Source organism: Parasteatoda tepidariorum, chromosome 7, assembly GCF_982258835.1.
Source record: "Parasteatoda tepidariorum strain Cologne lab strain chromosome 7, Ptep-v5.0, whole genome shotgun sequence".
Classification (NCBI taxonomy): domain Eukaryota; kingdom Metazoa; phylum Arthropoda; class Arachnida; order Araneae; family Theridiidae; genus Parasteatoda; species Parasteatoda tepidariorum.
Window position 1 is genome coordinate 33,826,195 of NC_141761.1, and position 144,179 is coordinate 33,970,373.

Below are 144,179 nucleotides of genomic sequence, written 5' to 3' on the forward strand. Positions count from 1 at the left end.
GAAAGATATTTCTATCTAAGGCATTTATCTGAAATTCTACTCGACAATGCTGAATCACTGTCCTGGATATAAATTTGAGCAAATTTGTGATTTTGATTGTTAGGAGGGATCAAGCTTGTTGTCGCAGTGACATTGACATCACCTTTAAAAGTAAGACAACTGATCCCTTTAAAAGAAATTTCATGAGATGGGCAAGAAGCTGCCATCGCAAATGCAGAGTTGTATGATCGAACATTCTGTTAAAATTAATTGCATCAGAATGGGTGCCAAGTAAAAGATCTCTTAATACTTCTGGATATTCCAGATTGGCGAGCTCAACTTTGCCATGATAGCAGCAGTTAAATTTCATTCTGCCATGCTCTGCTGGAAACGAAAGAGCACCACAGTTTACACATTCATCACTGAATGTTCCAAAGGAAAAATGTGGTATAATGTCTGATAAAGACTCACCAAGATATTCGTTTTCATTTAAACGTCTTGACTCTTCAACGTTTCTTAGCCGGCGCATTCCGCCGCCGCGTGTTGATAGCACTACGATTATTTTCCAGCTGCTAAATAATGTTCAGCTCTATGTCGCTGTTGATATCGTCCAAGAGATTCACGGCGATCCATTTTTTTTAAATAAAAGATATAAGTTTTATAAAATAAACTCTATTCAATATATTTTGATAATTTGGAATGTAAATAGTTTCTTTAGAGAGTGTTGATTCGTGCTTCCAATAACTCTATAAGATTTATCAAAGCTATTAAAATATATTGGAATTCTAAAATAAATAACTGCTTTCTATAGAAACAAACATTCTATTATGAAACTTTAGAAAAACTATCTTTTTACATTGCCACTCAACATTATTAATAAGCACTTGATAATATTGCGTTAATGACACTTTTATCTAATAACGTCATAAACAATCTTTGCATAAAGTTTGGTTCATAATAATCATATATAATCGTTTGCATAAATTATCGTTCGGTCTTTTTATAGCTTTACGTAACAAGTGTGAGATTTTTTTTTCGGAATAGCGATGTTATAATTTTGTTGTTGAGTTAATAAATCTTCCTTTTTATAAGCGTAATAGTTAAGTTATCTTAATTATTTGATTCGAAGTCCTCTGAGTTTTATTTGAGGTCAGTTTCGATTTGTATTTTTTGGCAGCATTAATAAAAATTATTTCCTTTTCACACACATGCGTTCGCAATTTTGATTGGCTGTTTTGTGCGTTACTAACCAGAAGTCTTCTGTGATTGGCTATGTGTTATCATTCCACTCTCTTCTTAGATATAAATATATATGCATTTATATATATATATATATATATATATATATATATATATATATATATATATATATATATATATATATATATATATATATATATATATATATATATATATATATATATATATATATATATATATATATATATATATATATATATATATATATATATATATATATATATATATATATATATATATATATATATATATATATATATATGAAGATTATCTTTTCGTACTATTCCTAAATAATATTTTCTGCGAAAAAGCATTCTAGGAAATTTTAGAGTAACCAAAAATTGATTAGTAACCCAAGTTAAAAAAACAAAATTTTGGATGAAATTGAAATGGTAACCAGGCAAAGTGATTAGGTTTAAATTTAATCTGGAATTAGATCTTTGAAACGCAATTTACGTTAATACAATAAACCACAACATACTCTTTTGTTTATGATACTTAATAACATCTTTATTCCTGCACAAGTTTGTAAAATGAATAAAAATCTAAAGAAAAAAAAGAAACAGAAATTTCTTTAAAAAAACATTGCTCATTGATTTTTATTGATAAACTGCATTCTTTTTTACTCGGTAATTATGAAGCATAAATAAAACTAAAATATAAGCTCTAAATTGGAGCTGAACCTGTGCATAAATTAATACGTATAATTAATTTAACTTTTAGACAATTTTTTATTGATATGAGCTATTTAATTTTTTAACCTCACATTCACGCCCAATTTTTAGGTCAGTCTGCTTCAGTTTTTTGCTACTCATGCGAGGAAAGTATTTTAATTCAAGAATTTGAATATGTTTACGAGTTCTATTAAATTTAAACATCATTAAAGATGAAAAATAGTTTCACCTTTTTATGTAAGCAGCGTAAATCAAATTGTTAGTTTAGATGAACAGTTTTTAATTACTATTAAATTTATGTAAGTTAATTAGGCATAATTAAAAAAATATATATCCCTGTCTTTTAACTTAAAATGGGATAAGGTACTTCAGACATCCTTCCCATTTTCAAGCTTTTGACTGCTCTCCTGCTTTGTACATCAAGTTGTACCCTTTTTAAAATTTGAGTTTATATCAAATTTTGGCTTTTAACTTTGTTCTTTCCTGTCTTCTTTTAGCTAACTAATTTATTTCAGTTTTTTCTTGCCCACGCGAGAAATAAATTCAGAAATTATGGAAACTGTACGTTTAGAGCTGATGCTTAAGACTACTCACTCACTTGATATTTCTGTTGGTTGTTTGTAAAATATGCTTAGTAATTTACATAAGATAAAAGTTAGATCTAAATGAAAAGCTTAGGAAGATAGAAATAGAAGTAAAACTATGTACTTACTTTCTAATGCCCATGGCTTTAAATTAATAGCTTCGTTAAAATAAATAACTAGACTATCTTTACACTGATTACTTGCATTGCCATTTAAAAAGTTTTTGAAAAGTTGGGAAACAAACGATGCATTATTAAAATAACTTTTTTCAAACTCATCTGTGGTCGGAGAGTCTGATGAAAATGAGACATTTTCATCAGATGACATGAGATCATCTGATGACATGAGACGAGGAAAATAAAACATTTTGTGTACTACTATGTTATAAACGTATAAAAGGTTAATCCTTCCTTATAAAAGGAAACGTATCGAAGAAATTTTTTCCTTTTTACCGGATTTAATGAGAAAAACAAATTTACAAGTCTGAAATAATATCAGTGCTGATGAAAAAACTATTTTAAGGAATACAACTTAAAATTAATCAGCTTCAAATACAGAAAATGCTGGCAGCTGCTTTACACTAAGAAGAGTAACAGAATATTCTTTGGGTTAACACTTAATAGATAACCACTTTGGTGTAAAGTAGGTGCCTCCCTTATCATAGAGTAAGAAGCAAGAATTTTTTTTATAGTGTATGAAAATATTTAGACGAATATTCAATTTATTTCGAATGCATAACAGTAGGACAATGTTTCAACAAACATGTTTAAATTTACCCCCAAGAGGCTCTATACTGTAAAAACTGTGGTGTAATACCTATCCAAATTTGGTGTTTATAAACTCTAAAAATTATGTGAACGATTACTTTATTTCAAGTTGATAACAAATCCAACGTTCATACACAATGGCGTAGTTAAATTTTTTGCCGTTTTGCACGGTTCACAGTGAACATTACACAGTTACAATTATGTTCTAATTACAATTGCACACAGTTCAGAGTTACAATTATGTTATGTTCTCATCACAATTATGCTCTCATAACTTCCTTTTTATTGATGAATAAACAATATTAATTTTAGTCAATTATTTGCCAAGTTATTTCTGTTTTTTTTTATCGAAATAATTTGACAAACTGAATTGAATGATACCAATTCAGTGACTAATGTTATGTTAAAGTGTAAGAACTTTTCTTTCATGTATCGTGATATTTAGCAAACACGTTTAGTTAGCAGAGGAATCATCATTTTTTCCCTACGTACTTTTACGACGAGAAATAAGCAATACGTCAAACTTTGATTAAATTTCAAATCATTTCTGGAGTAACTTAATACGTGCTTTATATTGACGGTTCTTAGCAGTTTTCAATGTGAGGATAAAACTAATCACTTTAAAGCTACAGTAGAATCTCGATCGATTGTTTTTAAAGTTACCATCCATTCATTACGAATGATACATGCTGGAAAACGACGAATGCAGGACAACTTAAAATATCAAATAGTGATTTGAAAATGTGTGGAAAATGACAAAGAAAATTGGACTTAAAATGTAAAGAAGTAACGGGAATAGTTAAGTAGTCTAAAGATCTTTCATTGAAATAGTTATGTACTTAATGCAAACATTTTTAGGACGCAAAAGAGAAGCGTTTTTCCTAAACAGCAGCCTATCCTAATTTCATCTTCATCATTAGCATCAGGAAATGCTGTTTTTCTTTTCAAAGCGAATAAAGTAAGTTTGATTATTTTCCTATCAAATGAATGATATTTTTAGAGTTGTCAGTTGAATTTCTGAACGATAGACGCGGGAATCTGCTAGTTTCAAAAGCGATCTAAATGGGTATTATTGACATTATAAGAATAGCTTTTCTGACGAGACTGTTCAAAGAAGACGATACAAACTGGAAAACAGAAGATGCGAAACGATGAAACAAGGTTCGATTTGTAATTTTTTTCCACCACCTACGAAATAAAAATTGTATGGTAATATTGCTTCGAATTTCTATTGAACAACCCAAATAATTGTGTGACGGAACACTTTTATTTGAGTAGTCTGTCATAGAAAATTGAAAGGAAGTTGTTGAATTCAAAACACTTATATTGGAAAATATTTACGCCAAGATACGCGCATTCACACCAAGCACGAAATATTTCCGCCCCCAAAAGTACCCATTTTAGCGCATTTTTTATATCGTTCAATAGTTGTCGAAAAATTGTCGATATCGAAGTGATACTTCTTATGCGACTTCCAACAAGGTTGCGTTAAACGTTTAACGCTACATTTTTATTGGCCGGGAAATCACGTGGTAGGATCCAGTTTTCCCTCATTCATTTCATATTGTTTAGGCTCTCACTAGCATAAAAATAATAAAAGTCATAAAAGTATTGTTTTTCTATAAATATTTTTTTAGTTTGATTTGATACACATATAATTTAATGGGGTAGAATTTTTTATTTCCAAACTTAGTGGATAACAATTGTAAAAAAATGAGTGAAACAATCCCACGGACAATGCGACGGATTTAAGGTTATGTGAAGGTACGTCTCTTGTGAATATCAATTGATTGTTAGGTTTTCTCTTTTCTAATTGCCATTATTATTTCACCAAAGGCAGCTATGAGGGATATTAAATTACTTATTGCGAAATCTTTATTGCCACTATCCACTGCAGGTTCACAAGCTCTGGCAAACGTTACTGGTGAAGAAATTGATTAGTGTGAGCGGCCCGTGATCCTTGCAGGAGATTTTAATGTGAATTCCTCGTTACCTGAAGCTGAAACATTATTAACCTTCCTTAAAGACAAATTTGGATTGGGGATAATAAATGGTAGGAATGATCCAGCAACCAAAGGGGTAACTACCATTGATGCAGTTTTTGCAAGAAATATTGAAAAAATAGAACTCAAACATTTCGTATCTTACTTTAGTTATCATAATCCCACTGTAAATGCTATAGATTTGGATATTTCTCCTCTCGAAAATGATAATTAAAGGATGCGATCAATTGTGAATTGTAAGCATTGTTAATAAAGTTTGTCTTAAAGAAACTATATGATTTCACTAAAAATCAATTTCTACCCCTTCCTATTTTCATTTCCACACTACGAAGTTTCACTTCTTCCGCGCGGAGGGACTCCACGCACTATTTTTTTTACTCGCTGCTATACTTTTAAGGATATTATAAAACTATATGATAGACGGATCCCGAGGAAATAATTGCTAGATGCAATCAATCCCGACTCTTATAAAGTAAAGCTCGTTGATGGGAATATTTAATACGTATATGTAAATAAAATATAGAAATTTATTCCTAGAATACAATGAGTGGGTGTAGTGATAGAGAGGCAAGATGAAATAGAAGAGCTAGTATGAACAACTCTGCGAATTTTTCTATCTCAATGAGGTTAATTCGAACCAAATTGGTAAATAAAACGTGATTTTTGCAATTGATTTAACTAAGAGATACTGGGTTGCAAAGCTGAAAAAAAGTATGAAGTCACTGAAAGTGATAAATCGCTTTCTGATGGGTGAAAAGAAGTGATACTTTTTACCCATCATTAAACTAGGCCAAGTGACGTATTACGAAATTTTACATTTTACTTTGCAAATGATTTCATTTACTATATTAGTGTATTCGCAACATTGAAGAACTTAAAATGCAAAAATAACTTGTTTTAATACTATTTAAATTTCTAATATTTGAGAAAAAATGAAAGGAAAGAAGAAAACGAAAAGAATTTGCATAAATCAAGTAATCATTTGTTAATAAATGTTTAATGCATTTCGAATCGTATTTTTACAAAGAGGCCAAACAAATTTTTGTCGAATTCCATTCCTGCAAAGTTTTCATCATCTGTGTAACTACATACAGGATATCTCTGGTCCAGCCAAAAACTCTTAAACTACACAGAACAGTTCACCACTAATCCGACTTTCTTCTATATTGTAGTTGCTTAAGGCAACAAGACCTTTTTCTTTTACACTCACAACGTCTTGTTGAAACAAAAAAACGTCTTGTTGCTATTGACAACAAACGGACGATTTAAGTCAGGTTTGAAGGAAAAACAATTTTTATTGAGCATTGGTATGAATTTCTGTAAAAGTACATTATTTTATAGTGTGTTTTGCGTCTTATATAATCTTTCTCAATAAAACTACAATTATAGAATTTCTATGCCAATATTCAAGGTAAATTTTGAACTCAGCCATTAGCCAATGTAAGTGTAAAGAAAGCATATATTTACAAAAAATGTCATTTCGTAATGATAAAACTGTTCTAACATCATGAAGTATTTTATTTAAAAAAATTTGATTTTTATAAAATTTATCACCCGTTCAGAGAATTAACGGATGCATTTTAGCTTTTTTTTCTGAGCTGAATATTTGCAATACAGGAATTAAAAGGGTTGCACATTAGTGATTTTATGTTCTAGTTTTTATTTAATATCCTAACCAGTTTCCGATTTGAGCTCTCGCATTGGGCGGTGTTGAACTTGTAGAGCTCTTTCCTTCAATGGATCATTAGTTTCATTGAAAGGTTCTTCCCTTCTGCCATTGTGTGGTGTTGAAACTCTAAAATTTTTCGTCAATAGACTTATAATTTTATTAAAAGGAATTTCTATTATGATGTACATGAGGAAGCCCGCGAATATTGAGAATAGAAAAAAAAATATGAATTCTCCAATCTGAAAAAGAAAAAAAAATACAATTTATAAATATGGGAACAATATGAAGTCCGAGTTAATCGTTTTGAATAAATTGAACTAATAAATCATATAAAGATAAGAATTCAGTCTTGTACGATGTCCTATTATTATCTTAAATAAATATTTTTTATGAGTTAATTTATGAGTAAGTAAAAAGCAGTGAAATAGTTTTTACTGATAATTTTTTTTAAAAAACCAAAATACATAATTTTAAAAAAGTTAGTGTCTATGAATTTGAAACTTTTATTTACGTAATAAATCATTCTAAAAAGTGAGAGTATAAGACTTTATTTAAAAAAATTTCTTTTCCTTATTTTGTAGTGAATCGTATTTGCGAGCTAATGAAAAAAGTTAGATTTGAATATCCTAAAAAATTTAAAAGTTTCATGCTATTTTCGAAGTAGTTCTTGCACTTTTTAAAGCAATGTTCAAAATGATCAGGGGTTTTCCACAAATTTCATTTCGTATAATAATGCAAAATTAATAACAAATGATCATACCTTACAATAATAGTCCGGAAACCGATATGTGATGGTATTAGGAAAGAAAACATACTTTTACATACCAAAATTGGGCAATGATCCCCAATTTTGGGAAACGCCTGATTGTTTTGAGTTTTCTTTAAAAAAGTAGTTAAACTACTTAGAAAATTGCTTGAAACGTTTTAAATTTTCAAGACATTCAATTCAAACCTTTTTATTGGTTGCCAAATACGATTTACTACATTATATAAAAATGTCCATATCTCCTTAAATATTTACTCTAGTTTTACGCAATTTTATGCGATTGTTAAAAATGACAACTTAAGTAATCGATACAAATTACAAGCTTATTGCTTGATTTTCTCAGCATAGGGTGTTCAAAAATACTTGTTTTCTTTTGGACATGGAAAACTTATAAAACGTTACTTTATTTAAATATGGGCCAATACCCATTTAAATAAGAAACTTCCTCATTTTTTTTTAGGAAATGAAATAACTCTATATCTATTTTTTTATAGATTATAATCATATCAGAATAATTCAAACGTCGTTTTTTTTACAATTTAAGTTTTTTGGTTGTTTATTTATTACTCAACAAATAAATGTCACAAGGGTAGCAGAATCATCTAAAAGTCTGCATTTTGTAAAAGACATTTAAATTCTTTTTTCAAACTAGTTATTTTCAGATTTAGTAAAGTAAGACATATTTTAAACTAAAAGTTGTATTCATATAATACGTAGTAAATGCCCTGGAATATTGTCACAATTACAAATGACAGTGTCATAAAGGTAACACACCAAATATTGTGTTTATATAAGGCATAGGTAAGGACCTGGAATGTTGTCGCAAGTATTACAATTAACAGTTTCATAAGAATAACACACCAAATATTGTATTTATGTAATACATAGAATAAGTTCTGGAACATTTTCAGAAGAATAACAATTGCTAGTGTTCCAAGATCAACTCACCAAAATATTGTATTTATATTAAACATAGTAAAGGCCCTGGAATATTGTCACAGGTATTATAATTGGCAGTGTCAGAAGTGTAACGCACCAAATGTTGTATTTGTATAATACACTGGTGAAATAAATTAAGAGAATTTGCATATTTTATCGAATTTCATAAGAGGAACAGAACTGAATGTAAAACCACTGCTTCTAGACAAGAATACAAATCTTGTACATCAAATGCGTAAGCGTACAAGTGTAAGTAGGAGGAGCCAGTAAAGAAGCAGGCTTTATAAGTGTGCGTAAGTTAATACACATTTCGTTCGCAAGCGCACATCCAAGAATTTCTCGGAGTTACTTTGCAGCAATAGGTTAAATTCAAATTGTAACAGTAAAAATGAGCAACCTCGAAATTTCAGATGATGGAAAGAGGTGGCGAATTGTGGGGAGGCTAAAAGCAAGTCAATCTCAGATTTCTAGAGAGTGCAATTTAACACCCAGCGTCATATTAAACTTTTGTAAACAGTTTCAGGACTCCGGATTCATCGAGAGAAAGCCTGGGCAAGGTCGTCCAAGAGCCACAATTTCCAGAGAATATCGCTATTTGTCTAATATAGCGAGGTGAAACAAAGGGACTACAGCTTCTCAGCTCTCTCGTGACTTGTATGCAGCCACATGATCCCGTGTGTATCAAGGGCGACTGTTTCCAAACGATTTCGTGAGAGAGAAGACCTGCTGTTTGCGTCCTGCTCACTTCTACGAACAGGAGAGTCCGTTCAGTATGGTTCAGAGAGCTTTGAGATTGGAGTGTGGATCAATGGGCGACCGTTTTCTTTACTGATGAGTCCCGGTTCAGCTTAAACACCGATTCTCGCCGTACGTTCGTATGGAGAAAACCAGGGATCCACTACCTACCCTCTAAAGTTTGTGAAATCGACCATTATGGCGGAGCAGGTTTAACGGTCTAAGCAGGAATCATGTTGGATGGCAGCTCACCTCTCCATGTCTTTGACAGAGGCTCTGTGACTGGTATGAGGTATAGATACGAGGTCTTGAAGCCCTACGTTTGCTTTTTAAGGAGTGTAGTTGGCCCTGAGTTCATTTTAATGGACGATAACGCTAGGCCAGATATAGCTCTTCTGGTCAACACGGATTTCTAGAGTGTGAGGATATTCGCCGGTATATATATATATATATATATATATATATATATATATATATATATATATATATATATATATATATATATATATATATATATATATATATATATATATATATATATATATATATATATATATATATATATATATATATATATATATATATATATATATATATATATAAAGAGAGAGAGAGAGAGAGAGAGAGAGATGGATATAGTTTCAAGTCTGTTAGATCAAGTTTAGTCTATCCAGCTCTCTCTATGTTATTCTGAATATGGAGCAACATGTCAATATGAAAAAAGCCATAATTTTGAAACAAAAAATGAGAAGAGTTTGTGGTATAGTTTTTAATATTTAAAAACTTACGCCAATAAATCATGATCTGAACTCATTAAAAATTGCAAAAAAAGAGAATATGTCATTGGTTTTGATAATTTTCATCTGGGTGGAAATACGTCAAAAAATTGTTTTTTTTCCAAAAAGTTTAACTTTAAAATATTTAAGTTATTTGTCCGTTCTACAACCCAGATAATTCTTGCGGCGAGAATACAGTTTAAATTATATTTTCCTTCAAGTGTGTAAGGCACCTTAAATTGAGGCTTTTTTATTTTCCTTGGGGAAAGAGAATTCAAAAACCATGTCAAAAGATTTACGCATTTTCTGGAGCCAAAATATAAAACAAACTTACTTGGGAAATTCTATCCATGTAGTGTCTTTCAGCATTAATAGCATCCCTAAATATCAAATATAAAGGGTGCACTATGTAAATGTTATAACTTATACGACTTAGTGGAAGGAATGCCTTCGAAGAAAGTATTTTGTTGACAACACCTATAAATAATATTTATAAAAAGTAGATTAATTTGTTTTGTATAGTGCGACAAAACAAAACAAAAAGAAAGTATCCAAAAAATTAGAATTCAAACAATGTAATAAATCCGCTGATAATATCATCAAAAACTATATTAAAGTATTGTTTTAGTCTCGGAATGCGGAATAAGAAATTCGGAATAATTGAAAATTAATTAAAACTTGTACAAATAAATGAAATTGGCCACTAGTATATTTTTCAAATTAATTTGAATAAGTTTGCATCTCAATTTAAGGTAACAATTGCTAATAATAATAGATAAATGTCCAATTGCTAATAAAAATAGATAAAAATCCCTTTTAAAGACAATTTAAAAGTTTTCCATTATCTTTAGCTTTGAGTTTACTTAAAAAGTGATTTTGATTCTTTTTTATTTTGGTCAAACCACCTTTACCGCGTTAAAAGAATGTTTTTTTAAAATTAAATTAAATTTTCAATATATTGTTTTAGTTGCTGCGATTCAGATGGCCTACTTACTGCGCTGTACTTAATATTTTTAAAAACCAAATTTCTTTATCTAAAATTAATAAAGCATTTTTCAATTTTTCAGCACAATGCAACGAGAATACACTTGAATGGCATCCTTCTATGAACGAAAAATAATTAATTTGCTTGGTCACGAGTAAATTTTCGAAAATCCACCATTTGAAAATTTTTTACGAACTAAGTAACATCTCTGTTCTATTGAAAATACAATTGCAAATAAAAAAACTTTTTGGAAGAAAAGATATAGTGAGAATTAAACATGTATAATTTATTGTGAAATATTAATTTGAAAAATTTCAGTCTAAAGTATCCCTAGTGGGACAAATTTGCAATGTGTGGAATATTTGCAAATTTTATTAAAATGAATTTTCTACAAAATGCCAGAACCAATGTAAATGAATTAATACATAAACTTTCGAACTATGTTAAAAAATTGTGAGCACTGCGCCTCTTCCATTGTGGGTGTTCAATTTTACATTTCATTCTGTTATGTTGCGATGAAGTTATAAGATTTAAGTGCAACAGCAAAAAGTTCGACGGCGTGTCAAAAAATGTTTAGGAAATACGACAGAAAAAAATCTCCCATCGATTGTTAGTTTGAGCATTATTAACTGGTAAACTTGTAGTAAAAAATATCCAGAGAGAAGCTCCATAGCCCGTAGAAATATAACATGCCGAAATTGCCATACTTGCTTATAAATATAGCACCATGCTTCTTTTTTCTAATTTGTTCGAAAATCACTGCAATATTAAATGCTTTTTTTTTTGCTATTCTCCCACACTTTTTTAAGACTTAGAAATTTGAAATTATTATAACGTGTAGAAAAGTGTATAAGGTACAGGACAGGCGAATTTCAATTTGTTCGAAAGTCATTGTAATTATAAGTATTTTTTTTCGCCATTTTTTTCACGCTTTTTTTACGTTACATTTAGAAGAGTTGCGGAAAAACTATTGGACTTAAAAACTTGGAATCACATTGGGACTAAAAGAATGCACAGAAGAGACAGAAAAAATTAACATTGGATTATTAGTTCGAGAATTGTGAACTGCGAAACGCGCACGTAAGAAATACGAAACGGCCGATCTACATCCCGTAAAATTTGCGACGGAATTAAAATGTTTCGTTATGAAGGAAATCTTTCCATTTTTGAACTTTGCATAATTTTTTTTTCTTTTGAAATACCAGTTTGTTTAAAAGTTATTACTATTTTAAGTACTTTATTTATTTATTTTTTTTAACTTTCAAAAATGACTATTTATCCATTCTAGAAAAAAATGTTTTGACTTTCTCCTGAAATGTTCGATTAATAAGCTCAAATTTGAAAAAAAAAGTGGAAGAAACTCACGCGTCAAATATAACAAAATATAAATTAATTAATCAATAAATTAAGAGAGAGAGAGAGGCCGTTTCCTATTGAACTGCTAGGCAAAAATGTTAAAGTAATATGCTTTTATTTAATCCGTATTTTCTTTGAAACTATTTCATCTTAAATTCGCGAACGTTAATTTCAATTACGAAAAATCGGTGGCATAAATTCCTTCCCTCACTTTGTGGTGGAAATTTCTAGACGTTTGTACAAACGGCTCTGGAGTTATAAGCAAGAAGTATATAATTTTCTCCCTTTTTCAATTATATATATGATAAAAAAATATTTTGTACCTCCATGACCAGCCTCACAGGAGTATAGTATCCAACTAGTTATGAAAGCCATGGCAGGAACTCTAGCAATATTATAGAATGTAGTAATTCTCAGGTCTTTTATGGGTAAAAATACTGAGCCTGTGACTGCGATGAAGCACAGTATAGAAAAAATCCATCCAGTAATAACCCAAGTCTATGAAAAATGAAAAATTAAATGACATATGAAGGAACATTAATCATTGTACTTAATTGATGCAAAATGATATTCAGTAGTAAACAAAAGTTTTAATCCGAATTTTAAGTTGCACAAAAGTTTTAATCCGTTATGCAGAAGTAAGCATAAGCTTTAAGCTGAATTTGATGTTATGCAGTAGAATGCTTAATTTTTAAGCCGAATTTGATGTTATGCAGTAATAAGCAAAAGTTTTAAGCTAAATTCAACTTTGGTAAATAAATTTCAAAAGGATTTTGAAATTATTGATGGAATAAATCAGTACTAAGTACACGATATCCCTAAATTATTGTTTAATACCTTACAACTCATCATAAAAGTGGAATTTGGCAGGCCGATTTCGATAAAGATTTCTGTCAAATATAATCTTAAATGTAAGTTTTTTTTTTTGTCTCAAGCAAAACAGAGCTTAGTTTGCTATAAATGAAAATCTATATTTTTTATTATTTATTTTTTGCCATATTTTTCATTAGTTCTTGGGACATTTTCGTTCTTCATAAGAAAAAAGTTTCAGATTTAAGTGCGTTTCTTCCTAAAGACATTTTACTTTAAATTTTTTTTAAATAGCTGAACTATTTTAAGAAATTAGTGCTCAAATATGTCTGGTGAATTAGGTCTAATGACGCACAATATCCATATATTTCTGGATTCAATTTGAGTTGAGAGGAAAATAATGAATTTTGAAAAGTAAACGAATGGCATGCTGACTTTCACTTATTACAAAAATATTAATAAAAACCATTCTTAACATGATATGATATGTGGATATTTGTTAATAATACGCCTAATACAGATTAAATTGCGTTTAGCTAAAAAAAATATTTTCAAAATATTTTAACTATTTAACTGTCTGCGTAATACAGGGTGTTTATAAACTCCCGGACCCATTTTGATGTTTTATAACTCCTAAAATAATAAAGATAGATTGAAATTAATAGCATAAATGGTTAGATAGACTCAAAATGTTTCATAACCCTTGTCAATGAACTTCCACGTGTGCCCCCTTCGTCGCACGGAGAATATCAAGTCGATAGTTAATTTCACGCCAGGTAGCGGCAAGCATGTTGTCATCCACAGAGGCTATTGTGGTTGTAATTCTGGCTATATGTTTATAACAAGCGTTTTTCTGCCAAACCTGTAGACCCACAAACTGCATCTCCACCAAGTGAGAGAGCTCAAGATGCAGCTGTTTTCCAAGTAACGGGTGTGGACTTTGCTGGTCCTGTGATTTTGAAAGACAATTCAAAGGGCTGGATATGTATTTTTACCTGTGCCGTTTATTTTACAGGGAGTGGACAAGCTGTTAAAAGGGCTTGACAAACTATATTTATAAGAACTCCATAGTGATTTAGAACTTTAATTTTTATTTCAAATTCTTGCAAAGTGTCATTTCAACATAAGATATCTTTAAGTTATGTAAGTTAACTTTGTTAATGTTGTTAACTTAGGTGGGAGGATGTGAAATATTATGTGCTTATGCGCATCGTATTTTTTGTAAAATAACTTACTTATTATATATCAGTTTGAAGATGGCAACGAGAAGAGTTTTTGTGGTTGCCATGGTAAGTTTAGAATGCAATTAGTTTTGAGAGAGTAAGAGATTTTTTTTTTTTGGAACTGCGATGCTGTAATTTTATTGTTTAGTTAATAAATCTTCCTTTTATATTAAACGTAATAGAGTTTTAATTATTTGATTCGAAGTCCTTTGAGTTTTATTTGAGGTCAGTAAGTATTTTGTATTTTTTGACACTTAGTATCTATCTCTGCATAAAAAGTGAAATGTCTGAAAGTTTGTTCACTAATTACTCGAGAACAGGAGCGCCGATTTGGATCATGTTTTTTCTTCTTTTTTTTGCAGTTTTCCAACTTTTATGGGGTGGTTTGTTAACAATCACCTACTATCGGTATTATGTAGTTCAGGCATAGTATCGAAAGTTTGAAATTTCACTGATGAAAAAGATTAAAACGGAAAAACTCACTAAAGAAAAAACTTGAAATTTAAACATAGATTAAAGCGTGCTTTCTCATGGAAACAGAATTTTCATAAAATATTTAAAACAAAAAGAAGAAATAGTAACCATTAGGAAAAAAACCCTAAAGTTCAATAAGCTCATAGTTTAAGTGCGAATTAATACGTGCTAGGAACACATATGCAGGCTTAGATAAATTATCGAAAATTGAAGAAATTTTATATTTCATCGTGAGTCATAATGTTATAAGCATCAATATGCTTATTAACAAATGTATACATATTTTCAATTTCATTTCTGACAAGCATTTTGAATGCATAAATTTAAAGCAATGATTGCAGTACTTCTTTCGGTTTGTCCTCAAGTATGTAATATAATTTAATAAACATTATTTTATTCCTGAATAATAAATAAAGCTGTCTGCACTATAATAAACATACGCCTGATAAGTTTTATTAAGACAGATTATTTTAGTAATTGGCAATTCTCAAAAGGTGTGATCATGACAGAGTTCGAAATTTGTAGCTCTGACAACAATAAAGCTTAATTGTAATTCATAGTAAAATGCTTAAGAGTAAATTTATAATTCTGTTTAGTGATATAAATTCACATAAATTATTGAAAAATATTCCACGTGTACTTTAAAAATCCATTTTTTGGAATCAAAAGTTCCTATCTCGGACATTCAAGCTATTAACTAAGACAATAACTCAAAAAAAAAATAAATAAAATAAATGAATAAGTAAAATAAATAAATAAAATAAATAAAACAAATAAAATAAATAAAATAAATAAAATAAATAAAATAAAATAAATAAAATAAATAAAATAAATAAAATAAATAAAATAAATAAAATAAATAAATAAAATAAAATAAATTATAGTGTCTAGGTGTTAACAAATAAAATTAGGAGTATAAAGTTTAAATAGGACGGTTACTTGATTATACAATTTACAAATGACAAAAATAAAAAATTGTAGTAAGCATTTTAAACTTAGTTACCCATCCTTAAATTAATTTTTAAAAAATTTTAGCTTTTTTTTGTGTGTTCTTAGGAAATATACGAGTAGCATACATAAAGAAATAAAACAACAAAAATGAATAAAAGAATAAATGAATATAAAAAATAATAGTGCCTAGACAGATAAAAATAATAGTATAAAATTTAAATAGGATTGCTACTTGACTATACATTTAACAAATGACAACAATATATAAGTTACAATGCTGTGTAAAATATTTTAAGATAACGCAATTTAGTATTAATAGTATATTAAATAAGTAGTGAATAATTAGCACTTATTATATAAATATCAATGGTATTCAGAACCAGCTGCTGTTAATGTTTTTGCTCTCAGTGTTTACAAAGTGCCCAAACAAGTGCCTTAAGATATTATACTCACTTTAGGTAGCTTTTGTTTTCCATATTTAAGACAGACCCAACCAGAAAGCATTCCAATTAGTTGGGCGGGAAGGTGGAACGATTGATATAAATAAGTTTTTTTTGTTACTTCTTCAATAACGCTAAAAAAAGAAAAAAAAATTGTATTTATCTTATCTTTTGGTAAATTTAAGAGTAAGTCATTTTTGTTGGTAAAATAAATATATAAATTTAAATAACAATTTATAAAATATTGTTTCTTCATTGCCTAAACGCAGCCAATATTTCTTTGTAAATAAGTACAACTCTTCAAGTAGAGAGTTTTCAAAAGCTAAATGTTTTTAAATTGTCTAATAATATAATTCCGAATTTGGTTGTTTGTAACCCTTACTGTTTTTAATAATAATAATAAAAAAAATATTTTTCAACTTTCATAATTTTTTTTTTCACATTCCAAAAAATATTTTTTAAGAAACTCGAGATTAATAGCAATAATAATTAAAACCGCTCATCTTAGCTTTTGGGGAAATAAATTTCCATATATAAAAAAAGTTAACGCCTTTTCTCTTTTTGGTCAAAATTAAAGTGTAGCGTTTAAAACGTAAATATTGCATTTTTATTTTAGCGCCATACCAAAAATAGTAATTGGAACTTTTAGTAATTGGAACTATATTTTTCCCTGATATAGTTAGAAATAAAACAAATCACATCGTTACCCTAACTAACTGTAGGAGCACTTATATCCACTTCTGATACGCGTACACATAAGAAAGTCGTTTGCAAACTTAATCTGACTTTTCAAAATATCTGTGTTTGTCATCTAATGATTCTGTAAGGATAGTTTTTGATGTAAAGCTTTGTTTGAGCGGAAAAGATGAAGGAAAATGATTCAAGTTAGAGTAATGAGGGAACGAGATGTTGGTTTTGAGAAAAGATGTTCAGAGGATTTATTTTTTTAAAGAAAAAGTTGCTTTGATATAAGAAAAGATGGTCTGCCTGGAATTGTTAAGGCTGCTGATCCATGCTCTATCTTTGGCATGTTCTAAATTCAGGTATGATCTGTTTTTATACTTTCCTCTTAAAATTGGGTATACTATAGCCTACGTCACAGATCGTGTTATTCCTACTAAATTTAACTACATTTTCTGCGAACCTGATTTCTAGCAACAAGAAAAAGCATCAAACGAAGTGTCTTGTTATAACCCTTATGAAAATTTAAGGTATATTTAAGGTTGATTTGAGGTATTTTTGAGGTATTAAGGTTGTTTTGAGGTATATTTGAGGTATATTTAAGGTTGCAGAGAAAACAGCTATAAAAATTATACCTCGTAAAGGTTGTAATTAAGGTGTATGAGGTTGATTTATATATACTTCAGCTTGTTTTGAGGTTGTTTAAAATTCACTTCAAATCAACCAGACTGATAAGGGGATTTTTAAGGTATACCAGGTTTATTTTCTTACACTTGTAACAAAAGAGGTATTTTTGAGGTATAAAAATTTTTACCTTATTTCAACTAACGATAAAAAGGTATTTATTGAGGTATATGAAGTCATTTTATTTATACCTAAGCTTATTTTGAGGTTGTTTTAAATTCACTTCAAATCATCCAGACTGATAAGATTATTTTTAAGGTATACGAGGTTGTTTCTCTTACACTTGTAACAAAAGAGGTATTTATGAGGTATAAAAAAATCAACCTTATTTCAACTAACGAGAGTGAGGTAATTACGAGGTATAAAAAATATATCTTTTTTCTACTAACGATATTGAGGTATTTATGAGGTATAAAAAAATATACCTTATTTCAACTAAAGAGAGTGAGGTATTTATTGAGGTGTTGAAGTCGTTTTATTTATACCTAAGATTGTTTTAAGGTTGCTTAAAGTACACTTCATATTAACCAACTCACTTCCCAGAGTTCCATGCGAGCCGGCAAATGGCGTGTGTGTTGACAATCGAAAGTCTATTCGAAATTCGGTAAGTGTGCTTGACCTTTATTAATTTAGTTTTATCACTTTTAATCAAATATACTTCAATTTTGAAACTTAAATTTCATTATTTTTGTTTTAACGACGCGTCCTGATCTTAAATAATTTAAGTTGGAGGATATTCTTAGAGGCTATCGTTGTAGGCTTAGCAATAAGAGAGAATAACCGAAATATTTCTCGTCACTGTTTTAGGTAACATTACTGGTGAATCATTACAGCAGGTTATGCACAGTATATTTTATTGTTTGTAGTTCAGTCAAATAGAACTATTCTTTTTATTTTGCTTAAATGTATATGTTTTAACGTAGCAGTATGCACGCTGATTAATTGAGAAAAAGGTTCACAATTTCTCTTATAAATAAATCATTGAAAATTGAAAGATTTTTAAAATAGCAATTTTGCTTTGAAATTATACTATAGCTGTATGCTTATCGTTTGGATATTTGTTGCAAAGTTTATATTATTGTTTATATATATATATATATATATATATATATATATATATATATATATATATATATATATATATATATATATATATATATATTTACAGAGCTTATCCACAGTTGAGATGGCCTAGGCAGTAAATAGCACATGCGCGGCGGTTTCCACAACTAGTAACTGTAGTAGCTCACTTCTTTATGTTTGATCACAAAACTGCTATTTTCACTACATGTTATTTTCTCGCATTTTACCCACGTTAATTATTTACTAAGCAGATTGTTATTACTTATTAGAATATTGGGCAGAATGAAATTAAATCTGATTTCAAGTTTATATGACAATTTGTTTCAAGGTTATGAGCTTTTTCATGCAGCTGTTTATGGTTCACTACTTCAAAAATGTGCGAATTTCGGAAATCTTAAATATTTTAGAAATAAGTCAGTATAGTATGCAATTTTAATCCTGAATTGAATAAAATCAATTGCAAATAAAAACATTTATTGTTGAAAGTAATATGCATTATTTTGAGTTTCATCCTATGGGATGTGTATTTATATTTAAACAAGTGTTTGTAACAATTCTGCTCGGTATTATAAGTTATATAGGAGATATTATACTCAACTTATTTTAAAAGTATTATTTCAAATCATTCTCTCTTAGACATTTTCCTCACATAAAATTGCTCACAACTTTAAAATAAATGCTCCTTATCAGCTTGTAATTTGTTCTATTCGATTGAGTGTAAAAAAAGAATAAAAATTGGTACATAACTTTAAAATTTTAATTTATTAAACGATTGTAGGTTCTTGATTACATTGATCAAAAATTATTAAAATAACTATTTTTTAAGAAACTCTGATGTGATTGACAATAACATAAGTCCTTTTCAGAATCAGCGTCAAAAATTTAAAGAAAAGCTGCTAGTTTCATGAAGTCTGACAAAAAGTTGAAAAATATAGACTAGGTTTATTGAGTTTAAAGATTTTTAAAAAAGAAAGGGAAGGAAATCTAATTATTAAACTTACAAGTACCATAATGTTACAGATGTATAGAAAGATAAAAAGTGTTAAAATTGCATAATAAGATTGGAATTATACAGGGTGTTTATAAAGTCCCGGACCCATTTTGATGTTTAATAACTCATAAAATAATAAAGATAGATTAAAATTGATAACATTAATGGTTAGATAGATTCAAAAAGTTTCATGACCCTTGTCAATGAACTTCCACGTGTGACCCCTTCTTCGCACGGAGAATATCAAGTCGATAGTCAATTTCACGAGAGGTAGCTTTCTTTTTTACAAAAAAGACAATCTCATCAGTCGTATACTTAGACATGTTGGAAAACTTCGTATTTCCACAAATAGAAGAGCTTCAGCCACATGTCTTTTTGCAACAAGATGGTGCACCACCTCATTGGGGTATCATCGTTCGTAGTTCTTTGAATATCCATTTTACAGGAAGATGGATTGGGCGAGGAGGTCCAATTCCTTGGCCACCCAGATCACCTGATATAACGCGGCTGAACTTTTTTCTTTGGGGATTTATAAAGGACAATGTTTACAGGAGGATCGTGTCGAACATTGATGGCCTAAAAGCCAGAATTACAACCGCAGTAGCTTCTGTGGATGCCGACATGCTTGCCGCTACCTGGCGTGAAATTGACTATCGACTTGATATTCTCCGTGCGACGAAGGGGTCACACGTGGAAGTTCATTGACAAGGTTCATGAAAGTTTTTGAGTCTATCTAACCATTATGTTATTAATTTTAATCTATCTTTATTATTTTATGAGTTATTAAACATCAAAATGGGTCCGAGACTTTATAAACACCCTGTATATTTGAATTTCTGTAAATGTTGTTAATGGTAATACTGTCTTCAGTGTATTTTATTTTGTGGCTGTGATACATGTTATGCTTTTTAGCTACGAGGATTGAATAGAAATGGCAGAAGATATTTATCTGAAAAGGAAAATTAAATTCATCCAGTTAATTTAAATGATAAAAAAATACTTTCTAATATTTTAAGACCTGCCACTATTATTGTAAATATGACTTTCTTACTAATTTATATTTTTTTTCCTTTTAGGTTCCAATAATTACAAGTTTCAACATGTAGACGGAAACAGTATTTAAAATAATTTTGTTGGTTTGTAAAAAAAGTGAAACTTTAGTTTTAAATAAAAGTACTTTGAATTTCATCTGACTAATTATTTAAATTTGTAGTTTTATAGCTTTAAAAATTCAAGCACCTTAGACAACTATCTTCTAAAAATACGAGTATGAGTTCCCATAAATAATTTTTACTAACTGTAGAATTTGGATAAGTGTTATTTTAAGATGATTTAAATCAATCTATTAAAATTATAGAAGAATTATGCATTTGAAACTTTCTTTTATAGCTTAACAAAAGAAGCAATTACTGCCGAAGGTTTAATATTAAAAATTTCAGGTTGATAAATGATCTCTACTAGTGAAAAAAATGTAATGTACATTATTCTTCATATAATATATATATCTTTATATATATATTATATTTTTTATATAGTGAGTCTAAAAATTAATAAACTAGGTGGTCCGTATAACACCTCACCTTCGTTAGTGCTAAAAAAGAACATCTTTGGTAGATAAATTAATGTTTCTAAAAATACAAAAATATATACTTGAGGTTACGAAATAATAACTTAAGGTAGAACATGGAACACATGGCGCTAATTAAAAATAACCTTTCCAATTGTTGAAAATACACTTCAGGTTGATTTATAACAACCAGAAGTGTAAAATGGCCCACCTTAGGTTGAAAAATATATATCTCTACAAGCATAAAATTATATACACGAGGTAGAAGAATAACTACCTGAGGTAGAACAAAATACATTTGAGGTTGATTTATAACAACCAGAAGTGTAAAACGACACACCACAGGTTGATAAATATATACCTCTACAAGCATAAAATTATATACCTGAGGTTGAAAAACAATTACCTGATGTCGAACAAAATACACCTGAAATAGATTTATAATAAGCTGAAGTGTAAAATGACACACCTTAGGTTGTTGAATAAATACTTCCACAAGTGTAAAAAAATATACTTCAGGCTGAAACATTTGTACCTCTGGAGGTATATTTAAGGTATATTTGAGGTTGATTTTGAGGTATTCATTTGCACCCTTTTCAACCTTTACGACGTATTTAAACAACAACCTCCTTTATACCTTTAAAATATACCTCGTTTATACCTCATTTATACCTCGATTTTTTCATAAGGGAAGTCGCTACTTGCCAGGTTGGAATTGTTTTAGTCTAGTTCCTTTGGAAATAATTTATATTGTTGTTTTACCGAAGTTTATGAATTTAGTAAGCATATTTAAAACTCAGTTTATTAATTAAACTAAAAGGTAAATGTTATTCCTAGTAAGTGGAAGTAGTTGTGCTTTTTTCATATTATACCCAATTAAATCTTTTTTTAAAAATAAAATTCTTCCTGTTTATCGTAAATAACTTATTTTCCAACAAAGTACCACTAGGACAGAATGTCATCCTACCTTTTTGCTACTTTTACTGACTAAAAATTACTAGCTATCATTATTCAGTGTTAACTTTTGATCACAATTGTACCCTTGACAAAATGCGTCTTAAGTATAAAATATGACTTAATTTGCACTCTATTTCATTTTTTTATCACTACCTAACAATAGTGTAGCAATATTATAACCACTGGTGTGGAGTACGAAAGCGTACTTTGAGAGAAACTTTGCTAAGTGCAGTAACCGACAGTGATCAATCTGTCTCTCTTCTAATATCCATTTTTTCAGACAATTTTGAAGTTGTTGTTACAGCTCTGTAACTTTAGTTAGATAAAGAATCTCTCTTTACTTTTTCTCATTGAACACATTTTATTGTTGTTCCTTTTTTTAACCAAATAAATACTTTAATTACATTTTGTATACTAATATTAAATGTTGGGAAATCATCTTAAAAATTGGTATAAAAATCTGATTAAATATTACTTGAAAAATGAAAACTTTCCTAAAATTTGGAAACCAATTAAGAAATGTCAAGAAAACTGGATTGCAGAGTATTGTAAAGAAGAAACGTTTTGTCATTGAAAACTGAATTAGAATTATGTCAGGTACATTGATTTGGTGGTGAGGTCTTGTGAGTAAGGCGTCATTCCGTTATCTTTTCTCATATTTGAGAGAGCTTTTTCTAGTAACGAAAGTTTGACAGTAATTACCAAACGAGAACCCATAGGGTTGAAAAAAATCATTTAAAAATATTAATAAAACATTAGACTTACTGGACAAATATGACTGAGTTAAATGACAGAAATGGATATTGGAATTTAAAAAGTTGATAGCCGTAATAAAAACATGGTACAAAAAACAAAAGCAACCCCATAAATATTCCAGCTTTGGGGTACCTACAAAAAATGCATTTGTAAGTCAGATGAACGAAATCAAAGTAACTTTATCAGTAAAAAGAAAAACAAAGATAGAGAGAGAGAGAGGAAATAAAACACAAGATATTTTAAGTGCCACATGAGACATGTGCTCAGAATAATATACGCTGCTAACTTGTTTGAGGAATTACGTTAAAGGTTTAAAATAGCATTTAATTTCTTAAAATCTTAGTAACGAAGTAGAAATTTCATGTCATTAATCGAGTTTGAAATCAGTGAGTGAATAGAATACATAAGTAAAATTTTGTTTTTAACTGCATCGTTTCAAATACGAGTTGAAGAGTAGTTTATGTGTAGCGGTTTGAAATGGAAAAAAAATTGAAATAAAAAATATTACTTTATTTTAATTTTAAAATTATTCTCAGTTTTTCCTTTTTTGAGGCTGGATTAATTTAGTTTTGATTTTAAACATAATAATAAAAGAAGCTGGATCATACCCGTAAAAGAACAAATTTTTGATCCACAAAGTTTAGAGCTAGTTAATCCTCTATAGTCTGGGTAGCGTTTTTTTACGGATTTTTTTAATCTTTGACGAGGGTTTTACATAAGATTTATTAATCCATTTACATATATTAAATGGATTTTAAGGAATTTTATGATAAAAATTTGAATAAAATGATTGTTAAAAAGCGATAAAAATGTATTTTTTAATTGAGTTCATGAAAAATAAATTTAATTTGTCACCATTGAGCATCTTAATCTATAGTTGTCCCAAGCAGAAGAAAACAGTCACTTAGTTCAAATGTAAACGTATCATCACTTTTCAAATAGGATTTCTTTTCTCACTACAGCAATATACTGGGTTTAAAGTCACATACATCAAAGTTTAACTGTTTGAAAAGTACCGGCTTTACTTTTTAAAATACCGTTGTTTTTGTAGTATGTAAAAAGACTCTCATCTATCTCTGCAATTTTGTTCGGACCTCCTATTTGCTTCGAATCACCTTGTAGAAGGCTATGATTGGATGCCCCCTTTTGCTGTGGGCCTTTGACTTCAGCACGCTACTGGTCTACTGTAGTAGGTAGGTTTTTCACCTGGATTGTATAGAGCGTTCCAGATTGATCGTAGAAAACTCATTTATGGAGGGAAATCATTGCGTGCTTTGAATTCTATAATTAGTTTATGGCAGATATTGCTTTTCGCGCAAAATCACTTATATCTACCACCTGTAATCTGAGAGATTTCAATCGAGTTCTCGTTTCTTCCTCGCTGCTTACATCTTATGTTACAGCACTTGCAAAGTGTACTTATCTTGAAAATAATTCTTGAAACATAAATAAAAAATACTGATAACTAAAGTAAAAATTCTACCTGTAAGTCGCAATCATCAAAGGAAAGGAAATTACCAAATGCTGCATTATGTTAGCAATAAACCAAGTATGCACCAGACACTGAAATAAAAAGCAAAACTTTGTTTAGAAATTACAAGTTAATTTCAAAAGAACACTAAAAATATCTAATTGCGCTATAAAGAAGGTTAAAATGTAAATGTAAAAGTAAAGAGTAAGATATATTTGTTTTTTTGGGTAGGCCAAAAATTACTCTTTTCTTTTGAAATCGCTTTTGTTCTTGTTAGGATGTTTAAGTATAATAAAAATGGTGGAATGTAGTTTTTAAATGAGAAAATATTTTTTTTCTAAATGCATTTCATTCCGGGGAAAATATAGCACATTTTGATTAGAGTGAGTACAAAAATTATTTTTTTGATATTGTATAGGATTAGTTTTTTGATATAGGTTTAGTAGAGGTCGTCCTTGTCCAACCATTGAAGCGGACGACCGATGTATAATCCTACAGTCTAGAAGGCACAGACGGCTGACATCAGGATAAAACGCTTGGCCCTCACTGCAAAATACTAGACACCCCGATTTGCTTTACCGTGGTCAGGAGACTAAACAAGGGTGGTCTATTTGCATGACGGCCAGTAAGGTGTTTTCCATTAACGCCAGTCCACCGGAGATGCCATTCAATGTTGTGACAGAAACACTACAACTAGGCAGATGCACAATGGGGTCGAGTTCATCTTCACGGACGATAATGCTACGCCTCATCGTACAGTGGCTGTCTCAGAACTGTTGGAGAGTGAAGAAATTGCGCCTGGAATGTCCGGTGAGGCTAATGGATTTTAATCCGATTGAACACGTGAGGGACACTCTAGGGAGACGCTTGGCAGCACGTCCCCAGCCGTCAGCAACAGTTCAGCAGCTGCAATTAGCACTGTAATAGGAATGGACAGTGATTTCTCAAGAGCTTCTTAGTAACCTAGTCCTCAGCATGAGCAGACGCTGTCACTCCCGCATAGCAGTCAGATTTGATCAAGCCCCATATTAAAGGCGGAAATTTCCCTGACAATCCCGTTTTAAACCTATATTTCAATAAAGTTCCTTCTTGTTACTGTGGAAAACATTTTTGCAACTTATTTACTTTCCCATTTTCACATTTTTAGGATCCTATCGCATGATTTTTTTATCGATTTTCAACCCTGCTGTTCACACTTGCATTTGAAAAACCAACCTCGAACTTAATTTTCGGACATCAGAGTTGTAGTAAGATACAGGGAAATTGCTATTATTAGGAAAAAAATAATGTTTGTTTTTTAATGAAATATTATCTTCGGCCTTAGCACCCACTTGAAATGTTCCAGGTGTAAAAAAATAAAAAAAAATAAATAAGTTGAAATAAATAAATACAAGCGCTTATCAGTTTTATTATTTATGCATAATACCAAGAAATTTGTTGTCAGAGACTGGTTTACTAACCATTAAGAATAATAATGTATTAGTTTGTAAGCAATATATGTTCGAAATAGAATGCTATGACATTCCAATACCCAAAAGTTATTTGAAGAAACTTTTAATTTTTGAATGAGAAAATAGGTGTAAAAGGCCTGGTTTCTTAGGACAGGTCGGCGTCAGTTTGAAACGAATGCTTACCTCTGATTGGTCAATTTGTGAGTTTGACAGCATACGTCATCGAGCGCTCAGCTTAAACGACAACTGCCGTTCAAATTAACTGCAGTTGGATTACAACGTGACGTTAACGATAGAAGCAACGGCGGACAACAGCCAACAGAACATTGAAATCAGCCAAATTTTTGATTTTAACATTAAACATAGCTTCTTCTTCCTCTTCTTCATTCAGCTGAGCTATAATGTGTTTTTCCTTGGACAAAGTCATTATTTGTTCTCTAAAACACTGGTCGACGATAACCACCTCATATATATATATACATATATAAATGAGTGTGTTACTGTCTGTCCGTCCTTTATAGACTCCTAAACCAACCAACCAAATGCTATGAAACTTTCCATACAGATAGGTCACTGTCAACATTCGAACATTCTGCGGAAAGCTGTTCCAGCTGCATAAACGAAAATTGAAATGCAATTTTTAGATTGGTTAAAAGTTAACCATTGTTTAAAATTTTGCTCTGAACGATTCAGTTTTCAAATATCTTGAAGATAACAACAGTGATATTTTCTATCTTATAGATCTATTCATTTAGAAAAGTAAATTACATATACTTTAATATTTAACTATAATTCGCGCAAGATTCTTTACGCAAGGTGAGCACAAGCACGTAAAATCAACGAGAATAGATTTCTTAATTATTGGTCGTATCACGGATTTAGTATTGTGAAAACTGTTTAATAAAAATAAAGGCAAAAGCAAATTTCACGTTTTATATAATTACTAGGAGGCTTCGCCCCCTGCTCGCAGGCGCTCACCATCCCCCGGAACTGCTTTCACATTTCATTTCGGATTGCTTCGCAATCCAATGCTCGCTTTGCTCGCTCATTGGATACGTTCTTAACGTCTAGTTTTTGTATACTTTTTTGAATACTGAAGTTCCGAAAACTTTTCACTGTAGAAAATTCTAAACCTGTACATTTCAATATTAATTTGAAATTGCAAACAGTTCACATATTTTTCTTAATCACACTATTCTAAATTTCAGTTGTTGCGAAAAGTAACTGTTGTAAGTTTTGTTTTAAAGTCTTTCCCACCAGAGGGCTAAAGCCATGTGTTGTAAAACAATATGAAATAGTAGTCTGCCACTGAACGCCGGATGTAAAGCATCGGCTTTACTGAAGATAATTTTGTATTTTTAATTCTCTGAAGGGCGCCACCTTAATAATATGGAATTTGTAAAATAATTATTGATTTGTAAAATAATTATAAATTTTGATTGTTGATGAAGTCCATCATTTTGTGTTTTCATCACTGTTCAGAAGCAGAACAACTATAAGTTTTTTATTTTATCACAAAAAAATAAAATGTATAAAAAACAAAGAAAAGAGTAAGAAAATGAGTATAGTCATAGAAAAAGTTTAAATTATAATATAGTATTTGTCAGTTAAAATAAAACTTTTTGTTTAAGTCATTGCTAACAGTTCAAATTTCTCCGAGGCAATTCTAAAGTATAAATTAAGGTAGTATTGTTAAGTTGAAACACAATATTTTTAGTTTTGATGTCAACAATACAATTCAATTTTTCACAAAAACGATTGTTTCCATTGTTAAGTTCAATGTCAACAATTCAAATTTTTCTGAGACAACTCTTAACCTCTAAATATTATTTTTTTATGTACACATTTCTAAATGTCAGTATTCAACCACAAAACAACTTTAAGTCCTCAAATTTAGCATGAAGTTGTAAAATGTAATGAAAGAGGGTCATAGCAATAATGAAAGTAGAAGTAAAGTTAGTACTGTAAAATTGAAACAATATTTTTAATCAATGAGCCAAGTTCTTCAAGAAGCAGTTGCAGAAGTAGGTTGTTTATTTAAAACTTTTTATAGAATTTCTTTAAGAACACAATTGTTAATTTGGGCATTTGGCGATACAACACTTTTAGAATTGAAGGATGGTATCATAATTTTGATCTAGTTGCGCTTCTATGTCATTTTGATTCATGTTGCTAAGTTAACTTTCAAAAAATTCTATGGCTGGCAACAGCAATTTTATTTCTTTTAGAATTCGTTATTTTTTTAGCGAAATGTTTTTTAACCTAACAGAATTCTTTGCCGACTGTTTTCTCTATGAATGAAGAAAATAAAGTAAATATTTAACTGTTGTGAAAAGAATCTTATTTAGTTGTACAAAGTACTTCAGCCAAAATTTGGGAGCCACGTAAGAGAATTATATATATTAGATCAGAAACACATCATTAAAAGGCAGAATGCTTTGGTGTTTTCAAAACAAAGCAAACGTTGCCACCGGCGGAAAAGAAATGCAGCCAAAATTTGGGAGCCACGTAAGAGAATTATATATAATAGATTTATATTTAGTATGCAATTTTAGGTTAGTGCAGTTAAATATAGTTTTTGAAGGTTTCATTGCTGACAGTTATCACTTGAAAACTATTAGATTGTTTATTATTACAAAGTTTTCGAATTCACATTCATTTTATTTATTTCATTTAAAAAATAGATTTTTGTTTTGAATTTTACCATTTTTATATTTTTTATTTATGACATTTTTATTGCTCTTTTTATTATTTGAAATATATATGTGAATTTTCGATTTAGCAAATTTGCGACCACTGTCAACTTTTGCATTTCTTTTTGCTTGAGAGAGAATATTTGCAAAAATATACCACCTAAACAAATCGCTCTTAAGGTCTGGTTTCTTAGGACAAGCGCCTTATCTGGGCGTCAGCGGGACATCAACGTCTCGCTGACGCCAACAAAATACTGGTTTGTTAGCTCAAGGCCTGGTTTCTTAGAACTAGCGCCTTATCTGGGCGTCAGCGGGACATCAACGTCTCGCTGACGCCAACAAAATACTGGTTTGTTAGCTCAAGGCCTGGTTTCTTAGAACTAGCGCCTTATCTGGGCGTCAGCGGAAAGTTGACGTAGAGCTGACGCCAAAAAAAAAACTTTTTTGTTAAGGTCTGGTTTCTTAGGACAAGCGCCTTATCTGGGCGTCGGCGTGACGTCAACGTCTCGCTGACGCCAACAAAATACTGGTTTGTTAGCTCAAGGCCTGGTTTCTTAGAACTAGCGCCTTATCTGGGCGTCAGCGGAAAGTTGACGTAGATCTGACGCCAAAAAAATACTTTTTTGTTAGCTCAGCGTGAGCAGTCGGTCTAACGCAGACATTATCTCTCATTGCGCATGCGTTAATAACGTAAACAAATATTTATTTTGAATTTGCATTGATTTTGTTATTGTCGACCAATGTTTTAGAGAGCAAATAATGACTTTGTCCAAGAAAAAACACATTATAGCTGAGCTAAATGAAGACTGCTATGTTTAATGAAGAAGCTATGTTTAATGTCAAAATCAAAATCTTGGCTGATTTCAATGTGCTGTTGGATGTTGTCCGCCATTGCTTCTGTGGTTAACGTCACGCTGTAATCCAACTGCAGTTGAGTTGGACGGCAATTGTAGTTCAAGATGAGCGTTCGATGACGTATACTATCAAACTCACAAATGGACCAATCAGAGGTTAACGCTGATTTCCAGCTGACGGCGTCCTGTCCTAAGAAACCAAGCCTTTAGATCAGCGTGAGCAGTCGGTTCAACGCAGACATTATCTCTCATTGCGCATGCGTTAATAACATAAACAAATATTTATTTTGAATTTGTATTGATTTTGTTATTGTCGACCAGTGTTTTAGAGAACAAATAATGACTTTGTCCAAGAAAAAACATATTATAGCTGAGCTAAATAAAGAGTGCTATGTTTAATGAAGAAGCTATGTTTAATGTCAAAATCAAAGTCTTGACTGATTTCAATGTACTGTTGGATGTTGTCCGCCATTGCTTCTGTGGTTAACGTCACGTTGTAATCCAACTGCAGTTGAGTTGGACGGCAATTGTAGTTCAAGATGAGCGTTCGATGACGTATACTATCAAACTCACAAATGGACCAAATAGAGGTTAGCGCTGATTTCCAACTGACGGCGTCCTGTCCTAAGAAACCAGGCCTTTAGTCGATCGACATATCAAGCACGCAAAAAGAGGACATCCGAGTTTCAGAAACATCTGAGCAACGGGAAAAAAAACTTGAAACTAATTGAGAAAACAATGCTTTAGCCCGTTCCTTAGAAACGTCTGAGCAACAGGAAAGAAGACTGTTCACGAATCAACCATGCACTACTCAAGCACTAACCGGATTTATTTAGTACATTTACATGCAATCCTGCTTGGGATGAAATTAAGAGCTTTTGTTACCAGGACAATCATCATCGGATCGTCAGGATATTACCGCACGTGTGTTCAAACAAAGATTAAAATATTTACTTGATTTCATTGTGAAGCGTCATGTTTTTGGAGAGACATGGTGTTGGAATGGCAAAAAAGAGGATTGCCACATGCACACATTCTGATTTGGCTTATTGAAAAAATCACACCATGTCAAATTGGTCAGCTCATATTAGCAGAAATACCTGATGTCGCCATTGATCCAAACTTATTTCCTATCATCATCCAAAATATGCTTCATAGTTCTTGGCATCACCATACATGTCTGTTTTAAAACGGACTAACGATATCCTAGAGAATTAAGTGCTGAAACTATCACTGGTTTTTTCTCCATTAAATAAAATTCTCATTTCAAATCATAATTGCAAATATCATTTACACACTTAAATACAAAATTAAAATTCAAACTAAAAGCGTTGCAACGCTCGCAGGGTAAAGCTAGTTTAAAATAAATATTTGTATACGTTATTAAAGCATGCGCAATGCGAGATAATGTCTGCGCTGGACCGACTGCTCACGCTGAGCTAACAAAACAGTATTTTGTTGGCGTCAGGGTAATATCAACTTAACGCTGACGCCCAGATATGGCGCTTGTCTTAAGAAACCAGGCCTTTTAAGAAGAAAAATGCGGACATGATGAACCCACATTCCTTTGGTACTCATAAATCTTTTCCGTAGCTTTTATCGAATTGCACGAAACGTTGAGTTGACTGGCACGGTCATATATTTTTTTTATTAAATACAAAGGATTTAAATGTGCAGAAGTGCACATAGAAATAAACTTATAGTTCGCTTCAAAAATAATTGTCAAAGGGTTATCTAACATACCAGCGAATAAGGTTAAAGTGCCCTTATCATTGAAAATTAAATAATAACCAAATGAATACATGATCACGCTGTAATACAAATTTGTAATGAACGACAATTTAAATCACACAAACATTGGAAAGTTATTGGCATTCTTCTAACGCTTGTCGTTGTCACGTTAATTTGATAAATCAGCACCCTAATTACTCCTAATTACTCAATTCTGCGTGATTGCCATTTGCAGACTCATACATAAATTCGTATCTGATTTCTTTGCATTCGAATATTGCTGCGTATCTGGCTATAAATCGTGACACTACACCTAGTTTTTCAATAAACCAGTCTCCAGAATCTGCTGATGCCTCCGATGATTTTTATTCCTCATAAATAACTCTTTCTAACAAGAACAGCAGTTTTGAAGGCAGCAATTTTTAAAAAAAAATGTGTTTCTCGGCCTACCGTCTCGTTTACTCACGATTTCATTCAAGGCATCATAATTTTGAATTTGCATCACATTTTTCCAACCATTGTGGTAACAATTTTCAAGTTCTGATTCCCAAGAAGATTTCCAAATCGGACCCGAACTCAATATCGGCATGATTAGATAAAGTAGCGCTGTTGCAGCTATTTGAAGATTTAACCTGCAAAATAAATACAAATAAAATAAAATAAATAACTAAATAAAATATAAATATTTGTTTTATCAAACTTATTGAATTCAAAATTCAAATCCAGTGACACTTAATGAAAAAAAAAACATTTTTAAATGAAATTTCTAAAAATGTATAATTTTCTCACAATATTAAAGGAAAGTAAGCACCAACGCCCCTGTTTTTTATGTGATTAGCTTTGTGTTACATTTTGTTTTGTTATGAAAAACTATAAGACTTCTAAACTTGAAATTACGTTGATTCGTTAAAAAATGAATAGGGTGCATGATAAAAAAAATTGACATTCGAGATACATCAACTAATAAACTGTTAAAATTGAGATAAAAAAGTTCAGGTTGGCTACTTTGCAGGCCACAGAAACCAAACTACTGAATTGAATTTTGATGTCTTGAAAGAGATATTTTTATTTATGAACTTGAATTTTTTCTATATTCTAATTTGTTTGGAAGTTGTTGCAGTTTTAAGTGCCATTTCGCGAACATTTTATACATTTTTTATTTGACGTTACATTTAGATTTTTTACACAAAATTGAAAAACTTAGAAACTTGAAATTGCAAAACTTTATAGAAAAATTCACATAGAAAATGTACAACAAAAATGTAATGTTCAATAATTATTAAATGTTAAACTTGTAGTAAAAAATATACCACGTGAACCTCTTTTCAGTCCTCAGAAAAGCCACAACAAAGTTAAAATTTGAGATGTGGAAAGGGCCATTTTCATTTATGAACTTAAGACGAGCTTTATTGAACTATTTGTTCTAAATTATATAATGTTATATTAGTACTGATTTGTTCAAAAGTTATCGCAATTTTTAGTGATATTCCTTCCTTTTGGAACTATGCGCTCTGAAGCTCGCATAAAAGCTAAAATAATAAAAATAAAATGAAACCTTGAAGAATTTGACGATTGAATTCTAAGGTAAACACGTTATGCGAAATCGCTAATCCAACTGACAAGCAGACAAAATATTCCAGTTAGCAAGAGTTTCAGAGAGCAAGTGTTACAGCGCAGCAAATAACAAGTAAGAAAAGATTTCCTCTAACAAGTTATTGTTAAATTATTCATCCATGGCTAAACAAATAATAATATGACAAGCTCGTGTGTTTTTTTTTAATAACTTCAGAACTATTTGCGCTATCGTCTTGAAATTTGGACAACGGCTGCAAAGAGCAAATTTCATTCCTGAACCTAAAATTCGTTTGAAATGCTTGTTTACTCGGTAGAGTCGTTTGAAAAATGAAAATAGCCGTACAAACACTGGTGCGAATGATGATTCATTAGTTTTGGTAAAGAGTATTAACTGAAATAAGAAAAAGATACGTACTAAAGAAATCAAAATCAAAATGGGAAATGTTGCTATTTCGTTTAGGAGATGCGTAAAGATACGCCTTACTATTGTTGACACCAATGTTTAATTAATATTTGTAATGTGTATTGATTAAAATAAAAAGATAAGTATCTGCTACACAGTACAGTAAGGGAGAAAACGAACTTTATCGTTCAGAGAAATCATTAAAAATCGCCATGATAGTATTGTCGTCAATGGTGCTCACTTAATTTTGGTTTTATAGTAATTGGCACGATTATAATATATACCAAGTATATTAATACAGGTACAAAGTATTATATAAGTGTACATTGAACCTATTAGAAGTGCATTAATACTGTATAGTTTTAATATAGATACTGTGGAAGTAGGATTTAACGACCGCTAAATATCGGGGGAAATTGTTTGATTGCGGTTTTGAAAACCAAATGTTTGCCATGAAAAACAGAATTATGCCAAATAATACTGAATACACTTAAATCTTTGTTTTGATGGGCTGAACTTCTAAAGTCTTGCTTTGATTATTATAATAACATAAAGTTGCTGAAGGGCACCAAATAATAATTAAAAGAAAAAGGAATTATTTCAGGTTCATTAATCGTGTCGGTATATATCTTTTAGTTTTGTGCTTGATTTTAATTAGTGCTGATTTATTGATTATCTTCTTTTTTCACCCGTACACAGAACGGGTATTCAAATGAAATATTTTATATTAAAAATTTTTTTTGTATCTTTTTATGAATGAAAAAGCAACGATAAATGAGAAGTAACCACGGGAATTGGAGAGCGTTGCGATTTGGGGATTTAATTAATCATTTTAAAATAACGGTCAAAAATAGTAAATTACTAAAGAAGGAAAGAAGTCAGGTAACATATTTGCTACTCTTTTAAGAACAGTGAAATATGTGAAAAAATGTGTCAGTATTCTCCTCGAACCATTATGTTTGGCATCTAAAGCTGAACTAAATTACTGATGTATTTCAAACGGAATGATGGAAGCAAGCTGTGCCAGCCGTTTGCGAAATACTAATTTATTTAAAATGATATATCATTCATTCAAGATAAGTTCATATACCTACATGACTTAATATTGATAAATATTCATGTTCAATTTACATACCTGCAATACCTGTCTATAACTATTGCAAAAACATTCAAACGTCCTTTTGATTGCTCAATTGCTTGCCATGCTTGATAGCTAAGCAAAAAGGCACTAAAATATAATGGAAATGTGTTAATCCCAATTGAAATTTACATATATAGTTCTATCAGTTTATTTTTGAATTGAAATTAAATATTTTTTATTTAAGAAGTTAAGATTAAAAAGTATTTTTACAGATGCTATCTCTGCACTGATCCATCCAGATGTTGCAATAATAGCTCAGGAGTTGTATACAATTTTGAAGCGCTTTATATTTTTTACAAATTATACATTGAAACAATGGAATTGAAAATTACGAAACCTAACAATGTCGCAAACCTCGTGATTGTTATCTAATCTAATCTCTATTATCATCTCATGACCTGAAATTTGTTTGAATTTTATATTCATATTCGAAAAAATAATATTGAATACATTGAAAAAATAATTTGAATACATTTTAACAGTAAATCAGACCAAATAATGTTTATCGTTAATGATAAGCGTTTTTTGCTTATTCCGACTATAAGTAATTATTTTATTTAAAGGTTCGAATTCCGTGAAAATATTTAATCCTTTTATGTGCGACTAACGTTTTTTTTTTACTTTGCCATATAAAAATAAGTGATGCGTATTTGTTTTATTTTTTTAAGAAAAATGAAATATTAATTAATCAAAAAGTTTTCACGAAAATAATTGACCTTTGAAAAAGAAAACAAATAAAAATGAGAATAATCTATTTGTTAATATCATTAATATAAAGAGACTTGATTTCAGACTTATCAATGCAATAAAATATCGCTTAAATTGAATAATGTTAAAGTCGATAAATTTTAAAGTAGATGTTTAAAGTCGGCTATTTCAGTTAAAATAGAAAATGAATGTTTTGGCCTTTTTCAATTTAATTAAAAATTCACAAATCTTCAATTTAATTAAAACCTTGATTAAATAAATTCAGTATGATGTAAAATGGTTTTCTTAAACAAATGAAAATATTTACAAGAAAGATGAAGAGAATAAGATTTTTGTAGATACTTCCTTAAGCAATACAATATCTAAAATTATATAACACACAAGCATATACTATCTAACATTTATTATACTTAATTTTAAAGCATCACTATTTAAAACTTGGATATCCATGTATTTCGACGGATGTGGTACTAAGGTCTGGGGATGAATCTATCGGTATAGATTGGAACCCTTATTTAAACCTTGTGGTAATCTCAATACCGACAATTATTGCACAATTTTGTTCGACAGTGTGTTCGTTAACTTTGCTGGTTTTGCCAATGTTTCTTCCATAACGATAACGCTAGCTGCCATTTTACAAAGTACAACATGGATTGGTAAGGTGATAACGGGATTAACTAAATAAACTGGCCTGTTAAGAGTCTCAATACTTAAGGGCACTCAGATTGTATTTCCAAAAAGAACTTTTTTAAATGGTTTATTACAAAAAAACCTTTCCTTAATTGTCTTCGTTCTGTACTTTGGTTCAGCAGAAAATTGTTCTCTGATGCTTATGAATTTGATTGTCCTTTTGCGCTGAAATGTTGAGGTTGTAATCGTCTCTAGTGGAGACACAACCCATACAATGTAAGTGAATCAATTATTCCTTTACAGTTGATTAAACTCTTGTTGCAAGATAGTGCACACAGAATGTCCGAAAAGTATGGAAACGGTTTAAATATTTCGAGAAATACGCAATATGAGTGTCATACATTTTCCAAAGCTCTATTCAATGATATTGAACTTAACGCACAATCTCACTCCCTAGATGTTGTGTGGGTTGCAATTTTGGAATTTTGAGTAAAAATTACTGCTTTTTTAATTGCAGATTTGGATTTTCCAGAAGAAAATACTTACACTTAACTTAAATGTTTGTATGACGATACCATTGCCAGAAATAAAAATGAGGTGCAAATCGCTTGGGAAATGCATGAAAGAAAGAGATGGGTATATTTTTTTTTAAAAAAATGACTAATGACTCCTGCAGAAGTGAAGCGTAGTTAAATGTTGTAAATTAGCTTTGCTTTCTTATATTAATTCACTTGAAATTGGTACGATTTTAATGATGTTACTCGTCTGTAGGTCTGATCTGACTCGAATTTCTTGAAATAGCTGTTTTTAACAATTAGTAACAAATTTCTTTTATTGTTTTGTTGATTGTAGATAGACCTGTGGATCAAAATACAAACACTTATAAGTCAACTTAAGGTATTTTTACTGGAAAATCTAAATTTACAAAAATTCTTTTTAAATTTAATCTTTTGAAGTTGCATCCTCTCTTCCTCTACAGCTTAAATTTGCAAGTTCGGGTTTAGCATCATAGTATACATCTTTCTAAAATATTTGCCGCATACATTTTTTGATTTTTGATCCAATATTTCTGGAAATATTAGACTAAGTCCATACTTTTCGGACACCCAGTATAATAATAAGTAAATACTAATTGAAATGCAAGAAGGGATAACAATATAGTAAAGAATACCATACATGCTATGTACCTGAGAGCAAAGAAGCAATCCACAAAAATTACCCCATTATTTTCCACAATGGGATCCAAAACTTCATATATAAAATGAAAATTCTCTATGAAAACAAAAATAAATTATTTTTGAAATAATATTACACAGATATTTTGAAAAGAACATGTTTGATTCAGCATTGATCATAGGAAAATGATAAAGTACAGTATTAAAACTTATTCTAAAACCATTTTTGCAGCTATGTTTTTAAAACTTCTCATATCCCATCATTTTATTTCTTTTATTATTAATTTGTTCTTAACTACCTTCTAACACTGTAAAAAAAGCGATTTGAACGATATTTATGATATATAAAAGGAATAGGGGCGAAATCGCGTAAAATAAAAAGGCAAATAATTGATAAAGGAATGTGACAGATTTGTAATTCTTGTATTAAAATTTTTTCGCACTTTTTACTTATTTGCATGTTTGCTCATTAAACAAAGTCATGTGGTGCTACTAATTCTACTTCTTCTAATTTTTAGTCCGATTTCAAATTATCTCGTAATTACCTTTTTTGTTTATAATAATAATAAATCTTTTTCAAGGCTATTAGAAACTGTATGCATTTAGTTGTCGTCCTCATTGCCTATTTATAATTTAACTATATATTTATTATTGCTTATACGTATATTGTCAATGCATTTCATTGTATTTATAAGTTTATAAGAAAGCCTTTTCGTAGGTCATCATTCAAATTCTTATTTAATTTCATAAGACTTGGTGAATTGGCGCTTATTCCAAATCTTCCATTTCTTTACGTCCCCACACAATTCAGAATAATTATTATTTGTAAACTGTTTTAAATCCCTCTGAATTGGTATTGATTAGACTCCTTCACATTAGTTCTTCTATAAACTGTTTCCCTGTACTGACACAAATACATAATTTTTTTATTACTTATTGCCTTCAGATTTATCAAAGTACATTTTGAAAAGACAACCATCATTTATAAAAGAAAACATTTTTACGCACAGCTTTACAAAAGCTTATTAGTTGCTGTGAAAAGTTTCCGTAATCTTAATCATAATTCTCGAAAATACTGACTATTGGCACTAATATTCTTTACAATCATAGGTGTAACCTAAGTTATGTCTGTAGAAGTAGTAAATGACGAGTTGCGAGGGATTTATTTATTAAAAAGGGTTATTATTGATTTGTACTTATTTACGTTTTTGGTACTACTACTTTGTAACTATAAAGACAAGTTAAGCATTGAATTCAAAATATTTTTTAAGTTAAATCAAATTTGGGTAAATAGGACAAATAACTTAGAAGAAAAGTATAAATAAGTGCAAGTCAGAAAAAAGGGTATTTATAACACACAATAAGTTTTGTAATTTATGAACTATTCATCATATTGAAACGTGTTTGGGTTCATTCTATTCAACGTAAAGAATGCATTGCAAACAATACTATATTTATTAAGATAGCAACTTTAAGTGTGTATATAAGCACAAGTCAAGCATTGAACGTTTTGTAAGTACTTATAGTTTTTATACCATTATAACTTTGAAATTATTCATTCTACCCTCGTACTTAATCTCATTCTATTTAGCGTAAAAATATATCTATTTTACTATATTTGTGTTGTTAGCACTATTTAATTTTTATTTGACCTTTTTTTTTATTCTTCTTCTTAAACCTATATGCGAAGTTTTGCAACTTTTTACCTTTACTTCGGTAGAATTTTTTTTTTCTGATTGTCAAGTGTAAACCATATCTTTAGTGTACTTTATAAAATAATAATAGTTGTTTTTGAAACTTATTTTGAATTAAACTTTCCTATGACTTAAGTCATGACGTCTTTCCGAATTTGAAAATCGAAAGTTAACCTCTTCCTCAGCCAAACAGTTGAAGGTGAAATTTTTTTTTAGTTTAATAGTTCTTAGAAGATTCATAAGCGCGATTTTCAAATTTTTTTTTTAGTAAAATAATCAATTTTAGACTTTGTTACCCAGTTTTTTTTTTTAAATATCGAAATATGTATAAATGCTAGGATATATCAAAAACTTTAACTGATTACTGATTTTGCTTTGTACTTTTTACTACGTTCAAACTCTCAACCATCTATTGTTTTTTTTTATACAGAAAATTTTCATAATATAAAGCCTTTTTTAAAAAATTCTTTTGAACTGACATAAATATTAATTCCTCTCCCCCATTATTTTCAAAAACATAAGTTTAAAATTTTTTTTCTTAGGATGGATTTGAAAAATGAACAATAATGTTCTTACTATAACGTATTTCTTTCCCTGGAGTCGGAAATAGAATAAGATGTGCCCACAAGATGAAGAAAGATAAAATCACCCGAAATCCTTGAGTGTAATTCAGAGACACTTGTTTGGAATTCTCTGTGAATAACTTTTCTGTATTAGTATAAAGAGAGAAAGCTTTCAACAATCGTTTAGTAAAGCCTGTAAAAGAAGAATAAAAGTTCATTGTACAAACATGTAAAAAGTACATAGAAAGTAAGTAACAAGTAGATTAATATTTAATTATCATGAACTTAAGGAAGAAACGAGGATCAGTTTTTTCTAGTATATATATTGTTTAAATATATTCGTAAATATGAATGTTTAAATATGGTGTTTAAATATGTTGTTTAAATATGTTGTTTAAATATATTCGTTGTTTAAATATATTCGTGTTGTTTAAATATATATCTCTTTTTATTCAACTTTATGTTCAACTTCACATTTTGTTTTGTTGAGTGAAAAATAAGTGACTTATGAAAAACATTTTATATAAGAATTAATTAGATAATTAATAACCGTTTAGTTTAAAATTAAATAGTTAGAGCTATTATACAGTTCACAGAAATATTGATTAAGAGTTGAAATTTAACTTGCTGAAAGGGTAATTGTTTTATAAAATAAGCCTGAGATTTATTTTAAAATTCTAATTTCTTTGAAAACTATTGAGTTTTTAAGTGTTTTTTCCGCAAATAATTTATCAGTTTTTTGTTGTAACTTTGTGTTACATTTGGGTTTGCTACGCAAGAATTATAAAACTTGGAAATTGAAAATTACTAGGAGGAAAAATGTATAGGGAGTAGGGTGGAGTAAAAAAAAATAGCATTTCATAATTAGTTTCAGAATTTTAAATTTGTGTGATAAAGAAATACTCGGAGAACTCTGTGCAGCCCACAGATTTGAAATTTGTGTGGTGAAAAGGCCATTTTGATTTGTGAACTAGTGAGTTTTTTTTTTTAAATTCAAAATTTATTTTAAATTTATTAAAATTTTGAGTGCTCTTTTAGCAAATCTTTCAAACTTTTATTGCAAATTGTGTTATTTATTCTTGTTTTTAATGAATTTATTGAGAAATTTTCATGCTTTTTCCTAATTATTATCTAAAAATTCATGTATTAGACCATTAGAATCTTTTCTTAATACACTATAAACTGTTTATATTGATAGTTCACAATATTTTACAGAAAAAACATTAAAGTAAAAACTTACTTTCATCTGGATATTTCCTTTTACTCTCTTTCATTTTACGGTCACTTAAATCTAATATTGTACCACACATGCAAGCAAATAACACTGTCCCAAAAAATATCCTAAGAAAAGTATTACGTTTAATAAGGAATGAAATTTTTCTTCTATGATAAAATATGAGCATAATTAGTTTACGAAATACAGGCCCGAACATAAATTTCAATTATATATTAATGAAAACATATGAATGATTATAGTATATATCAATCAAATAAAGGACATTGAAAAAATACATATGCATCAAGACTTTTATTAACCCTTCAACCTGTTCTTTTAAGACTGTTCTTTCCATATAAATCTTCAGTCTTCAAAGCGAGTGATTTTTAAAAAAACAAAAAATAAAAACGAACATGAATAGAGGTAATAAATATTACTTTATTTAATAAATTATTTATATAGTGAAATTCAAAAATATTTAAGCGTTTTCAAATAAAACTGAATTTCATTTCCCCCCTCCCTTTTTAGTGACATTTTTTTCATTTTGCGATATTTCTGATTGAAAATTCACATGCCCCGAACATATTAAGCAATATAATTTTACAACAGCCTAAAATGCATTACATTATGCTTACATATCCTTACTATTATATCCAGTTTGGATAACTCACATTGTAAGGAATTTTGAATGTCTTTCGCTTCAAATACATTTTTCTATTCTTCAGAAAATATGCATTAAAGAAATATATGAAAGTCTGTCATAAAAATATTTCCTTAAAATTATGAAAATTATCGAATTACCTATTTTAAAGGCACTATTATTATACTTTCGTCATAAATTATTAGACAATAGTTTAAAGTTTGCTTACAAATCTACTTTAAAAATAAGAATATTTTTGCGAATTTTCACTAGGGTCCCTCCTTCAATATTATGTTTTACTTTTTCTTAGTTCTTATTTTATCATTAGTAATCTTTCTAAGGACTAGTTTGAAAAAAACACGTATTGATCATCGAAATGATTTTAAAAAACAGATAACGGCTTAGAAAAGCTCATAATGATAAAAGTGATAGTCAATTTGTTAACTTAAAATACAATCAAGTATCTTCAAAATATAATACATAAATCAATTTAAATAGTATATTTGACTTAACAAATTTTAAAAATCAATCTAGTTTTCTTCAACTGTTCTACTTTTGTAAATTAATAAGACATTCTTGGGCTAGAAATTTCTACATCTGGGTACAAATCGAAAGATCTATTGCCTTGATTTTCTGCTGTAATTGGACAGAAAGAAAAACAAAGATAGAGAAACATGCATGTTAAAAAAATCATTACCACCACAAATAACTTTTGATCTAAAGATTGGATTTTCACGATCGGTCGAGAAATTCCTGAAAAATCAAATTTTAAACATAGAACTTTTTCAAAATTTGATTACTCAGAAACTATTTGTCTGATTTTGCTCAAATTTTGTATTTTACCATGTAAAATTATACTCTTCAAAATGATGCAAAAACTTGTACACCTTACAGATCAAATTTTTTTCGACCATTAATAAAAAATAATTAAAAATTATGAATATTTAGGAATGAATTTTATAACTGTAGGCAAAATTTTCAATTCGCTTAAAAAGCTCTTGAGATATAGCGAAATACGCAAAAAGTAAAATTACCATTAAGGGATCCAAACTTTGGTCCACTTTCCTGATTTTCCACAGTGTGATTACCCCTATACTTTGGGAGTCATAAATTCAAATTCGCAAAAATTTTTTGTTATTCATAGAAAGAGCACTTGTGTGTCTGATTATTGTAGCTTAAAATATCGTCTGCACTAGTTAATTGGCATATCTGAAATCACCCTATCGCACCATTAAGAACGAGTCATAGAACGTGAAAACCCAATCATTAGAACAAATGCAATTTAGGGTAGTCCATTTTTCATTTTGCGCACTGTAGATGATTTGATATATACGATATTGCATACCATGTACGTATTGGGACGATAGCATCAATTCCATACCTTGATTGCACTGTTCAATTCTTCCATACACTGAATGGGCCTACCATTGTAATGGGGAATGAGATTTTGAAAAAATAGATCATTCCATGACATTCACTCTATCATTATAAAGCTATCTCAGTAGATGTTTTACAATGAGAAGAGAATCGTTGTCCTCGTTTAAAATCAAAACTAGATCCACCAAATTCTCTGAGCAAATGTTAGAAAAATTGTTTGTAGCCTTTTCTGGTCATTGACTGGCTTCAAACGTCCTGGAGGAAATACCACATTAAGTTTTCCCCAATAGTCATATTCTCCTCACATTATTAATGGTCCTTTGCATTGCTGTCCATTGGAGAATATTTCTTTAGTTCTCTTCTATTGTTTTGCTTTTTATAACCTACAAACTATTTGCAATATGAAGGTAGGGAAAAGTAGTCCGCGTTTAAAACTACCCGCAATCAAAAGAAAGCAATCGGGATGGAACAGACGAGTTTGCGTTCTTGATTGGCAAAATATGAGAAAATAAGAGGATTTCTTAATTAGCTTTTCCTACTGATTACATATAGGTAATCAAATGATAAACGATGCAAGAAGTCCATTTACTGCTATTTGTACTGATAATTTTTGGTCTCAGTTGTATTGGCTGTTATAATTTTCACAAGTACGATTTTTTGGATAATAAGATGCATGTCATGGAATGATCCACTTTTCCCCCGGATCTCAATCCACGAGAAGGTATGATAGGTATCCTCAGCAGCAGAGCTGTAGCCAGGAATGTTTTTCGGCGTAGGAGGTTCAAGGTAGAACTAAATCTATTATTATAAGCATTTATTAATTTGAAAATCGTAAAATTAAAACAACCAATGTAACACAATTGTTAAGTACTATTTAATATAATTAGTTATAAATAAAAGAACCAATATTTGTAATTAAAAATTAATTTATTTTAAATGAAAATGAATTTACTTATACTGAAAATAACTTTAATGCACATGCAATGTAAAGACATAATAGACCTGAAATGTAAAGCTTTATAAATCCTTATTTCAATTTTAAAAGCTCTCGTAACTTCAGTAGCTCAATCAATTAACAAACTACAATTCTTTAAACAAAAATCATCAGATTGATACTCTGTTTTAAAACCACTCTTTGCTAAAATTTAAATATAGTCGCAACAAATGTGAAAGTAACACGTTTAAGTACTGAAATTTTATTATATAAAGGTTTCTATTTTATTACCCCCTCTAATCAAAGTAGATGTAAAAAATATAACAGAACAGAAATATAACTGAAGCAAAAATATAACAGAATAGGGAAAATACAGCAGAGCAAAAGAGCTGCTCAATTTTTATATTATTTCGCTTATTTATTATTATTTTTAGTATTTAAATGTTTTTATTTATTTAGAAAATAAGAATTAATATTAAAACATTCTGTTAACGCAATAAATAAGGTAAAAAACGAACTTAGAAATAGTGTTTCCATTTCGGGAGGAGAGATTGAATCCCTAAAAACCCTTACTCAATAGTACTGTATATGCCACAGACAGGCAGTTTCAATTTGCAGCAGAAATGAATTAAAAACACTATTCCTATCCAAATTTGACTAATCACGACTAACGAAGACTGTTGAAGGCTGCTGTTGTTGTGGTAGTAAGCATGTTTCGTTGTTTCAAACATGTTTGATCATCGGAATAAATAGAGAAAGGCTCAGAGACAGCTATCGGAAACACTTTAAAGTTTTAACCAGCAATCGAAAATGTCATTATGTGTCATACAACCAACTTTCTAAAATGTGATTTTTCAGATATCAGTAGCGGCTTTTGTTTATCTTCGCATACATAATTTCAAATCTTTAATGAGAATACTCTTTGTCGTCATTTTAGACAAGGTTTATTTTAAAATACAGATTAAGAAGGATTTTCACTGAATACCCCGTATTTTATTCTTAAAAATAACATATTAGCCACATTAACGTAAAAAAATTTGAACACTTGCATCCTATTTTTATCAAAATATTCTACTTACATACAAAGTATTGCTGAAATAGGTACTTTTAGAGGTTCCTCAATTTGGCAGTTTGTGAGAATTGCATTTAAATCCAATGGTTCCACAACTGAGAAAATTAACTGCATGTTAATTATAATTTAGGAAATAGCATCTAAAAGAGAAATCTAACTAGTTTTTTATGACTATCTGAAGTGCTTGTCTTATCTTTGTCAATAACACATAACATTACTTAAATAGTCAGTATTCCACAATTGACAAAATTAACTGCAAGTTAATTATAGTAGCATGAAGCAGAAAATCTATCCTTTTTTTATAACTGTATGAACTTCTTGTTTCAGTCAGCAATTGGAAAATTAATTGCATGTTAATCATAGTAAAATATAAATATTATAGAAAAAGCATACTCTTTGTGAGTAACAATTTTTTTTACAAGGGGTAAAGGGATCATGTTTTCTGCCACTCATTCCGATAATTATTTTGCAATAATTGTTGCTCCTTTTGCATGAAACAGTTGAAATTATCGACTTAAAGTACATGCACTAAAATTAATTCTGTTTGCTTACGATTGTGTCCTCAGATGTCCAAACATTTCCCTGGTTACTTAATTAAGATCTATAAGGGAACATAAATAATGTTGCTTAGCAATCATTTTTTAAAATAATATTTAAAATTAAAGTATTACAAACCTGATGAGTGCACAACCGTAGTTTAATACTTTTGTAATAAAGCAGGCTGATGTTTTAAATTAATCTAATCTGAGAGTTAATCTAATCTGAGAGTTAAATCTAAACATATTAGTTTAAATAACTGTTAAGGTATACGATATGCTAATTACGAAAATGCAAATAAAATCTGCATTCATTTATGTTGAACATTGCCCATGAAAAAAAGACAAAGAAATGGAAAATCTGAGAGTTAATCTAATCTGAGAGTTAAATCTAAACATATTAGTTTAAATAACTGTTAAAGTATACGATATGCTAATTACGAAAATGCAAATAAAATCTGCATTCATTTATGTTGAACATTGCCCATGAAAAAAAGACAAAGAAATGGAAAATTTCAGAAACAATTGCACTTCTTAGAAAAACAACAAAACAAAAGAAAGCAGAAAACTTCAAAAAACTTTCTCGGCTTGTGCATACAAAACTACATTATGACTTCAGGATAGAGTTTTAACTTGCCGTCAATTCTAGTGATAAATAGAGAAATATATTACATAGATTTTGAAGAAACAGTAGAAATAGATGATAAAGTAATGTCTTACGAGTATTGATGACGTTGTGAAGATCTTCATCTGTGCAGGTAGATGGCATGCATATTCCCGCATGGTAGGCAAATCTTAATGGCATGTAACTTTCAAGATCATGCCTAATCTACAAAATATTCAAGGCTATATAAATGCCAAACAGTAGTAAGCCATGAGTTGAAACATTTTTACGTCTCAAAAACTAGTTGTGAAGACAAAGAAAAATTCAATGCCACTAAATGCCTGACAACAATGGAAAAACTTTTTTACAAAGGAGACGTTGTTTTAATGGGCTTAAAAATGATTATGGGTATGTTGGATTTAATACTTTTTTTCAAATCTGAAAACAACATCTAATCATATACATGCGCTCAATTTAAAGATAAGTACTTAGTTTTTAAGTGTCTATGCCGTTTCAATTTTGAGCTCGACTTTTCTTATCCACACGAACAATGAGTTCCCATTATAGACATATTTGTAGTAATGGGACACAAGAAATTTAAGAATCTTTGATTTTAAATATTTTATGTAAGTGCTTACAAAGTTAGACGGCATGTTTTTTTTTTCATTTAATTTACTGCCTTCAGTTTGCTATCAATCGCCAAACGCCAGATCAGCTTTTGAAGTTCTTTTCAAATTGTTTCCCCCACTCTTCATTAATTACTGAAGCCAATACCGTGATTGCACCGTCTAAGTGCAGATTTGCGCATTAATTTGATCTGTTTTAACATAATCTTTTACTACACCATTAATTTCCTTTCATTGAATATACTGGTTTTTACTCAATATCCTTCGCCAGTCATCAAATCAGCTTTCGTAGTTCGTTTCGAATTGCTTCGCTCATTCTCCATCATTTACTGAAATCAATGCCTGACTTCATACTGACAATCTATATACAGGTTTGATCATTACTTAAATTTAATTTGTTTTAATATAATCTTTTTTAACATCGTAACTCTAGTAGCGCAAATAATGATACCAACATACCAACTTAACCAATCGCTTATGATACATAATTACGATTCATAACATATTGAATTTCATTATTAAGAAACGTGTTCTAGCTGCCTTGGCAACAATAGAATACGAACAGCACTATTCAAGAATTCAAGTTAACCTTTCTCGCTTAACTAGTTTAACTTAAGTTAACTAGCTTATTCATATTTTTTTAAGAGGGGAAAACCATTGCTTTTGCTGTGGGCATGGGATGTTTCCTTGTGGAAAAAGAAATCTGCTGTTTGCTTTGTACGTATGTGTGCCAGGTCATATTTAGTTGATGTATTTAGCCTTCGTATTGCAAATTGTATTTTAATGATGTAAAGAACGTTAGTACCTTTCAGCTAGATTGCTTATTCAAAGCATCAGAAAAGTTGAAAAGTTGTGCAGAGAAAAGTTGTTAAAAGTTGAAGTACACTAGAATTTATCACTGTTTCGTTGGTCTCATAATTTTCAACCTTAAATCACCTGCTGGTTTTTGCGTGCGTATGGACCAAATAATGCAGTATTAAAGTAAGTTTTTAAATATTAAAAAATTAGACTAAAAGTTTTTTTCATTTTCTGAAAAGTGTGGCTTTTCTCCATATTGACGTTTTGCTCCATTTTCAGATTAAACATAGAGGGCGCTGGCTAAAGATAAGCTAAATTTGACTTAAAAGACATAAGTAACTGTTGCGAACATACATCAGTTATGAAAATATCCTTTTATTCAAGAGAAGAGCATAATTTTATGTGATTACAGAGCCTTCGAAGAACAGTCTTACAGTTAGGCCTAATCTTAGAGTGAATAACAGAGCTTGGTGAGTTTCTAGCGTTTAGGTTTTCCCGTATCAGCAATCCAGAAATCTATAGACATCTGTGTTAGTAATCTCGTTTAAAAAATATGCTCAAACAAGATCTCACTTTCAAATAATAATGCTGATATTCGCCATTTACAACCAACTCGCAATAAGTATCAAAATTTAAAATTTAGTTCAACGCGTTACAATGTCTTTGTGAGTATTAGTTTGACAATAAAATTGTCAATTTGATAAGATATTATCTTAAATCAAAACTAAGCTAAAAATTAAAGTTTTTAAGTGTTAAATAAATAAGTGAATGCATGATGAACAATATCACATCAGAGCTGATATAAATTTCGATAGTATGTAAACATATGCCAAGTTATACATCGTTTGTACAACGAAGTGGTGAGCAAAATGTTTTTTACATCCATTATACATAAAAAAAAGTTTTTAGAGCTGATCTTCAAAATCTGAGTAAGTAAACGCATTTTTTATTTCTCAGAGAATTGTTATTATGCACAGAAAATAATAAAGTAAAATAGAGATGAAGCTCATTCTTTTTATTTTTTATTTGCTTCCTTTAGACTAGTGAATGACCATGACTGCTATTAAAAATAGGGGTACTCTTTATCAATGTATGCGGAATTTTCCAAGTACATATTTTGAGTTCAAGCCATTTTTAACCTATCAAGGACTAAAAAGGAGTTCCCAGGACACCGGAAAGACAAATTATATTGAAAAGAAGAACAATAATTAACTTTCAGGGATCAGACTGTAATCCTAACTGTCCTTTATCACTTCTTGACTGTTTATTGTTCCTTTTCAAATTTGAAATTGTTTATTCTTCGCTTTTAATTACTTATTGCTCTTTTTGCTTCTTTTTGGAGCAGTAGACTGTTATAATTATGTGGATTAATTTCTAAATAAACTTGTATGTGACGCAGCTTTATTTTTTCTGTTGTCTGTACTAGCTGAAATGATATAAATGGTAGTCAGTTGCTTTCTGCAAGTATGTGTTCGAGGATATAATTTTGATTAAGATTTTCTCAGACAATGCTGAATGGTATTATATTTTTTATTTGTTCCACCTATTAGTGGTGTTGTTGCATATCTCCGTTGTTTTGGAACACTAAATTAGGTCAATGCAATTTGTCGCTTTAAGAAAGTTTAATACTAGAATTCGGTTTGTGAAAAGATCTTGTCTGGACCCTTAACTTATTCAGCATCGGTGCATGCAACGAGTTACAGTTTAACATGTTTTTTTTAATCTCTATTTCGCAATTTAATTACATAATTTAAATGCATTATGGTTTACATGATGTATTGTATGAATTGCAAGATTAAAAAATTTAAATTTCAAAAAACGGAAAGAAATCGCTAATGTTTCAAATTACCAAAATAACGAATAAAATTTTTTTTCGATTATCATTTCAGCATTTTCTGAAAAAAGATGTATCAAAGTTAACAAATTTTACATAAGTTGAGATAAAAACTCTCCCTAAATTTCTCTGCTTTTCACTCCACGACTAGACCAAGAATTGATGATAAATATTAATTGTTCATAATATTAAAAAAATGTTATTACAATAACTAGTATCAACGTTGTCATAATATTTAACAAAACTGTCAATTGAGTTATATTTTTAATGAATACAGTTCACTTTAAATAAATAATGAGCAAAATTTTACCCAATCAGGAGGTACACCGAATGCTTCACCGTAGCTTTTTCCAATTAATGGGTTACGGATTGGTGTTTGGAAAAGAGGATGATTCAAGTGCAACATACAAAACTTCCCTTTAAATAATTCTTCCTCGACGTTTGAAGTTGCCCTTACTTTGATGCAGTCGTCCAAAGATCCGTAGTCGACCACGGTTAAACTGAAAATACTGCTCGATATTTTTCCTGACGCATCCAGCACTGCAAGAAAAGTTTGGTGCTTCATGATTTCCTTTGATAATTACATTTTGAGAACCTAAAATCTCATTAAAAGTTTAATCACTAAATATTTTAAATTACGAGAAATAATCAAAAATGAAATCAAAAGCAGTGTCAAATATATTTTTTTACAGTGTCGAAAATCTATTATATATAATTCTCTTACGTGGCTCCCAAATTTTGGCTGTATTTCTTTTCCGCCGGTGGCAACGTTTGCTTTGTTTTGAAAACACCAAAGCATTCTGCCATTTAATGATGAGTTTCTGATCTAATATATATAATTCTCTTACGTGGCTCCCTAATTTTGGCTGAAGTACTTCGTACAACTAAATAAGATTCTTTTCACAACAGTTAAATACTTACTTTATTTTCTTCATTTATAGAGAAAACAGTCGGCAAAGAATTCTGTTAGGTTAATAAACATTTCGCTAAAAAAATAACGAATTCTAAAAGAAATAAAAATAAACAACTTAAAAAATAAAAATGCTGTTGCCAGCCATAGAATTTTTTGAAAGTTAACTTAGCAACATAAATCAAAATGACATAGAAACGCAACTAGATCAAAATTATGATACCTGAGCGCTTGACGTAACAAATCCTTCAATTCTAAAAGTGTTGTATCGCCAAATGCCCAAATTAACAATTGTGTTCTTAAAGAAATTCTATAAAAAGTTTTAAATAAACAACCTACTTCTACAACTGCTTCTTGAAGAACTTGGCTCATTGATTAAAAATATTGTTTTAATTTTACAGTACTAACTTTACTTCTATTTTCATTATTGTTATGACCCTCTTTCATTACATTTTACAACTTCATGCTAAATTTGAGGACTTTAAGTTGTTTTGTGGTTGAATACTGACATTTAGAAATGTGTACATAAAAAAATAATATTTAGAGGTTAAGAGTTGCCTCAGAAAAATTTGAATTGTTGACATTGAACTTAACAATGGAAACAATCGTTTTTGTGAAAAAGTGAATTGTATTGTTGACATCAAAACTAACAATATTGTGTTTCAACTTAACAATACTACCTTAATTTATACTTTAGAATTGCCTCGGAGAAACTTGAATTGTTAGCAATGACTTAAACAAAAAGTTTTACTTTAACTGACAAATACTATATTATAATTTTAACTTTTTCTATGACTATACTCATTTTCTTACGCTTTTCTTTGTTTTTTATACATTTTATTTTTTTGTGATAAAATGAAAAACTTATAGTTGTTCTGCTTCTGAACACTGATGAAAACACAAAATGATGGGCTTCATCAACACTCAAAAATATATTCATTTATTTTACAAATTCCATATTATTAAGGTGGCGCCCTTCAGAGAATTAAAAATACAAAATTATCTTCATCAAAGCCGATGCTTTACATCCGGCGTTCAGTGGCAGACAACTATTTCATATTGTTTTACAACACATGGCTTTAGCTCTCTGGTGGGAAAGACTTTAAAACAAAACTTACAATAGTTACTTTTCTCAACAACTGAAATTTAGAATAGTGTGATTAAGAAAAATATGTGAACTGTTTGCAATTTCAAATTAATATTGAAATGTACAGGTTTAGAATTTTCTACAGTGAAAAGTTTTCGGAACTTCAGTATTCAAAAAAGTATACAAAAACTAGACGTTAAGAACGTATCCAATGAGCGAGCAAAGCGAGCATTGGATTGCGAAGCAATCCGAAATGAACTGTGAAAGCAGTTCCGGGGGTTGGTGAGCGCCAGCGAGCAGGGGGCGAAGCCTCCTAGTATTAATATAAATCTGATGATGATGACTGGCCTGTGCATTATCATTGTACAGATAAATGATATAATATAACATGGTGTTTCAGCAAGAATATGAATGGTTTTGTTTTTGGATGACATCATTGTTTGTCTGAAAAATATTTCCTTATTGTCAATTAAAAAAATAACCCATGATTTAATGCCATAAGAGCTATCGAGGCATTTTTATGAAGCAAAATGTTTCAAAACTCACAACATACCACTACTATTTTAAATGTATTGAAATATTTGTTTATTGCATCTCTTTTTCTTCTCTTACTTTGATTATTTTGATGCTGTGTATTGTTGGACTTGATGCACTACAGTATATTCCTTTCTGCTTTATTATTTCAAATTGAAAGATTGAAAATAAATACTTTATTATAATGTAATCCAGAATTATTACTGCAACATTATATGGTTTGCATATTTAAATCAAAGACTAAACTTAGAACCGTTTAATAACTATTAAACAACTAACTCGTTCTTCCTGAGGGGGAAAAGTTAATAATAAATTGGTATTAATCAATACTATGTTTCATGTACAAACTATTAAGGCATATACCGACGCAATTAAAACAATTATTAATTCCAAGGCTCTAGAGTAGAATCGGGGGGCCCTTGGTTTGGCGATAATTTTTGTTCAGTTTTGTAGAATCTCATTTCTGGTTACCATGATGTACTTTGAGGTCTTAGCTTTCAATGACGTAACCTTCAGGATACCACAACTTTTGTTTATCTTTATGTGATTGGTTCTTGGTTTATATATTTATATATAATATATATTGGTTTATTTGCAAATTACCAAAAATGTGAGGAGCCCCCGATTGTAAATTATTACCCCAAAATTGATGACGTAATTGATACATAAATAATTTTGGTAATTAGCACTAATATTATGGTAATGGGTGCTAATGTCAAACTATGTAATTATCGACCTTCAATGTAGGTACTGTAGTAATAAAAACATAATGCCATATAATACTGTAAATAATTCTTTTTTTGGAGGCTTAGGATGAACTTCGAAATTCTCATTGATCGATCGAATAGCTTAACACTAGATTGCCTAAGGAAGTCATTTTGACTGCATTTAATTTCAATTAGAAAAACAATGATGTATATGATTGCACAATTTCTTTGAGTTTTGTACAACATATAATTTTTTTATTGTTAATATTTACTAATAACTTGTTATATAACTGTAAATAATATAAAAAATATTAAAAATTAAATATTAAAAATAGTAAATTAACTTTAAACAAATTTATTTACGCATTATTTATTCTTTTACAATCCAGTCATTTTGACTGCTTTTGGGCAATTTAGGTACTATATACTAAGTTTCAGTCTTTCTAGTGCAAAAGCCACCGAGAAGAGCAACAAATAATCAATGAACAAACAATTGAAATTGGTAATAATCAATGTCGTCAACAATTTTGGGGACTTTTTTTGGCTTCACGAAATGAATAAGTACTTGTCTTCAACAATTTTGCTTTTTAGTACGGAACTTATTCTTGTATTTTACTTACCATTGGTTTTAAATGTTTCATAAGAAAACCTTTTGAAAATCTTAATTCTAAGCAATATAACCACATGGTTTCAGACAACTTTTAAAAGAGTAACTCGGTGACATCATATGTGTCACGCTGCTCAAGTATCACGAAAATTAAATAAGATAATAAAATGAATAAAAATTATACAAAAAAGTGGGTAGACTATACTTGAGGGTGCCCCTTAAATTCTCGCCAAGTTGTGATCGCGGTTGATCGCCAAGCTGGGCGATGTTGAACACCAATCGTGATTCTGATTGGATTAGATTTTAATCATGATGCTGATTGGTTTAGAGTTTAGCGTTGTTTTTAAATGAATTTTTAAATGTAATTTCAGAGATGCGTTAGTTCTACTTTGGATACCGGCTGGTAAGGTAACTTTTGCTTCTGGTACTAAAAATGAATACTGTAAATAAGATAAATCTTAAGTTTCTGTACGATTTGAATAACAATGGACAAAAAGCAGTGATTGACTGGTGTATGAATGAAGGTTTAATTAGTAATAGATATAAATGTCCTGTTTGTGGGAAAGATATGTCTCTGGTTGAACGTAAAGATCGATCAGATGACTTTGTCGTGTGAAAGGTTCAAATGCTCACCACATAAAACGATCCATTAGAAAGGGATCGTGGTTTGAGGAGAGTCATTTGAGTATGATTGATATTTTAACTTTTACTTGGATGTGGGCGTATGAAGCTAATAGCGAAATTATTAAAACGGAACTCAATATTAACAATGACAAAACTATAACGGATTGGAAGAATTTTTGTAGGGATGTCTGTGTGGATATATGTACAAGAAAGCGTGAAATGATTGGGGGACCTGGCATGATTGTAGAAATAGACGAAAGTAAATTTGGGAAACGAAAATACAATAGGGGTAAACGGGTGGATGGAAAGTGGGTGTTTGTTGGTGTTGAAAGAGGGAGTAGAAGGTGCTTTTTTGAAGTTGTTGCAGATCGTAAAAAAAAACTTTGTTGAGTATAATTCAACAAAATGTCTTACCCGGAACAACGATAATGTCCGATTGCTGGAAGTCGTACGAATGTCTTTCGGATAGCGGGTTCGTGCACTTATCGGTAAACCACTCTGAGACAGTTAGTCTGTGGGCAGTTATTAAAAGAGACTTCAGAAAAAAATGTCACCGCCAGTCCGGTACCACTGACGCCATTTTCGACTCATATTTTGCCGAATTTATGTGGCGATGGAGGTACAGCGATTCAATGCAAGATAAGTTTAGACAGTACCTAACTGCAATTAGAGAATTCTGCCCACCAAAATCTGAAGATATTCAAGCTTAATGAAGAAGTGAGTTATTTTTTTCTTTCTGTGCTTACTCCATTAATTTTTGTTTCGATTAAACATGCATTTTATTGGGTCTATTAATTTTGACTCTATTGTGTTCACTGCAATTTTAAAAAGTTTTCTTTAAATTTTCCTATATTTCATTGAAATATCATCATGCTTTGGCCGCCATTCCTGTTACCGCGGCGTTCCGGACAACAAATCTGGCGCCAAGCATAAGTCGCCAATTTCGACAAGGGGCACCCTCAAGTATATTTTTCCCAAAAAAGTAATCTTACAAAGAAGTAATATGATATTTAAAAAGCGCATACATTAAAAAAAGACCTACTTCGAATGATATAACTATTATATATCATTAAATGAAAGTGAAATTTACTTCTGCATTAAATGCTTATGTTAACTTTAAAAATAAGCATCTAAAAAAAGTGCAGAAATTAGAAAACATTCCTTGATTCTAACGACATAGTTATCCAATATATATAATTCTCTTACGTGGCTCCCAAATTTTGGCTGTGTTTCTTTTCCGCCGTAGGCAACGTTTGCTTTGTTTTGTGTACGCTACTATTTCTCTTACACGGCAACAAAAAAAACCTCATTACAATTTCCCTAATGACAACGCTAGAAAATCGACCAATGATTGCCGCTAAAAATGTCACATGCCAAATCTAGTTGAGGTGGCTCAACATGTAGCGCTTTTAAAAGCGGAAACTGAAATAACCAGAGAGCATCAGCTGCGGTAATCTCATACTATTAAGCTAGGCAGACGTGAGTAGTCTTTGTCAATTGATCTCTATTTTAGTATTTTGTCGAAAGCGCTTTTTTTTCTCACGAATTTATATATTACAAATTCATTTGACGATTTTTGATTTATATCACGAATTATACTATAGCACATTTCTAATAGGTTTAACGAATTACATGTCATATATTTGAATTTAAATTTATTTTAATGACTTAGTATTTACTAAAAAGATGTAATTTTTTTTTAAAAAAAAGTTGTTATATGGATTTGAATGATTGTTTTGAATTATTAGAATTTTGCGCATTTGCAATGTACCTAAGTTAGTAGCGAGTGAAGCGAGCTTGGTTTGCGAGCAAACCATATAAGATTGCGTACCAATTTTCGGGGGTTGGCGAGCGTTAGCGAGCAGGGGGCTCAATCCACTAGTTATATTTTAATAAACGAAAGTGAAATATACTTATATATTTAATGCTTATGTTAAACTAAAAAATAAGCATCTCAAAATAACTGCAAACATTAAAAAATAAACCTGATTCGGATCAAATTATTATTATATTCGGATAAAATCACACTTTCAGAATACGAAGATTACGGATACCCACCCATGTGAACTATGACATCAGTGCCAGCCGATAGTTTATAAGCAAAATGGCGTGTTAAAGTTCAGCTAAATTTCTCCACTTAAGTTAGAATGTGAAACTAAATAACTAACGTGAAATTAATTAGACACAGAATCATATCGCCCATCGAATTTGTTGAAATATAATTCCTTCTCGTCTACGTATTAGATTACTTACTACTACTACTACTTAACTTACTACTACGATTACTACTACTTAACTTAGATTTATCATTTGCTGATGTTTTTTATTGTAACCGTGATATATTTTTTGTTTTGCGTATCAGAGAATTTCGATGCATAATTAGTTTGTTTATGTTCCACATGGCTTCATGCCAGTCTCTGTGTTAAGTAAGAAATATGTAGTGAAAGGATTGAAATATTTGTGAAAGAATTTTTGTAAAAGAAAATAGAATGTGTCACTTACGAGAATTGATACTTGACTGGTTTGGCTTACTCGAAGAAGAATGGAAAGAACAGTTGCTTATGTTAACAAATGCCATGCTTCAAAAATCAATGAGGATCGAGATAGCCACACTTCGTCACTGCAGGCATCCCAATATTCGCGATCGCAACGAACTATAGGCGGCGTTGTTGTATGAGACTAATACCTGCGATTTCGATATGAATAGTCATTAATTTACTCTGGAGACGTCTTTAATGTAGCGTGTAACATTGTAACGTTCCTTCTTTATCGTGGCTTATTAAACTTAAAAAAGAAAAATGTTTGATATCCTTTCTTATGTAAACGAAAATAAAATGGTATCTACTCTTATTAGAGAAGGAATATCCAAAGCACATCGGAAAAATATTTGCACATAAACAGTAAAAAATATGTATATTCTTATAAGAGTTAAAACCTAATGCCCGAGAAATAATTTTACTGAGTTTAATGATATAACATGAAAGGCCTATTTAAACTTTACATTCCATAGTTTTAAGAATCATATTACTTCAAAGATTAAAATGAACAAAAAGTATACATAAGCCTCATAATTTTATGAGATTTAATTTTGTAAAAAAAAGTTTCTTGACAACAATTTTTATCAAAAAATTTCAAGTTTCAATAAAAATCATTATTTAGAAACTAAAAAAACATAAAATAAAGAATTCTGACGAAACAAAAACAAAAAAACAATTCTTTTCTGTCGCCATTTTTTAGTGCTACGAAAATTCGTCTTTGGGATTTGCCAAAAACAAAACAAGATGCAATTTTATTTTTTCAGGAGCGAAATATTTTACCGAAAAAAACGAAAATGTACCAATTCCCACGACATGAAACTTTATCTTGGTAAACGTACGTTTTGGAAATGTTATTTCATTTGGAATCTTATTTATCAGAGTTCATATGGTGATATGATTGTTTTGAATCTATGCTAAACTCTATATCGGCCATTTTCCACCGAAATCCGATTTACTACTTTGAATTTTTTTTCCATAATTTTCTGAATCATATGACTTCAAACATTAGAATATATAAAAAGTATACATAAACACATAATGTTATATCATTTAATTCTTCAAAAAAAGTTTCTTGACAACACTTTTTATCGAAAAATTATAAACTATAAAACGGAAAATAAAGAATTCTTAGGTTAAAAAACAATTCTAAGAATTCTTCACATTGAAATAAAAGCTTTCATATTGTTTCTTTTTTATTATTCTTATAGTTCTCAATCAGACGTAAAGAACCATTCTGTAGAGAACTATCATCAAATAAGAAAAAAAAATATTTACAAGCAAATTTTTTATTATAAAAATCATAACACTCACTTGTTTTATAAATCCGTAGAATGAAATGTTCTTTGTTTGAAAATTTTATTTTCAAATAATACATGCATAGATTATCCTTTCATTACTTTTAGATAACATACTACACAGAAAAATTTTATAATTGTAAGATCTTGATATGAATTTGAATATGTAGCTAAAAACAGAATAGCTGAATTCTAGTTGAAATTATTCTCTCAAAACTAAAAAGTACTTACCCAGAAAACGATAAAAATTAATTAAGAATCAACACAAATGGCACTATTTCAAGTAATTTGGATAATTTTTTATTGTTGTTTTCCGAATTATATGGATACAGAAATATATACTATTCTATAACTATTACAGTTCTGTGCGTTCTGAATTCACATTTATTTATTGGAAGGACGAAAGCAATGTTGACTTCACTTTAATTTGTATTGAATTGAAAACAGAAGAAATGCATTTTACCTTAATATACACATCTGTAACAGCATGTGATAGCGAAATTGGAAGTTATCAGTTGCAAGTTTGTTGATAATAGAAGTTTAAAATTATTGAGAAATTTTTCTTCAAATGTTCGGCGTGTTCAGGGTCTGAAAGATATCTCATTATTCTGGAGATTTTTTTCAAGTTTTTCGGCTTTTCCTTAGGGAAATTTTTATTTTTATTTGCTGCTAAGAAAATGGCGTCTGACTCTGCCAATGATTTTGATGGAACTAAATGAAAACGTGATAAATTAATGTCTGATATTTACAGGCTCCCGCTAGAGGGAATAATCGAGCGTTGCGATCGCGAATTATAAATCATTAAGTGAAAGTAAAATTTATTTCTATATTTAATGCTGATGTATACCTTAAAATTAAGCATCTCGAAATAAGTGAGAACATTAAAAAAGAAGCCTGCTTCGAACGACATAATTATCATATATCATTAAATGAAAGAGAAGTATGCTTCTGTATTTTATGCATATGTGAACCTTAAAAATAAGCATCTCAAACTAAATGCAGACACTAAAAAACAAGCCTTATCCGGATAAAATAATTTTATTTTATTTTAAAATCGTCGTTGAACTTCCCACCCGTTTCAGGGCTTTCTACTACCAATGTTCATTTCCGTATCTTTGTAATTTTGAATTCTATCCAGAAGACAAGGGAACTGCTGAATCAAGGTAGCATTTTGTCTTTGTAGGATTTTTTGATGGAACTAACCCAAATTTTCGTTACATGGAGAGGAAAACAGCGAAAATCTATCATGGTTAGTCTGACAACAAAGAGACTCTAACCCATGATCCGTCTACCACTGAGAATATTTAAGTCAGCGCGGTGCGAGCCGGGTGAATTCGTATCGACCAGCACTCCTGGGATTCGAACCTGGTTCACCTCAGAGGCGAATGCTCTATTCCCTGAGCCAGCACAGCTCTGAAGATGGCGCAATTATTCTATATCTAAGTGAGCCGTAATGGCTCAGGGGATAGAGCATTCGCCTTCCAATGAGGTGAACCAAGATCGAATCCCATGGATGAGTGGTCGATACGAACTCTGCACCCGGCTTGCACCGAGCACAGTGCTGACTTAAAATATCTTTAGAGATAGGTGGATCATGAGTTAGAGTCCACTTGCCATGTGGCTAACCATGGGAGGCTATCGCGGTTTTCCTCTCTATATAACGCAAATGCGGGTTAGTTCCATTAAAATGTAGTATAAATGTCCTGAATCTATAAAACTAAATAATTTGAAAATCAACAGTAATTAAATAAAGAATATTAAGTTATGTATTGATAAGTAAAATTATTCAAAAATAGTACTAATTCATGGAGGTGAATCATAAAAAATTGCTTCTTTCTTATTGACGCAAAATTTTCCTATTAGTTAATATCTTTATTAAAAAATATCTATGTTCTAGAACTCAGAATTATAGGAGAAAAAGTATTTATTCTCTTAGCGAAACCGTTAAACATCACCATACTATTATTGATTCGCCATACTATTATTGATAATAAGGCTAAATGAAGTTTATGCCGGCGGAAATTGTTCTCGCACCCTGGGCGATACTGAAGACGGAGCCCTTGCATCAATCCTGGAAAGTAAGTTTCAAAATTTTAAATGGAATTTTAAATTTTGAAGGAAAATTCTTTTCTTATTTGAATTTTACTTTCTTAACGCTGTAGAAAATTGTATTTTCTGTATCTTTAATTACAAAATTTTCACCAGAAAATTTTAAAATAGATATCAACCATAAATGTTAATTCAGAGCCAAGGTGGCACAAATGATAGAACGTTCACCTCCCAATGACCCGGGTTCGAATCCCAAGGCTGGTCGATATGATTTCCACACACGGATCGCACCGACCACAGTGCTGACGTAAAATATCATTAATGGTTGACGGATTTTGGTTTAGAATCCCCTTGCCGTCAGGCTAACCATCTAACCGGTTTTCCTCAACGTGTAACGCAAATTCGGGTTAGTTTCATAAAAATATCCTCCACGAAGGCAAATTTCTCCCAAAATTTGATCCAGGAGTTCCCTTGTCTTCCGAATTGGTATATTAGAAGTCTTAAACCCAAAATATTGGGTCATTAGGTAACAATGACGGTAATAAAATAAAATATCTATCTAAGTTAAAGGGAATTTTGCTTCTATATTTAATGCTTATGTAAACCTTAAAAACAAGCATCTCAAAATATATGTCTCCACATATGTCATCCACGTTTATTATTGATCTTACTTGACGTCGCAAATAAAAAACAATAAAATATAACAAATGTGCACTAAACTTTTATTTGAACAAATAGAGTTGTAAGCTAGCAATTAGCTCTAATATTGCTTTTTAAATATTTAAAAAAACAAATCTTTTAGATGAAATTGAAATGGTAACCAAACAAAGTGATTAGGTTTAAATTAAATCGGGAATTAGATCTTTAAAACGCAATTTACGTTAATACAATAAAATACAACATACTCTTTATTTTTACGATAACTAATAACATCTTTATTCTTACATGAATTTGTAAATAGAATAAAAATCTAAAGAGAAAAAAATAAAGAAATTTCTTTAAAAAAAAAAAAAACATAGTTCATTGATCTTTATTGATAAACAGCATCCGAATTTAGCGGGAATTATGAAGCACAGATAAAACTTAAATATAAGCTCTAAATTGTAACTGAACCTAGCTGTAACCTGTGTAAATTAATACGCATAATTTTATAGACAAGTTTTTATTGATCTGAGCTATTCAATTTTTTAACCTCACATTTAAGCCTAATTTTTAAATCAGTCTGTTTCAGTGTTTTGCTACTCATGCGAGGAAAGTATTTTAATTCAAGAATTCGAATATGTTTAAGAGTTCTATAAAATTTAAACATCATTAAAAAGTTGAAAAATAGTTTCACCTTATTATGTAAGCAGCGTAAATCAATTTGTTCACTTCGATGAACAGTTCTTAATTACTATTTAATTTATGTAAGTTAATTAGGCATAATTAAAAATGTATATATAGCCCTGTCTTCTAGCTTTAAGTGGGCTGCGGTACTTCAGACATCAATTCCCATTTTCAAGCTTTTGACTGCTCTTTTGCTTGGTACATCAGGTTAGCAAATCAATGTTGGCTTTTAACTTCGTTGGCTATTATTTTCATTTGTTGGCCAACAATGTTGGCTATTATATCAAATGTTTGCTTTTAGCTTTGTTCTTTTCTGTCTTCTTAAAATATTTTAGATAACTTATTCATTTCAGCTTTTTCTTGCAAACGCGAGAAATAAATTCAGAAATTATGGAAACTGTACGTTTAGAGCTGATGCTTAAGACTACTCACTCACTTGATATTTCAGTTGTTTATTTGCAAAATGCGCTTAGTAATTTACATAAGATAAAAGATAGATCCAGATTAAAATCTTAGGAAGATAGAAATAGAAATAAAACTATGTACTTACTTTCTAATGCCCATGGCTTTAAATTAATAACTTCGTTAAAATAAATAACTAGACTATCTTTACACTGATTGCTTGTATTGCTATTTAAAAAGTGTTTGAAAAATTGGGAAGCAAACGACGCTCTATTAAAATCACTTTTTTCAAACTCATCTGTGGCAGGAGAATCTGATTTTCCACAAAAAGTTTTTGTTGCGAGAACACTTGAGAAAGCAGATCTATTTGAGAGGTTCTGACTAACAGAGTTTTGTATAAAACATAAGGAAACTAGTATAAAAATAAAGCATTCCAAACATTTACTATTGTGGGAAAGAGTAGACATTATGCAGGTATTTAATTGTTCTTAACACTCCTGTCCCTACATTCCTGAGTTAACGCTAACGTAAATCTAAATCCTATAAGGAACATCTTTGTAATATGCCATATAATATGCCAAACCTTTTTAAGCTAAACGCCCTCATTTTGCTTCATTTTCCTTATTTAAGGATAATCGAGAAATCCACAAAATTATTATTTTTAGTTACTTTTACTTTATTCAAAGTGATAAGTAAATACTTAGAAAAACATTTGGGAGTGTTTTTGTTTCATAGATAGGATCATCAACGAGGAAAATGAAACATTTTCAGTGCTGATGAGAAAACTATTTTAACGAATGCTAATTAAAATTACTCGGCTTCAAATGCAGAAAATGCTGGCAGCTGCTTTACACTAAGAAGTGTAACAGAATATTCTTTGGCTTAACGCTTAATAGATAACCACTTTGGTGTAAAGTATGTGCCTCCCTTATCGTAGAGTAAGATGCAAGAAATTTTTTTATAGTGTATGAAAATATTTAGACGAACATTCAATGTATTACGAATGCATACCAGTAGGACAATGTTTCAACAAACATAATAAAATTTACCCCCAAGAGGCTCTATACTGTAAAAACTGTGGTGTAATACCTATCCAAATTTGGTGTTGAGAAACTCTAAAAATTATGTGTACGATTACTTTATTTCAGGTTAATAACAAATCCAGCGTTCATACACAATGGCGTAGTTAAATTTTTTGCCGTTTTTCACGCTCCACAGTGAACATTAACCAGTTACAATTGTGTTCTAATTACAATTACACACAGTTCACTGTTATAATTATGTTATGTTCTCATGACGATTATGTTCTCATAATTTCCTTTTCATCGATCAATAAACAATATTGATCGCAGTCAATTATTTGCCAAGTAATTTTTTTTTCTTTATTTTTTTTTTTTTAAAAATCGGAATGATTTGACAAATTGAATTGAATGATACCAATTCAGTGACAATCGAACTAATGTTATGTTAAAGTTTAAGAACTTTTCTTTCGTGTCTCGTAATACTTAGCAAACACGTTTAGTTAGGAGAGGAATCATCATTTTTTCCCTACGAACTCCTAAGACGAGAAATAAGCAATACGTCACACTTTGATTAAATTTCAAATCATTTTTGGAGTAACATAATAAGTACTTTATACTGACGGTTCCTTGCATTTTTCAATGTGAGGATAAAACTGATCATGGTAAAGCTACAGTAGAATCTCGATCGATCGTTTTTAAAGGGACCATCCATTCATTACGAACGATATATGCTGGAAAATGACGAATGCAGGTCAACTTAAAATATTAAATAGTAATTTGAAAATGTATGGAAAATTATAAAGAAAATTGGACCTAAAAAGTAAAAAATGAAACGGAAATAAAAAAAAGTCAAAAATCTTTAATTGTAATAGTTATGTATTTAATGCAAATATGTTTACAATGCAGAAGAATGATAAATGGAACATATTTACTGATTTAAAATATCTGGAAATTTTGGTTCCAAAGCAAACAATAAATTTTTGACAATTATAACATCTTGTTGAACATTTCTTGTAATTTCGTTTAAATTCAAAAAGTTCCTTATTGTTTCAATAGCTCCGAGAACTTCGTTTTTGCAAATTTTTGTCAAGCTTTGTTTTTGGTTTTTTCACTTTCTCCATCGGTACCACGTAGCACATCTTAAATTTCTGCAACCATTCCTTGATCCATTAACAGTTCCAGGAACTGTTTCTTGCACAAATTTAAGCACTTTCATCAACTGATGTATAAACATCAAGCCTGATGTTTGAAGTGTTTTTCCAAAACAGCAGCAGGAATTGCTGTTATCCTTCTCAAAACGAATAAAGTAAGTTTGATAATTTTCCTATTAAATAAACTATATTTTCGGATATAACAGTAGAATTTCTGACCGATGGACACTGGAATATGCTAGTTTCCAAAACGATTTAAATGGATATTATTGACATTATAAGAATAACTTTTCTGACGAGACTGTTCAAAGAAGACAATACAAACGGGAAAACAGAAGATGCAAAACGATAAAACAAGGTTCGACTTGTAAGTTTTTGCCACCACCTACACAACAAAAATTGTGTTGTACTATTGCTTCGAATTTATTTCGAACAACCCAAATAATTGGGAGGCGGAACACTTTAATTTGAGCCCGAAAACACCCATTTTAGTGCATTTTTTATATCGTCTCTAGCATGTTTACAATAGTTCAATAGTTGTCGAAAAATTGTTGGTATTTTACCCGCTGATATATTTCTAAGGACGCAAAAGTTCACCCTTTCAAAATGTATGAACGTTTTTAAGTGTGTAATAATGACTTTTTTTAAGTGTCTGTAAACTGTATTAAATAACTGTAAACTGTAGTTACAATATATCTGTGCTATCCATACATTTGATATAAAAACTAATTTTATTTTCATAATTAGTGTGCATATTCATCTTAAATTAATCATTTCTACTTTATGTTGTCTCGTAAAAATAACTTTTCTTTCTTTTATGTGTATCTCATGTTACAGTAATTATCAATATTAGTGTTACTGAATATTGAAATATGGAGGCAGTTGCTTTACTCGAAGTAGAGTAAAAGAGCGTTGCTGACGTTTCAGAACAGTTCATTTTGTTGCAAAGTAATTGACACCATTTTTAGAGTTTAGATACACAAATTTTTTACAGTGTATTCTTACGAATAATAATAATAATAAAACCTTTTGATTTTTTTTTAAAAATTTTGTTTGAGTTTTTAAATTTTAAAGTTTTGATGTCTTTTTATATACTGCAGATTTTTATTCAGGTTTATTTTTCAGTTACTACAATTTAAATCCTTTCTTGCAAGGAACAATCTGTTAGATTATCATCAATATGACTTTAGCAATTGGGGATTAATTGGAAGGAATACAGTCTTTATAGACATTCCCTTTATTTCAACAATATTTTAATTGTTGCAGTTGATTTGAAAATACTTTTTTCACAAATTTGACTCTATTCTAATATCTTTATTTTTTTTATATCGCAGTATTGGTTATCCGTACCATAGCGGATTGGATAGGCAGAAAGAGAGAGTGAATTGCGCCAGCAGTTTTGTGGATTGGCGAGCCAGTTTAGGACATAGCTTTTAATGTAATTTAAATAAACGGCATAAAATATTAAAGTATTAAGGTGATTAAAGAGAAAAGACTGCGAAATGAGCTTAGAAATGAACTACATCAGTTTCGGGGTGTGGCAAGTGATAGTGAACAGGGGTTGAAGTCCAGCAATAATTAAGAAAAAATCAATCTAATGGTAATAAAAAGAAAGAAAAACATTCTAATTGAACAATGCAAATAATTTATGCTTATTGCATGAAGCTTTTTTTGGAATAAAATATTCAACTTCATGCTGGTACAAAATTGAAACAATTTCTTAATACAATTCAACAATTTCAAAAAAAATCGCGTAATTATCACAAATACAAGTTTTTTATGATGAATTCTATTTTTAGTTTTAAATAGTTAACTTGAGGATTTCAATTGTAATAACATTTTAAGTTCTTAAAAATTTGTACTTGTATGACTATTATTACGAAACCATTCATTAGAAAAAGTATTTAGAAAAAGCAATCCTTGTTTACATATAAATAAATAAAGCCAAACTCTTTATAATTAGTAAAAATGCCTATTTAAATTTAATGCAATGGATTATACTTGTTCTATTATAAAAAAACAATGAAAACATCTCATAAAAAGATCTAAGAATGAGGAAGTAAAATATTTTGCAAAAGACCTAAAAAAAATCATAGCTAATAATTTCTATTCAGTATTAAAGAAGAAAATTATGAAAGCTGATCATAAAAACTCTAATGAAAATAGAAGAAAAAAAAAGACAAAAAATATTTGAGGTGTTTAATTAACTCTTATAATAAAGAAGAAAATCTAATTATTTTAAAAAGGGTTTACACTTTATCATATTTTTTACATTTAAAAATTGAATATACAATGCATTTTTTGTATTTTTTTAACGAGTATGTAAAAATGCTTCGATCTGAAGCTCAATAATTGATTAAAAAAACTTCTAGATAATTTTAAGAATATTTTTAAATATTATTGCAATTTTTTTAAAGCTTATCATCATCCTATTTTACATTTATATGTCTTTTTTATGTAATACTTTTTACTTTCATTATTGAAACTTATATTACTTATAATCATTACTTATTATCATTATCAAGAAATTCCTTGATTATAGTCTTTAAATATTAATTTGCTTCGACGAATATTTCTTCATCAATACATCTGTGCAACAGCCCTTACAAGCTTGTTAGGATTGAATTTCTAAACCCCCATTACAATTCTTAGTGTTCTTCTAGAAATTTGATCCTTTAGTTTTGTATCATCATGCATACATATAGGAGGGTGGATACTGAATACTATTTTGCAATAAAAAAATTTTTATCAGTTAGTTTAGAGGAAAAATATTTTTTTAGAATCACATGACTTTAATGAAAATCCGACTTTCAAATTTTTCATGAAACTAAAAATACTCTAAATGCTAAATGGAAAAACTGAAATTTCCTCTAACTTTCTACTACAATTTCATGATAATCATTCGTCAGATACATTTGCATTAAAAATTAAAGGAAAAGATTAGTTTGGCAGATATTCAGCTAACATCTGAGGATCAATATATATATATATATATATGCTGAAATCTTTGTTCATTCAACCATGATAAATTTCCATGTCCTTCTGATGAATTAACTATGAAGAATAAGCAGCTTAGAAGATTTTCACAAAAATATATGAGTTGAATTTAAAAACAAAATATTTGTTACCACCCAATAACTCAGTCTTTCTTAATTATTAGATTCCAATAAATCAGCTGACTATTTCAATCTTTAGGATTTTTGAGAGAAGAGTCTTATTCGTTTTGTCTAAAACGAAAGATTAAGCTTGATAAACTTGCGCCGTTCGAAATTATCAATTATAAGACCTATAAAGAACAAAAATCCACTGTTATATGTTTACAATGAAGAGTATAGTGATTGAGCTCTGTTTTGAAGCCAAATGAAGTTTTTGTTCTCAAAAAAAAATTCTCCCCTATTTTTTTTTGCCTGTAATAAAGAACTAATATTGTTGGTCCGTTTTAAAAATTATAAGTTGATAAAATAAATACATAAATGTAATACCTAATCAAAGAGGGAACAAAATTTCTGATTCGGAAAAATAAATGTGAGATCTTATTGGAGTAAAAGACTAAAAATCGCCTTTTTTCAATTCAAGAAAATGTGTACACAACAACAGCCAAAGTTGCCATGTAATTTATTTGCAATCACACATTATATTAGTTAAAATTTTGGAAATAACAAGACAGCTGTTTATAAAAAGCTAAATGAAAAAAAAAAAGGTGACTAACTCATAGTCAATCCAGGGAAAATCACTACATATCATAAAATTTTCTACGCGTACCTAAACCATTTGATTCTTTGGCGATGCGATATTAGTTTTCGTGAGCAGGGGGAAATACGAATGTATCCTAGATAAATTTTTAACACGTAATTTCAGTTCTCTTTGTAAAGAAAGATTTTCTTCTAGCATAAGTAAAAGAGCTTCGGTGACTCAGGAGATGGAGTATTCGTCTGCCATTGAGGTAATCCAGGTTCCAACCCCAGCGATAGCTGGTTGATGCGAACTCTGCTCCTGGCTTGTAACGACCACAGTGCCAACGTTAAATATCCTCAGTGGTAGAAGTCTCATGCATTAGAACCGTTAGAAATTTTTGTGATTTTCCATTCCATGTAAAGCAAAGGGGGATTAGTATCATCAAAATGCCCTTTGCGAAGGCTAGTTTGTCCTATTATTTAATCTGGGAGTTATCTTGCCTTTTGGGTTGGGTTCAAAATTACAAGGTACGTTCATAGTTGTAAACTCAGAATTATGTCAGCTGTTCAAAGCCTGTTATAAAATAAAATAAAATAGCATAGGTAATATACATATGAATTTTTTAATACATATGACGTAATAATCACAAATCCTAATAACACATTGCTAATTTTTAAACAGAAATTAATGCTAATAGTACAATTATTTCTTTAATAGCAATTTATGTCTTTCTGGAAAAATATGTGTGGTTAATCCCAGAAAAACTTTACTGCACTAAGAAAAAAAAGTAGTAATAGATATTATTTGCGAGAAATGAGTTGCAATCTTAAGAAAATTTAAAACATTAGAGCAGTTAAATTCCTGCATTAGATACATAAGTTTGAATGTTTTGTGACTCATAAAGAAATTAAAAACGCATGCTAGTAACTTATCATGGTAAATTTAAGAAGACTCTATGATAAATAAAAGTATTTAAGAAGTTTAGATAAATTATATCAACAGATATTAGAGGAAAAAATACATACCATAATTAAAAATCGTTGGTGATGATGCATTTACATAAAAGCTAAATTCCACAAAATTCTTTCTAAATCAATATTCTGTTTGGGTAATTCAATTTCCAAAGCAAATTAGCTAAACTTTCAACTCCTACAAAAAGTATAATTTCATTTTTGTTAATTTAATCAAAAATTTATAAATACTCATAGTACGAAATTACTTACCTGTAGTTTGTAGCGAATACTGTACTTAAATCTTCGGACACAAATCTGAATAACAAGCTGCATTCCTTCTAAATCTTTAATCTACCAAATTTTTCTGCTCATATAACCGCAGTCTTACGTGGAGCAAAGCATTTTGAATCATATGTCACAACTTTGAATCGATCATCCACGTCCATTGTAAATATTTTAATTTTGTGAGCAAAGTTAAAATGATATCGCACTGCCTTTGAGTTTTTAACTTACTGGTTTTTAGAAACATTAGAGCAGTTGAATTCCTGTATTAGATACATAAATTTGAATGTTTTGGGACTCATAAAGAAATTAAAAACGTATGCTAGTAACTTATCTCTTGTTAAATTTAAGAAGCTTCTATGACAGATAAAAGTATTTAAGAAGTTTAGGTAAATTATAGCAACAAAGTGTGCATGCTCAATTTCTTCGAATCTTACGTATGGGGGTGTACGAAATCTAACGCAAATTTGCTAAATCTCCCTATTTAATCCGCTTTAACAATTTTGAGTCTTCATCAGTTGAGCTCTTGAATTATTATTTGATGATTTTGTAATGATCATGATGTTTATTTCCTACTGTAAACGAAGAATTTTTGAAGCTTATCTACTCAAATTTAGTCACTTTAGAATCTTCAACCATTAAGCCTTAAAATTACTACATGGTTATTTTATGATTAATTCCTACTGTCAATGTAGTATTCTCAAAGTTTACTTACTTTAATTCATCAATTTTGAAACTTCATCAGTTGAGCTCAAAAATTATACTCGATGACTTTATAATTATTATGATGATTACTTCTTACGTCAATGTAGAAACTTGAAAGTTTATTGACACTAATTCAGTAACTTAGAACCTTCATCTGTTATGCCTTAAAATTATTACATGGTTATTTCAGACATTTAAAAAGATGGAATTTTCTCACTGGTTTAGTGGAAGCTGTTACGTTTTGAAATAAGAATTAGATAATGTTTGTATTACGGAGAATTAGGTAAAAGCGTTTTCTTATGTCTTCAATAACTTTTAACTTGTACAATAGAACTCTAGTTTATGTTTCAAAATGTGTAGAAAATTTTGTATTTCTTTTATGGATTTGATTAAATAAAATATAGGAGTGGAAGAAATAGGGTACATTTCTTGCCGTACTCAACAGAAGCCATTTTTATAGAGTAAACTATAAACTATTCAGTTTTGCCAAATATTATACAGAAAACATTTAGCTTATGACTCTACTAAAAAAATAGTTTAAAAAAATAGTTTTTGGTAATGATACTTAGTTTAATAGGTCATAATTGAAATATAAAAAATGGCCATGCTGTAAAGTGTAAAATTAATGGAGAAAATATACTTGTTTACTATTATGGATGACTGCAAAAAGTCGCCATACTATTATTGGTATCTCAGGTTGTAAGCAATGCTGGCATTATGGAATTATATGAAGTTTGAAATGTAGGGTGGCCTGGTGTAATTCCTGATCAAAAAATGCAGACATCTATTTCGTGAAAAAACTATTCAAGATAGAATTTCAATATTTAGTGGAAGTTTGAGGCTATATGAGATGAGTCCTATGCTACCTTCTTTTGTTTGAATATCTAATTAAATTTTTAGTGATCAGGAATTACCCCTTCTCTTGATCATTTCTGGGGTAATTCTCGATCACTTCTGGGGTAATTACTGATCACCAGTTTTTTATAGTAAAGGAGCTGTTTAAAAATAATTGTACAATGTTAATTAACAAATAAGACATCAAAATCAAACAAATAAACCAAAAAGATATGTTTAAGTACTTAAAAAAAGATTTATTTAAAAGCAGAAATAACGATTAACACTTTAAAGATTAAAAATAAAGATATAAAGATTAACACAAATAAAGATTAAATCTTTGCATTGTGACATACGTTTGAGGCAAGCAGCCAACTCATTCTCATGTTCTGATGGAATATAAGAAAGAGTTCCCACATGGGTTACTTTTGCTGGATTTTTTAACTTCATTAAGTAAGAGTGTAAAGTTAAGTAAAGTATGTCAACAGCTCTGGCAGCAACTCTCACGCTGAAATTTTCATTTTCAATCATTATAAGAAATTCAAAAATTTTTTCTTACTAAAAGCTTAGTATCCTTTTTAGGCTTATAATTTCTCACTATATTTATTAGGCTATTTTATAAACTTAAAAATTATTCTAACAATGTACACACATAAAATTAAGATAGAAGCAAGGTAAGACAAACTAGAAATGGTGCAAATCAGAACACATTTGTCTTGTATACAGTTAAAAACGAATTTTTTGGTTACAGTTAAAATATGTTTTATAGTTGTTCCACTTAAAAAAATATGAGCTGTTATTTAAGAAAAGACAATTAGCTATTTTTTTATGCTATTTATAAGAAGAAATGACAATGATCAGGAATTACCCCAGTGATCAATAATTATCCCATCTGTAGGGGGCAACATTTGATACAGTTTCCTATAATAAACTATAATGTTTACAGTAGATTTGAAACAATTAAACAAAAGCTTACACTATTTTAATATCAAAGAAAAAGAAAGTAACTCAAAATATTTATTACTCAGAGAAGGAAGGGGATCTTTGCAGAAATGTGCTCATTATGAAATCCATCTTTGAAATGGAAAATACAGAAAGCAGTTTAAAAGATACTTATTTTGTCAGATGAAACAAAAAACTATTATTAAGTAAATGTAGTTATGCTTTAGAAAAGTGTACAAGCATTCTTGTCCATATCTCAAATTTAAAAAAAATAATTTTTTTAAAAATGAAACTTAAGTGATCATTATTTACCCCAGGCACAGAGTGATCGTGAATTACCCCGGGTCACCTTACCGTATATACTGCTTGGTATGTATGGCAAGTCTTGGAGATGGGTATCTATTTTCGAGCATTTGAAACATGCCACCTGCTACTTCCAATTTGTCTATTTTTAATGCAAATGAAGTGTTTAATCAAAGAGTACTTGAAAAGTTATTTAAAAGTACAGGTAAGTAAGATCAAAGTACTTATTTTCATCTATTTTTTGTTAAAATAATAGTATTGTTTTAAATGCAATTTTTTTCCGATAAGCAACAAAACACTATATTGCTTTTACTGAAATTCGTTCACACAGTAAAATATCTTATTCCTCGCTGCAATCTGATAAGGATATTATCAAGTAATACTGCACTAATTTTTATTTGTAAGAATAAAAATATTCTTCAATAGCATTTTTTGATGACTCATTGGTTCAGTTGATATTATGAATGTTAAACCCTTTCGGCTGAAAAAAAAATTTTTTTAAAAAATTATATAATTATTATTAGAATAAAAATATTTATTTTATATTTTATTATATAATAAAATATTTATATAATTAAATAAATCCCATTTAGTTATTTATAAAATCTTTTGCTATAATTTATGCTAATACCTATTCCTAGACAGAATTAAAAACTAATTCTACAATTTTGAGTTTGAATTAAATTTGAACTGAACTGTTGTCCAGCTTTTGAGAACTGCACAGAACTTAAATGTTTGTCTGTTTCGTATAATCTCTTAAATAATTTAGCCAATTGCAATGAAATTTAACCCACAGTTAATTTGAGGGACGAAGAAATTGATTGTCGAAATTGAAACAAATCGTTCAAATGGGGAGAGGGAAAATTGAGTTTTTTCATTACACATTGAAAATCTTCTCTATATTATAAAAATCGTAAGCAATGTCCTTTTTTTGTGTGTTCACTTTTATTTTGTATTTTTTTCTTTTTACTTTGCTAAAGCTATAAGGTATTAAAAGTTTCAATTGCTAATATATATAAAAATGTGTAAGTAATAAGTGAAAAAATTAACATTCGATAAATATTTCTAGAATTATTAATTGAACGTCTAAATTGGTGATCCAGAACTATTGGAATGCGAAACTCTAATTTTCGCATAGAAGCAGAGCAGCTTAACACAAAAAAATCCAGTATTTCCCGTCACTCACGATAGATGGCCCCACTAGATGAACTAATTAAGCCAGATTCCATGGCTAACGTGACAAATTACAACTCAACAACAACCGAACTCCAATGTCTGTACCGTAAAGAAAAATCTAAGATAACGCAACTCTAATGTCTAATGAAGTTTCCTTATTACAGTTTAAAAGCAATGCTAGTAGTAAAACAAAACCATATAGTTTTGTATCTATGTTTTTTCAATATAACAGTTTAAACCATTTCAAAAGAGTAAAGGTAAAGAAATGTTCCCAACTTACTTTTAATTGAAAGGACAAACTTTTGACGTTACTTTACCTTAATTATTTTATGAAAATTCTAACAGGGTAGTTACATTTCTTTCTTTCTCTCGAGATCTTTGTCTTATAAACTTATGTCAAATGTATGAGAAGAAAAAACAGGAGAAGGAGATGGAGAGAGAGAGAGAGAGAGGGAGCGGGAGAGATTGAAAATAGATGTTGATAGATATAAATCTTAACTTTTATTTTGAAATTTTCGAAAATGTAAGATCTTAATTCAAACAAGATAAGAATCACTTCCAATTTGAACTGTTATGCTCATATAGGTTTGTCGTTATGTATCGATAACGAGTAAAATTAACTCTCCTTTATTTTTTCTTCTCGAGTAAAACTTTGTTCATTCCCGAATTTCTATTTTTTCTTAAGTACAATGGATTATTATTCTAATCTAGGCAATCTTTCGCTTTTTTAATGATTAATATATTTACAAAATATTCTTAGATTAGCGATTTTATGTGAATTTTAATGATATTATCTAGAAATAGGACAGTTAAAAAACTGCAAACTTCAAATTAATGCAATTTTTAATGCTCAAAAATATATTTAAAAAAACATTTTTGTTGTTGTTATCGTAAAAGGCTTTTTCAAAGAAGTTCGCTCTTGTTAGCAAATTGTAAATATTTGCTAAAATCGTAAGTTATTCCTTATACAGGTGATTTTCAATTTTGTTAGTAAATATTTGTTTAAAAAAATAAATAAATGTGTAAAATATGAATAAAAAAACTTGGCGGAAAGTCATTAAAATACTCTTTCTATTTTGTGTTCAGGTTATTAAATGAAAAAATATGTGCTTTCGACTCTATACACTTTATTTCATGAATAATATTATACAGCTGACAATAAACAAATATTTTGATACTACAACATCCGATTTTTTATGTTAAGAGTAACATAATTTTGTACAAATAATTTTGCGTAGGTGTATTATTTATTTTATAATAGTCTCAAAATGAATGTGAGAAATAGTATTATGTGTACTCATATTGTATCTTCGACTTTTACAGAAAATTATCTAAGCTAATATTTTAGGAAATTAAATTAGGGAATCATAGTTTAAAGTAGGGAATCATAGTACTATAATTAAACATCAATAAAGCTCCATTTAGTTGCATATAAGACTTGTTTAATTCTAAAATCTCAAGAATATTTTTTTTCATTTCCCTGTTTTGGTCTGTTAAACCAACAACTTTATTTTAAAAATACTCTTTTAATGTTTTGTTTTCCATATTCTATTCAAAGCAATATGTTCACTGCTAAATAATGATTTTTTTGCACATTTTTCTCACACACATAAAAGCTTTGAAATATTTCCTAAATGTTTCAAATTTCGAGTGCTTTAGTAAACATTTCTGACCCAAGGTTTTGACCAAGGTAAAAAAAGTGTAGTTTAAAAGTGAAAAAAAAAGTAAAAAGTATTTTCTTCATTTAAATAAATATTATAAATATTTTTATTGTTTCATAAATTATTTAACCATTATGAATAGTTTAGGGAAGAAATTTTTATTAATATATTATGTTACTTTATATTTTTGTTGTAAAATACAAAAAATTGAAAATAAATATTTTTTATGCTGTTATACAGGATCAAATTTCAAAATAATACAAATTTTACGTAATTACAGGAAATGAGCTGATGTTATTTGAATGAAAGATTACTTGAGCAATTAAGAATATTATTATGTGTACTCCCTTCCTGCTAACTGCTCCTATTTATACTACTTCTATTTAGACACATTGAGGAAAAGGAAGTTTTCTTTTTAGATTCATTTTGTTCTGTTGTTTTACGATCTTTATAGTATGTAACCAACACCTCCTAGAATAAGGAAGGCCTCAGCACGGATCAAATTAGTAGTCCGATGTGACGAAGTTAACTGCGCAGTTGATGAAAAATAAGGAAGATGTCATTACGTTCGGGGTACTAAGCTGCGCAGTGGCTGAAAATACGAAATATGTCATTACGTTTGGACTACTAAAGGATATTTATGGTAACCCGTGCTGAGGCCTACTCTTTTCTAGGAGGTGTTGATATAACACGCTTATACATACGTGGTAATAAAATCGAGTTTAAAGCAAATAAAATGCGATGAAATTTCTTTTCATACTTTTGACATAAGGTTAAGGCTTAGCTGAAACACAGTCAAGGAACTCTACTGGTTTTGTTTCTGAATACTGAAATTTGGAAATGTGCATAAATGAAAAATGAAATTTAGAGTTTAAGAATCGCCTCAGAGAAATCTGATATATATATATATATATATATATATATATATATATATATATATATATATATATATATATATATATATATATATATATATATATATATATATATATATAAATATATATATATATATGTCACCGTTAAAGTATGAAATCCGTTATTTTATAGAATAGAATATCTAGTTATTCCATGAAATAACTGATCGTGTCCGTTAAAGTGTAAAACTTTCCTGTATTTCACGGTTTAACTAGTTATTTCATAGAAAAACGATCTGCAGCCCGTTAAAGTGTAAAATAATCTATATCATAATCATATATCTCGCACGACAAATACATTTACCTTCCACCCCTACTGTATTTATGAACTATTCAACAAAAAATGTTTTTGTTTTAGAAATAATGTTCTTTGCAATTCCAAGTGTCATTTTAGTAATCTTTGTTGTAACAAATGATTTTCTGGTACGTTTCCATAAATACCATTTATACGCTGCATAAATTAGATAAATTGCTTCTTTTTCATTTCAATTGTCTATCATTAGTTTATTTATAGAATACCTAGTTATTTCATTTTAGATCAATTGTTTATTTTACACTTTAACTGTCTCTCATTAGTTAATTTATAGAATACCTAGTTATTTCATAGAATAACTAGTTAAAGTGTCAAATTAATAACATAACATATTACACACTTTAACGGACATGATCAGTTATTTCATGGAATAACTAGGTATTCTATGAAATAACTGTATTATATACTTAAACGGTAACATATATATATATATATATATATATATATATATATATATATATATATATATATGTATATATATATATATATATATATATATATATATATATATATATATATATATATATATATATATATATATATATATATATATATATATATATATATATATATATATATATATATATATATATATATATATATATATATATATATATATATATATATATATATATTGAGATAAATTTCCTATCCTATCTCACGACAGAAATGGATAGAATTTTAAAATTTCTGCTAGTTACTATGCTGAAATATCTCGAATTCATACTTATAGTGGTTTGTGTGTGATTTGGACAAGTTTTAAATTATTACTAAAATTCAATACGGTGTGAACTCTCTTGAAAATAGTTAGAAATGAAGTCAAAGTATTGCCATGCGGCTACAGCTAACTACTTTAAAAACGTAGAAATTTTGGTCGAAGGGATGCACTTGAAGATTTTCTCCGTATACGTGTTGCATACCTAAATGGTATTTTGTGTACAAGTTATACTGTTGTTTAGTACAGAACTCTTCAAATCTTACTTTTGGTGTCCTTTCTTATTTTACATCTGATCAAACCATCTCGTCTTTGCTTTACCTGGAATAAAACATAAAGTTTTGAAGATACCCGCCAAATACTTTTAAAATGAAGTGTTTCCGAGTTTAACAATTTTGTTTTCATTCTAATTTTTCATTTAGAAGAGCAAACTATGGAGATTTAACCATGAAAATAATCGATAAATGAGATATTTAAAAAATTAGTAGGTCAAATTAATTAAATTTCTTAATTTCATTATTTAATTTAATTATAATCAAATGCATTCAGGCATATTCTGAGCAATTATTTGGTATTTTGGATTGTTCCAAGGTTTCCCATCTCATACTACTTAGTTATATCAAGTTTAGTTATATCTCTAATATAGGATCAATATTTCAATAAAATGAGTATAATAATTAAATACTTCAGCTTTCGGCAAAATATTCATTCTAGAATTGAAGCAATCAGAGTAAATACGTCTTAATTGTAAGCTTTCAACTTAATTCTCAAAATTTTAAATTAAAGCGTCAGAAACAATGCTTACCTCACTTAGACTCCTGCACTTAAGATAAAAGTCGAATTTAACTTGTTGCTCGTTACGTTACAATTACGTCATCCCAATATAAAATTAAAACAACAGCAAAAAACGAAAAGATCCAAATTGAAACTGATTGAAATCTGATAAAATGTGCTTAACTCACAACTTTTTGAATTGAAATTAGCAGGATTTGAAACTAGACAACTCCCCAGGAAGAATTGTTTTTTTAAATTTGTGCAATTAAAGAGACCAATTTCCTATAAGTTGGAAAATTTTTATTAAGAAGTGTCAATTCCTTGAAAAGACGTGTGTTGAAATAAAACAGTTGAGCCTATGACGCAATGATAGAATGTCTGTGTTTCATTTTATCATGCTCTAATATCGCAGAAAAAGTAATAAAATAAATTGCCTGTGGCCACCATTCCCTTTTGCATCAGTTGATCTCATATATAAATCGCGTAATGATATACGGAATCTCAGTTAAATAAAAGTAACATATGGTTTTCATTCTTAAAAATTTGCTTAGGATGATAGGAATTTAAATTTACATTAAAATTTTTCGTGAAGGCTTGTTTAGTATAATATCAGTTTTAAGTTAATCTTATTCACATATTTGTAATTAACACTATAAATAAAAATCGAAGGAAAGAAAACCGAATAGAATTTTTTATGTAATTTAAAATTTAATCCAATTATAAAAACCTTTTTCTTTCTTTCATTTAAGTTATCTTCCTTATAACTAAAAGAAATCATTACGAAAAATTTAGATTTTTTGCACTTCTACATCATATTCTTTTAGAAAGCATTACACACAGCACCCAACCATATTCAAGTACCTAGTCCTCATTTTTAGGATTAAATTTTTTAAAGGATTACCATCTAATTTTGATCCCGGCAACTGAGATGTTACTCCACTCTTCAAACTTCCATACCACAACTGATGAGCTCACTATAGATTCAGGGCAACACCTCCTAGAATAAGGAAGGCCTCAGCACGGATCAAATTAGTAGTCCGATGTGACGAAGTTAACTGCGCAGTTGATGAAAAATAAGGAAGATGTCATTACGTTCGGGGTACTAAGCTGCGCAGTGGCTGAAAATACGAAATATGTCATTACGTTTGGACTACTAAAGGATATTTATGGTAACCCGTGCTGAGGCCTACTCTTTTCTAGGAGGTGTTGTTCAGGCACGATAGATTTAACGGGCACCTTACAGTATATAAAAGCTGGTTGTTTAGTTAGTTTCCAGGATCGAAATCACGTATCCAAACTCTACGCTAGTGATGTGACTGACGACTTAAACTACTGCGGCAACGAAATACTTTCTAAATCACTTTGCGGAATATTTTTTTTTTAATATCATTATTTCAAAATACACTTTTTTAATTTAGTTTCAGTGTTGTAATTTAGACTTGCCTCCTCGTTGGTGCATTCCATGCAGCAATCAAGTAACGGTAAAGTGATCTGCCAATCTTCGGCAGTTTCTATGGCATTTCTACCATGCTTCGAAACCTAACCATAGTGCTCTGAAGATTGATCTGACTGAACATAACAATCTGGCAGAGCATATCCATCGCAGTGGAATGTTTTCGTCTTCTCACTGCTTCCTGTGCAGTTTGGCAGACATAATGAGTAGACATAACATGGGTCGATGTAATGACTCTTGAGACAACATTTCATTAGCCTACTAGCCTTTAAAAATTTTTTAAAAAAAGCTTTCAAAAACCAATATACTGCAAACTTTTCCATTTTAGTAGCATTAGTGTCAGAGTGTTAAAGAGTTATTTCTCAAATTATCGGTTCTAAAAGAATTTGTATCAGCAAAACCAACTTTACGTTGAGAGTGGAAAATTTCAAAGCTAAACCTTTTTTGCAATATCTTTCCTATTAAATTTGTCAACCACCTTTTGTACCAATTCTAAATTTAAGTTTAAATTTACAATTTGGGATTTGTACTGTCCACAATTGCTTAAACCGTAACCGTCACTTATATCATTTATGACGCGCCATCTTCAATCCAATAATTTTGGTGGATGGCTGTTTATGTGATGGTATATGGAAACGCCGACTTGGATATAGTTAGTTTATGCACTGACTACAGATTTAAAAAAAAATTTATTATTATATTATTTATTATAATTATTTATTTTAATAATTTTATTATAATTATTTAATTATTTACAGTTTTTTTTAATTATCTTTGAGTTCTCACCACGCTATTTATGTTTGTGTAGTGTCCAGCCAATAGCAACATGGCCTACAACTTTTGCTGTTGGCCACGTCACAATAACGAAACCCGCCCCTTCGTTATTGTGACGTGACAATTTTCAACGACAATTAAACAAATTTTCTTTGTTTAACCTTCATTTTGAGTTTATATATATATATATATATATATATATATATATATATATATATATATATATATATATATAAGCTCAAAATGATGGTTAAACAAAGAAAATTTATAGACATACGAAAAAAAAGGGGGGGGGAAATGATAAGTAAAAAAATAACAAACAAAAGCTTAAAAAAAAGGAAGAAATTTTATTTAAAAAAAACCGGAAAAAAAGAGATATAATCTTTTCATCAGCCCACACGATTATATCCGCAAAAAAGAGCTGATATTGTATTGCTTTCTGATATTGTATCAATATAGCCAAAGCAAAATATATTAATACAATAGTGTGAGGAGCACTAAAAAAATTTTTTTACAAAAATTACACTAAATAAAATAGAACACATGTAATAACTAGAACATGCAAAAACAGAAAATAAAATTAAAGAAAAAGAAAAAAAAACAGTATAAAACATAGACTATAAAGCGATAAGTGAAATCAGATGTACTTACATGGACGGGAAATTTTTCAAGAATGATTTAAAAATGTTTTCGCAACATGATTGCCAGATTACAAAATATGAAAACAAAAGCGCAAATTGAGTGTAACTAGGGGGTTTTAAAGTGCCGTTCATGCTCCGCTGCTGAAGTGATTTGTTATACTGTGCATTGATTTGTTAGTTACCAAGGATGGGCCCGAAATGGATGTGAACAAGGCAATATTATACTGGATAATTTAAAAAGTTGACCGTAAATAGTTTTAAAAAATAGATGTTTATTTAAGAAAAAATATAAAATAGAAAAAAAACATAAATTGCCTGTTTTGCAAATAGTTTTAGCCACGAATTTGCCCGAAATTGATTTGCTCATGGAAAAATTATATAAATTTTCAAAGAAAAAAATTTCTTCAAAAGATAATTTTAACACGGATACGCCCGACATGGATTTGCACATGGAAAAATTGTATAAATTAATTAAGAAATTTTTAGTAAATAATTTTACACACGGATTTGCCCGAAATGGATTTGCACATGGAAAAAATATACAACTTAGCAAAGAAATTATTTAGCAAATAATTTTGGCAAAGGATTTACCCAAAATGGATTTGCACATGGGAAAATTATATAAATTATCAAAGAAAATGTTTAGTAAATATATCCGCAAAAATATACGATTAATTCAATGATTTTATATAAAATTTTATAACTTTAGTTGGGTATCCATTGTTTTTAATCAAATTTTGAAAGAGTTTATCGATTTGTTTTTTGGATAAATAAATATTACTACATATTCTTTTAATTCTGTTCATTTCATTAAAAGTGGTATTTAAGTAGATGCTCTTAGAAACATTAGAATTCCAAGTAATTAGTTTATTAATATATTAATATTAAAATTAACTTTCTTCGTGTTTCTTGCATTTATATATATATATATATATATATATATATATATATATATATATATATATATATATATATATATATATATATATATATATATATATATATATATATATATATATATATATATATATATATATATATATATATATATATATATATATATATATATATATATATATATATATATATATATATATATATATATATATATATATATATATATATATATATATATATATATATATATATATATATATATATATATATATATATATATATATATATATATATATATATATATATATATATATATATATATATATATATATATATATTTATATATATATATAGATTCAAAATCAAAATTATGCGCAATAAATATCTAAAATGATTTCCATTCGCAAAGCAATCAATGGAGATTATTTGCTTTCTTCAAATTGAAATATTCTGTAACATTCGTGAAAAATTCATTAAGAAGCAATTAATTATTAAATGAAAGTAAAGTTCTGAAAATATATGAACAAATTGTGAAAACAGACTTGCATTCAGCAAAAAAATAGTAAATAAAAAAATTTACATTTGCTTAACACCTCGATAAATGTTTAAAAAATACTTTTAAAGCTTAGACGTTAAGAATAACTTAAGTTGATAATGTGTTTCTAAAAACAGTGAGAGTAACTATTTTAAAAGTACATTTCTAAAGCTCCTGAATTTTGAATCAATGTTAATGTATACTTAATCCTTAAAATATTTTTTTATCTTCATTAAGTAGCTAGATACTCTTCATGTAACGAAATATGAGACTAAATTGTTTTTAAAATTTAATATTTTTAAAAAACTATTTCTTAAAATAACTTGTTCAAATAACTTTGAAATAAGTCGAGATATTGATTTTGGAATTAGCGTACCACTCAGTTAATCCAGAAGGCAAGGATTCGGATATTGCTTCAAACATTTTTGCGTCTTATTTTCTCTTTTTGTCTTAATTCTCTTTTGTTGGTTGATTTCTTCATTCATTGTGCTTGTTAGAACTCAATTCTTAATGGGAAACTTTTGAAACTGCGAAGGATCAAACTGTGAGTTTGTTAAGATTTTGATCCAAGGAATGACAAGACAAAGGAATGCTATTGTGATGCCTCGTAATGTCACACTTGACCAGTGGAGAAGTGTAGGCAGAGGAAGTAAATCTCCAGGAGAGTGCTATTGTATCTGAAATCAATTCTTGGTTCTTCGTAATTTGATCATTTAATATTTTTAACCACTGTTAAATAAATTTTTTTACGTAGCAAATAAGTTGATTCGAAGTGTTGTTTAATTTTACTTTCGAAGCGTCTCAGTCAAATTAAGGAAAAGAAGATAGAGTATCACATTTCTAGCACTAAGGATAAGAAGATTTATGTTTCTCTCTTTGAAAGAAAAAAAAGTGCAGGTGGAGGAAACGTTTTGACTGTGTAGAGTGGTATTTATTGAAAAATGAAAGGATATATTGTCTTAAGGAGAACGAAAACATAGGAGCATTAATATTATAGTGAAGAGAGGAAGTTGATTAAATTTGAAAATTGATTATTTGGTTTAAAACATGAAATATGTTCAACATGAAAGGTTCAAAAAAAGAAGACTCAGTTGTTGTTGCTAATGAGTTAGAACAAAAGGTGGGGCCGCGTCATAGAACCGAAGATTTGCAGGTATTGACAGAAGAGACCTTGCGATATACGACAAACAAAGTTTTCGTTGTGGAAGCGTTAAATTCAACAGTTTCTGTGTAAATAGAAAAAGGGGAATCATTAAGATTTGATAGCTTTAAACAGCTATTAATATATTAATTATAACAGCTATTGCTGAATGAAGGAGAAAGAAAATCAGTACATGAAGAAACATCGTTTGTGATTTAAAATGCAGCTTTAGGAAGCGGAGAAAAAAATAGCGTGTGAAGGCTCAGTTAGAAATATCAAAACTTCATATGGAAAGTAGAAGATTCGATACTGGTTTGGATAGACAAAACGCGAATGTTAATTCGTTAGAATTTCCCCTAAAAAGTATGAAAACATTAATTCTTCCTCTACCGAGTAAGCCGGGAACTTGGAATTTACTTTTTATTTCTCTAGAAAGGCCGTTTAAAATTAAAAATGTTGATAAACAATTTAAAGTTGAAATTTTATTTAAATCTTTGAACGAATCAGGGGGGGGGATTTATTAGTTTATCAAATAATTTCAAAAAGTTAAGAATATTATTCTTAAAAAGCTCTAGCTGACGCCAGAAGTATGCATGTTTGGAAAATTTTCTATCAGCTAGAAAGTTAAGAAATGAAAATCATCTGCAGTGTGCGAGTAGAATTAGAACATAGTGGGATTTCTACCATCAACTCAGAAAGATTAACAATTTTGAGACGCTTAATGAATTAGTAGTTAGTGACTGAATAATAAATGCGTAGATCAGGCTTAACTAAAAGATTAGCTATATTAAAATTTAGTAATTAAGTAGGTGATGGTCAAAACAAACAGCTCCGTGATAACTGATTCTCTTCTAAAGGTAGAACATTTTCAGAGTTATACTACGAACCAATAAAGAAAATTCAGTAATCAAACGTAAACAAGAATCCCAAATAACTCGGGAGGAAAATATGTCCCCCCTCTTAAAAGAAATAATTTTAATGATAAAAATGCCACAATCAGAAAAAACATGAAAAATGTGTAAACAAATCGTTCATTTACGTTATTGTCCTAATAGGGATAAAACTAAAATAGCTAAAATTAAAGGGTAATATTAACTTTTAAACAATATTTTTGCTTTCAAAATTGTAATACGGACACTTCTCGTAAACTTTTTTTACTATGTCTTAGCGTACTTAATTTTAACAATATTATCCAGTATGTTTTGGCGAATATCAGCATACTTAAATGTTTGCATGATTTTAAAACCTGGCATGTGAATCTAAAAATCTTTTATTCTTACTTGCTTTGCCCGTTACTTGATAATATGATGTATAAATGTAGTACATTTCATGCAGTATATCGAAAAGTATCACACATCATCACGTACAAATAGTATTTTTATTTCAGTGGTTTTAGAAGTGAGATTTATCACATATTTCGCTTGGTGGAGATGCAAGTGGTGGTCCAAAGCAATAGCTTTTATTGCTTCGATCTCGATACTTTCAAAAGAGTTACGTGGCGGTTAGCAGTAAAAAGGATGCTTTATCGGAAGATATTGAATTTTATATGACAACTTCAAATCGAAATTCACTTTGACTTTTAAATATTCTCAGAAAATGCATTGAGATGTATTGAAATGCATTGAGACTTATTTGTTTTAACTTTTTAACATATTTTTATGCTATGATATTTAATTAGAGTACACTGTTAGAAATTTCTTAGAAAAAATAGCGAAATAACAATTTAATTAATTGCTATTTAACGATATTCAAATAAAACAGTCAAATAACCTTAAATTAGATGATATCCAAACCGTTAACTGTGGGAAAAACTATTCATTAACTCACCTAATACATTTAAACAACCAGAAATTCATCGCACCAACAAGGCCTATCTAATAAAGCCACTTAATTCCTTGCAGATGGTTATAGCGAAAAAAAAATAGCGAAATAACAATTTAATTAATTGCTATTTAACGATATTCAAATAAAACAGTCAAATAACCATAAATTAGATGATATCCAAACCGTTAACTGTGGGAAAACTATTCATTAACTCACCTAATACATTTAAACAACCAGAAATTCATCGCACCAACAAGGCCTATCTAATAAAGCCACTTAATTCCTTGCAGATGGTTATATTATTATAGCTGAGAGAGTTAGTCCATCAATCTCATGATCGGCAAAACGAGGTCCAACGTTGACCATAATATTTCTTCTATTCCCTTCAACACATAAGGAGTATCCAACGCCCTGCATTCCTCAATTTGAGTCTCCAAACTATTAGACCACGGTACTCTCATTCACGCATAGATGGCAGCACCATAAAGCTGCTAAACAATCTGCAATAATGTCCAGTTAAGTTTCTTTCTTATGGTTTTGAAACCTTGCTAGTTGATAAACGGTAAAATAACCTCATAGTTTTGTATTCATGGTTATTTTACCATGCTAGTTCTAAATGGTTTCAAAGCGTGAAGATAAATAATGTTTTTTTAACGTAAACTTAATGATTAATTGGATAGGCAGACTGCTGATGGTTATTTTACCATAATTTTAGAAAGAAAATTCCAACAGCGTATCATCATCAACTGAGGATTCATATTTGGTAAAGCATCTGAGAAGCTCAAGCCAAACATCTTTCACAGCTTTTACAAGCAACTTTTACTGAAGTGTTGTATTTTTATTTAGAATAATTTCACTGCACATTTCAAAACAATAATCGATTCCAACGAAATTAAATGAAAACAAGGACTTTTTCGATATTTAATTAGATTTCTCAGAAATTCCGCAAAAATTGTCAAAATGAAATATTTTAATCAGACCCATAAGATCATATATAAAAGTATGCTTACAGTGATAAAATTATTATTTTTTAGGTTAGTTCACATAAATAAGTACATTTGAAAACAGAAAGTTATAAAACAAAAGTGCAGCAGTTAGGTATAAAATCTTTTGAAATAATACTAAAATGTATCTTTCTTTATTTCAAATTGCTTTCAAATGATCATTCACAATGTTTATTTATTATAGTCAGTTATATTATCTCTTAACAAATATGAAAACTATTAAGACATACTCCTTAAATTCTACGCCAAAAAATCTAATTAATGAAACAAAGTTACAAATTTATGAAGTTTAAACTCAAAACGCTTTCATTTAAATAACGATTTTAATACATAAATGTTTAATGTTATTTTCAACGAGTCAAACAATTAAAAGTTTTTCTAAACAAATAATAATGTGTAGAAAATTGTGAAAGTCATCCAAAAATTCTTGTAATATTTAATTAAACATACAATAACAGACATATGAAATGAATGGAACAGCTTCATTAAAATTTTTAAAATTTCTGAGAAAATCAAGTTTCTGTGAATTCAGAAAAATAACTCTTTCGTAAGATCATGTTTAATAATGAGCTGAATTATTATCATTATTGAATGTCTCAAATTGGAGAGGTAATTAATTTGCTAAACTAAAAGGTAATAAATTAAAACTTTGACCTCTTTCAAGCATCAATAGAATTTATTTATTGAATAAATGATAAAAAATTAGCATAATATTTGCGATTTGAGACGTATAACTTAAATTTAAAAATTATAATATACTTAAAGGGATTTTTAACACTATCAAACAGAATATTCTTTTATTTTCCAGACAAAAAAATGCTATTATTTAATTAACGCCGACAAAATTTGAACTAAAGCGTAATACATTACACAAAAAGCAACAAGATTAAACTATATCAAAAATTTTTAATCTTATTTGGCATCAATGCTTTTTATTTATTAACTAATATTCAAACAAGTTGGAATATTATTTGCTTTTTTATTTTATCACATTACTTGATTTACATCGCTATAAAAAGATTTTAAGAATAAAATATAATTGCTAAATAGAATTTATCTCTATTGAACAGTACATTCATTCATTTTTTAGAATAAAGTGTATATTACAGCGGTATTTTAAATAAAATTAATTAGATTTTATTCCTAGAATTAAACAGCATAAAATCATTAATGTAATTACTTTTAGATTATTTTTTCTCGCCATTAAAAACAAAAGAAATCAAATTAAATATTTGCTCTCAGAATCCAAGCCTCAAGTTCAGTTGGCGAGGAATTTATTTTTTCCTAATAAATATATTTGACTGGGGTTTTATTTTTTGATCTCACACAAGCACTTCAAAGAGTAAAATAATAGAAGGAATCGAAAGGTATTAGGAAACGAATATTCACGAAAGGAAAAGAAAAAAGCAATGAAAGTGTGGGGTAAAAAATAAAAAATCAAGACGATGAAATTTTTTATGCTACAAAAAAACTTCCAACTTTTAAAATTTTTTTAAATTAAGAAATATTCTGAGAAATGTTTTCCTTTGAGACTTAGAAATAAATCAGACAAGTAATTTAAACAAATAAGAAAAACAACTGATTTATTCTTACAAATCCGAGCTTTGCAGTTTAAGGTAAATTTTGAAATCTACTTTTAAATGTGTTTCATTCAAGGGTGACTCTTACTTTAATATTTTTAAATATATAACAATTTTTTAGAGAACATTTTGTTTGAGAAGATAAAATAACTATGCATGTATGAAGCTTGTATTCATGAAGTAATATTTTTGCAATCTTAATTTAAAACAAACTGAAATAAAATTTTACCAACCTTGTTAGTGCGAAAACTGGTCAAAAAAGATTCAGTGAGATCAACTTTTGGGAAATTGGTTTTTCACAGGTATGTATCACGTTAATTGGCGAGAGTGCGATAATTTTTGATTTCAAGAAAGTATTCTTTTAAATAGTGTTGATTGTGGTCGAAATGTTTTGTAACTTGATTACACCTAAAGGTATATTTGAAATTAAATAAAAGCAGTTTCATTAGTTTTAATACGAAAAATATCTAGGTTTAGTTTGTTGAATCAAATAAATTGTTTACACCATAAATTTGCAGTTTCAGGCAAAAATGGCACATTTTAATTTATAAAAATTTTTTGAAACAGTTTTGGGTATTTTTTCGGTCGTGGTAAACCACGCGATCATGATTAGTTACGCGACTCTCATTTTTCTTCAGAATTTTGGTTACCTCTTCAAGAATTTTCGCCATCAAACACCAATCAACTCAGTAGATATGCAATTTATTTTCATTTTCAACTTCTTAGCTTTGAATCTGGAAGACAGGAGAGCACTTGCTTAAAGAGCAAGGTAGCATTCTTCGTCACAAAGAATTCTTTTAAACGAAACTATTCAGTATTTGCACAAAATAGAGGTGAAAATCTCAAAAAACCTCTCGTGGTTAGCCTGATTCTAATGGAGCCTTGATAAGTTTCTACCAAAGCATAATTCATATCAGCCCGGCAATCTCTGCTGGCAGGGAGCAAAATAAAGTTTAACTATCTATCAATTCGTTCGTATGTAGACGTAATTTGTCTCCACTGAGCCATGTCGATTTTTTCTCAAAAAGTTTTCATTAGTTTTATTAAATATACAAGTACGCTATCGTTTTTGATTTAACGCTTAATGCTACATACATATACACCGAAGAGCCATTAGATTATGACCACCCTCCATCTATAACAATGGGCTCGCCCACGAGCAATGTTTTCATGGGGCACATTAGCACATCCTCATAGAACAATCCCTGACGTTTGTAAGCTACTGGAACATAGTTGCAGACCAGGTGCACCCATTCATGGCAACAGTTTTGCCTGCGTGGGGATGGTGCATTTACCAACAGGATAATGCACCATGTCATGAGGGTCGAATCGTCATGGATTTGTTCGAGGAACATTCCAGTGACTTTCAAGTAATGTCTTGGCCCCCAAATTCACCTGACCTTAATCCAATAGAGCATTTGTAGTCCTACTAGGAATCCAATAGAGCATTTGTGGTCCTACTAGGAAAACCAAATTCTTGCTGCCACGCTACCCCCTCGCAATGTTAGGGATCTGTAGGACTAGTTGGTGAGCACTTGGTACCAGATACCTCAGACTACCTATCAACACCTTGTGGAATCAATCATTTAATAATCAATGCCACGGCGGGTGCTAGCAGCTTTGAGGGCTATAGGTGGTCATGTTATTTGCAGGATGGTCATAATGTAATGGCTCTACGGTATATATATATATATATATATATATATATATATATATATATATATATATATATAATATATATATATATATATATATATATATATATATATATATATATATATATATATATATATATATATATATATATATATATATATATATATATATATATATATATATATATATATATATATATATATATATATATATATATATATATATATATATATATATATATATATATATATATATATATATATATATATATATATATATATATATATATATATATATATCAGTACCAGTTTTTACAGCTTGATTATTAAGAAACTGATGAAATACTTTGATTTACAAGCCTACAATGCCGGCCAGGTGGCCGAGTGGTTAGCGTGTCTGACTGCGGAGCCAATGGTCGAGGGTTCGAATCCTGCTCAGGGCATGTATGTTTCTTTCTCTGTCTGTGTGTTCTATGTCCTTTCTTCTTTGTGTGTGAATGTGACCCGCCCTATAAACGGGTTTGTGGTTGTGTGACGTGGGCGGCGCTGCTCCACCGCCATGGCTTCGTCACAGGTGCCCACTGGGTAACGAGAAGAGAGTAGCAGTTATGGCATTTCTGCGGCCAATGGGGCAATTTCCAGGTGCCCGCCATTAGAAAAAAAAGACCTACAATTATTTTATGGATAGTTTTTATTAATTCTGAATATGGTTGTGTCGAACACAAATTAATTTTACCCAGCTCTGCACACCCGGTAAAAATGGCCAGGTCCGGGTATCTAATACCGGGTAGTGAAATTTATTTACCGGATAATAACCGTTTAATGAAAATTTGATCAGATCCGTGTAATTACTGGTTCCCCTCTGCATTTCTAGTATAATAAAAGAAAGATACTAAAATATTAAAAGTATAAACATCAAAACCAAAGGTGTTTAAAATATGATAAAGTAAAATATAATGTGATATGATTATTTTTTTATATATTTTCTTGAAACAGAGCTCTTAAGTTATTATTTTTATTTTAAGGCTTAATTTATTCAGTTCATTAACGCACTTCACTTAAAATGAAATAAAAAAATGATTGTTTTAAGTAAAAAAAATTAAAAAACCAAAAAAAAAAAAAAAAAAATTAAGTTTCTAAATTAAATTCCTAAGCGAACGACAAGTTGTTTTTGCTAAGAAGATATCTGTTCATGGCAGCTTATTAGAAAAAAAACATGCAGCGCCTTACAAAAACCCTTATTGAGGAATTTTAAAACATCTTTCTTTGTTTTAAGTTAACATTTATTTTGATGGTATTTTAATAAATATGTCATACTTTATGAAGACATGTCTTTGAATTCTTAAAATGCTGTAGATCACGAGAAAAAAAGGTATTTTGAAAGTTATTTCAAGGTAAACATGAAATTCAAAACATTCTTATTACTAGTAAATGAGTTCTCGGAAATTGATCAAAATAAATGTTCTTATTCTCTAGATTAACTCCACTTTTTTATGAAAGGAATTCATGAGCATATTTACAGCGTATTTTTGAAGCTTTTTATATACACAATTTATTTTTGATTTAAAGTATCTCATTTTTTTAAAATATTATTTATTTAAGAATATAAATTAAAATATTTTTTCTCTTTATGAAAAATCCTTAGAGACACCAATGCTATTTTGGCTGTTCAACATTACGTAAAATTTGGTTTTTCATCTCAAAAAATTATAAAACGCCAAAACATGAAAGTATTTAATTAAAGGTATTACACTGAGTAGGATAAAAGATTTTAACATTCTCTGGAATTAATAACTGGTAAGTTTTTAGCACGCAATTGAAAAAAAAAATTAACATTTTTCTACAAGAAAATAGAATAAATGATAGAGCAAAGTGCATGCAGAAATACTTTTCATCGATTTATTGTTGATTTGCTGATAGGGACCATTTTCATCAATACTGTTTCGAAACCATTTACAACTAGTATGGTTAAATGACCATAAATAAAAAACTATATGTTTTTTTAAACCTCTACAGTTATCTTGGTTTTAAAGTCATGAAAAAGAACTTCAACCGGACATTAGAGATAGATATGGAGCTGCCATGAAGCTCATTAATAAGAGTATTGTTTTCTAATAGTCCAGGGTAACAAACTGGGGAGTGCAGAGCAATGGAAAATCTTTATGTATTGAAGGGAATCTAGAAAATATTTTGGTATCAACTCTTGGACTCGAATCCTCGCCCTGTCAGTAATAAAATTGACTGATTAGCCCTATAGTCTATAACATGTACCAATCTGCAAAAACTTAGTTGGTGCGATGAAATTTTAGTTGTTTAACAGTATTAAGTGGAAGCAGTTAATGAACGGTTTTTATCTCAGTTAACAGTTTGAATACCATCTTATATATGATTATTTCACTGTTTTGTTTGAATATGGCAAAATAAAAATAAATTAAATTGTTATTTAACCATTTTTTCCGAGAAATTTCTAACAGTGCAAGTGGGACAGTATTAGCATTTTTTCTCTCTAGAAACATATAATTTATATTTTGAATCCTATTTATCGAATAATTCTTACAGTTTCTTAAGTGTCACTTTTAATATCCTTCACTAGTTGGTCCAGCAATAAGCTGACCGTAAAAACACTGTTCTCAGTAGAACATCGAAGTCAAGTATCACTGGCTGCGGTCAATAAGCTGGTGGATGACCACTTTGATCAACCTGCGCAGAGACCTAGGTAGTGCGGTATCAGTCTTCGTTAAACTGTTCTGTTGTAAGGTGCTCGACTTAACACCCAGGTTATCAGGCTACCAAAGAGGAGGAGTCAGAGGATCAAAATTGTGACATCACGTTTTCAGATCATCCTCAGATGTTTCCCAGACCGTCACCAATAGCCCATTGTGCAGCTCTAGTTCCGACATAAATTAAGTTAAACCTTCCAATACCTATCTACCTAGTACCTAAGTCAAAAGTTACTAGCTGTAACTTTTGACTTGAATATGTTTTCCAAATATATGCGTAAAAAAGAAAATACTAGATTTGAAAGAAATTATTATTTAAATCTCATATTTCCTGGCAGAAATCTAACATCAATTTATATAATTTCAATATAGATTTATTTTAATTACAATATCAATTTCAATGGCTAATTTTTGTATCTTCCTTCAGTTTTTCGAAACTTTATTTTAGATTTTCGGGACTTTCAGTAAAATATAACAAATATATTTAAGCACATTAAGTACAAAATAAGCTTCGAACATAAAAAAATAAAAGTTTAGCAATAATTTGTTTGTAAAATGCTAAGGTAAATACTTACAGTATTTCACTAAATATACTGTAGAGTAAAAACAAGTCTAGTTAAAGAAACTAAATCAAAAAGGAAGAAACGCACAATAATTAATAATTTTATCATAATTGATAAGTGTTAATTAATCTTGAAATAAAATTAATCTTGATTTAATTTATCCTTACTATGCAATAAACCTTACCTATGAAAACTAAAATAAATAATAAAAGTATGATGAATTTAAAGCTGAAACTTAGCTTTAATTTCACCCAATTTATGAGCTATTATATTCTGTATCAGTTTGTTTACTACAAAATACATTAATATGTCTTATTATATGCTTATTTAGTTCAAAATTTTTAATTAAATTCCATAAATGTCATATTTATTCATACTTTTCTTAAGAACTATATTTTTCATCCCAATGAGATACTTGGAAGTGACGTAGTGTGGGTATCTCGATTCTGATTGGTGGTTGAAACGTGGCATTTTTTTACGTTATTTACTGTTTTTTCCATTCTATTTCGAGAAAGCTAAGCATTCATTCTGTTAAGTGATACTTTCTATCTTCTTTTACAAAGATTCTTTCACAAGTTCTTTTAAATTCTTTCACTAGATATTTCCTACTTAACACAAAGACTGTCACGAAATAATGCACAACATAAACAAAATAATTATGCATCGAAGTTACCAGGTGCACGAAGCAAAAATATATCACACTTACAATAAAATACAAATACAAACAATAAATCTAAGTTAAATAAAAGACGCAGAAGAGAAATAATTATATATTAACAAATTTGATGTGCGATGCGGAGTTGTATTTAATTAACTTCACGTTTATTAACATTCTAACTTAAGTTAAGAGACTAAGTTTGACTTTAGCAGGCCATCTTGTTCATAAACCATCAGCTGGCACTGAAGTCATAGGTCACATATGACAGTGTATCAGTGATCTCCTTCTTCTCGAGTTGAAAATAGCCAATTAAAATATTTTTTAAGTACAAATTCTCTTTAAAAACTGGGGTGTAATATATATCTGAATTTGATGCGAATGATAAAATCACTGCCACCAAAGTAACCACCACATTTTTGTTGAATTCAGTTGCTAAAATTTATAATTATATTAAAATAAGATACACATAAGAAAGTGTCAGTAACATCAATGTATCAACGTACAAATTCTCTTAAGAAACTGGGGTGTAATATATATCTGAATTTGATGCGAATGATAAAATCACTGCCACAAAAGTAACCACCACATTTTTGTTGCATTCAGTTGCTAAAATTTATATTAAAATAAGATACACATAAGAAAGTGTCAGTAACATCAATGTAGCAACGTACAAATTCTCTTTAAAAACTGGGGTGTAATATATATCTGAATTTGATGCGAATGATAAAATCACTGCCACCAAAGTAACCACCACATTTTTGTTGAATTCAGTTGCTAAAAGTTATAATTATATTAAAATAAGATACACATAAGAAAGTGTCAGTAACATCAATGTATCAACGTACAAATTCTCTTTAAAAACTGCGGTGTAATATATATCTGAATTTGATGCGAATGATAAAATCACTGCCACAAAAGTAACCACCACATTTTTGTTGCATTCAGTTGCTAAAATTTATAATTATATTAAAATAAGATACACATAAGAAAGTGTCAGTAACATCAATGTATCAATACGATACAATGTATTATTACTTGACGGGAATAGCCTGGTTGGTAGGGCGTTGGACTTCGGTTGGTAGGGCGTTCGTGAGAATGTGGATCTAGGATCCAAGCGGCTGAGGAATCCCCGCGTATTGAATGGTAACTGGTGCACTTTAAATCTGTCAGGGTCGAAAAATCCTTCAAGTTCCCATGACCAATCAATACCTCTAGGGGTACTGATCCGGGAGTACATTTGTCTTCTGTCTCGGGTTCAAAACTGCAAGGCTACGGAGTTGAACATTGGTAATCATAAACTCAAATTCGCGTCGGCTACGCAACGATGATTATGAAATAAAATAAAAATGTATTATTACGATAGAAAATAAAGTAAGAATCCTTCATTTAGAATGATATGTTCATTAATTTTCAAAATAAAACTAGTTTGTAAATCCAACCTTCACAAAAATAAAATGAAGACGAATTCTAACAAGGCTTAAAGGAATCGATGCGGATAGTTAATTATTGTTTATTTATTAATATACATAATTTTGATTACTGTTATACATGCTAAAATTATTTAATACGGTTCACAGAGATATGAAAAATAAAATATAATTATCTCTATTACACAATTAACATACGAATCTATTTTGATGACTATCAGCAAATCATTCATGTAACAAATCACTAATAATTGTAGTCTCGCCGATTAATACTTACTTAGAAACGTTAACTTCTGGCGATAAAAAAAATCGTGCCAATGCATTGGTGCTTTAGGAAGGAAAAATAATTCTCGTTTTGCGAAAATGAATGAGAGTTTCGCGAAAGCTTGAGTTTCGCTATTATAAATGATTGGATTATTTTTCTGTAATTAGATACTATCGAGAGTTTCGCTACTATAAGTGATTAGATTTCGATTACACCCCTTAAATCGTATATGAAGGCACCATCTGGGGAATAAAGTGTTTTTTCACCAAATTTTTTGGACTGTCAACCTAGTTTTCCGGGAGATATAACACTACAATTTTTTCAGTGTATAACAAATGCTTTTGGACCATTATTAGAAGTTAAAGGGTGAATAATTTTCTAATTTCAAGATAGTGATAATGCAGAGGCAAAAAGGCGGGATGTTGTACTTTACGAAATGTGAATTCTTTTTGAGGAATCAATTATTGATAAGATGATCATAGAATATTTAACATCAAACAAGTTACAATCTTCTTATTGAAATCATCTGAATCTTCTGATTAATTTTGTTCTTACTGATTGATAAAATAATATTTATTGTGGTCGATTATTTGCCAAGTAATTTTAATCTTCTTGTGGGATCGATTTGACAATCTAATCATGCATGGTTTTAGTTGTATAATAAAAATATTTAGGTTCTCATGAGATTTTGAGAAATCCGTCAATTGTTTAAATGATTAAATGACTTTAAAGTGATTTCATTGATGAATTTTTTTTTATTTTGATGCTAGAAATATCGTTATTGTGTGTCAGCTGTGTTTATAAATTACACCTAGTTTGGAGAATTTGAAAAAAAAAAAAAACATTTAAAAGTGATCAGATATCAATTAAAGTATACTTTTAGTTTTACCTAATTAAAGACAGTGTCCCGTGCGCTGCAAATCTTAAAATATAATTTTAATTTTTTTAAAGAAAAATTTCATGAATAGGTTCAGAACAAATTTTATTTGACATTATTTCAAAAATGCATATTTACACAGAAAAATAGAACAAAATGTAATTTTTTTTTTAAAAAATTGCAGTTTAAATTTTATTTGTTGAATTTGCTTTAAGTATCATTTGTCGTAGATCTTATTAATCACTAAAAATTCAAACCATTTGAAAAAAGAATTGTTGAGCAAGGAACGTTTTTAATGACATGCAATTAGGTAATTACACTAATTAATGTGTAATTAGGTAATTTTATTAATTAAATTAGGTTATTACATCTTCATGAACTCCCAATATTTTTTTATATCTTTGCGTATGAAGTACCTTGAATTTGCGTCGTTCATTGAAAAATAATTAGGTTTCCAGCATCAATACATGTGATAAAATATTAAAATAAATAAATTTCATTTTTAAGATTTTAAATATCTACTATCCCCTTAATGAGAAAATAAAATATTTAGATTGAATTGTTTAAATGATTAAAATGTATAATTAACCAAACTGCATTGAATAAAAGTCTATATCATTAAAAAAAAGAAGTTTTAAAACACTTGCGGTTTTTAATTAATAAAAATCATTGATCGAAACACACGTGAGTGCAGTTTTTACTCTAATTGGCATATACTAAGACTCAAGAAACAATGTTCGGCTCTTATGTAATATACCGCTAGATGGCTAGAGACTGGAATAAGATCTTGTTCTTTAAATAGAAGAAGTACCTCCCAAGCAATGAATTAGGCTTGCTGAACCATCAATGAAGATTTATTTCTTTTCTCCGATGAGGAAACAAAAATATCTTCTTAATTACATTTTCTCTTGGGAAATTTATAAATGGTCTCTTCCATCGTAACAAGATTCTACATAATTTCATCATTAGTTATTTCCAAAAAGGCGAAGACGATTTTATTTATCTTTGTTTTGTCATAAATGAAAAGCAAAATGATTTATGTGTAGCAAAAACTTTACCCTTTATTCTGTTCAAAGTACGAAATTGCAGATGAAAACAGGTTTCTTTGATCATTGTTTAAAATAAAATATGAAAGATAATGCGCTTAATATAAATAGCAAACATTCAGAGTTAAATATTATTTTGTATAGTTTTATTGTACTGAAATATTGATCTTTTATATATGGTAGTCATGGGCGGATCATGAATTTGTGGGGCCCTGGGCTAAAACTACTTAGGGGCCCTAATAGCCATTTTGTCAAAAAAAACTGTTTTCTATAGTGACGTAGATAAGTATATAGAAAAAATAGGACAATAAAATAATTTTATTTATTTTTTATTTATTTATTTTTATTTATTTATTTTTATTTGTGTATACAAACAGCAACTGTACAACATTATTGCAAAAGAAATTGACAGGTTATGTGTGGTCACGTTATATAAATTATAAAGCAGCCTTTCTGCATTTTTGTGCTGCAAATTCCTTTATTTGCTCATCACATTGTAAGTCCTTCGTTAAATCACAATTTATGGAAAGAACTAATAAATGATTTAGTCGATGGTTCGACATTGTTGTCCTATATTTGTTTTCTATTTATGACATCCTGGAGAAAGAGCGCTCCGCCTCACAGCTAGTGATTGACAAAGTTAAAAAAATCTTTAGGATAGTATAGCAATTTGGGAAAACATCAACAAGTTTCTTTTTTATAAATCAGCATAAAAATTTCACTGCAAGAGGTGTAAGACTCTGACTTAGACTGAAGTAAATAAGATTTTAACTGAATGCACTCATTCACTAAATGCTCGTCTAAGTCATCTGGATAATAATCAACAATATTATTATGTACACTTTCCAGATCTATGTTTTCCATATTTTTGTCTTGCAAATCCATTAAAAATTTTAATTTCTCGTTATACATCTCATAGACTTGGCTTCTTTTATTTAAATCCATAATCAGCTTATCCGACGTACGTTTAGCGTGTCTCTTTTAAATTTTTCTGCGCCGTATACTGAGAATTTATCTGTAGACTTATCTGAAAATTTTGGAGTAATGCGTCTCTTGTTTATGTCATTGTAGTCTATTCCCACACTAGTACTTAATTTTTTAGCTTTCTCTTCGTATTCCTTTAGCTTCTGATCTGATTGGTGCCTTATGTTGTTCACGAAGTCTTTTAATGACACAATTAACTTGTTGCCTTCACAAATATCTAAACCAGGGCTCAGTATTTTTTTATTAACTAAATTAAATCTCCCCAAAAAATAATCAAAATTGCAGTATCGAGTCACCATTTATTGAATAAATTTCGTGCCTCTTCACGGAAATCAACTTTCTCATCCTCATTTTCGCTGAAACTTTCGAAAATTTTCATATTGTGATCATAATTATTTTTCAAAGCTTTGACAGCATCCTAGTGACAAGACCATCTGGTCTGGCTTAAACTTTTTAACGTAAATTTGAGTTAGTTCCCTCCTATGGGTCGAAGTAGAGAAGAAAGCGTATATTTTTTGCACTACTCCAAAAAAGTTCACAGTTTCGATTGCAACCTTTACAGATTCTTCACCAACTAGGTTAAGGGAATGCGCAGCACATGGCACATAATCCGCGGATGTATTTTTTTGTTTTAGTAGTGCTTGTACACCATTGTAGTGACCTACCATAGCAGCGTTGTCATAAGATTGTCCCCTACAATTATCCAGTAGTAGTCCATTTGTTTCTAAAAAGCCTTGTAGAATATTAAATAAATGTAAGCCAGTATGACTACTAATTTTAATGAAGGATACACATCTTTCATACACTTTTTCCCGAAAACAGTATCGTAATACAATAGCAAGTTGATCATTGTGAGATAGATCTGGAGTAGAATCCATCACAAACAATTGAACAATACTTTGTGTCGTCGTTATTTATTTGAGTTATAATTTGTTTAATTATCTGTCGGCCTATAATCTCAATTATTTCCTCATATACTGTTTTTGATAAGTACGATATTATAGGTTTTGGTCACAGCTCTCGTTGTTCAATGTGTTCACGAATGAATGGATCGAACTCTGCCAATAGCTCCAGAGCACCCATAAAATTACCATTATGTGGAGAACCTAATACTTCCTCGGAACCTCTAAATGCTAAGCTCCTTATACTTTGACCACTGCAATAACCCGTTTTAGGACATTGTGATAATATTCTGTTTCTTTTCTTAATTGCTTCTGAAGCTGCTTGTCTAAAACGGATCTATTTTCTTTTCGTGTCAACTACACTAACATTGATTTCTTAAGTTCATTAGAATTTTCATAATTTTATAAATAAGTTCCTATGTGTTTCCAATCAGAAAATCCGGTGGTGTATTGAGAAGGGATTTTAGAAAAAAGTTTGCAAGTCAAACAAAAAACAGTACCAGCCCTGGTTGAATAACATAACCAAGATCTTTCCTGTGATTGACCATTTTTCATTTTCTTAATGAAGTACCCATCTGAAAATGTTCTGTTTTGTTCTTTGTATTTCTTTATTGAAGCTGAATATCTATTTTTCGGATCTTTATTTTGAAAGTCAGTCATCATGTGAGAGGATGTCAATAATAAAATCATTATTTAGCAATTCTGGCCACAAGCCCAAGTCAACATGTTTCTCAAACTCAAACATAATATTCTCTAAATCTCTTTCCGCCTCGGTATTACCGTCCTCTTGCTGAACACCAATATAGTTTTCAGTGTGATCAGAGGGTTGCTGGTAGTCAAGACTTTGCACATTTTCATCACTTGTATTTTTTACCTGGTGTTGTGATTTTCTGCTCCCTTCAAATAGATTCTCCTCGGATAAGATCCCTTCCTTTTCGCTTGTTAATAAATTTGTAGCTATTTCATTCTCGTTTTTATGTTCTAATTTGAAAAAGTTTCAAATTTTGAACATTTCTTTGTTTCTTTTTCTCGATCCAGCTGTAATTTCCGTTTCTCAGCTCCACTTTTATATTTTCTATCAGACATATTGTAAAATAAGACTTTGATATTTTTCTGAAAATAAACAATGAACTTGATAATTTTCTAGTAATGAACAGGGAACGAGATAATCGATGTAATATTGTTCTTCACGTCACATTTTAATACTTTGTAATGAGGGCAGTAATTCACAAATTATCATTAAAAATCGATTAAAAAGTTTATTTAGTATTGAAAAAATACATTAAAAAAAACATGATTTATAATTCTTTTTACTTACCAACCAAAAGCAGGAAATCTTTTCTTATGCTGATTATGTACTTTCAATTATAAGTAAAATAAGAGAAAGGTTCGGTCTTTATAACTTTTAAGTTATCATTTATTAGTTAACTAAACAAGTTTGTCACTTTGAAGACGAGAACAGAAGTGCGGGGGAAAAAAATTACGTCGGGGCGTTACACTGCCCAAAAACAAGCGACGGAGAATTCCCCATTCCGTTCGATAGACGCACACATGCATGGATTGATTGATCTCAGGGTTGCCAACCTTATAATAGTTTTTTTTCTTGATATTAGATATTTTTTAATTCAAAATATCACCTATTGTTTTCAGTGGAGACTGGAGCCCTTTGTATCCACGGGGCCCTGGGCTGCAGCCCAAAAAGCCCTTAAGTAGATCCGCCCCTGATGGTAGTATTCTTATAGTACTCATATTTGAATTGTACATATACAATGTTTATTTAAAAAAAAAACTTTAAACTTGCAATTGCATTATCATTGTAAGATTTCTCTTGAAAGAAATATCTCTTTATATATATTAAAAAATCGCAAGATCCACTGCATTTTCGTGTGTTCAGGGTAAGGGGACATTTCAACTATCATCTCCACAGCGCTGGTTACCACTAAACTGTAAATCAGTTGTGGAAAAATGGAGAGGGAACACTTTATTTTAAAATAACAGTAGGTCAAGCATTTGTATATATTTTAATGAATATAGTTTAATCTAGATAGCAATAATGTAAAATAGTTACACCAAGATAACGTGCATTCACACCATTCATAAGTTGTTTTCGCTTCCAAAAAGTCGTACTTGGAATATCGTCAGTAAGTTGTTTATAATCGATTTCGATGTGTTTGCTAGCATGTGTTTGTGATGCCACAATTGGCATTACATATTTATCTCCTATCCTTTTAAATATCTTTGATTACTTAAGCTTATTTTATTAATAGAATTATTTAAAATAAATCAAAGACTTAATCTTTTAAAACGAACATAAAATATTTATTCTTCTCTTATAGATCAATGTAAAGGATACTTTTTATTTCATTACTAATGCAGAATTATTAATTCACTGTTGCCTCTAATTCAAAACAAAAATCTATTTATAACTTTTTATTCTAAATTTCCAACCGCAAAAATGTTTCAGTTGCATGGTTGTAATAATTCTCATAAATCTGTTGGCGACTCGTAATCGCCAAGGTATTCTTTCAAACCCAATATTGATATGCTGGTTGGCTTTGTTTTGGCTATGTTATATTTTGATAATTCGCTAATTTTGGATCTCCTACCCATGCTTCTGTGTCCGTTGGGAACAAATTATATGTACTTTTTAATTTGGCTTTTGATTAGGCAGGTCGAGGGGGATTTGTCTCCCATGGCCTGTTCTTATTAATATTATTATGCAAAATTGATTCAACCGAAATTCTTATGGATAATATTTATATTTGGTACCTCGAGGTCTGCAAGTATAAAAAATAAAAGCTTTTTATTAATTATGATCCGGTTCAAGTGTAATTTTCATCTTTTTCTGTTTTCATCACAGTCTTCAATCTCCAACTACTCCTAACCACTTGAATTTCCATTACCACTTAATTGGCACACTGAATATCTTCCATCATAGTGTTTGTTATTGTTTTTCCATTAGGTTTTGTTATTGTTTATATATCTAGGTTCACATCTTGTTTTTTGAATCACCACCCACTTTGCAAGTCAAAAAAATTTAATATTCTTTGTTATGATACTCTTTTTAATGCTGATAACTCTAGGCTGAAGTATATAAGTTGAAAATAGGCTTAGAGACCAATGTATTTATACTGGAAACGTTTTTTGAATCAATTTTAATGAAAATGAACTATATTTCAAATTTTTAAGTATTTGCGTACAAATAAATACAACTTATCACTAGCAGTTTAAATTAAGTGCTTGAAGAAATTATTATCTTTCTTATATTTTATAAAATAATGTGAAATTAGTTATTTCATTTAGAAATGTAATCAGTTCAACCTGCAATTCGTCTGTGTTTTTTTAGTATAGCTAATACTAAAAGAAATATATTTCGAAATCTAATCATATATAGCTTTATAAGTTAAAAATTAGATAGTTGTAGTTAATTATATTTTGATATTATTCCCTTTAAATTATTAAAAAAAAATAAAACACACACACATTATGCATAAATTAACTTTAATGCATTTAAATGCTTTATGTTAAACGAGTTAAAAGAAAGAAAAAAGTAAACAAAAGTTTACATACTTTAAAATTCTTGAACAATAAATTTCTTGCTTTAAAATATGAGTGTTTAATGAAGTTGAAGAATACATCAGTCTTTCAAGCAAAGAATAGGAACGACTAGGAATTAAAAAAAATTTCAAGTTCATACGAATATCAATGGAAAATCTGGATTAATGAATGGGAATTCTACAGTATTTTTTTCATATTATCTATAAAAAATATATTTTTTAAGAGAAATAATCTTAAGAAGCAACATTAGTAGAGTTTATTTCAATATATTTAGAATTGTAAATAGTTTTTAAACACCTATATTATGAATTTGAATGCGTTATCAGTTTTAATTTCCTCTACAATTTGCTTGGAATTACAATTTGTTGAGGTCTTCACCGCCTTCTAGGAGTTATAGCACTAACGATGGAAACCTATGATCAATTCTCGTTATGTAAGTATTCGCGTAATGTAAATATATTTTTAGTTGCGTAATAAGGATAATTATATTTTTATTTTTTTTACATCTGTTTTAATATAATATCTGAAATAATAGTACGTGTATAAAATAACTATATGTTTTAAGTAGTTTCAAAATATATAAATCTTTTTCGTTTCTGTTTTTTTTAAGCCTAATTCGAATTCCACTTAATATTCTCCCTGTGCTATGCGTATGTTTGATTTGCAAACTAATCATATAAAAATTAATGTGCGTATGTTTAATAAGCTAACTTACATTAAATACTGTCCTAAAAATGAATTTACTGACTGATGTGTATCATATCTTCTTATTCATAAATGTTAGTGTCAGGGCCGGGATAGCCTGGTCGGTAGGGCGCTGGGCCCATATCCAAGAGGTCGTGGGTTCGATCCTCGCCGGCCGAAGACTCCCCGTGTAGTAAATGGTGACTGATGCACGATAAATCTGTCGAGTCTCAAAGTCCTCCATGTTCCCACAACAAATCAATACCTCTGGGGGTACTGATCCAGGAGTTTTCTTGTCTTCTGGATTGGTTCAAAATTACAAGGCTACGGAGTTGAACGTAAGTAGTCGTAAACCCATGAAATTGGATCGGCTGTTCAACGACGGTTATAAAATAAAAAAAAAATGTTAGTGTCAGGGGGCCGGGATAGCCTGGTCGGTAAGGCGCTGGGCCCATATCCAAGAGGTCGTGGGTTCGATCCTCGCCGGCCGAAGACTCCCCGTGTAGTAAATGGTGACTGATGCACGTTAAATCTGTCGAGTCTCAAAGTCCTCCATGTTCCCACAACAAATCAATACCTCTGGGGGTACTGATCCAGGAGTTTTCTTGTCTTCTGGATTGGTTCAAAATTACAAGGCTACGGAGTTGAACGTAAGTAGTTGTAAACCCATGAAATTGGGTCGGCTGTTCAACGACGGTTATAAAATAAAAATAAAATGTTAGTGTCAAATGTTGATTTATATATAGAGAAATATGTTGCGTAACATTAATTAGTTTATCTTAACAATTTTTAGACTTGTTTAATTTTCTTACCACTATCTTTTTTAAAATATTTTTCATTTTTTTTTTGTATTGTTGCTTCATTTTATAATTGACATTATTTTATTAATTTAAGAAAATCAACGACTCAGATGCAAAATTTGAGATGAAAACCACGAAAACCTCCCTTCAGGCTAACCTCCCACTGTTAGCCAGAAAGCAAGGGGATTCTAACCCATGATCCGTCTACCACTGAGGATATTTTACGTTAACACAGTGGTTAGTGTGAGCCTTGGGCGTAATTCGTATCAATCAGCCATCTCTGGGATTCGAACCCGATTCACCACATTAAGAACCGAACGCTCTATCCTCTGAACCACCGTTACCCTCTATGAAGTATTTAGCTTATTTCCCTCTCAAAATTTTCAGCGACTATAAAAATACACACGGTGAAACTCAACAACTCAAAGAATCACTATTTATTAATAAATAGTGATAGATTGTAGATAAATAGATTAATAATTTATTATATTAAAACCTTATTAAGAAAATTGTAATTTCAACACATTTAGAAATTTTTCAGTATAAGTAATAAAGCTAAAATTTTTTGCTTCTTTTATTTTATTTTTTTAGTTTTTATTTTTATTTCTTATTTCATTTCAATTTTTTATTTCTTTTATTTTATTTTATGAAAAACTAGAAGAATTTTTGTAAAATGAATAAAATAACCTAAACTTTCTTTCTCAAGTTCACCTCCTCTACAGAATTGGATTTCTTTTATTTAATTTCTTTTGATTGTTTGCTTTTTCTTTTTATGTTCCTTTTTATTTTCGGGCAAGCAATTTCCTTTTGTAAATACCGTTGATAGATGCGTGCGAAAATCTATTTTATTTTTTGTGTACGCAGTTTATTTGAGCTACAATAGAATTACGTTACCCCAAATAGTAATTTTTATATTAAGATTTTTCTTTAAAAGGAGGTCATAAATTTTAAATTTAAAAAAAAAAAAAAATAAACTAAGATTTCTTATGTCAATTAATATAAACTAAGGGTGTGTAGAAAGAATTTCACCTTATGTAAAACTATTTCTTGCATAAATTATATTTATAAAATGCATGAAAATGTATTTTTATGTAAAGAACAAAACATAAATCTCTTCTTAGCGCCAAGAAGTAGCACTTAATAGCTTTACTACAGTGTAAAAAGTTATACCATTGTTCAGGTAATTAAGGAGAATTAGTATGTAATTATTAAAAATATTTTCCTTTTGTTTTAAGTTGTTTTTGTGCAAAATATTATTTTATACGTGTATATGAAATATTATTGATTTTGGAAAAGATTTCGTGAGAAACAGTGAAAATGCAAAATATAAAACTTAAATTAATATTACCGGTTTCCTGGTAAACTATTGCAATCAAACTTTTCATTGGAATCATATCTTTCAGATTGAGGTTATTTGCATATTTTTAGGTAAAAAAAAGCCCTATTTGTCAGAAATAAGATATTCAGTAACAGAAAGTTTCTAAACTGAAATACCATTTGATTAACTATTTATCACATTATAAGAAATTTTTTAAAATTGATTCTTATTTTATACAGAAAATTCCAATTCTTTAAGAAAGTCGATTAATTGTAACGAACTTTAACAAAATTAACAGAGTTGGTTGTTAATTGATAAAAATATTACATGATTTTTAATAAAGTTTGGCAGGCTATTTTATAAACTAAGGGCTTTTAAAGACACGTTCGTTTATTTGGCGATTTTCATCTACGAGCGGATACGACACTCAACATTTTTTGAAACAGTTGACTGATGCGGAGAACTACATTCTTTAAGAGAAAAGCCGAGTAATTGTAACGACCTTTAACAAAATTAACAGAATTGGTCGTTAATTGATACAAATATTACATGATTTTTAATAAAGTTTGGCAGGCTATTTTATAAACCAAGGGCTTTTAAAGACACGTTCGTTTATTTGGCGATTTTCATCTACGAGCGGATAAGACACTCAACTTTTTTTGAAACAGTTGACTGATGCGGAGAACTACATTCTTTAAGAAAAAAGCCGAGTAATTGTAGCGAACTTTAACAAAATTAGCAGAGTTGGTTGTTAATTTATACAAATATTACATGATTTTTAACTCTTTTTTACGGGAATTTTTTTTCGTTTCCAAGTTTCTCTTAAATTCTAAGCGTTAAGTATTTAACTTTCGGAATAGCTTTCATTTTTGTAGCTTTTTAAATACTTTGTTGGTAACTTTTATTAAAATTTAAAATAAAAGTTTCGTTTAGGATCAAATTAAATTTATAATTACGCATCCAATATATGCTTCTTTGAAACTTGCAAAAGTTTGTTCCGAAAAACCAACCAACCTTTCTGCAACAAGAATCTTTATCAAAAATTTGGGAAGAAAACTATGAAAGGAAAAATGCATTTAACCCTAAAGCATAATGTATTTTAAAAAAGAAGATTTTTTAGGAGAACTCATAGTTGAACTGTTAGCTTTAGGCAAAAAGAAGCTAAATGCTTTTCCCAGCCAAAATTTACCACTTTCCAATAATGCTAGGGAATCAAATAGATCCAAGCACAATAAAAAAAAAAGAAACTGAAGAAATATTTAGTTAAGGAAATTTCAAAATCTGCATCTTCTAATTCTAGAAAAATTCTAGAACAAATTTCTATTTATGAATACTTATAATTTAAGTCATGAGCAGAAAATTTCCTTTTAAAATATGTTTTTAGAAATACAAATGAACAATCTATTCCATAGATGTCTCATGTTTATCGTAAGGAACAACATCGGTCCGAGTAATGGTGCGAAATTTTATTTAAAAAATACCATTCTTTAACATCATGTAATTTTACAATTTATATCATATGAAAGTTGAAGCAGAGTAAATTAATGTATGTTACATGATTTTGCTTCTAACTATTTTTTTAAGTACCGAATTTCTATCAATTAGAATTTAAAGATAAAATTTATTTTAAACAATATTTAAACTGTATCGATAGTTTTTTTTAAAACTAAATATTCAATGCCGTTACTATTTATATTTATTATAAAAAAGAAACATTAGTAAAACCCGTAATGAGAAATTGTATTTAAATAATTTATAACAGCATTTAAAGGATTTGAAATAAATCGAAAATACTGCGAGGAAAGATCCTCTAAATGTGACGTCATAAAATGTGTTGCTGAAAAGATGGGAGAAACTGAAATAGCATAACTTCATGTGTCTACTAGTCTTGTGCTGTGGTAGTGGTTGCACGCTAGATGGTTTTCCCACTGTTTGACAGATGCCAACACAAAATGATATGGTTGCATCTTCTAATGAAAGAGAAGCTTACTACTAATAAAGTTATTTTCAAGAAAAATGTGTTTTTTCATTGGAGTTATTTAAAAACTAATTCTTATGAATTTCTTCGACAATGAGTAGCTTAGTTTTTATTTGCCAAAGTATTCTGTTAAATATACGCACAAATTGCGCATAAATAACGAACTTTTATTTATGTTTTATAGCTATCAAATTTAGTTAAAATTTAAAAGTCACACTCCTTTCATAAAGCAAGTTTTTATATTGTAAATTTTAAATTCTTCTGAAAATTATGTAGGAAAAATTAAAATCTATCTAATCGTATTTTAATAAACTAAAGGAATTTTTCCTCCCTGTGATTTAAATTTCCTAGACAATTTTAAAAATATATAATATCAGTTTACATTTTGTGCTTTGTATTTATTAATAAAACACCAAAGAAAAACAATTAAAATGTCTATATTGGCAATTAAATTCGTAACAAATTTAATTTGTTTACGTGGCACCATTGTAATCAAAATTAACTTCTGCAGTCATGCTAACTAGTTCTTAATAATTATAACAAATAATAAACACATAATAAAAAGTGTTTTTCAAGCAGTATGCGAATTCGAGAACTATAAAACTATTCATAAATTGATAATAGAAGGATAATAATATAGCAATATAAAATGCATGTCATAGGCGCGCTTAAGACTGGATTAAAACTTTGCATACTTTAAATAACCTTCTTTATGTTCATGGGTACGATATTTTATTCAAAACGTCTAAAAATTCAACGGTATATATATAATTTTTTTTTAAATTTGATTATTTTTTATTGCGTTTATAAATCCTATGTATTCATACTATTATTTTTATATTTTGAAAATATGTTTTGTTTAATTAGCCGCTATTTTGTTAAAATGAAAGAAATGGAAATCTAACTTTCTGTTAATTAATGAACTTAGAAATGAGTGCTAGTCACCATCAATCATACGCGTGTTCAGTTTCAGAGAATTAATTTATCACTTATTTTATATAGAGCTTAGTTGAATTAATGTGCAAAATGTTTCGTTACCTTTAACATTCATTTTCAGAATTTTTATCAAATTTGAAGAATATACACATTTAGCCTTGACAAGAACTAAACGTTATAGAAATTTGACAAATCACAATTAAGAAAGAAGGGGGCAACAGGTTGAATGCCGGCTCAAATTTTAATTCTTAATTTTCTTTTAACTTGTCTTAGTTTTCGCCGGGAATTAAACAGGGTTTACTTTAGAAAAAACTCATCTTTCCCAATCGTGATTTGTAAGACATCAATAGCATTTTTTTCACCTAAATATTATTTTGCAACCTCCGAAGGCCATTAACTTGAGTTTTACTTAATAATGTTGTGTTATTTTTCTTTATCTTTCAATATTATGTCTCTATATTATGTTTCTTTATCTTTCAATATTATTCAATATTATATTTTCTTTATCTTTCAATATTATAACTTTTCAATCATTTTCCACCAACAATAATTTTCAAATGCACTATAAAACAGAAATGTTGCTTACTTGTTAAAACTTAGCAAAACTTTTCAGAGAGCAAAATTCGTTAAAAAGATTGTTTCTGAAATAATATTTTAGTTTATTTATATCTTCTTGCGCAGGATTTTTCCGGATGAGATCTAAGACATTATTTCTTTTTAATGAGCACAAGAAAAGCATAACAAAGGAAGAATGGGTTTTAATTTTATTCTTCACATTTCCTTCAACCGCTCCTAATTGTAGTTTATTTTTTTGCTTTTATTTTCGTTTTTTTTTTAAGTTAAAAGTTTTGATACTCTTCAAACACAATACACTCAAGGAAAGTTTTTTATTGTAGAAATATTTTAATAATTGCACAGAAACAATAGTTTTTCTTCATATTGAGTTTTATGCGCTCTTCAGAGCTTTCTTTCCAGTAATTTAAATGCTTTTGATGTACATTCTAACAAATGTAGATTTAATCACAATTTATATTCTTAACGAGCACTGCTGCTTAAAAAAATCTCTGAGCTTTAGTATATGTTCTTGAGAGAATTTGTACCGGTCGTTCACCCGACAGTCGGTCACCCGACAACTTGAATGTTCACAAACAACTCATTTGCCCGACAATTTATTCTCCTGACATGTACAGTAAGCAAAAAAAAGAAGAAAAAAAAACCCAGACAAAACTGAATAATTTTTGATCTAACGATCGGATCTTCATGTTCTAGGTCTCAATCTCAAAGGTTCGAAAAGGTGACCTCAAATATGCTAATTTATAAGTGCAGACAATATTTTAAGTTACGATATCAGACACAAAAACGTACTTTTTCTGAATACATATACTTTATTTGACAAATTTGGATTTCAGACCCCCAAAATTTAGGGGGTAGCCTCAATCTGGGAAATATGGTCCCCACTGCCAGATCAGGAGAGCGGTCAAAAGCGAGAAACCCTTAAATTTTGCTTCTTTTGCGTATTTCGCCATATCTTGAGAACTAAGCAAATTGTAAAATACTTGCGTAGAATTATAAAATTTGTTTATCCAAAGATGATTCCATACAAAAAGTAACTTTTTGTAAATATTTATTGTTTTTTAATATTTTTTAAATAATTGTCGAAAAACTTTTGAATCCTGAGGTATACACTTCTTACATCATTTAAAAAATTGAAATTATATACAGAAAAATTTAAAGCTTGAGCGAAATCGGGCGAAGATTTTCTGAAAAATTGAATTTTAAATTTACTACTTTTTAGAAATTCTATTTCTCCCAAACTATTCGACTGATTTCACTCAAGTTTTGTATTTTGCTACGTACAATTATATTCTTCAAAATTATGCAAATAATTGTATACCTTACAATTCAAGGTTGAACCATTATTAAATAAAATGAGAAAAAAATTATTTATTAAATTTATTTTTTCATGGAATTATCTTTGAATAAAGAAATTTTTTAATCATGTGCACAAATTTTTCAATTCGTTTAAAAAGTTCTCGAGGTATAGAGAAATACTCAAAAAGAAAAATTAACAATAAGGAGTCCAAACTTTGGAGCTCTTTCTTGGCCAAACTATTGGGACCATATTTCCTAGATTGTTGATTTTGGGTGTTTGTTATTCAGAGAAAGTACATTTTTGGGTCTTATTTCATAATTTAAAATATCGTCTGCATTTATTAAGATCAAAAGATATTCAGGGGGGTCCGTTTTTTCTTTTTCGTACTGTACATTTGTCTGACAATTTATTTTCCTGACCGGCACGTTTTCTCAATATTTCTGGTTTGAATGGAAAAGAACTATAAGTTTTCTGTTAGCATTGTTTAACGTTTTAATTAAGGCTGGGCTAATGATGGTAAGAAAGTGTAAGACTGATATTTAATGACTGTTTATCTTTTAATCTTCCACTCTTCTTTTACAGACTTCTATTACAGACTTCTACCTACTGGTGCTCCGGTCCTTGGACTAACTGAAGTTGCACATTCCGTCACCAATGACTTCGTTGACTTTCGCGGAGGAGTGGAAAACACCCCCAACCCATAATTGGTACAAGGGATCAAAACCGGGATTGTCCCTTGACCTCCCGTGTGACAGACGTACCCGGACTGTTCTATTGAGGCTTGCTAGTGGTCACATCAAGTGCCTCACTTTCAACGAGGGCAGGAAAACCTTCGTCACCTGCACCAAGTGCCAAATTCATCGGGCTTCTCCTGAGCACCTCTTGGATTGCATGGGACTCTCTAAGGAGGATCTCTATAGCAATCCCCTCCTAGTCTTCATCTTGTCTGACTCCGTCAGACAGAGAGGATAAGCAACAACAACAACTCTTCTTATTGAAAAACTCGGGATCTTCAAGAACTATAGTTTATTCTAGGTAGCATTAAAAGCTTTTCTTTCATCCTTTTTATGCTTTAAACTTTTATTTATTTTTATTTATTTTGGTTTATTTATTCAATTTTTGATTTCTTTATTTCTTTTTAATTTTTTTGTGTTAATATGTTTTTTAATTCTCTTCTTTTTAATTTTTTTTTCCTGATTTAAAAAAAAAATGAAATTATTTGCTTTCTTGTTAAACGAATCTGTCGGGACTGCCCTGTTGGAAAACTTACATGAGTTGTTGGGCAAACATAGCTGTCAAGAAAATGATCTATCGAGCAAACGTACCAGTCAGCAAAATAGTTGTCCAGCAAGCGAAGTCGGGCAGTCAGCGATGGGTATTCACGTGTCGGAAAAATGTACCAGACCCAAAAATACATTGTAGTTAAAATTTGCAATAGGGGATGCGAGGATATACTGCTCATAGCTCCGGAGAGTCTCGATTCCTTACAATCATAAAGATTACTGAAATGTGTAAACAATTGTGTGGTAAACTACTAAAAATTGTCAGAGAGTAAAGTCAATTAAGAGTACGAAGAATAAAATTTAAAAAAACATAAATTAATAAACACTTGATAAATATTTTAGAGCATCAAATAATATTTATGATTTTCTATCCCCAATGTAGCTTATTTATACAAATATATATATATATATATATATATATATATATATATATATATATATATATATATATATATATATATATATATATATATATATATATATATATATATATATATATATATATATATATATATATATATATATATATATATATATATATATATATATATATATATATATATATATATATATATATATATATATATATATATATATATATGCAATAAAATATAATGCAGATATATAATACAGATAAAAATATTACATTTAAATTTTTTGGCAAAAGAAATGATTTTAAATTTCCAGTTAAAAAATGTATTGATTTTAACTCTAACTTAGCCAATAAGGTTTTTTCTAATATTATTGCCAATCAAATTCATAGATTTTACAGGAATAATTCTAACTATAACGAGTTTTTATTAGATACTGATATATATAAAAACGATTTAATTAATAGCCATTTTCCTAGTTCATTTCTTAAATTCTATTTTAAAAATATCTTAAAAAACTTGGTACATTAATTTTTAATTTTTATTTAATTTTTCTGTTTTAAGAATGAGCTCTGATTTTTTCAAGGTAGGAACTAACTATGATAAGCTATTCCTAAAGCCACTGAACGAAATAGTTTGGATGTATGACCTTTTATACTGGATTAGTTAAATATTTTTTAGTTACTTTTTAATATTTATAGCCTCTTAAAATTAATTTAATTTTAATTGTCCAGTATAATAAACAGCTTATTTATTTATTTATTTATTTACTTATTTACAATTTTTATATAAGTGGAATGGGCTCTGGTTCGTAAAGAACCACCCCAAATGAATGCAGGTGATACGTGTATACTTTAAAATTATGTAAGGTTGTTATGAATAGAGGATAAAACCTATAAACGGTTTTCTATTCATGTATGCAGGCTCTGATTTTTAAATAAGTCACCCTATGAAAGATGGATATGTGTATTCTGTAAAAATATGTAAGGATTTATGAATGAAGGATAAAGTCTATAAACGGCTTTCTATCCCGACAGACTGACTTTTAAATTAATTTCCCTATGAATGATTATTATTATTTTTTTAGTCTGCTAATTTAGTCAATCCGTTAAACATTTTTATTATTATTTCAAATTTATTACATTTTTGCTAATTTTTTCTCATAGATGGCAACACTAATATTTTACTTAAAATTTTTTTTTCTTCTTCTTCGATCAAATATATATTTATTTCTTAATTTTATTTTATTCGATTCAAGCTATAAGCACAACTTCCAATATTTTACATCTTCGCGATTTTTATTAACTGTTTTATTATTGTAGTTTTAAACCTAAACCGCGTTTTAATTCACACCGGTAAGTTTGATTTCTTTTTACATTTTTCCTTTATTTCATGATTTTTTACAGCATAAGGTTTTTTGCGATATCGACACATATAAAGAATAATTTTTATCTTAGGATAATTATTCTTTATTCAGAAATATCGCATTTATAGCAATAGATGTGTCTTGATAACGACTATTTGCTTTTACCATTCTTGTTTCTGTACAATTTAGTTTTTTATTTTATTCATGTTTTTCATGTTAATTTGTATATATATATATATATATATATATATATATATATATATATATATATATATATATATATATATATATATATATATATATATATATATATATATATATATATATATATATATATATATATATATATATACATAAACGTATTTTTAGTTTCTACTTAAAGATGAGATAAAAACCATTAACTTTATTTTTCAGCAACTACCTTTTAAGTATTAAGCATCTAATTACTGTGTTAATAAGTTTTTTTTTTTAATTTCTCAAAGTTAAGCACAGGGAAGCAATTAAATTTGCTACAGATTACTTTTATTTTTTAACTGCTTTTTTTTCTCTTAGCAGTTTCAACTGGAAAGGGAAAATTGATTACGATCCTTTAATTATCTGTTATCAGATTAAAAAGTACGTAAGCTGTAATATCGAATAAAAAGCTATCTTTAAAACCTCATTAAGGGAAATAACCTCATTTTTTATGTTAGAAACGAACTGCTTTTCGACGTACAAAAAAAATACGATGCAGCTTGAGTAGCATTTTTTAAAAATAATTGGTTTAAAATATTCATATGATCAACATTTAAATTTTTTTTTATTTAAAATTACAATTGTTGAAGTTTTGGGATTAGTGTTTTCAGCATAATTGTACTTTAGCATTAAAATTGAATGGGATTTCGAGGAATTAAAAAAAAAATTTAGCAGATTTTTAGTTGTTTTTTATTGTACAAAATTTATGGGTAAAAAAGAAAACATATTTTGTTTCGAAATTATCATAGCTTTGAAAAGCTCAGAATAATAAATCAGGACTTTATTAATAGTACAAAATAACTGTTTATTCATATATCATCCCTTCTTTTAATAATTATTTGCCCTTTTTATGCCTTTGATTTATGATTTTACCTAATTAAAGGCCTGAAATTAAAAGCGGAACTCTCTTATTTTAAAGTAATCCTACGAAAATGAGTAATCCTAACCTCATAACGCAAAATTTCATGATGAACATATTTAAATCAATTTCTAAACTTATTAACCCTTTTACAATCATTAATCATTACAAAATTAAATAGGTTACATTTGTTTTCATTATAAAAGTTGGGAAATTTTTTTTAACAGTCAATATATGCAATGAAAATAATAAATACAAAATTGCATTCGTTAGCATAATGAAACATTATTAGGAATTAACTTTTCTCACTTTTATAATTGTAATCGTAACCTAACAAAAAGGCATATATTTGATATTAGAATCGAGAACAAAATTTGTTATTAGAACGGTGCAACATTTTGGAATATTCAATTTGAAAACTTTAAAATTTAGTCATACATTTATGCATATTATATACTTTATATATTGGTTATTTAGTTATAAAAACTTTAAAATTTAGTCATACATTTATGCATATTATATACTTTATATATTGGTTATTTAGTTATAAAAACTTTAAAATTTAGTCATACATTTATGCATATTATATACTTTATATATTGGTTATTTAGTTATGAAAACTTTAAAATTTAGTCATACATTTATGCATATTATATACTTTATATATTGGTTATTTAGTTATAAAAACTTTAAAATTTAGTTATACAATTGTGGTAACCAAATTGATAACAAAATAGTAGTAACAATGTGTTATCGATTAGAAAAAGAACCTTTGCTGACAATTTTTTTCCTAATAAAATTAATTTTTGTTCCTAACAGCTAGACTAATTGTAGGACACTTCAATATCTATGTATGAAAAGTTAATAAAATATTGTTGTTAGTAGTTGTTAAAAATTAAAAAATTAGAAAGTAAAAAGTAAAATATTAAAAATTAAAAATTTTATTGTTAAAAAGTAGTCCCACTTCAAATAAATACCTATCAAATTTTAACGATTATTGGAATTAATCCCAGATGTTATCCCATATTTTTTAGTTAGGAGCTAAGTTAAGCATTAAAAAAGCAACAATAGTAAATTTTCGTTAAAACAGATCTTTAGTTCATAGATACAAAAGTTTATATTGTAATAACCTATAAAACTTTTTATTTGCTAATTTATAATTGTAACCATTTAAACTCACCTTTAATAAAGAAAAACTCTATTATATTTAAATGCCATTTGCAAAATATTGCTTTTAAACTTTTTCATCACAGATATGACATGTTCACAAATATGACATATTCACTTTATGACATATTCACAAATATGGCATATTCACTTTAATTCATTATTATTCATCATTAAATAATTCATATTAATTAGTTATCAGATTAATTATCAATTAAATAACTATATTAAATAATATTAATTAATCATGAATTAAATAGTTATCATATTAATTACTTATATTAATAATGGTAAGATTCATTATTAACTAATTAATTATTTCAATATAAATATTAATTTATTAATTTTTTATTACGAATAATAATTTCTAAATTTTACAACCGACGTTAAAGTCGACCCAGGACCCAGTTTTGTGATTAGGGCTATCAATATTCGACTGCGTAGCCTTGTAACTTTAAGCCCGAACCATAGAACATAAGGAAGAAATGAGATGCCATATTTCCTTTACGAAATTAATTTGTATCTTTAATTTTTACGCTTTTTTCATTAGATAATAGTTAAGCATTCTCTAAATAGCATATTATAGGTCAAGGGGTTATAAAGGTTACAGCTCAACAATTTCGCCACGACGTGTGTTTCGCCACGACAAAATTGCACACTGACCACTTTACATTCCAAACAAACTGGTGCCTATTGACCTGAACCTGGCTGAGTCTGAAGTCACAGCAGGGAATCAAAGCGCAGTATATATATTTTTTAATAGATAGGCAATAAAAAAAGTTAAGTATAAAAGTTTTAAAAAAAGTATTATTAAAAGTTTTAAAACATTTATTATAATGATTAATTCGGTTTTCTCATGTGCTTGCATAGTTTTCCAAACATTAGGCAATATGTTTGTTCTAAATTCGCCAATTACTTTGAGCATATCTTTCTTAATTAATTTTGAGCGTTTTTTCCTTTATTCAAGCATTAATTTTTAAATGTTAAGTGTTTTCTGATAAAACAGTATTTAATAGTAATACTCTTTCATTACTTAAGTGATCAGAAAATAACTTAAATGATCAGAGAATGACTTAAATGATCAAAGAATCCACTGGAAGGTGATGAAGTTTAAATATATATGTGTTAGTTTACGTCAAAAAAACTTGATGCATTTGACGTCACTATGACGTCTCTAATGATATTTTTTCAAATGCATAAAAATACGATCCTCTAAGAGTACTCAAAAGTAAAAAGATTACTTTAATTACGTTTTTACTCAGTTTGAATTTTATCACTTAGTTGAAAGTTTTCCTGCATGTTATCAAATAGAATTTTTGTAATCATAAATAACTCCTAGGTCTTCCTGTTTGAAGAAAGCTAATTAACTATTCAGACTACGAAAATTAAACACCATTTCATTTTTTTCATAATTTAACAATGAAAAATTACGAAATATCTAAAAATTAAATTTTAAATATTTATAAAATATAAATTTTATAAAAATGTTGTAAATTGCTTAAAAGAAATAAAAATTAAATCTTAAACGCATTTTTCTTGCAAGACTTAGTTTCTAAAGTTTGATTATTTTGAAATGAAAATTTAAACTAATATTTTTAATTAATAAATGTATTTTTAAGTCATTAATTTTATTATGCAGTTTATTTGACAGAGTTTTAATTTTTTAGTTTTCATATTATGACTCTTTATCCATTGAAAATTGTTATTAGTATATAACGAACTAAAACATAAATATGTGTTTTAAGAGAGAAGCGTCCTCTTTACAAATTACGGTGGATTAATTAAAGTTAATTTGTATTATAGATTAGGCTTAAGAAATGCACACATGGAGTGGTGCATTTCTTAAGCCTAATGTATTCAATTTGGCAGTACTTCCTGTCTCAACCTAATTGATGCTCTGTTACTGTTATACTTGACATTTTATCTTGCCATATGAGCATCTTAATCAGCATGTTAAAATTTCTTAAGTATATAAACAGAGGTGATACAGATTGACAAATTACGCCAACCTGTCGGAGACAAATACAGTTAAAAGAGAAAAAAACGTTAGAAAATGTAAATTATAAATGTTAAAAGGTCAATGAAAAATATTTATTTCCAAATGTGAGAACTGAGATCCTTTATTAGGGAATTTTTGTTTACATGTGATGCGATAAGCCCTCCTAAAATCCGATTCAATACAGGGCATGTGTTCCTTTATCCGGGAATTTTTGTTTACATGTGATGCGATTAGCTTCCTTAAAATCCGATTCAATACAGGTGTTCCTTTATCAGGGAATTTTTGTTTACATGTGATGCAATAAGCCTCTCTAAAATCCGATTCAATACAGGGCATGTGTTCCTTTATCGGGGAATTTTTGTTTACATGTGATGCGATTAGCTTCCTTAAAATCCGATTCAATACAGGTGTTCCTTTATCAGGGAATTTTTGTTTACATGTGATGCAATAAGCCTCTCTAAAATCCGATTCAATACAGGGCATGTGTTCCTTTATCCGGGAATTTTTGTTTACATGTGATGCGATTAGCTTCCTTAAAATCCGATTCAATACAGGTGTTCCTTTATCAGGGAATTTTTGTTTACATGTGATGCAATAAGCCTCTAAAATCCGATTCAATACAGGGCATGTGTTCCTTTATCCGGGAATTTTTGTTTACATGTGATGCGATTAGCTTCCTTAAAATCCGATTCAATACAGGTGTTCCTTTATCAGGGAATTTTTGTTTACATGTGATGCAATAAGCCTCTCTAAAATCCGATTCAATACAGGGCATGTGTTCCTTTATCCGGGAATTTTTGTTTACATGTGATGCGATTAGCTTCCTTAAAATCCGATTCAATACAGGTGTTCCTTTATCAGGGAATTTTTGTTTACATGTGATGCAATAAGCCTCTCTAAAATCCGATTCAATACAGGGCATGTGTTCCTTTATCCGGGAATTTTTGTTTACATGTGATGCGATTAGCTTCCTTAAAATCCGATTCAATACAGGTGTTCCTTTATCAGGGAATTTTTGTTTACATGTGATGCAATAAGCCTCTCTAAAATCCGATTCAATACAGGGCATGTGTTCCTTTATCCGGGAATTTTTGTTTACATGTGATGCGATTAGCTTCCTTAAAATCCGATTCAATACAGGTGTTCCTTTATCAGGGAATTTTTGTTTACATGTGATGCAATAAGCCTCTCTAAAATCCGATTCAATACAGGGCATGTGTTCCTTTATCCGGGAATTTTTGTTTACATGTGATGCGATTAGCTTCCTTAAAATCCGATTCAATACAGGTGTTCCTTTATCAGGGAATTTTTGTTTACATGTGATGCAATAAGCCTCTAAAATCCGATTCAATACAGGGCATGTGTTCCTTTATCCGGGAATTTTTGTTTACATGTGATGCGATTAGCTTCCTTAAAATCCGATTCAATACAGGTGTTCCTTTATCAGGGAATTTTTGTTTACATGTGATGCAATAAGCCTCTCTAAAATCCGATTCAATACAGGGCATGTGTTCCTTTATCCGGGAATTTTTGTTTACATGTGATGTGATTAGCTTCCTTAAAATCCGATTCAATACAGGTGTTCCTTTATCAGGGAATTTTTGTTTACATGTGATGCAATAAGCCTCTCTAAAATCCGATTCAATACAGGGCATGTGTTCCTTTATCCGGGAATTTTTGTTTACATGTGATGCGATTAGCTTCCTTAAAATCCGATTCAATACAGCTGTTCCTTTATCAGGGAATTTTTGTTTACATGTGATGCAATAAGCCTCTCTAAAATCCGATTCAATACAGGGCATGTGTTCCTTTATCCGGGAATTTTTGTTTACATGTGATGCGATTAGCTTCCTTAAAATCCGATTCAATACAGGTGTTCCTTTATCAGGGAATTTTTGTTTACATGTGATGCAATAAGCCTCTCTAAAATCCGATTCAATACAGGGCATGTGTTCCTTTATCCGGGAATTTTTGTTTACATGTGATGCGATTAGCTTCCTTAAAATCCGATTCAATACAGGTGTTCCTTTATCAGGGAATTTTTGTTTACATGTGATGCAATAAGCCTCTCTAAAATCCGATTCAATACAGGGCATGTGTTCCTTTATCCGGGAATTTTTGTTTACATGTGATGCGATTAGCTTCCTTAAAATCCGATTCAATACAGGTGTTCCTTTATCAGGGAATTTTTGTTTACATGTGATGCAATAAGCCTCTCTAAAATCCGATTCAATACAGGGCATGTGTTCCTTTATCCGGGAATTTTTGTTTACATGTGATGCGATTAGCTTCCTTAAAATCCGATTCAATACAGGTGTTCCTTTATCAGGGAATTTTTGTTTACATGTGATGCAATAAGCCTCTAAAATCCGATTCAATACAGGGCATGTGTTCCTTTATCCGGGAATTTTTGTTTACATGTGATGCGATTAGCTTCCCTAAAATCCGATTCAATACAGGTGTTCCTTTATCAGGGAATTTTTGTTACATGTGATGCGATAAGCTTCCCTAAAATCTGATTCAGTACAGGGCATGTGTTTGTAGATGATATTGAGTGAACAAAAATAAAAACCTTCAGTACAGCAGTGTTGAATAATGAAAAGCAATGGAGTTCTTTATTCAAGACATATTTTGGATGTTCTTTTTAGAAAGAGTTAAAGTGCATGTTTTGTTTTGTCTACGTATGACAGTACTCATTTACAGGCAATATCATATATGATACAGGTGTTCAAGCTGTTGTATGGGCTGTTTTTGATTCGTTAGTAGCAGTTAAGATAACTTGAAATATGTTTTTTTATAGAATTTTTAATATTCGATAGTAAATCTAAATTGGTAGCGCAGCAGAAGTAAGAGGTTCTTTTCTTTTCCTTGTAAATGTATTGTATTTTCACGTTTAGAAATATGAAAAGAAATAACTTTTTCATTTCTAAGAAATTGCTTAAGACATATTTATTATCAAAAATCACATGAGAACGTAATTTATTATTATTTTTTTTGCCTCATGAGTATTTTTCAAACATAATAAAAACCAAGCGATTTTAAGGTTATTTTGAGAGAAGTATAATAATTGATATACCGTAATTTTTAATGAAAGATTCATAAAAAGGCAACAACATTTACTTTTTAAAAAGTTATGCATAAGGAAATAATTTTGTCCAATTAAAAAAAAGCTGACAATTAGTAAAATTTTGACATTTTATTTCAATGATATTTTATCATTGCAGTTTCTATACTTTTCTGTACGCATTATTTATTTGTATATCTTGTAAACATTGCCTATTTTTTAATATTATCGACTAAATTACTACGTTAATGCTACTCACATATTAGAGTGCTCAAAAACTTTACTGGTAACATTTAATTATTTTTATGAAATGCTAGTTTTTAATTGCCTCATTAATTTTGGTTATGTTCATTTGGAATTACGTTGTTTTTAATTCATTTTCCCTTTTTATTTTTGTCAAGGAAATACAAAAACAAACTTACTTTTCCACAAATGTACTTTAAACAATGTGAATAAAGTTCCAATAAAAGTAAAAAAAAGCTTACTTTCCAAAGTTATTTCAGAAAAGTGGTTTAAACTACGATAGTTTTTATGTTAAACGTTAAACATAATTTATTTGAAACGAGATTATTAAAATAAATTTGATCCCTCGCAAAGAAATTCTTTTTATCTTAAATTACGCGAGTCAAAGACATTTTTGCAAATGGCGTTTTTGTTCGCATCACCTTTTTTTATTTAGTTAATGAAAAATGTTATACTTTAACGCATCGATACTTTCCATGTCAATAAAACTTTTTCATAAGTCTCAAGTGAAAAGAAACATATTTTTTTTTATTTTTTTAAAAACTTTCAAAAAAGCTCGTGAAGCTATGAATAACTTGACGCTTTTGCTTTGAATTCATTACTTCTTGTTATTTTAGCTTTTTTAACGGAAAAAAAAACTGACGGAGTTCTTTAAGAAATGCTTTTAGCGAATGTCTTTCAAGTAATTACGGTGCAAGAGCGTAGTTAGTATGACAACAAAAAATTTAAAAAAATGTTAAAGTAATAAAACTTGAAGTGTTATGATGTTTAGTTTAAACGTTGAAAATATAGTTAAATTATTATTAAAAAAAAGTATTTTTTCAATAGCGTGCCTTAAGATATTTTTAATTTTGTAGAGTGAGCTTTTTTACTGTCAAAACTTTTGTTATGCAATCATTAAAACTAATTTATACTTAATTGATATGAATTCTACATTATTATTGATCTACGAAGTAGTTATAAATCTTTGATATTATTTATTTGAACATGAATATTTAAAGTTTGAAGTTCTAAGTGAAAATGAAACATGAAATTTTTATAAAGGAGTTATTATCTCTCTATATTAAAAATAATCACAAGAGTTGATGAGATGTTCAAAATTTCCTTTCTTTTGAAAAGTATTGTAATTTTAGACGCTTTTTTTCACGAATTGTTTTTTCTTTACGTTTCACTTTGTTTGTCTGAGCAAAAAAAATAAACTAAAAAACTTTAAATTACCAAGTCATTCAAAAAAATATATATAGGAAATGCGATGAATAAAATTTAACCTATAGCAGCTAGTTAATGTCGCTAGCTTAATTAGTAACCTCTGTCCTGCGGGACGTCTCCACCAAGCACATTGAAATGCCTCTGCAAAGTTGAAATTTTACTTGCTGATTGTGAATTTAAGCGCTTTTTATGAACTTTTTTATCACTTATTTGCTTTAAATAATAAATACTATCACTTTATAAAGAGACTTAGTTTTATTTTTCTCCCTCGAGATCTTTATTTCTTATGCTTCCGCTTGAGTCGCAATTGAAAGTAATGAAAATAAACGAAATAAAATAATAAGAAGAAGGAAAGAGAGATTATATGTTTCCAGATATAATATCGTAACATTTCTATTGAACTTTTAGAACATATAAAGAATTTGATTCAATGAAGATAAAAAAAAAAACTTTTATCATTAAAATTTATATAATGGCATAAGATTATAGCTAATTATCGTCATTAAATAAAATTAATTCTATTTTATTTCATACTGCGTCACACCTTTTTTCACAAGTGTAAGGTTTTTTTCAAGTGCAGTTGATTTATTCCAAGCAAATTTTAAAACGACGTTTCAAATCCTGGAAAGAGTTCATTTCGTTATGATGAATATAATAACAATTATATAATAGCATAAGATTATAGAATAACAAATTTATATAATGGTATAAAGATAGTAGCTAATTATCGTCATTAGATAAAACTAATTCTATTTTATTTCTATACTGCGTCACACCTTCTGCTTTCACAAATGTAAGTATTTTTTTCAAGTACAGTTGATTTATTCCAAACAAATTTTAAAACGATGTTTCAAATCCTAGAAAGAGTTCATTTCGTTATGATGAATATAATAACAATTATATAATAGCATAAGATTATAGAATGACAAATTTATATAGTGGTATAAGATAGTAGCTAATTATCGTCATTAGATAAAACTAATTCTATTTTATTTCTATACTGCGTCACACCTTCTGCTTTCACAAATGTAAGTATTTTTTTCAAGTACAGTTGATTTATTGCAAACAAATTTTAAAACGATGTTTCAAATCCTAGAAAGAGCTCATTTCGTTATGATGAATATAATAACAATTATATAATAGCATAAGATTATAGAATGACAAATTTATATAATGGTATAAGATAGTAGCTAATTATCGTCATTAGATAAAACTAATTCTATTTTATTTCTATACTGCGTCACACCTTCTGCTTTCACAAATGTAAGTATTTTTTTCAAGTACAGTTGATTTATTCCAAACAAATTTTAAAACGATGCTTGAAATCCTAGAAAGAGTTCATTTCGTTATGATGAACATAATAACAATTATATAATAGCATAAGATTATAGAATGACAAATTTATATAATGGTATAAGATAGTAGCTAATTATCGTCATTAGATAAAACTAATTCTATTTTATTTCTATACTGCGTCACACCTTCTGCTTTCACAAATGTAAGCTTTTTTTTCAAGTACAGTTGATTTATTCCAAACAAATTTTAAAACGATGTTTCAAATCCTAGAAAGAGTTCATTTCGTTATGATGAATATAATAACAATTATATAATAGCATAAGATTATAGAATGACAAATTTATATAATGGTATAAGATAGTAGCTAATTATCGTCATTAGATAAAACTAATTCTATTTTATTTCTATACTGCGTCACACCTTCTGCTTTCACAAATGTAAGTATTTTTTTCAAGTACAGTTGATTTATTCCAAACAAATTTTAAAACGATGTTTCAAATCCTAGAAAGAGTTCATTTCGTTATGATGAATATAATAACAATTATATAATAGCATAAGATTATAGAATGACAAATTTATATAATGGTATAAGATAGTAGCTAATTATCGTCATTAGATAAAACTAATTCTATTTTATTTATATACTGCGTCACACCTTCTGCTTTCACAAATGTAAGTATTTTTTTCAAGTACAGTTGATTTATTCCAAACAAATTTTAAAACGATGTTTCAAATCCTAGAAAGAGTTCATTTCGTTATGATGAATATAATAACAATTATATAATAGCATAAGATTATAGAATGACAAATTTATATAATGGTATAAGATAGTAGCTAATTATCGTCATTAGATAAAACTAATTCTATTTTATTTATATACTGCGTCACACCTTCTGCTTTCACAAATGTAAGTATTTTTTTCAAGTACAGTTGATTTATTCCAAACAAATTTTAAAACGATGTTTCAAATCCTAGAAAGAGTTCATTTCGTTATGATGAATATAATAACAATTATATAATAGCATAAGATTATAGAATGACAAATTTATATAATGGTATAAGATAGTAGCTAATTATCGTCATTAGATAAAACTAATTCTATTTTATTTATATACTGCGTCACACCTTCTGCTTTCACAAATGTAAGTATTTTTTTCAAGTACAGTTGATTTATTCCAAACAAATTTTAAAACGATGTTTCAAATCCTAGAAAGAGTTCATTTCGTTATGATGAATATAATAACAATTATATAATAGCATAAGATTATAGAATGACAAATTTATATAATGGTATAAGATAGTAGCTAATTATCGTCATTAGATAAAACTAATTCTATTTTATTTATATACTGCGTCACACCTTCTGCTTTCACAAATGTAAGTTATGATGAACATAATAACAAAATGTTTATTCATCTTTATCTCCATATCTTGCACCCTGTTGTTCTCACCCACATCTCTCAACTAATCTCATTTATTTTATTGTTTTGTGCAGGCTTGTTCCTTTTCCTTTACTGGTTAACATGATTTTTCAAAGCTCTGATTCCTAAAAAAATAAAAAAGGAAAAGCCGCAGGTTAAGTGCCCTACACTTGAAGCAAAATTATGATTTTAAACTATATATATCATCTTATTGCTGTGAAGAATTATCTGGGCTTTAGAATAAGCAAATAACTTAATGAAATTTATTAAACTGTTTGCTAATTTGGTACCTAACATTTTTCCACCTAGATGGAATCTATCAAAATCACTATCTTATTCTCAGGTTTCGCGAATTTTTAAGAGATTAAGTTTTTAAGTATTAAAAAATTAGACTACAAATACTTTTCCTTTCCACAAAACTATGGCTTTTCTCCATAGTGGTTGACGTTTTGCATCATTTTCAGAATAATCATAATTAAGCGCTAACTTTAGATGGGCAAAAATTGTACTAACATTTATGAGTACTGTCGCAAACTCACTGCAGTTATGAAAATAGCATATTATTTGCAAAAAGCATCATTTCATCAAACGACGAAGCATTAGAAAAACAACCTTACGTCACTTTACACGTGTTTATCTTCCTACATTTCTACTATTCTTTCGTGTTTCGACAATGAGGATGGTTATGCAACCGAAACTATTGTGCACCCAACGTCCATTCAGTACCTGATTTTGTTTTGCTCTATTCATACGTAGCACAATCCCATTTTGGATATCCTCATTTGGATAATAAATTGTTCTTTATTTTGTATCGACTTTTGAATAAAAAACAATGATGAATGCTGAGTAATCAGCGGATTTGTTGACCATCACTTTTTCACCACTTCCCTTTTTTCAGCTCAAAAATATGAACATTTATACTTAAGAACTACTCACTATGACGTCATCCCGGGCCTTTCCTTTAAGTTTCTCTTGGCTCAATGGATCTCTCTGCCCTCTAGCAAACTCAAAAGAAACTACTCTCAAAAGAAACAGTTGGTTGATACAGTGGGTTTGAATGGTTGACACACAAAGGTTTAAAATTTATTTTTATTTACTTCTGTGTGATTAATGGGATCAACTAATACTTCTCTGTAATTTATTGTTTTAAATTTGAGTTTATCGGCTTTATTTTTTTTTAAAGTATCGAATTAAGATTGGATTCCCTAGATTTGTGTTTTGAAATATTTTTACGGTGTGCATTTGTATAAATGCATTGAATTTTCTAAGTAATTCTAAATCATTTATCTTATATTTTAATTTTCCTATATGAAAAAGTGCCGCTTTGGTTGTATTTTTATCTACTCTTGTTTACTTCCTTCCTTTAGATGATAGATTCTACTGTAAACAGAGAAAACACAAAAAATTACACGAATTAGACTTCATGGAATTTATTTCTTCAATTTAAAAAGAGTAATGATTTAAAAGGAGTAAAAAATGTTTAAAGTAATCATTCATATAATCATGTATTTTATTCAACATTGATATAAATTAAATAACACGGAATGGTGAGAAATTGAAATATTTCAGATAAATATGAATTTGCTTTTCAAAATATAATTTGCTTTCATTAATTCGCGTTATCCAGAATTAACATCTGAACCTTTTATAAAACTTAAACAAAACAAGTAATCAAACGATTACTATGAAATTCATACATTTAATTAAAAACAATAAAAGAAAACATAAAGTGGATCAATATTACTCCCACTCGTTAACAGCCGATTCGTTTATAATGAGCGCGAAGGGACCTCAATATTCGCTAGTCACAACCAAGTGCTCGTAAAAATAGGGTTTGAGAAAGAATCATAGAACTTCATACGTAATACTGATATAGTACTTATTTATTTTATTTTTTATTTCGATACATTTCAAAAGAAGTTAATTGATTTGGTTTAAACTGTATCTTTGGTGGGCTTTTGTTCGTAGGAATTGACTCATGGCCCGAAAAACATGGGCAACAAAGAGAAATTCACCGAACCGAAAAATATCAAAAAAGAATTTTTTAATGGAGGAATTATCTGAACTGATGAGGTAAAATTTAACCGAAAATTTGGGAATCACAAATATATTGTTCTCTAAAGCTGGTGTTTTCTCGTTAAAAGTGAACTATACTCCATTAGACTTAAAATTGTACGAATTAAGTAACTCTGATTTCTTTGTTAAATCCGGATTCTCGTTCCATAAAGGTCCCTTATTAGCCTGACTGTAGTTAGTCTTTTTTGTAGTAGCTGAAATCGTTTGGAAGAGTGCAGCCATTTTGCATATTTTAAAAAAAAAATGCGTTGTCTTTTTTTATACACTAATATTAAAGTGGAACCTCTTTGTATATTCTCCGTGTTTAGATGTGTATAGAATTGCAGTCGCTTCGTTTAATTCAAACAGCAGCCAAATATATTAAAAAACAAAATAAACTAGCTCATTTTTCTATAATTTGCATTCCATATTTTAAAATTCAATTTTCAAAACTATAAACAAGCATAAGGAACTATTTGTGGGGAGAGTAGCTATCGACTATGTCAACCATCATCTATGAAATGGTACCCCAACATGGAGTCGAGTTAACATGTCTTATATACTAGTGAATTGTAGTGGTAATTTCGTAGTGGTAGATACGCTACAGTACTCCCCCACCAGAATTATAGCAGTGATATAATTCGATACATGGATACCACTAGTTGCTGTATTTGTGACAGACCGGGAAAGCTGGATTAAGGTCGCCGGGTTTTGAACATTAGTCATGAGAGCTGTATTAAGATCATGGTCATGCTCCTGTATTGCCGTTAGCAGTCGGGTGTATGCGGGTTGACGTTGTGTGTGATCGAGACGAGACTGAGTAGCAACAGTGCGAAGAGGTGCATAATGTCGCAGTCACAAGTAGCAAGTCAACTGTTTAGTGTGGACCATCCACCGAAGTAGGCGCTTCCAGATCGAAGTGGGCGTTGCTAACAAGGTAGGCGTGTTCATATCGAAGTGGGAGTTACTGCCAAGGTAGGCATGTTCACATCACGTCCGGGTCACCAGCGAGGGGATGGTGGCTATCGACTATGTCAACCGTCATCCATGAAATGGTATTCCAACATAGAGTCGAGTTAACATGTCTTATATACTAGTGAATTGTGGTTGTAGTTTTATAGTGGTAGATACGCTACATATTGTTGCCCCTACAATTACAAACTGTGCAATTTTTTGCTATTTCAAAATGTAACGCTTAAGGAAAAGGAAGAAAATGTGAGGGAGCAAAATAGTCAACATAAACATTTTAGTGCATGTTAACAAAAGGAATAATGGTTGCAACTTCTTCATGCCAAAAGTGGTGTATTTAAATACCAGGAAAGTTCATTTAAACCTACTTTTAGTGTGAAGTAGGTATCCTAGTTTTGGTGTTCAGTAAGATTAAAATTTAGAAATATTTTTTTACAACTCAACTTACATGTGTTTTCTTGTAAAAAATGTAGATATTATTATTTTTACTTTAAACATTAAATGCAATTTATGTATAAAAAAAATAATTTTTAACATAAAATAATTTTGATAAATTTAAAAAAAAATTTGAAATAAAATTATTTTGTAAATCAAACGCGCACTCAGCATCGGAATAATATTAAAAAAAATAAAAGCAAAATTATACAAACGCTTAAGTATAGGGATAATTTGTTTCAGTGCAATTAGAAGAGATAAAATATAGTAAAAGATTTACAATTAATAGTTGTTTAATTCTCATAATCTTACAGATTTTTTTTGTTTCTAAAATTTGAAGAAATAAATAAAAGTATGAGGAAGTAATTTAATTGTATAACTAGAGTCTCTTATTATGAAAATGCAATTGTTATCGCAAATCTAATTATAAAGGATGTTTTCACAAACTAAATTAATAATAATAAAACTAAATAATTATATATATATAAATCTCTTTAATGAATTCAGATTCAATAGGAATTTATTTCAAAAAATGTTTTTGAGTTAGAAACTGCTTTTTATTATATTTATTAAGTTATTAATTAGAACAAATAAGTGGAATTATAAATTTTCTTTCTGTAATTTTGCTTCCTGTAACAAAGCGGATTATTCCTAATTAATAGATATGCACTGATATTTTTCTTTGTGAAGATCAGTTTAATAGCCAATTAAAACATAGAATTTAAAATACCGCAAAATTTTTGAATGTGGTTTTAAGGCATTACAGCTTTACTTTCTTATTGTCAGGAATCATAAAGAAATGTATAATATGAAAGTTAAACTTTTATTACTTCAAATTTCCAACAAAATTTTTATAATCTCATATAAGTAATTAAAAATGAAAACATAATGTTACGCAATGTTACATTAGTTTCTTTCTTAACGCATATTTCCTTTACGAAAACTTTTGCTGAAAGATAATGCTTACAAAATATTTTAAAGATTAATTCATTAATAGAAATGATGTTACAGTTTTAAAAATTTACTGTACAAAAATATTTAAATCATTGTGAGACTAAATTTAAATTTTTTTTTAAAAAATCTGCTTTTTTTGCATTTTCTTTGAATGAGTAAGTTTTATGTTTGTGTGCGAGAGTGCTTAGAATTGCGCTATTAATTTTCAAAATATGGGGGAATACCGAAAGTAAAATTAACATTATAAGTAAACATTAAACTAAACTCAGTGGCGCGACAGCCCATAGAAGGCCAAGGCCTACTGTGCCCATCTCAGTCTTCTTGACCTTGGGATCTGGGGTGCAGGAGCAGATATTCCGGTTAGGTGGTCAGCCGAAGTCAGAACCCCCTGTGTTTAGTTCCCAAACATACTTGGTACTCACTTATCGGCCCACTGAAGGGATGAAAGACTGAGTCAACCTTGCCCGACCCGAGGATCGAACCCACGACCTGTGGCAAGGGAGCGCGAAGAGCTACCACTCAGCCACCGGGCATCATAAGTTAACATTAAAATCATAAAATTGACTTTAAAGTATAATTAAGATTAACATAGCATAAAATTAACATTGTTCAGAATTTTGATCACCCTCCAAACTTAAGCATTGGAAACATTTCCCGGATTGCAAATATTGCCTATATATAGTAGGACAAAAATTCAAATCTCTTAAGTTATAAGGTTGGTTAGAGAGTTCACTTACAGACATTATATGAAATGCCAGTCTTAACTAAAATCATATTCAAGGACCTAGCAGCCAATGATTTTTCATGCACTAGAGCAAAATATGTTGAACATCAGCTTACCATACATAAGAGCATTATTGTAGACATCAACTTATCATGTATGAGAACAAAGTATTATAAATATCAATATTGCACACATGAGAGCAAATTATCATAGACATCAACCTACCATCTATGAAAGCAACGTATTGTAAACATCAATCTAGCAAACATTAGAGCAAAGAATTATAAACATCAGAAGATCATATATGAGAGCAAAGTATTGAAAACATAAATATAGCATATATTAAGGCAAAGTATTGCTGTCATCAATCTAGTAATCACAAGAACATTGTATTGTTAACACCAACGTACCATACAAAGAAAAAGTATTGCGAACATCAACCCATCATTTATAAGATGCAAAGATTAGACGACATCGATTTCGCTTTGTAAAAACCTGATTCTTGAAGTTAAGATTTGATTGAATCTGAAAAAAAAACATTCTTTAGGTGCTTTATTGCGTGATTTCAATTTGCTTTTATTGTTTTCCACCCACATTTTTAGCATTTAACTATCAAGAGTCATATGATTTTTTTGAGGTGATGATATGAGTTACTTTAGTGCATTTCTTTTCAGAATGTGTTTCCAACATGCGCAATTTGTATCGGAAGTAAAATACACTAATCATGTACAGTTATTACCTGGTATTTTTTAGTCGAATCTATCTGATAATTTTAATCTTCATACAACTAAGAGAATTGGTTGTTTTATTTATTTAGCTAAATTACAAATTGACATACTTTTAAAAAAATACTATTAAAAGCATGGATTATACAACAAATGTAACAAAATTCTAACGAATTCAGAAAAATTATGTATAATAAAAATGTTTACATAAAAATATATTTTTCAGTTATCTATGTTGATAAAGATGCTGCCATTCAAAAATCCTATTCGTGCAAATCTCTGGCAACCAACAATAAAAATTTAAACCTAATATTGATTTAAAAACTTTGATATTTCATAACTTGCAAACAATCTGCACCAACATTCATTTAAATAATAAATATTATTCAATAAATATCATTACAGCCTATAAAAATCATTGTATAAAATGCTAAAACAAAAATGCTATCTTTGATTAGTTACAGTTCTTCAGTTATCTTTTTTATTATGCTGTTACTTTGCGCACATTTATATCTCAGGGCAAATCCAAGGTAACGAGCCCATCACAGCGGTTCTTTACTTTATATACTCACTATAAAAAGGGGTTTTCCAGAAATGTGTCAAAATAGCTAAGAACCAAAAATAGTAGAATTTGAAAATCCCCATTATTGAGTATAGTGATTATATTCAAAACAGCAGAACAGCATTACAGTTTTATGACTATGGCCAATATTGTTTAAACAACAAATTACTCAAAATGAATACATGATGTGACGTTTTTGATACTATGCATTTTGCTCAAAAATTAGTGTCACTATACTCGATAATAAGTGTGCGAGGTTTTCAAACTCGATTATACTTATTTCGAAGCTATTTTAAATCACTTTTTCTCAATTCCTCTTCCTTCCTTACATGCACTTTTTATATATTTGATTTTCAAATTTTAATAATTATTATTATAATTATTTATTAATAATTATTTTTATTCTTAAATTTGGTGCTCCTCCCACTATTGTGTTGAAATATTTTGCTTAGGTTGTTAATTTATTAGACGCCCGCCCAGAGGCTGAATGGTAGCTCTTCGCGCTCCCGTGCCACAGGTCCTGGGTTTCATCCTCGGGCAGGGCAAGGTTTCCTTCAGTGGGTCGATATATGAGTACCAAGCATGCTTTGGAACTAAACACTGGGGGTTTCGCGTTCGGCTGACCGCCTAACCGAAGCATCTGCTCCTGCACCCCACAGCCCAAAGGTCAAGAAAACTGAGATGGGCACAGTAGGCCTTGACCCTCTATGGGCTGTCGCGCCGCTGAGTTTAGTTTTTGTTAATTTATTAACTATTTCAATTTTGTAAAATAATTAAACTTAAAAAAATATTCACCTTACATTAAAAATCTGCTTAAATAGTTCTTTCTTCTTTTCTGTTTGTTTCCTGTGTTAGTTTCTTGTTTTATTTCTGTAATTATCTTTTATTATATTTTCTACGCACATACAGCTTTTGCGCAGTTAATAAAACTTAAACCATGCAATAAATTTTCATGTGAAATCTATTTTAAGAGTTCTATTCATACCATTAACACAATACTTTATTAAATATCAATATTAATGAGTAAATTATTTGCAATGAGTAAACGTAGTTCGAACATTGTTTAACGAACTTATACAGCACATAATTAACGTGTAAATTAAGAAGTCAGAAACACCGATTAACAATATGCATAATAAAGTTAAGGATGAGATTTAATTATGTTAATTAATTAACGCTAGTTCTATCAAAACTTTTCTGAAAAGAACAACACTTCCTTCCGCTTTTAACAAGTAGTAATTTCTGAAACTATAAATAGCCGATGCACTGAGAAGTCGGTTACAGCGACAAATTATGTAACGCTTCAACAATGCTGGTAAATGGTGCTTGACTCCCGGTTCCGGGAATGAAGACTCTTCAAATAAACTGGAATGCTGCAAAATGTGCTTAGAAAGAACGCTTTATATCCAAAAGACAATAAGCCATATATTGACATTCATTGATTTAGGATGAAACAGTTTTCAATTCGGTGCAAGTATTTTCTCTAATTCGGATTTGTCTGTATGTTACTAACAGTTGAATGAAACTATATGCTTTTAAAATGCTACTTCAAAATGCCACATATCGAAATGTTGCTTTTGTAATGAATTATGAGTATCAAATTTATTTATAAATGTTTTTTTTTGTGAGTAACTAAATTTTTATATTATAATTTTGTTTTTAAAAATGAATATGATTTTTCTTGCTCAAAATTATTAAGAAATGTAGAAAAGATCAATATAAGAATGCAACACTAGTGTTTACTGCACAAATAATTTATTTTATCATTTTGATGAACAACTTTTCTAACAAAATGTGACACAACACGCTGTTGAACTCCATAATTTTTTCTGAGAGTAACTAACTTTTTATATTACAATTTTGTTTTTAAAAACGAATATGATTTGCTCAAAATTATCAATAAATATAGAAAAGGTCAATATAAGAATGCAACACTAGTATTTACTGCACAAATATTTTGTTTTATGATTTTGATGAACAACTTTTCTAAGTTTAACCTTCTTGAAATAAATAAACTAAATTATCATTATTTATGCTTCATAAAATGTGACACAACACGCTGTTGAACTCCATTAGTTTAAAATTTCAACGTACTCGAATTTGCAGGAAGAAAGAAAAAAAAAACATGAAAATTTCATATGGCTGGTGAGGTGTTACACTAAGTATTACTCTTTATCTCCATACAGTAACAGGGAAAAATGCATCACATGTGAAAAAGTGCTGAAATATTACTTTTCATTAATATGAAGGGTGTTACGGAAATGTTGACTCAAACTTTAAAGGGAAGCAGTGGGTATCATGAATATTATGAATTGCATTAAAGGATCTTATTCCTGGAAGCGTATAAGCAGATCTTATATTAGATAAAACTCAGTTAGCGAAAATTGAAATTGGCGTTGAAAGAGCACTCTTGACAATCGCCAAAAGGCCGTGTGGTTATGTATTTGTTTTGTTTCCATCATTCACCAATTTTAACATCAATTCGACACTTCATAGTTTTAAAAAATCTGATTTTCCTAAAATTTTCAGGTATGTCATTACTAAAAATTATATAAAAATAATGGAAACTAGTTCTTCAATTAGTTCATACAATGATATACAAGCTTGAAAAGACACCTTCAGCATGGGTACCTACACTTTCCCGTAAATCTCATGCAAATGAAACCAGAAAAATTCTTTGCAGGTAAAAGATAAATTTCTGAAGATAAATAATTATTAATATATTCCAATACAAAGTAAATACTTGACACGTATAAAATCATAACTAAATGATAAATTAGGTGCAGTATTTAGAATGAGTAACATTTTCAAATTAATTATTTTTTGCTTCTAATAAGTTTTGTATTTTGCTTATTAATTATTTCTTTAAAAAAATCCTCCTTGTTATAGTGCATACATATTCTCTTGCCTCTGTTAACTACATTGTATTTAGATATGTTTTGTTCTGTTTATGAAAATGTTTAGATTGCCACTACAATTAGCCACTACAATATTTTCATACTTCTTATTAAATGTATTCAGAGAAGTAAAATGCTTTTCCTACTCGCTTCGCTCACCCGTTCAATTAAAATTATTTTAAATAATCTCCAAATAACTTTTATTACTCAAATAAACCGATTATTTTACATGTGATAAAAATTGTTAATTTAAAAGACTCTAATATTTTGTTATTGCATAGAGGAGACTTCATTTCCAATTTTATTCTGATTAAATTAAACTTAATGATTTTGCTCAAATACCATCGCAACATAAATAATATATTTTAAAATTTTTGTTATTGTATTTTTTTTATTTCTCAACAAAGAGATTATTCAGCAATAATGCGAAAACTTAGTAATTATATATTTAGCAGCTATTTTGAATTTAATATTTTAGTTGCATATGTTCATTATACAGAGTTTTATAATAAAGTTCATAAAATTCATTGAACAATTGAGTACTACTTTTTAAAATGCAAGTGCAATTTTTCTAATTTAATAATTGTAAAAGGGTATGTAAATAACTGCGTCATAAAACTTTGCGTAATAAGTCTTAAATGTGAGTTCTATAACATATAAGTTCAGTACATCTAGCCTCTGTTGGAACCAACCTTCCAATTTTAAAAATAAAGATTTTTTTTCATAAATTTTATATTTTCTTTTAAAAGATAATATGAAGTTTGAGAATTAAAAATTATTTTTTATAAAAGATGATAAAAATTTTGATTGATATTATTATTTGACAACAGAAAGATTCGATATTGGAGTTAAGTTAAACTTTTTGTAATTGAAATGTCATTTGAGCGAATGAAAATAAGCATATTTATTTTAAAATTACATATGACTGTTAAATACATTTTTTTAACAATTTTTGATAACCAATATTTGACTGCGTATTTGTTTCGAGCAAATGTTTTTATCTAATCATTAAAACTATAAGCTTTCATAAGATATTTCATTTCATCAGGAGATTTCGTCTTCTATTTTGGAAAAAGTTTTGATATTAAGTATATTTTTTCGCTTGTTTGATTTGAATTATTTGCTGTAAGTTTTAAAGGTATTTAATTCTTGAAATTCTTAGAGATATATTTTAATCTTTTAGGCTCGATGAACACGCATAAGAAATTTGATTTAGTCAAAACTCGCATTGTGTGGGACACTTTTCAAAGCTCAGCTGAAGGATATCTTCTTGGCTTCCACCAATTGCTAAGAAAAAAAAAGAAATATCGCTGAAAATGAGCACAAAAAATTGATAATCAAGGAACCGCAAAATCTCATTAGTAAACTAAATAATCATTTCCATTATATTTCATAATTAACTATATTTTTGTTAAATATATTTTATAATACTTAATTCATTTAAAAGTATTTCAATTTCGCAGGATGTTTCGTACTGTCTTTCTTTTAATTAAGAATTCTTTTATGACTCAAGAAGTTAAAAAGTCAAAATATCAAAACCACTTCCATAGCCAGATAAACTTATAGTTGTTTCGAGTTTTCAGCTGTTCTCAAGTTCCTACGGCATTGGATTGGGATTCAATGTTTTAATATCGATTAGCCAGACTTCATTATTAAGGTATCACTAGTATTTTCAATTTTTTTAAATTTAAATATTTAGCCTAAACCTTTATTGATTTTTCTAGTTATTTCAGTTTTTTTTTGTCTGTATCAATAAAAAAGTTTGCATCACTGCAGCGGTAACCCGCAATAGATATTAAAAAAAATATGATGTACAGGTTAAATGATAAAATGAAATTCCAATTTCGGCTATTTCAGGATAATTTTTATCAAATATGAAAACATCGTCTGCTACGTCTTACATTACCAGATAAAGAAAAAATAACCTTTTCTTAGCAACCATTATTCAAATAATGAATGCATGAAAAATTCTTAATAATGAAAAATGCATTACCAAAAGGATCTATAGCTTTTAGCATTACAGAGACCCAATTATCAATAATAACTTAATTTTGTCAAATTATACTGTTACGACCTTTGTTTTAATCCGAAATTTTTTGTATTTCATTAGAACCCTCTTGCGATTCTCTTCCATGGTAATGACGTCACTGCTAATGGTCTGTAATATCAGTTTATGTTACGTAATTGTGAAATGGAATATACGATAAGAATTTTTATTATATAGCACACGGTAATTTTTCTTCAATTAAAGATGGTTGATTTGAGATTCTTTTTCTTCTTCTAATATATAATAATATTCTAGCAAATAAATATTTAAAAATAGAAAAAAATGAAAGAAAGAATTAAATGAAATACTTACATCGTTGTGCTGGGGTAACTCTTAAGCCTAATTTCAAACAAAACTCCTCCGCAGGTCAAACAGCATTAAAATATTTATCTCATATAGTATATAAAAATGAGTGTCTGTGTGCATGTCCCTTATAGACTCCATCCGACAGAACGCTATGAAATTTGGCATACAGATAGTTCAAAGCACGAGGATGGCCACTGTTGACATTAGAAAATTCTACGAGAAATCATTCCAGCAGGATGAGCGAAAAACTAAATTGAATTTTCTGATTGACTAAACGTTAGACATCGTTTTAAACTTTATTATAAGCTAGTGGGCTGCACCCCCTGCTCGCTAACGCCCGCCAACCCCCGAAAATTGCTACGCAATCTTATATGGTTTGCTTCGCAAACCAAGCTCGCTTCGCTCGCTACTAACTTAGTTACATTCAAATGACCAAAATTCTAAGAATTTAAAACAATCATTCAAATCCATATAACAACTTTTTTTAGAAAAAAATTACATCTTTTTAGTAAATACTAAGTCATTAAAATAAATTTGAATTCAAATAAAGACTCATTGACTGAGACTCATTTTTCAATGAATAACTAATAACAATAATAAAACAAATAAATTCGTGATATAAATCAAAAATCGTCAAATAAATTCGTAATATATAAATTCGTGAATAAAAGCGCTTTCTACAAAATACTAAAATAGAGATCTATCGACAAAGACTACTCACTTCTGCCTAGCTTAATAGTATGAGATTGCCGCAGCTGAATTGTTATTTCAGTTTCCGTATTTAAAAGCGCTATATGTTGAGCCACCTTTGCTAGATTTGACAGGTGACATTTTTAGCGGCAATCATTGGTCGATTTTCTAGCGTTGCCATTCGGGGAGTTGTAATGAGGCTTTTTTATGATGTGTAAGAAAAATATATATATAGATGATTCAGTTTTCAAATATTTTGATGAGAACATCAGTGATAATTGCTTATAACTCTATTTGATCGAAACAATAGTTTATTGGGCGAATTTAAATATTTCTATTATTTTATATTCGTTCATTTCGTTATTTTATATGTCAACGAGCAACGTAGGATGGTAACACGCGCGTCTTACGTCACTAAATTTATAACTTTAAAGTAGTCTGATAATACTCACTTTTTTTATATATATATATATTTTTTAAAACGTATTTCTAAAAATCAACGGTAATTGAATAGAAAATAGAAATTGAATATTCATACAGGCAAAGTTAATGTGAATGTGGTACTAATTCGCTTAGGAGAAACGTAAAAAATCGCTATATTGCTATTGACTCCAATGATGCTTAATTAATGTATGTAATGCATGCATATTGAAATCAAAGAAATAAAGCTATGTACTAAAAAGAAAAAATAATGAAGTAAAGATTTCTATAGAAGAACCGTAAGAAATAGTAAAACAAATAATTGATGACAATAATGCTTAATTAATGTTGATAATATGGATTAAATGATGGAAATAAAAAACTTATGTACTAAAAAGCAAAAAAGATACTTATTTGTTTTAGGAACCATAAAAGTATGCCATATTATTACTGAAAGTAATACTTAATTAATATTGATAATATGTATTAATTTAAATGAAATAAACTATGTACTAATAAGCAAATTGAGAACATTTTATAGAAAATTGGTTTAGGAAAAACAAAGAAAATCGTCATTCACAGATGACGCTTAATTAATATGTACCATCGATGGTGATCTGCACTACTGGTATTATGGTAATCAGTACATTTTTGGAAATAATTCTACAGTGGCGTTTTCCGTAGTTTCAGAAAATATTTTTTGCGGTGGTAGCAAAGATAGGGTATTAATATTTTACTGAATTAGAATTAAAAGAACTTTTTTCCTCCACTACTTATAAATATTTTAAAAGTAAAGTGCTCCAAAATACTCCAAAAAGATCCAAGTAATCATGATCCAAAATAGTTATGAAAATCTAATAAAACTTCTATTAAAAAAATCGGCTTTAGCTGGCTGCCACTGACAAATGAATTTTGCACAAAACTTAAATGTTGAAGGGTTATGTTAAAAATACCGAATACATGCGATTAGTGTAAAATATTACATTAATTTTTATTGATTATTGATTTTAATTGATTATTGATTTTAATTGATTATTGATTTTAATTGATTATTGATTTTAATTGATTATTGATTTTTGATTATTGATTTTAATTGATTATACTGATTATTAAAAGTGCTCCAATACTAAGCAGTTTTAACGCCGGTACTTTGAAAATAAGTGCTTTACATTCCCTACAAAGGGTCAGGTACCGGAGAAAATTATTTGATAGTGGTAAATTTTGACTTTCATGAGTTGTTCGCAAGCAATGGCATCATACGAAGGGATGCTAAATACATTTTATTTTTATTCTAATGGGATAATCTACAAAAAAACGAATTTTGCTAGCTTCAATAATGTAAAGCCACCAAAAATGGCAACAAATAATATTAAATAAAAGAAATTGAAGCTTTAGCTACATTAATTGGAAAACTTAGTAGAAGAACCAGGTAATTGGCAATTTAAGAACGAAAAATGAAGTTGTATCCGAAATATTTTATAATTAATTTATTAGAAGACGGGACTAATAATTCTTTGAATTATTTTATTTACCACTGCCATATTTGAAATAAAAATCATTCAAGTATACTAAAAACTGGGGTGGATGTTAAAATTAAAGTGAAGGCAAAAACAGTTTTGTTACATTAAACATGCCCATATTGATGCAACCACTTTATGTTATTTTCTTTGAATCATTAATTCCCCGAAAAATGTCACTCATCTGGTTCTTCCATCAAGCTCTTTAATTGTGTTGGTATATGTCTCTCAGCTTAGAACATAATGTCTAATCTTTCTCAATACTGATTAATTGATTCTTACCTTTTTTTATTCACTCCGTGCTAGGAACGGCCTTTCAGCTAGTTACTAAATAAATAAATTAAAAACAGTATTTTTGTATAATTATAAAAAAGCGGGATTATGTTTGTAGAAAATTACTTTTTTTAGAATTTTCAAACATAAAAAAATGCTTGACATTAATCCAATTTTTAATCATGAAGAAGGAATTCTTCTTTATTCTTTTTTGCTCTAGATATTTACACGAGTGTTTTTTTTATAGGAAAAACTGTTTATAATTTTCAGTTTAAATTTAGTTTTTCAGAACATAGTCTGGTTTGAAATAGATTTTGAAAAGTCTGTAAACATTAGTGCAACGAGTTTTTCGTCCGCTTAATACTTAAGTTTAATATTTCGTTAAAATGTAATAAAAGTGTTATTATAAGAAGTTTGAAATATGTACCTTGTTTGATGTTTTCAACAAAACTTACTAAAGTTAAAGTCAAAGAAGAACATATTTTAAAAAAAGTTTGTTTAAACAATAAATGTATAAACTAACCTTTATTTCCCAACCTAAAGATTTAATTAGAAAAATAACTCTATCGTCAACACGAATAAAAGTCAATGGTCTGATTTATTCTCAAGTTATTTCTGAAACATTTCCCATCGATAGAGAGAAGCTGATTGAGGTTAGGTGGAATACTTTTCGTTAATCAGTAAATAACGGATTAGGGAAATGGAACAAACCGTATGGGTTCCATCTGCAAGATAATTTTGTTCCCCTCCGCAGAATATCCTGACAAATGTACCTCATTTCACCTTGCGCCAACTCACGAAATTAAGTCAGAGACTTAAGCCTATTCGTAATTAGGTTATCGATCCTTGGTGATTTACTTCGGTGAATTATCAAAAAGAATTTATTCTGAATATATATATATGTATATGTCTCTCTCTCTCTCTCTCTCTCTTTATATATATATATATATATATATATATATATATATATATATATATATATATATATATATATATATATATATATATATATATATATATATATATATATATATATATATATATATATATATATATATATATATATATATATATATATATATATATATATATATATATATATATATATATATATATATATATATATATATATATATATATATATATATATATATATATATATATATATATATATATATATATATATATATATATATATATATATATATATGTATATATATATATATATATATATATATATATATATATGGAGAATCTCGACATTCACGTAGTCGCTTGGTGCATGTCCGAAATATTTGCTAATTACCCTTATTTCTGACCCTTACCGGTGAATGTCAACAATCACATAGTCGCTTTGGTGAATGTCCGAAATATTTGTTACATCCAATTTTATATTAATTTAATCGTTAATATTATTATATTTATTTGATATATTTATATTTATTCTATATTTTAATACTTACTGACGATAGATTAGAAGAAACATCAGTGTTTGGAGTATCGGGCAAATATATACCGGGCAATGGCACTTGACCTTAAAAAAACATCAGTGTAGGGTATACCGGGCAAATGTATACCGGGCAGTGGCACTTAAGCTTAAAAAACATCAGTGTAGGGTATACCGGGCAGTGGCACTTAACCTTAAAAAAACATCAGTATAGGGTATCTAGTTTTTGGAAAATAGTGAATTGAATATGTTTCTAAAATAAGCAGAAGAAATTTGAAACTAAAAATATATTCAACGCAAATATATAAACTTATTTAAACGCATGGAACCTAGTTTTTGGAAAACAGTGAATTGAATATGTTTCTAAAAGGAACAGAAAAAATTTGGAAGAAAAAACTCTTTTCTTCCTTTCATTTCATTAAAAGGAATTGGTTCAGATATTTCAGTGCTTTGTTATTTCTTTCATACATAATTAGTCACCCATTCGGTGTGGTGGATAGAATCTTTACCTATCACGACTCCGGCCGGAGTTCGATTATCCATGCAAATAGCTAGATATTTGATTGGATTCTGCAGTCTTTGACAATATTTATTGTTTCGGATTCCCTTGATATGTTTTTACGTGATAGTGTTTGACGTTTTACTTACTTTATGTCTGCAAATTACGTTTTTGTGCTTGATTTGTAACTTAAAATATCGCATTTGGTAATTAAATAGCATATTTAAAATTAGATCCCCGAACCACTACGATTTAGTTTCATTACGTAAAAATCCGATCATTAGATCAGGATGTTGTCTTTCTTTTGTGTGCTCTGTAAGCGTAAGATGCATTGTTCACTTAATTCTGTATGTATAAGAGCATGTTTCTAACTTTTACTTTCAGATTGAATATTTTTATTATTTCTAGCAGTTTATCCGACGATAAATTAGGCGGCGATACCATTATAGAAAAGACTAAAAAAAATTTACTAATAAATCATAATTTTAAAAGAATAGAAATTGTGGAATATAAGTATTTAAGTTTCTTCCTTATTGATGTAATTAAAATAAATTTAGGAAATACTTCAACTGTTTTTACGCATTTTAAATCAAACTCAAAATAAATCTTTTGCAAATAAATAGCAAAATGTTAGAAAAAAAGGGTGGAACAAATGTTAAAGAACAAATGAGGCTTTAAATGGAGCATTTAGAAAGAAAGCATAAATCAAATTTGGGTGGAGAATGCTAAGGGAAAAAGTTTTTTACCTTAAACTTAAAAGGAAAAAGGTTAAACGCTCGTTTAAGAGGAACAATAACAACTTTCAAGGTCTTCTTCAGAATATAATTCGATGTCAATTGGGTATAATATGAAAAAAACACAACTACTTCGATTTAGTAGGAACAACATATGACGCAATGCTAAACGAATGGAATTTAGTTGTTGTTTATTTAGTTATTGTTATTAGTAGTTCGTGTTATTTGTTTTAGTTGTTGTTGTTTATTTAGTTGTATTTAGTTTCAGTAACTTTTCTTTATAATGCAATAAAATCTGGCGAGCAGCTATTTAAACGATCGAACACTTCGTTTGTTGTGGCTTGAAGTTAGGCTCGCAGAAAATGTCGTTCATGGGTTAAATTTAGTAGGAACAACACAACCTGTGATGTAGGCTATATTATACCCAATTAAGAATTCGTTGCAGACGGTTCCTAATAATTTAATTAGCATATTACGATTTTGCTCCTTGATTGTCGTGTCTGAGCAAACAATTTTCAAATGAACATCAATTTTTAATAAGATTTCAGTTTTTTTTTTAAAAAAAGCTAGTTTTTCATTCTTTTAGTAATTTGTGTATTGCTGTAATATAACATTTTAGGAGATAAAGTTTGATGTTTCTTTTTTTTTACCATTTCTTTGGAAACAGATTGTGCAAATGGTGAATTTCACTAATATTTTCCATCTAAAACTCTTAATTCAGAAAAAACACAATATCCTGGGATATCGTGTAATATTCATCGGAATATTTCATCGTATAAAAAATAACAACGCGTTTTTGTGTTAAAAGCATTAATCATAGAATACTCCATATAACCGTGGAGATATATGGAGTATGGCTCCATGGTCCGTTGAGGTACATATATGTCACGGCGAAAGACCGAAATCGGTGGTTGTTGACTTTCACCGGTGAATGTCGACAAACACCAAATACGTCGGTGAAAGATCGAATATTTCATTACATTCTTGTACATTCGGACCCTCACTGGTGTATGTCGACAATCACAGATATGCTTTGGTGAATGTCCGAAATATTTATTACATTCGATTTGATATGAATTTATTCGTGGTTATAATTACATTTATTCGATATTTTAACCCTACACTGATGTTTTTTTAAGATTAAGTGCCACTGCCCGGTATACATTTGTCTGGTATACCCTACACAGATGTTTTTTTAAGGTTAAGTTCCACTGCCCGGTATACCCTACACAGATGTTTTTTTAAGGTTAAGTTCCACTGCCCGGTATACCCTACACTAATTTTTTTATGGTTAAGTGCCACTGCCGGGTACACCCTACACTAATGGATTTTTAAGGTCAAGTGCCATTGCCCTATATATATTTGCCCGATACTCCAAACACTGGTGTTTTTTAAGGTTAAGTGCCACTGCCCGGTATACATTTGCCCTGTATACCCAACACTGATGTTTCTTCTAATCTATCGTCAGTAAGTATTAAAATATAGAATAAATATAAATACATCAAATAAATATAATAATATTAACGAATAAATTAATATAAAATTGGATATAGCAAATATTTCGGACATTCACCAAAGTGACTATGTGATTGTTGACATACTCTGTTGAGAGTCAGAAATAAGGGTATTTAGCAAATATTTCGGACATACACCAAGCGACTACGTGAATGTCGACATTCTCCAGATTTCGGTGTTTCACCTCAACATATATATTCGTTTAAAAAAATTGAAAATTTTGGTGCTCCTCACACTATTATATTGATATGTTTAGCTGCGGTTTTATTAATACAATATTACGAAACAGTATTTTTCGAATATAATCGCGCGAGATGATGACGAGACTATATCTTTCCCTTATTTATTTTATTTAGCAGTTCGTTCTTAAATTTAAATTTTAATGAAAAATTACCAAATGAATGGTTAAAAAACCATATATTTTAGTTTTTAGTAACCAGAGTTGCATTTTTTTTTACCAGAAGTGTCATTACCATGCAGCATGGTCATTTTAGTAATAATTAATTAATATATTAATAATTAATTAATAATTAATAGTTTGTCCTGCCGAATATGTTAGTCGTTCTCGTTGATGAAAATGCAAACTGTGGGATTACCAAATTTGACCATGACTCAAAAAATAAATGTTAATAGTTATCTCACTTTTGTTATAAAAACCAAGATCATAACAAATGATAGATTGTAAGAAAAACCAAATAATTTCATTATACTATTTTGAATAGATTTATTTCTAATCAATCAATCACAAGTAGGACTTTAAAGAAATATCAAAATTTTTCAAAAAGAAAAAAAAAGAAATTTAAGTGCATGTCAACTAAGTAATTGAATATAAACTTAGATCAAAATGTTTTTTTTTTAAATTATAGAATAAGGTAAAATAATAATAAGATCTAATATTTTTCCCTAGAGAATAAATAAAAAATAGAAAAACTATATTAAACTAATTAAATTTTTAATTGCTTTTTGATAGGTATTTATTTTTTTTTATGTTGATTAAAAATAACTTTAAGTGTGATTCATGATTTTATTTTTGGTTCATTATTATGAGATTATTCTTTTAATAATGAAAATAATGTTTTTTTAATAAAAAAAGGAAGTCTCATCATATTATCATAGAATAGACATTTTTTTTTGATGATTTTTTTTACCTCAATAATTAAGGTAAGAAATAATTTATTAGTTAATAATGCTCAAAACGAAAAAGAACAATAAAGTGATTACTGATTTTTGTAAGCTTTTTACTTATTAAATGACGAACAAGTTTCTGAGTCAACTTAATTCTCCATATATTTTCCTAACAACTGTTTTGTTTTATTTCATAATAGTCTGATATCGCTATTCAATAATACTTAAAGAATTGCGGAATTCTTAATGTGTAAAAAATATGATTAAGCAAATTTCAATAATTATTTAAAGTAAAAAAATTGCAGGAACAGTTGTTTTTCTTTGAACCTGTAAATTCTACACATGTATAGTCGACATGTAGAATTTACATATTCAAACATAAGAGAAAATGTGACGCAATAAGCGACGTAGCGTGAAAACCCTTTAAAAAAGTAACTTTTTGAAAGATAATACTCTCAATTAAATAAAGATTTATGCATTAAAGATTATACTAGTTGCTGAAATAGGTTACAAAAGAGAAGAAAATATAAATAAACGTTAATTTAATTTATGCAAAGAAATACCAGAAATGCTTATGTTTTTTGAATTGCCGTAAAAAATACTTTTTTTCCGAAATTTTGTAATTATACAAAATACATATTATGTTCGGAAAAGATTCGGAAAGAAACAAATTTAATTACTTTTCAGAATCAAATGAAGATTTCAGAATCAAATTAATAAATTTAGTTGAATATATTTGATTTAACTACAACATTTATTTACAGATTGGAAAAGAAATATAAAAATTTTAAGAATAAAAATTACTCACCAATCTACTCAGCTATAAAAAAAAGAATCAGGGCATGCCTTTTTTTCATTTCTTTTATTTAAAAATTGAATTTGTGTGAAATAAATAGGCCATAATTACATCAAACAATACTTTATTGTTAAAATCACAATGTTTTCCAACTTCAAACACATTTTACAACAGTTTCACAATCCATAAAACTTACATTAAAATACAACAGATCATAGTTATTATCAATTCTTTTTTACAAATAATTCCATTACAAAGCATCATCGCAACATCAGTTTTTACCAATGACATTTCCGTAGTATCAATTCTTCCTTTAACAGCTGTTTCTAATAAAATAAATATCAGAGAGATGAGGGCATTCTTGAAGTTTTATGTGAAAACTTCATTTATTCAATGTACTTTTACACAAGTATGACATGAGTAATTCAATGAAACTGATCAAAACATATTAAATTCTGCATTAAGTTAAAGAATCTCTTGCAAACACACTGTAATAAATTCAGGATCAAATTATGATAAAAAGCACTGGGACTAAGAGTGCCAGTATTTT

General features: G+C 29.1%; 1 protein-coding gene and 1 long non-coding RNA gene across 2 annotated transcripts; both read right to left on the reverse strand.

Annotated features, from left to right (window-relative positions):
• Window positions 1-6,245: 6,245 nt before the first annotated feature.
• On the reverse strand, window positions 6,246-61,491 carry LOC107440795 (nose resistant to fluoxetine protein 6). The gene is made up of 15 exons (XM_087167650.1): window positions 61,063-61,491; window positions 49,147-49,376; window positions 45,695-45,803; window positions 44,446-44,533; window positions 40,440-40,540; window positions 39,213-39,392; window positions 36,955-37,039; window positions 34,424-34,516; window positions 31,777-31,942; window positions 24,594-24,673; window positions 23,120-23,242; window positions 16,405-16,525; window positions 12,817-12,991; window positions 10,487-10,629; window positions 6,246-7,175 (listed from the first exon to the last, which is right to left on the reverse strand). The coding sequence occupies exons 1-15, from the start codon at window positions 61,379-61,381 to the stop codon at window positions 6,939-6,941; spliced, it is 2,250 nt and encodes a 749-aa protein (XP_087023776.1). The 5' UTR covers window positions 61,382-61,491; the 3' UTR covers window positions 6,246-6,938.
• A 5,194-nt stretch (window positions 61,492-66,685) lies between these two features.
• LOC147806994 (uncharacterized) lies at window positions 66,686-77,861 on the reverse strand. Its single transcript, XR_015435432.1, has 4 exons — window positions 77,236-77,861; window positions 75,827-75,881; window positions 67,788-67,911; window positions 66,686-67,335 (listed from the first exon to the last, which is right to left on the reverse strand). It is a non-coding gene; the product is annotated as an uncharacterized LOC147806994 (long non-coding RNA).
• Between the last annotated feature and the right edge of the window lie 66,318 nt (window positions 77,862-144,179).

Excerpts from the sequence above, each read along its gene's own strand:
- LOC107440795 (XM_087167650.1), bottom strand. The coding sequence starts at position 61,381 with ATGTCTACTCTTTCCCACAATAGTAAATGTTTGGAATGCTTTATTTTT. Across the intron at positions 16,526-23,119 it reads AACTCAGTCATATTTGTCCA|CGTTATTGAAGAAGTAACAA; the intron begins GTAAGTCTAATG and ends TTCTTTTTTTAG. Across the intron at positions 10,630-12,816 it reads CTGTGAGGCTGGTCATGGAG|GTGTTGTCAACAAAATACTT; the intron begins GTACAAAATATT and ends TATTATTTATAG.